A 111,594-nucleotide genomic window follows, 5' to 3' on the forward strand; every position below is an offset into this window, starting at 1 on the left:
AAATAGACACAGGTATTACATATGCGCACATATACGGCACAGATGAAGTAGGTTTGTGGTTGTGATACAAATAAATCATACGATAATTAATTCTTAACAGTACAAGAATAAACTCTGTTTTGCATACTCACAACTGTAAACCTACTTTCCCATCCCTGGTGTGTGTGTGTGCATGTGTGTGAGAGAGAGAGATGGACTTTAAGAAACTGGACTAAGCCTCTGGGACTGCTGGCAAGTCTGAGAGCTGTCGGACCGGCCGGCAGGCGGAAGTTCTGATAAAAATTGACGTTGCCGACTTGAGTCAGAGCCCCACAGGGCAGCAGACCGGAAAGGCAGCAGGCTTTTTACTTTGTGCTCTTGGGGATAATAGCTTCTTCCTGAGGGTGTCAGGGGCGGGAGGGCTGTCTTTGCTCTTAAGGCTTCTTCAACTGATTGGATGAGGCCCACCCACAGGATGGGGCATACGCTGCCTGACTCAAAGTGTATCGATAGGAATGTTAATCATATCTAACACACACCTTCACAGCTACATCTACACTAGTGTTTGACCCGACACCTGGGCACCGGAGCCTAGCCAAGCTAACACAGAATTCACTTCACGGCGTCCATTAAAGGGAAGAAAAATAGTACGTATGTCATAAAATTGTGATTCAGCGAAGCTGGCAAAGCAGGGCCCGTGGCTCCTAGCAGTCACCTTGGTGGTCGTTGTTCTTACCCATACCCTTCAGATGCAGTAAGGGCTGGTCATCCGTGCATGTCAGGGCTCCCTAGTTTGGGGAGCAGAAGGTTTGCTGGATTTATGGCAGGCAGGTTGTTTTACTCCTTATAAAACCAGAGCAGGGCATTTGGGGTTAGTTTTAAATTGATGTTTGCTTTCAAAAGAAAAAGAATTTAAAAAGAGCTCTGATCCTTTAAGACTGAACTATTGCTTTAGGGACCTATCACCTAGCAACAGGCAGATAATACCCTCCCTCCTCCGACAGGTAAACCTCTGGCTTATCTAATTGAAATTTCAGGCCTCCTGCCACACTCCAGAAAAACTATTACTTCAAAGGGATCAAACCGTACCAGCCAGATTTGAATGTGCTACTTTTCCAATGGCAGGCTAATGAGGTTTTCATTGGGTGCAGAGATTGGAGGCTTTACGGCTCACAATTTAAGTAGCTTCGTTCCATTTGCATTCACTGAATATTACAAAGGAAAAAAGCATTCGCAGTACAATTCCCTTTTTTGATTCTCCTCTGGGGATCAAAGATAAGTGTTGAAAGCAGAAACAAAGTGTACATGGTAAGACAATAAAGAATTATCTAGACTCCTCACTAGGCTGAGTCATCTTTTATTCTTCTTCCCCATGCCCTGACCCTCCCTTTCCACAGTGCTAACAAGAGCAAATCACTCTACTCCTAAATGAGGGCTCACCTCCTGCGTCCTCCTTCCACTCACAGGCCCTTCTCAGAGGTTCCTCACTGACCTCCCTGGCCACATGTCCCCATTCTAATCTCCTCTTCACGCAGTTGGCCAGTGTATTCCTTTTAAGACACAGGCTTTCCTCCTACTTCTTGGCTCTAAAGTTTCAATAGCTACCATTGCTTTTTTCAACAAAGTTTAAACTCCTTTGCCTACCATGTAAGACCTTCTGTGATCTGACCTCAAATTTTCTTAGTCAACTTATTTTTTTATTCTTTCTGTCTACCAATTCTTCCCAAACCCAAATTTCTTACTTTCTCTTTACAGGCCCTGAGTTCTTTTAACTTCATATCTGCTTATATTAGAACCTCTTGGAAATATCCTCCCCTTGAATTCTAGTGATTCAGTTAGGCCCAGGTGGAATGCCCCTTCCTCCAAGAAGCCCTTCTTGATTTCCCTCCTCCTAAGTAAAAGTAGGCTCTCGCCTTTCACTCACACCTCTGTCAGAATATTTATCACATTTAGAGAGGCCAACAGGATGCAAGGGTCAAGAGCACAACTTGGGAGACAGAGAACTGGTTTCAGCCCCAGCTCTGCTGCTTCCTAGCAAATCGCTTATCTTCTCTGAGTCACAGCTAATGTTTATTTGTCTTTTTGAAAAATGAGGCAGCCAGTGGTTGGACACGTTAAATCATGGAAAGTGCTTACTTAGCACAGAGCCTGGCACGTCGCTGATGGTAAATATTAACTCCTATTTTAAAAAGTAAATCCCATTTCACCTTTATTATAGTGCCTGTAGCGTCTGCCTTCCTCTTCCACTATAAGATCCTCAGGGGGTAGATTCTGTAGGAATCCCACCCAGTCCCACTTCCCGCAGCCCCTGAAAAAAGTGTTATAATCCACACCCACCTCCATCACACAGTGCCCTGGGCACGTGGTCTAAACCCCAGGTCCACGGAATCTCTTCACGGTGCCTTTTTTCCCACGTGACACTGATCATTCTCTCAAGCTGCAGTACCTGCCTATTGTGTTTGCAACCTGGAACATTCTATCGCATCTGTATCACCTTATAAAAGGTAATAAGTAATAAGGGCCTGAAGTGGAGTAGACACGACAAGTGTGCTACAGGGACACAGAGCCCCCAAGGGCGGGGACTGCGGACCGAGTGAAGGGCTCCGGAGGAGGTGAGGCAAGGGGATGTGGTGGCAGCAGCCAGGTCCACAGGGGCCGAGCGGAGAACGTGAGCAGGGTGGCGACCTTCACGCCACGTGCCCAGTCGAGATGGGCAGCACTGGACTCTGCCATGCAGGAGGGTGGGACCTGCATCCCTGCACCGTCTGGTGTTCAACAAAAGTCACAACTCCAGATTTATGGAAGGAAGAGCCAGGTTTTTAACATTGACAACTAATGTAAATCTGCTGTGGGTTTCTGGAAGAACTGGACCGGCCTCTGCCGCTCTGGCCTTCCTCAAGCAGGTGGGCAGCTTGAAAAAAGCTCTTTTTCCTGTCTCGGGAGTCTTTGCATTTCAAACGATGCTAGTTTAGCCGTATGCAGAACACATCGGATCCCGGTTGAATTGATATTAGATAGAATGCATTGACTTTGCATAAGTCCTTGATGTAGAAGAGGAAATTTCAGTTATTCCGCCCCAGTCCCCCTGCACATAATTTCGCTGTGTCAACGGGAATCGTCCTGAGCCACTACCACGCTGCCGAGAGCCGCTGCTGGGGGGGACCAGCCGTGATTAATTAAACTCTATTTTCTGAGAGCAAATGGCAGAGCCCCAGATCGGCTTCACGCCTCTCCAGCTGCCTCAGGAGGAAGCTGGTGCCCACGATTAGAAAACCGCTACAGCAATCCTTCCCATTTACTGCTCGGTTATTTTTTTTACTGCGTGAAAATATACATGATATTCACCATTTGAACCATTCTATGGCGTCAAGTACATTCGCAGTGTTCTGCACTGCACCCTCACTATGCATTTCTGAATCTTTTTCATCACCCCCAACAGAAACCACGTACCTGTTAAGAAGTAACTCCCTCTCCTCCTAGTCCCCGGTGACCCCGATTCTACTTCCTGTCTCTTGGCATTTGCCTCTTCTAGGCACCTCATATAAGAGGAATCACCAATATTTGTCTTCCCGTGCCTGCCTGTGTCACTAGGCATTAACGCTCTCAAGGTCCATCTGTGTTGTAGCGAATGTCCCCTTGTTTTGTTTTTGCTTTTTTTAACATTTTATTTAAGGGGAAAGGAGGGAGAATGAGAGGGAGGGAAACATCAATGTTTGGTTGCCTACTGGGGACCTGGCCCACAACCCAGGCACGTGCCCTGACTGGGAATTAAACTGGCGACCCTTTGATTCACAGGCCCACGCTCAATCCACTGAGCCACACCAGCCAGGGCACAAATATCCTCTTTTTATTTTATTTCTTTCCCCATGTCTCCTTCACCTCTTTTACCCTATTTAGTGGTTAATATACATAAAAAGGGTAGTGGTTTGGGCATAAATTCAACTTATGTATATATATCATTCAGAGCTTTAATCCCCTTAAAGGGGAAAGATCCTGACTGAGCCAAATCTTTGGGTTTTCAGAGGACTGAACTTGAACCCTGGCACTATCATTAAGTTCTTGTATGGCTCTAGGAATGTTGTTGAACCTACCCGGGCCTAGAAACCCTTATCTGACAAACCAGGGTAATAATGATAACACACATGTACATTAATACCCAATGTTATACATGACATGTATAACATGAACACAGTAGCACCCGCTTATTCAGAAAACTTTAGTAATTTCATTTTTTTTGAAACATAAGCACTAAAAGTTCATGTATTGTGTATAAATCATTATATATATATTTAAATAATATAAATGACTCATAAAAAGAAGTCCTTGTTAGTAAGCACATCCTACTCAATAACCAGGGACTGACGAGGGACCCGGGACTATGGCTGTGCAGCCCACCCACAACTGCAGGGTGGTCCCATCCGGTTTTCACACTGAAGCTTGGGAGCATAGGACGCCCGACACGACAGGATCGTAGTGACAACTTTCAGCAGGAAAGTTGACAAATAGTTAGGAGAAAAAGAGGAAAGAACAGAGAGAGGACGTGAAGTACAAGGAGGACTCCAATCCGTGGAATGGGGCCGTCAGTGCAGAAACGCTGAGATGCCTTTCCTAGTCAACCTGCGTGAGGCACCCGGGGAGATCACTCTCTGCAGAGCCCTGGGACGGGGGTCGAGGGCGGGATCCCTCTCGGTAGAGATCACGGCTCAGCGGGGGAGAGGACTATGTATTTTCATTAGTCCTCCAAGAGTGCAAAGTACAAGAGAAGCAGGAAAGGCACCAGATCCCACAGAGGAGGGGCTGATGAGCGCCTAGGGTCGGCAAAGCGAGCTGGCATATAGACACCTACACTGGAAAACTAGGTAGAGTCTCCCAGCCGGACCAGACTGGGAGGCAGGGTGGGACCATACATGAGCAGCTGCATTCGGGGAACACGTACAACCCTTTAACCTTGCTGGAGCTTAAAATGAGCTGCGGAGACAGGTGGGGGCAGGAATGAGGAACGTGAGCCTGCTGCTAAGGGGCCTGGCCTCTGGTCCCACTGATGAGCAGGATGCAGGGGGGTGGGGCGGGAGAAAGGGTTTGATCAGGGGAGGGGCAGGCTCAGGAGTCGGCAGTTTCTGAAAGGGCACACTGGTGTTAGTGCAGAGGAAGTGAGGTGGGCAGGAGGGACAGAGCGGAGGGCAGAGAGAAGGTGTACCCCGGAGTCCAGCGGAATCTCCTGTTGAGCATCTAAACCAGGGCAGTGGCCAATAGAGTGAAAGGAAAAACAAATAAACAAATGCCGTTTTTCTTTAATTATCCCTTACAGTCTTTACAGTCCTTCACTAAGCAGGTACTTAATGAGCATTCGCTGTTCACTGAAGCACTTCATTAATACACATTGTAAAGCTTTTCTAGAGGATTTTCACAAGCTTCATGTCTTGCCGGATCCCCAGAGTGATTATGCGACACCGGAAGAGTAAGTTCTATCACCCCCATTCTACAGATGAAGAAATGAGGCTTGGAGAGCGGAACTCATCTTCCCCAAGTTTCACAGATAACAAGCTGCAAAGCCTGAGCTGAGACCCCAGTCTCACTCTGGTCCCGCTAAACCGTGCACCCCCCCCCGCCCCCACCCATAACATCACGCTCAAAACAATTTCCCTGCCTGTGCATCCCCAGGAAATGAAATCAGCTTGGCAATGGGCTATCAGTCACGGAAATGGAAAATTTCAAGAAAGCCGAAAAGTTTAGCCAACTGTAGAATTCTCAGTCATTGACCAATGGCCCAGCAAACAGGAGGAAATGCAGGACGGCTTCTGGTTTGCTTTCTAAGCAAACAGCAAATCCATTTATCCACACACTCAGCTCAGGCACAGTTAATAATGAGGATTTATGGGGCAGCAGATGGGATGCTTCCTTCCAGCTGCCAGGTAGAAGCTGTAAAACCTCTGCTTTAGGTGGGAAGGCAAAGCGGATGAGGCTCTGTCCTGATGACTAAGAAAACCAAAAAGGCTTTGGTGACCCCTTCAGTGGCTTCTAGGTCCCCCTGCCACCTGTGAAAGCAGGGAGCTGAGTCGGGCTCTGCCCATTTGTTCTAATCATTTTGTCTGGTGTCTCCATCCGCCTGGGTCCCAAACCCGAGGGCCTTCAAATCAGCCAAGTTCCATCCTCCACCTCTTGCTCAATTGTCATTTATTTGAAGCTCCCTGACCTCCAACGTTTTCCTTGTTCCTTCAGAGTTAAATCTGGCTGATTCGGCCCCTGTCATTACAGGACCGGGTCTGCATTTAATTTCTGCACAAAGAGATTAGTCCTGCTGTAATAATAATTCCCATTCAGAGAGCACTTTGGGCCGAAAGCCACACTGTTGAGAGGCCGCATTTCTAAAATCAGCCACTTTACCCCTCGAACTGAGAGAATGACAAGTGGCCTCCAGGTACAACCCTTGCAAGAACCCGGTAGGAAAACAGACGTGAAGGTTACAGTGGCAATTTGTTTCCTGGCCCCCGTGGGAGAAGCTGCCAAATCCCCAAGTTTAGACCCAGATGAGAATCAGCCGTGTTGGCACAAAGAGATCGGCTGCAGAAAGTCCAGAACTGGGTAGCACCTTAGAACTCACCGGGAAGACCGATTTTCAGGTGTTTTTCTTTCAGGAGAACTCCTTCCAGCAGAAAAACCCCCCACGTGGACTAACTGGCGGGCCTCCCCCCAATCTCCCCTCCTCCTTGAACCCTGGAGGCCCCTGAGCTCCCAGAGGACACTCTTCGAAAACCTCTCTTGCAGACCAACTTTCTTATTTTTTGGATAAGAAAATGGAGGTCTGGAGAAGTGAAGTGACTGACCTGCTCGAAGGCCAACAGCACGTGACAAGGACAGTGTGGCGTCGTAACAGGCCTCCTCAGCGGAAGAGGGGCTTAAAAAGAGAAATTCTGGTTCCTCCTTGATCGTTTCGATGTTAATGTTTTTCTCCTGAGTGGGAACCTTCAGCGGGTCACGGATTTGGTTCCTCTCTGCTTTGCTTCCCTCCTGTTAGTGGGCATTAGCATCTTTGCTGTTTCCCCCCCTGAATACAGGTTGAAACAACCCTTCAAGGACATGCAGGATCATCTACCCCAAAGCCTTCTCCTTCATGAATCACAAAATAAATTGACCTCTAGGGGACAGAGCGCAGGCCTTTGCAGATGATTGGGGGGCACCCTTCACCTCTGGGGCCCCCCTGGTCTGCACGGGGTTCCTTTCTACCCACTCTGTCCTTGCTCAGGGACTTGTCTTGTGTATGTCAAAAAAAAAAAAAAAGGCAAGGAGTGTGAACCTGAAATATCAGGATCCAAGAAAACTGGAAGACCAGCCTGCTTCAGAAGCCATTCTGGAAGGCAAGAGTCCTTTTGACGAATGCTTTTAGACTGACTGCTTGCTCTCCATCCATCACCAGTCCTTGTTTGCCCAGCGGGTCATTTACATGTGCCTAGCATCCCTGGGTAATGGGCATGCTGTAAAAATAAATGGAATAAATAAATTAGTGCTTGAACTTCTCAAATAAATCCAGTTGAATTAAACATACCTGAAACCGCTCGGTCTTAAAGAGCAAAGTGGAGATGGTAATGAAACAAGAAATAGGCTCTTTGCCTCAGAAAAAAATGAAAAGAGGGATGAAAAGTCATGCAAGAGCCGTGAGAAAATTCTAGAAATAAAGGGAATCATATCTGCACAGCGAGTCCTTGTTATGTTGGAGGCATCGTCTTCCAACTGCTTTTTCCCACGGCTCCAATTCATAAGATTTGAATTCGGGTCTTTTCGAAAGTGGAGTCAGAGAAGGTAAGGCCGCACCCCGAACGGTGGCCCCTCAGCAAGAGGAAGTAGCCCAGATTTTCACATCCTGTCTTTCCCTCTCGAGGGTCTTTGAATAACAAGGGTCTTTTTCAGTTGGACACATGAGTTAGAAACACACATACGCATCCGTGCACACACGTAGACAGGTAGCCACCCTTGGTTGAGACGCCATAACATACCAGGCATTGTTCAAAATCCTTTATTTGCATTGACTGCTTTTACCCTCACAGATACCCTATAAATCATGTGTGGTTATTATCATCCCCAGTGTAATATGAAGAAACTGCTAATTTTAGATTCTTATAAAGGTCACCTGATAAAACTTTTTTTTAAGAGGCAAAGACAGAATAATTACCAAATATTGAAAATGCATTGCACAATTAAAGGTAAAGTGCATTTAAAGCAGACATTTCACATCTACCCCCGTATAAGTGTATACATTCAAACTGGCCTAAGTCGCGTGTTTCTTTCCTAGATCTTACAACCGGGAAGATGAAGTATGACCTTGTATTTGGGTAATTTTCTACCTGGGCACAGCCAGTAATTACTGAGCACCTATTATGTGTAGAAGACACTCTTAGCAACTGTTGGGAAAACCTGTGATGTAAATCTGGATGTTACCTTTAAACCAGTCATAGTCGAGACTCACTTGCACTCACACATATTTGCTAATACACACACATTCACACACTCATGCTTACACTCACCCGCCCTTCCTCCTCCCAGAGCTGGGACTGGACTGAGGGGAGTAAGGACTTTCAGACAGTGCGTGCCTCCCAGGTGCCTCACTGGCCTCACCCCAGCCCAAGCCCTGTCCGCTCCCTCCTAAACACACACCACATATCACAATTAATGCAACAAAATAGAGTGTGGCAAACGAACGGACTCTGGGAAGAGCACAATATTGACAAATGGTCAAACCAAGAGGGCCGGTATGAGTTCATCAATGAATCCTGATTAACGAGTGAAATGGTCAAGCCCATGAGCCCGGAGCATGAACCTTTTGAGGAAGAGGAAATGACTTCGTCGTAAGAAGACAGCTGAACAGGAAGAGCTCATTAAACTGGGTTTGATGGGCAGGAAGGAGAAAGCCAACGACTCCCCAGAGCAATGGCAAGAATCTGAGGGCAGAAAGTGATGAGATTGGCAAAGAAGACAGCCCCAGCCACCCGCAGATTCCAGAACTGTCAGAGCCCCCGAAGCCTGATGCTACTGACTTATCTCAGCAGGCCAGACGGCTCAGGCACTCACTCGTTCAGCAGATCTCTACGGAGCCGTCAGTCACTCCACTGGGGGCTGGGGCATGGCGGTGAGTGGGAAGCACGGATAGGTCCCAGCCTCGCAGGGCGAGATCTCAGGCAGGGTCTGCAGGGTCTCGTCCCTCAGTGGTGTCTCTTTCACAGTCTCTTGTAGGAAGTCTCCCCCCATGTATCCGCGCATTTCACTACTCGTTCTGCTTCTCTTCCACACTGACACGTGGTCTCCCCTTGTCTTCAGAGCAAAACCCATTTGCCAGAATTATATAAACTAAAGTCCTTCTGAAGTTAACAGAAGTTTCCATAGAAATACAAACCACCAAATATCTTCCTTGGAAAAGCCTCCGAGAGCTGGTGGGAACTTCAGGAGGCACAAACGTTGTATTCTGGAACGAGTGTTACCCTTCTCGATGTTGCAAGGTTGGGGCGTTTCACCTGGGATCAAGTTGAGACCACTTCTCCGCTGTCCCCCATGAAGCCGGGAAGGAGATGTGCTTCATCCTCAATAGTGACGATTGGGAAATGGAAGTCACTAGGGAACTTAACCGTGAGGTGGGGACTTGTGTTTAAAACACATGACAACAGGTGGAAATTCATAGAAGCACAGACTGTTTGTATATTGCCTATAGATTGAGTATATTTGAAAGTAAATATTACAACTATTGGCTGTATTCCTGAAATGTACATGTCTACTGATGCTCTATAGAATGGAAATATAATTTATTTCCCAGTGTTTTGCACATGTTCATAGATTTCTCCGTTTGCCCAATCCTCCAGCAGTGGTCCCCCCAGTACCTCACTGGGGGGCCCACAGGTCTTCCCCGTGGATTCCACCCCTGCCCATCCAAAACTTCTTTTGAAATGCCTGAGTGAGTTTAACTCATTAATAGTCGCCTATATATGTTCTGCTAAATTTGGTAATTTTAGACTAACATGAATGCATTTTAGGGTTTAGAGAATTCCGGCATGGCTCCAATTCAGTATTTTACTAACATCACAAGACTCCGACTGCACAGGTGCGTACACAGATAGTCGAACACCCATAATTTGGAGGAGGGCTACAGATTCATGACCAGTACTGCCTTGCATGATGACGGTTTTCATGTTTTCACGCTGTCTGAGTCTATATGACGGCTTGTCTCATGCAGAGAGCACCGGCCTGGGCTAGACGCTGTTGCTAGAGCAAGTTCAAATTGTGTCAGACGGTTTTGATCATCTGCCACAGAATGTTGCTTGCAATGATGTTTTTTAATTGCTGCTCTTCTTGCTTCTTAATAGCAAATTATTGTTAGTTTTTCTCGTCATTATCAATTTAGTTTGTTGTGGGTTGTTTTTAACCCCACACTATGTACTAATGAATATTTATGATTTTTTAGGCTATAATTTTCCAAAACTACTCCAGCACGTATGCACTACGCTCAAGAATGAATCATCTACATCCTTATTACTAAAGCAGATGTACACGTATATTCCCCTATAATTTGCTAATGTGAGAACATTTTTCTAGTAATGTGTGCAGTGCTTGGAATTTTAGCATGCAAATTACTTAAAATCTACCAATAAGGCAAGTCTCACACAAGTATTAAATTTACATTTACATCGCATTGTTTTAAAATACAGAAGCAAACATATGAGCTAATGGTTTCATCTTATTACATACATTATATACACTAATGTATTTTTTTTTGCCAGATTTTGATTATCTGGGATAAGTAAAAATTGTGAATCATGACTCAAGGTCAGTATTCCCCAATGTGTGGTCTACCAGACGTTAATAGGTGTTCTGCAGATAATGGCTTCTTAGATAAGTTGGGAAAAAGGGATTTGTACTGTGTTCCCCTTTCAGAGATTTGCAAAGACCTTTAAGCATATTATGGTCATTAGTTTGATGTGTCAACTGGGATAGGCCAAAATACCCAGATACTTGGTCCAACACTGGTCTAGATGTTGCTGTGAAGGTATGTTTGAGAGAGATTAACATTGAACCCAGTAGACTTTGAGTTATATAGATTGTTCTCCATAATGTACGAGGGCCTAGTCCATCAGCCAAAGGTCCTGGGAGGGAAGACTGACCTGCGGGAGGAGGACGAATCTGCCTGCAGACTGCCTTTCGACTCAAGCTGAAACATCAACTCTCCTCTGGGCCTGCAGCCCCACAGCTGACTTTGAAGATTTTGTGTCTAGTAGCCTCTATGATTACATGAGCTAATTCCTTAAAAGAAATCTCTCCATTGATGACATATAGACATACAGATAGAGACATAAAACACAGACACCTAAGTACATAGCTACACATACATGCTCTGTATGTAAATGTGATAAAAATGTGTAGCTATACACTGTGTATCTCATGTATACATATATAGGGAGAGAATACACACACACACACACACCCATCCTATTGGTTCTGCTTCTCTAAAACTAAGACATATGTTAAAGCTCTGAAAAGTTCTGCAATTTAAAACACTACCTGCACTGAGTTTATGTAACCACAAAACATTTTTCATATAATCCCTACTAGTATCTCAAAATATAGCTTGGAAAATGCTTTTCTCCAGGCTTTACCTTGGGCAGAGGTGGAGCCGTGCCCTACGTCAGCAATGTCGGACTCTAAATCCATGCAATTCAAAAACTAATAGCATAAGTACTAGAACAGAAGATTCCACGTGTCCTTGTCTCTGCACATGGTGTAGGCAGAGGAAAATAGCCCTGAGTTATGCAAGCACAATGAGCTGAGATGCCCATTATGGACCGGTTCTCACATGTAACGATGTCTGATGAAAATATGTTCCGGCGAAATAGCCCCCCATGCTGTGCCTTTGTAAAACGCCCCTTTGTAGATATTCTTGGGGACTGGAGAGTCATACTGAAATGTCATCCACTGCTGGGTAACACAGCACAAGGCAATGCAGGAATGGCAGGGAGCTGAACAAGAAAGGGCGGCCCTCTCTCCTAAAATGCTTCCTTTGTCTCTTATTGTTCCTTCTCACATGGTCCTCACTGGTCCCAATTTATCCTTCAGATCTAATCCTGGAAGCCACTTCCGCCAGAAAGCCTTTCTTTTCTGACCATCTCTGCACCCTGGACCCAGCAGGTCAGCCCATCTCTTCCCTGTAAACGCATTCAAACACCAGGTGCCTCCCTCGGCACTGGGCATAAACACCGTTTAGTTAGTAAGGGCCTGTCTGTCTCTCCTACAAGACGGTGAGGCCCACGGGAACAGGGGATGTTTCCAGCTTGTCTCTGCAGCTGGGCAATCAGTGCAAACTCTGAGTGAAGGATGAAGTAATTACAGGGGAAGTGCCCCCTCCCCAGTTTTCCTCATGATTCTATGTAAATTATTCTCTTCGTAGCCAAACCTGAGTACTTTTCTCTACTTTGATCTCTCTCTAAAGATCTTCACTCTTTAACCTTAAAAAATACCCATGCCAAGTGCCCATGAAATATTCATACATGTGTGTATATACATAATGTCTCATAAAAATCCAACCATTATCAACATAACCAGAACAGTTTCTGTGTCATTGATGTAACCTGGCAGCCAAGGAGAGTGGACTGGAATGAGCATGCATGAACAGTGACAACTACACTGTACTAGTCAGTAGGGGCGGTAGACACTGTTGAGCATGTGCACTGTGTGGGCATCACATTCAAAATGACAGAGCAAGTGGAGCAACAGTTCTGCATCAAATTTTGCATGCAGCTCGAACATTCTTATGGAAACTATTGGGACGATTCAGAAGGCCATCAGCTCTGGGCAACTGATGATTGACAGCTTCAGCACAACAATGCACCCGCTCATGCTTCGTATCTCTGCAGAGTTTTTTGGTGAAACATCGAATCACCCAGGTGACTCGGGGCCCCTACAGCCCAGACTTGGTGCCCTGTGGCTTCTGGCTTTTCACAAAACTAAAACCACCTTTGAAAGGGAAGAGATTTCAGACTGTTGATGAGATACAGGAAAATAAGATGGGGCAGCTGATGGGGACTGGGAGAACCATGTGAGGTCCCAAGGTGCCTGCTTTGAAGGGCACTGAGGCATCATCGTCCGGTGTTCAATGTTTCTTGTGTCAATGTTTTTTCAATAAACGTCTCTATTTTTCATATTACATGGCTGGATGCATGGTCTGGACAAACCTCGATCATACATGTACATGCATGCACACATGTATGCACATGTACATCTATACACTTGTTCACTCGCAAATGATAATAAAGACAATCATTTGTCAAGCACAACTGTGTGAAGAAAGATGGGGAAGGGGCGCAGTAGGCACGTGAAAGGGAGAGACAGATTTCAATCACCGCTGTATCATTTGGGGGGGGGCCAGTAAAATGGTGCAGGGGGTTTCAAACCTCTAAAAAGAAAAGCGGAGGCTCAGTCTAATTCTAGTAGCACCTCCCCCCGGCCCCTGCCCACTGCAGGTGCCACTTACCCAGCCCGGGGAGCTCCATGTGCGTGCACGCTGACCATGGGTCTCTCTTCCACGAATTATCACTGGAAACAAAAGCACTAAGAAAAATAATGCATTGGCAGACAGACAGGCTTTCACTTCAGGAAATCTGGCTATTTGGAGGGGCGGGTATGTATGTGAAAAGTGACGGTCAGGGTGGCACCCAGGGGTCACCGGGCCTGGCTCCACTCCCTCTCCCTGCACCCTCCTGTACCCCCCACCCTGACTCTCAGCTACTCACACTCAGCCCCCCTTTGCAGGAGGGGCCCTAAAGGCAAAGGTCTTGGAGCTGGCACATGCTCACCTCTCCTTCCTGCCTGACCCCGAGGCAGAAAACCGTCACCCCCCCAAACGGTGTCATCTGAAGGAGTTGCCCAAGTGGTTTACCCAGGACAAGACACATAGGCAGGGTTCTCTCACGACCCCCCTTCTCCTTGGCTCTGGTCCCCACTAAGGCTACAGAAAAGGTACCTCCAACCCAGCCCTAGCGTGGGAGACCTAAGGGGTAGAGAAGTAAGGCATCTCTAGCTGATAGAAAAATTTGGCAAGAGCAAGCAGCTAACAATGAGTCTCCCTCCCCTCACCCCCTCCCACCCTGCCACGCTACTTGGGACCAGGGAAATCTATACCAGAAGTTCTAAAACATGCTAAATGCATTTTCACACTTTCAAAATCTGGGCTATTACACAGCTTCAGTTTTTGGTACAAGAAATGGGTATTGAATTACAGTAACCTCTAGATAAAATTTTTTCCCAGAGAGCCAGACCGTGCTTACCCCAGCATCCATGCATATTAGATCATCAATAACCCCTTAATTAGGATGAGGCCACTTGCTAAACTGAATTGAAATTCCTTGACACGATCCAGTTATTGAAAGACAGGATGCTTTGATCAAAAACAGCTCTCCGAAACACGCTCCACCCCATTAATGAGAGCATTTATTGAAGGATACCTCTCCAGACTCAGCTGAGGTGGGTCACAGCGCCTCTCACTACAAATGCCTGAAGCTGTCCTCCACTCGGCACTTACCAGATGGTCCGCCTGGGGCTGGACACACACAGCATCATTTCTGAACAGTGGAAGATAAAGGCAGGGCGACCAGAAGCCACAAAAACCCAACTTCTAAACACACGCCAGGGCTTACTCATTACACATGCATTCTTCAGCTCCTCTGAGGAGCTAGTTGAAGGTCACCTCCACTTAAAATCCTTGGCTTGGGAGCCCCTTGTTGCATACAGCTTAGTCTATTAAAACCCTAAAAGTAGCTAGTGATGAAAATTCCAGCCATTTTTTAAAAAATCTCTGTGGAGTGGGGGGGGGGGAAGGAAAAACCAATGCATGAGTCTATTTGAAATCGTTTTATGAATTTTAATCATAGCAAATGTGTTTTAACAGTAGTCATAAAATCAACATTACCACATATACAAAGGACAAGACACCAGTTTGGCATACAAAAATACCATATATTAAAATCGAGTTCATCGGAAAAACTCAGGACTTACTAAGACACCATCTACAACAGAGAGAGCAAGCAAGAATGCTTTTAAGACATTCAGATTAATACACAGCAGCTTGATAAACTCCCCCCCTACCCCACCCCCACTTATGAAGTCAGTATTTGGCAACATTTAGACAGTGTTTTCTACACAGCCCGGCAGCTCATTTATCTGTAGGGCGATTCAACCCTTTCAAAGAAAAGCTCCTAAAATAAATAATCCACATAATTATAAATGAAACCTGTCCCGGACTTGAGTGAGCAGCCTCTGAGCAGCATTAATCTAGCCACCTGACTGGAGTATTGGTTATGAAGAGGGCCTGGCAACCGCTGGTGCAGCCGCGAGCGCAGGGACCCTGTGCGGCAGCTGCGCGGCTGAAGTTGGAGTTCAAAACCACCCGAGCTGAAACCGGCCTCCCCACCTGCCACTGTCAAGTGAGGCAAACAGGAACGAGCGATGGGAGGAAAACAGAATAAATGACAACAACCAGGACAGAAACCTAAATGTTCTTGAACGCATCTTCCCCCTGGTATTAACCTAGTCACATTAGGACACGTGCCCAGGTACAGGCATCGTGTTCCTTGGCTAAGAAGATGTTGTGAGCAGAGTTTGTCCATGACTCAGCACCAACGATGGAGCAGGCTCTGAAATTGCCCAGTGTGGCCGACCACTCGGGGGGACCCTTGGACCCTCTCATCCACTTGGCACAACCCTGTAATGCCTTCAACAGAAACACTGTGGACTGAATCTGGTAGGCCATGCTGACCTCCAGCTCCTACCCAGTTTGCTTTGGACCTATAATCCCCTTACAGATTTCCTTCCCTTTTATGCTTATCTTTCCTCACTCTCAGAGCAGATCCATCCATCTTGTGCAATAGGTCCAAGGCCACGCCTCCACCAGTTCCACACAGGATCCACTCAACAGCTGGGTTGTACTTCAGCCAGGAAACCCCATACAGGAATTGTCTGAAGCAAGTGTAAGATAGCAGCTCATCCATCCTGCCACTGTTTGAACAGAGATGACATAAATATCACCTTGGTCCCTTAAAGGGGCAGTTGCCTCATCTATTTCCTTCCTCTTACAGCCCAGTTCCTTCACCACTATCAATCATACCCAACCTTCTACTCCTGGATTCTCAAAAAGCCAATGTCAAGTTAAAGACTGAGCGTCCCTTTGGAAAACTCTTGTTAGAATAGCCCAGTAACTCACACTCCGGGGAGGACCACAGAAGACTTGCACGTTGGCCACTAGCCCTACAGCCAAGATGATGAATTTAGGGCAGTGTCTAGAACAGGCAGAGCTATAGAAAACACCCCCCAAAAAACAAGGAAAATCCATGCTGTTACAGACTTCAAGAGCCCTCAGTACTTTGCCACAAATAATTACTGATTGTCCCTAAAAGGATTCATACAATATGAATAGTATCAAAAACCTCAGATTAGAATAGGAAAGTCTAGCTAACGAGATGAGTGTTTTCAAGCACCACTACACCATAAGTGAGATACAGATAGTGGGATACCCCAGGCAGTAAATCCTGAAAAAACAAACAAACAAAAAACCCCAACAAGATCATTGGCTCAACTGTGCAAGGGAACTTGTACAGAAAAACCAGAGCCACATTCTAAGAATTCAGGAAGAACGGTGCTCTACCCAGGACCACTTGAGCAGGGCCAAACAGGAGGCTGTTTGGAAGATAGAAATTAAACACCTCACCTATTTAAGTTCTTCAACCATCAACGATGTTCCAAGAAAGTGGATGCGGAACCCACCTCTTCATATATTTGAAGAGTCTCAAGAGTTGAGTTCTATACACACTCACAAAGGTGGACAGCTTGACATAATGGGTGCAGCCAATAGAATTTGTTTAGATATGAACATCTAAATTCAGCATTATGCAAGCCACAAATTGAAAACCATGACCAATTGCATTCTTTACTTGATTTAACTCATTGCTGCAAAATCGTATATCTACATATATATATCTACACCTATATGTGAATCAATTGTCAGAAAAAAAATCAATGGCTTGAATATCCCCTTATTTTTCGTCAGAACAACAGATCGATGACTTGTCTTGTGTGCAAATGAAATGCTGATGGGTTAGCAGCATCATTTTTCTGAGAGAAGAGACAAAATTAAAATCTTTTGCAGATCACTCCTCTCAGACCAGTAACTTTGGATCTCAAACTTCCTTGTAGTCTAAAGAAAAACTGTCATTACGCCCCACCCAAATATTTTTTTAGTAATTTTTAAAAACAAGCTTAAAAAGAAGAGTCAACACCCACTGACGGGTTCTGGGGTTGGGGGAATCAACTCAATCCTGCAAAATGGGAGCAAATGCATTTGGTTTGTGTTATATTCAGAAACAATGAAAAGCAGACTAACCGGTTTTGACACAGACTGGGTTTTCAAATCAAGCTACGGGAACTCATTAACATCCAAATCTAGACGGGAACAAATGCTATACTATCAGGAAGAGCCTGATCTTTCTATGAATATATAGCTCACACTGAATTTTCTGCTTCCATTTACCCACTTAAAAAGCCATTTTAGTAACTTCCATGGGCAATGTTTTTTTAATGTTTAAAAAAAAAAGTATCTGGGCCCGGCTGCAAATCTTCAATTCTTTCAGTGATAACGAAAAGTCAAAAAAACCCAGCAAAACTAAAGACAAAATAGTACCTATGGTAGAGTCTGGCAAACGGAGAATGACACCCACACACGCCACACCAGACAGGGACATGCCGGCAGGCGCCCAGGGCGAACAGAAACACTCTCCACGAGCAGCGTAGAACATGCTTGCTCTCCACCACCCCACACCTCACTAATGCAGCAGTGAGGTCCGGGTAAGGTGTGGGAAGTGAAGAGAGATTTCATCGGGCCCTTTTTTTTTTTTCTGTAACATTTATTTTTTGGCCACAAAACCCTAAACACATTTTCACAGTTACAGGTCATGCACAACTTGCAAGTCAAATGGTTTACAGCTACTGTTTAACTACTATTTTGGGGGCAACAGACTCACATGCAGCTAGTCACCAGGAAAGGGGCTTCAATAGCACTCTTTAAGCTTCACTGAGTGCTCTGATCGTGCCTTGACCCAGAGTATCTGAGGAATAACCCCAAAGGGCAATCGATGAATTTTTACCGTGGTACTTGAGATCACACACTTTTTAAGCCTAGAAAGGTTTTGGGTTTTCTTTTTTCCTTTTCTTTTTTTTTTTAGCCAACTGCATGTTACTATTAAACCACAATCTGTCTTCTTAGCCTTACTCTGTTACTCCCAATACTTCGATGCTAGACACCATTGCACAACCATCCAGAACTGTGCTGGCCAATGTGTTGGCCACTAACCATGAGTGACTACATTTAAATAACTTAAAATACATTAAAATAATAAAATACAAAATCCTGTTACTCAGGCAAACTAACCTCGTTTCGACTGCCTGATACGGGACCACACAGGTTACATCGTACTTCCATGATCACAGAAAGTTTGACTGAGCCGCACCAACCTGGACAGCCCCGAGGGCTGCACCCCCATGGTCTGACTTCCAGGGGATCCACTCTTCAGTCGTGCAGAAGAGTAAAACTTAACTATATATTTAAAGAGTATACTTGAGAGCTTTCTGATCACACAGTATGATGAGAACTGATAACGGATTTGCTTTTCATCCCAACTTATGCCTTGGGTAGCTGTACAGAAATTTTCCAAAGACAATGCATTTTGATAGCCTACCTGGCTCTACTGAACACAGTAAGCCTTCTCTGGCTAATGTCAAGATCATTAATAAAAACAAAAATTCATGCTTCTTATAGTGTACTATTTACATAACACTCATTGTCCTTTACAAAGAAGGCGGAGGGGTTGGGGGGCCAATGGTTTGCAAGTAAAAAATTCAAATCACATGGTTTTCTTTAAAAGTCTATACTCACCCCTAAATCAACCCTCCTTTGATTTCCCAGAGAGGTAGATGCTAACTAAAAAATGAATATATAAATCTACAAAAGAAAAACTTTAAAGCAAGAGTTGAGTCCATGAAGGGTATTCATCCACCCTGGAAAAGTTCATCCAGTGCCCAGGGGGGTCGACAGGCTTGGGAAGAAGAGGAAGCCGCAGCGCAAAGTTCTCCTCTCCCTTTGCTACTGAATTCCAAGCTGCCACGTGACTCCGCAACTCTGTGGGCCTCGGTGGGTTTGTCCTCAAAACGAAGGCCCCGGAGGTTGCTTCCAGCTCTCACTTTCTGTGCTTTCTGTTGTGTTTTTTTTCACTGATGTGCAACTGTAAATTCCGGCCGATTGTGTCACTGGACTTTGGTCACATGGGGTAGATGAGTTATCAGTGTCATGGGTGACTGCCAGGAGAGGCCGGAGCAATGGTAAACATCGAGTCTACAAAAACTCTATCAGGCGGACTGAGACATCACACACACACACACACACAAACACACACAAGTGCACACCCTAACAAACAGGTGCACAAGTAACTGTGGGCAGAATTCACTCAAACACTATTTCTTATGTCAGTAACACTCGCACAGAAAATTCTGATTTGGTCATTATTGTTACTCTAGGTTGTAAAGTCAAAAATCTACCGTAGAGCTGATTAATTTTCCGCTGCTTAACTGCAGTTCTGGCATCAGATTGCTTTGAAGGAGAAGTTACGTGAATGTTTTTACTCAGTATTTTTACACTAAGAAACAAAGGGCACTGGACTGTCATACATGTTAGTGTCTGTGTGTAACCTACTTAACACAGAGAAGTCTTATCAAATACTACGCTACACAGCCGGTCATTTCCTACTGTACATAAACATATGCAGATAGCATTTACACAACGAACTGGAACGTGGCATGGCTGAAAATTGCAGGGGTAAAGTCCATTAGAAAAGCAGGGTTCTTAATGCAACAATCCTGTGTTTTGTTGGTTTTTTTCCCCAAGAGGAAGAGAAATGAGGTCAGACGTGCATTACAGCAGCCTGGTTGAGTCTGAGAAATTGACACTAACCCAACAGTATATTATGTTACGTAATAGAGGACAGCATTCAGCTAATATGATACCTAAATTATTAATAGCAAATAAATCCTAGATTTGTTGTATAATGTCCAATAGCTTACATAGTAAAATGGCATTTTAACCTAATTTCTAGCTTGAGCTTTCAAATACGTTTCCTAAAGGTCTGCAGAAAAAAAAAAATTTGAAAGATTTGAAAGACCCGAGCTCACATTTGTATATTGAATTCCCACACCAATGAACAGCGTTAGCTTTGGATTCCAGTTATTCTACTGTCATTTTATCTAACACAATTTCCATCAGTTTAATGTGCATATTTTGTGCTGCTTGAAGGTAATAGTTAGCATGTAAGTAAATTAAATTGTCTCTATCACACAGGGTTATTTCTAAGCCTTGCTTTTTGGAACTAGTTACTGCTGATCTTGCCCTCCCCCAGCTGCATGGATTAAATGAAACATAAACATCCGTATTTGTGAGGAGTCTTTGTCATATAGCACTTGCTCCAGGAATTCCATGAAAGAAATTAGAAAAGAGCCATAAAGCTCACAGCTATTTCTGCATGCACACACTTCCGGGCATAGCAATTTATCACTTAATACTAGCAGATCCTTCTTCGTGAGCATCCAAAGACCATTGCATACTGAAGCATATTTGAGAATTTAGGAGGAACTGGTCCGTTTAAATTGAGAATGTGAGCTGTTGGTTTACCTTGCCACTTCTCCCAACAAAAACATGTCAAAATACAAGAAATAGTCTTACTTCTACAACAAGAGGAAACTGGGATTCTGAATGGTTCAGAATGATTCTCTCATGGGACAATAATACCTTTCAAAAAAATAACCACGGGCTGCCGACTGGAATGCCAGTCCAGCTATGTCCCCGGGTAACGACATTCACGGCCATTTCAATACCCCAAACTGGGAGAAAAGGTAAGGCCCTGTTCCTCTCCATTTGTGCCTTACACAACACGGGGCTGGACTGCAACACAGAAGAGGAGCAAGTGTTGGAAGTGACAAGTGCGTCGTAACACCTCACCGGTGGGTCCCAGTGCCCAGGAGGTGACCATTTCAGACCCTGGACTCGCTGACACCCACCAAACCTTCCTACTGGGATTCTCCTGACGAGATCCAAAACCTGAGGCAAATCAAATTACACATACACACCACACACATACCGATGCACAATATTTACATTTAAAATTCTGGTTTTGTGAGATGGCTTGAGAAAAATTGGCAAAGAGTTCTCCTATAGGATGAGGCATGTCTCCTCATTACTCAGTCCACTGCTCCCCGGGTGGGCTTCCTCCATTTAAGAAACACGGGCCCGGCTCTCATTCCACGGGAAGAAAAATGAAGGCGCGTTGACAAAAGACGACACTTCGGAAACACTTATTCAAATATTTCCTTCAAAAAAAATGATGGTCCGCTGAACTTATCATGATTGGGGTGCCATTCAAAAGGTATAAAGGGCCTTGGCAATTGAAGGAAGACTGGGTTTCACTGTAAAAAAAGGAAAGGAACCAGCGCCGGTGTCATTGCTGAACTTGTCCATGGGTTCCTAGGGTTAATTCTACTCTCTAGCATCTGTACATAGCATCTGCGGTTTAATCTACCACACTCAGAGAAGACCACATTGTGTGCACTTGCGCAGAGTCATGTCCAAGTTAGAATATGTTTATCTTGCCACGTGGCTTTGGAAAATCATAAATTGCAGTCCATTTAATAAGTGACTATGAGGATGCATGCAATCGTCTTCAAAGCTGCTGCCATCAATGCTCAGAGTGGTCTGCCTGGCCTCTCGTGGAGACCTCGCATTCTGTCCTCTGCTTTGGGTTCATCAAGCGGCAGCCCGGAGGCCGGCCCTCGGCACCAAACGATCAGCGTCGCCCCCACCATCTCCCCTCGGTCCAGTCACCAACACCTGCTCAAGCCCTGGTCGGCACCCGCGAGAGACCTCCCTGCTGCCCTCTTCAGCCACAGGATATCACAGTGAAACGCTTAGAAATGCAAGACATGTTGTGGAGCACAATGCCCAGAAGGAAGACCAGGACGCAGGCCACCAAGATCACAGTGCACACCCCAGACCAGGTGGAGCTCTTTGCCACGCCACGCCTGCCCGGCTCCTCCTCCACCACCGGTGGTGCCACCTCGGCAGCCTCCTCCTGGGGGGGCCCTCCCTGCAGAGGCTGCTGCTCTGCCGGGATGGTCACCACGGTAACAGACTTCTGCTGGTTCCCAGGCAGCAGGCGGCAGCCTGAGTCTCCGGGCAGCGGCGCTCGCTCCTTGGAGATGGGCAGGGGCAGCATGTAGCACCCATTGCTGGGAAGTTTGATGAAGACCGGGGTGTGCTCAGAGGCGTGTGGGATGGCAATGATGGCGAGGACCTCCGGGTCGTCGGGGAGCTGCGACACGGAGAAGCCTGCAGGCAGCTTGGTGATGCCCCGGCACCACGGGCACCTCACATCCTTCTGGCTTGTCCTCATCTGCTGAAGGCACACGGAGCAGCAGGTGTGTTTGCAATCCAGCAACTTGGGCCTGCGCCGGGGGCTGTAATAATTGAAACAGATCTGACATTCCAGCAAAGAATCTTGGGAGATCGTCTCCATCGTGAACTGGGAGCAGGGAAGGCAAGGCCAAGAGGAAGAAGCTTGTTCTCAGAGGCCACCGCTCTGGCACCTTCCTTTGTCGAGCCTTTCCAGAGTCACGAGGCGATCGATGAGCTCAGAGGCATCCAGGATGCTCAGGTGTGCTCATTTCTGAAGGAGACAAAAATGCACACAGAGTTAATTATCTCAAGCAAGCAGAGATGTTGGCATATCGGATGGATTTGTGCCGTTGCTCAAAAGTCTTGACAGTCGGTCAAAAACTTAAAAGTCCCCCCCCCCCCCCCCGACTGTAGGATTCCGGGTCTGTCTGGCTCATCATGGTGACTACTTCGCCCATTTCTAAAGAACCAAATACCTCCGGGATATGTGGGTACACAATGTCCCACGTTTCATAAAAGGGCCACTCTGTTACTTGTTTTGTACATTCCAGTGGACCTGGATTATCCTTCTAACACACTGGAGAAATTCTCCGGCTTCCAATAACTTTGTAGCATTCTCTAAAAGCAAATGTCCGTCCCTCAATCTTCTCACTTTCTTTTCCTGACCCCACTTGCCCTCCTGTAGGTATTCATTGCCAAATGCAAACAACTTTACAATGTAGGTGCTTCGTGTAAGTACGTTGCCACTGGACAAGAGTTGGGACTGTTCCTCTCTCTGACAGGTCATCAGAATGACGCCAAGACAGCACACACCGGCCTCTTGTCCCCTTGCCTATCAAGCCACTTGAACCAAGGTCATTCTTGTCTACTGATTTTAAGAGAGACAACAGTAAAACAAGACACAAAAAATAAGACAACACCACCACACAAACCACAAGTGGCAATGAACCTTGAGGCAGCAGGGGTCACCAAGGCACAGGGGATTCAGGTTGCTTATTAATTTCATTCCTCCTTAGGACTGCACCAAGTAACAAGCCCACCGGCAAAGACCATGAACTGATCCTAACCAGGTGTTCCAGTGAAAGGTGCTCCAGTGAAAGACTGGCAGGCATGCAGACTTCACCCCCCCCCCCCCCCCCAGAAAAACCACAGTGTCAGCCTCCTGGCCTGGCTCAGCTGCAGGGTAACCCCGTATGACTCAGCCTGGGGGGCTGGAGGCACAGCTTAGTGCAAAGCAGTGTTAATAAAGGCCGCCCGCCTGTTTCCTACTGAAAGCATCCAAATTATGTGTCTCTGCATGGAGCTGTGATGACTCTGGAAAGAACCATTCAACCACTATTGTGGAAATAATTGCTAGTCCTAGAACCCCACCCACACCCAGAGGCAGGAGCTAAAGAGATGGAAAAGCTCTTTCACATTTTTCTTTAAAAGCCAAGCCTCTTTTCCTAACTTCCTTTGTGAAATTAAGAATGCACAAACGCCTTAAAGTCAAAATTAAGAACACAGAAAAAGTATGACATAAAAAATAGTCACTGATAGAAATTAACAAAATGACAACCAAGAGAGCAACATATTTTAAAAATATTTTAGCTGTATTAAATTATTAAAAGTAATACAGTAACACAGCATTCAGAAAGTGCATATCATATTTATCTATCCGCTACTTCAACAAATATTTATTGATTAAAATTTGCTGAGAGTAGAACTTAAATAGTCTCACCAAAAAGAAAAAAAAGGAGTGTAAGTATGTGAGACGACAGATGTGTAACCAGCTAGACAGGGAGGGGAGGGGCCTTCGCAATGTACGCGTTTACCAAATCACCACAATGTACACTTGAAATATCTTACTCGTCAATTATGTCTCAATAAAGCTGGAAAAAAATAGAAAAATAAAATACCTATCCGGTATCTATCATGCACCCATCCAGCTACTGCAGGATATGAAGAAGAATCAGACCCAAATCCTGCCCTGAAGCAATTCAAAGTTAGGTCAGAATGAATGTACATTTTTTTCTCTTCCATTCATTTATGATTCCAATTTTCATTGCACAGCTACCATGTGTCAATCATCACAGTATTTACTTTTGTTCCTGTAGCTAAGACCTTGTCAGTGCCCGTAAGAAACTCCCAGCCTAGAAGGACTTGAACAGCTACCCATACGAAGTGGTGCACGCCACACAGGAGCTGGAGGAATCAGAGGCGGCTCCCCGACAAACATGGATTACGGGGAGGACGTCCACAGGTAAAATCAGAGAACAGGTTATTTCCCGGTCAGAAATCAGTCCGAGCAGAGGAAAGGAAGTGAGCAATCACAGAATTATTTCTAGACACTGACTACAGGAGTTTTTCTAACAAGAGTCACCTAGAGAGCCCATCCCCAAGTGTGTCCGAGCTCCAGTTCCTACAGGTGGATATTTGATATGCGTACCCACCGGCCCAGCCAGGGACAGCGGGTCCTGCAGGGAGGGGAGGGATGAGCAAAGCCAGCCACAGGTCGAGGGCCACAGACCATCGGCCATGGACAGCCTCCAGTGCCGGGCCAAGGCCGGGGAGCTTTCTACTGAGCACCGAGGGAACACCGGCAAGGTCAGGAGTATAAGAATGACTCATCAGGCAGCTACATTCAGGAGAGATTCGAAAGACCTGCCGGGACACTATTCTCACATTAGACAAGAGTCATAAGTAGCTGCAGCAAACAGGGCCATTAGCATGAAGAGGCGCAGACTGCTGAGAGGTCTTACGGGAGCCGGGTGGGACCTGGCCATGGCTTCCGATGAGCCTGGGGGAGGGAAGAAGTCCAGGGAAGTCTTGAGAGGAGGGCACTCTCACTGAGAAACACAGGGATCGCCAAGAGAAAGACAATGACGTCTGTGGCTGTATTCCATCTGAGGTGCTCGAAGAGACAAGACATGTGTTCTTCAGAGAGCTATTACAGAGTCAAAAAGAAGCTGAAAATGTGAGGCTGATATTGCAGAGAAAAGTCAGGACCAGACCCAAGAGACCTAGGCAGCATCCACAGAGAAGAGACCTCAGCCAGAGACAGGCAAAACAGAACAGATTAGACCCTCAGGGAAAACCTGTATTTAAGCCCAGTCTACAGGAAAAATAGGGGCAGAGTAGGAGGAAACTCATCACTGTGTCCCAGGCAAAGAGTTCTGAGAGTGAGCCTGAGAGGGACCTCACGGTTCAGAGACCAGGAGGTGGCTGGTACCGTTGAGCGGTGTCCGCATGAGATGGATGGAGCCCGGGGAGGCTGCTGGAGGGCTAAGAATGAGAGCCCCCAGGGAGACAGTGAGTGTGAGGTCCAGGGGTCGCTCAGAGCGGGGACAATCAAGGAATGCTTCTTTTACTCTTCGGAAAACAGAAATCTGAGCCAAGAGGGGCAGAGAAGGCAGGCTCAGGTGCTCCAAGACAGATGGGTGGTCAGGTGTGTGCTGTCCGGTGTGGGGACCCTCCACCCCATGAGCAAGCGAAGGCAGCGAGTGGAGCTGAGGAAGGGGAAAGTGTATGGACGGTGGGGAGTGGGGACTGGAGCGGGGACGCCCAGCATGTTAGTGACCAGGGCGGAATTCTTCGAACTTCACGTCCGCAGTACTGAATGTATTCTTTCTCAATGAAAACACAGGGTTTGCTGGTCAGTACTGGCAAATTCTCTCCCTTATCTATCCTTACCATGTAAGCCCATCGACGGAGGTCAGGCCATGACGTTATTACCCACAGGGAGACAGCAATGTGTCTGGCATGGGAGGACAGATCTCTGAGCCACCGTGGCAGAGATGACAGCGCTGGGCAGGGATAGCTGAGAAAAGCACAGATTGCTCCAACTTTATGAATCTGGACACAGCCCTCCCTGACAATGGCCTCTGAGGGCGACCACCCTCAACGCAGCCGGAGTGGAGAACAAACAATGTTTCCGGATACCAATTTATTTCTTAACTTTCCTCTTGTCCCCTGTTACTTACTTCCCTTTCTTATAAAAATGTGGGAGAATGGGGGGGGGCGGCTCTGGCCTCAAAGAATCTTGGGTCAAATCCTCACTCTGTCACACAGGAGCAAGTCATTTAACTTCTCGGGACCTGCTTCCCCCCTCGGCCAAATGGGGAGGATGGAGTTGTGAGTTCAGAGTCCCGTACTGCCAGGCGGTGAAGGACTCGGTGCCAGTTCCCTCCTTCCTCCCAACTGTCCCTACAGTTGGGCAGGTTCTGTGTGTGACCTGCCCAGAGGCGCTTCCTAGCTCTCACGGAACTGCCCTCGTGAACAGCTCGGGAGAAATGCAAGTGTTCTCCTTGGCCCTGACCCAAGACCTACCGCACCATTTTTTTTTTAACAGCAGCGACATGCAATTTTCTCCATGAATTAAGGTTCCAAGTAATAATGTTCACTTAATTGCTGTTGAGCTCTCTTCAAATTAGATTACACTACTCAAATCGCCAACTCCATCCAAGTCAGCTCCAAGGTCTCACCAGACAGGCCAAATGGAATGGTGAGACAGTCCCACATGTAGTCACTCAAGTCATTTTGACAGCAGTCTCTCTGATTTACATGCCGGTGTGTTCTCTCCCACGCCAGCCTGCACTGCATTCCACTTTACTTTCTGGAGCATAACTAGTGATGATGATGACGATGATTAGTGAGGTAAAGAGAAGAAAATTTATGAGGCTGGGGACCGACGCTAATGATGAATCATCCTTTCTCCCTTTCAACATACACTCAGCAAAATACGTGAGCAAACCACAGAAGGAAGAGAAACAGAAACAAGGGCCATGCTGGTTCAAAAAAAACCCCAGAGATCACAGCCAAAGGCACAAGTGTGCACCAGTGACTGCTGGGCAGGATCAGATGCTCCGGGGCTCATTAAATTTAAAAGAACAGGTCCCTTGCTGGGGTGCCCAAGAACAAGCATACACCAAAATAGACTGGAACGATTTAAAAATGTCACCACAGTTTATTCTGTAAGAACCTAAAGTCAAGATCAAAGAGGAAAACAGGCCACAAAAAGGGAGGGCATTCTCAAAATAATTATGGCTTACAGGGTAGAACTTACGTTCAAACACATCTTCATAAAACGATACTTAGTTTCACGGATCGTATCAGTGGTACCACACGCAGATAAAAGACCTTGAGTAATCGCTGGACTACACACTAATGCATGCCTCGGTTTTAAAATACTTGAAAAAATGAACTGAGATGTATATATATGGGGGAGGCGTGGTTTGGGGGAAAAACTGCCGAAGACCAAAGGGTCTGCTACCGCTGTCCTTCAGGCAGTAATATCTGGCACTTGATAACATATTTTCACAACATAAAATTTCTTCTTAAAAAAAAAAACCTCTGTAATGTTAAGCATCTTTATAAAAGGCGTGGGTATAACACCTCGCAATGGTCTCCAACACTGAATTTTTATAATCTCAGTTATTTTTAGAAGTCCAGGCCTGAGGACCAAAAAGCCAATGAAATAAGTAATCCAGATAGTTTCACTCTAATCATCTTTCACTCTTTTACCCTTAAGACTCTTCATACATCCTGATTTAGATTTGCGACAGCGGCATTAATTCCGGACCCTCAGAACTGTTGCAAGAACTGATATTGATTACACCTGGCTGACCTTGACTCGTCTCATTGGATGGTCTGCATGAGGACCTTAAAGTCAATGGCTGGGTTGAGAAAAATCCCAGCTAGAGATGGAACTAGACACTCTACTACTTTTCTTATTTTAACTGAAATAGTGTGTCTTTTTGATGCAGGCCACTTCCTCAAGTCTTCGAGAAAAGGTAAATATTTGAAATGGGATTAAACCAAATAATTACCCTTCCATTTAATGTGGTATTTCAGCTGGCAAGACCACTTAGTTATACTGGACCTCAGCAAACACTTCAATTAGTGGCAAGAAAGGCAATGGCCTGGCAGTGACAGATGTCACTGGCTTTTGGTCCTCTGGTAGCAGAGAGTAATTCGCTCAGGGCGCAGTTACCAAATCCACGTAGAGCCCAATTGGTGAGACTACTGTCTTTGTTTTGATGGAGAAGACGGTGGATACTGACAAGTTTCCAGTGAGAGTTCCACGGGCCAGTCTCTACCATTTGCACAGTTCCTTCCTGTGAGCATCCTGTTTTGCTGCATCTGACAGTGCAAATAATTCAGAAAATGAAAACTGTCACTTCAAAGTCTTGGCCAGCCATGGGGGATAGGGCAGGGGATGGTGACAGTGCTGGAGGCAGGCTGGCCCTGGCAGCCGAGGCAGGCAGGCGTGGGACGGAGAGATCGATAGTGAAACAGACAGAGAGCAGCAGACTGGCCAGAATGTCAAGGTCAGTCCAGGGACCTGCTGCACAACCAAAGGACTGACTCTGCCCACTGGGCCCAGTGGAGCCGACCACAGCATAGGTGCCATCCTGGTCTGCATGTGCCGATTCTGTAGCTGCCAAAACATAGCTCACCAGACTGCTTAACCCAGGCTCTCCAGAAATGTATTTGCTCAGGAGCATTTCATTAAGACAAGTCTGGTAAAAAGATGAATGAACTTGAGCCACCCACAATATAGTGATACGTGGTTAAAATCAAAGAATACTGAAATGAAGACATCTTAAGGAATTAAAGATAAATGTAACCACTGGTGTTTATTGGCTTCTTTGTTTTACTATCAGATAATGATTACTATTAAGGATCAGGAAGTGAGGATGTTAGCTCTAATTCTGCCCTTAAGTACATGGGTTGCCTTAAGCAAATCACCTGTCTGTGCACCAGTGTCCTCAGCTGCAAGGGCCTGGACTAGGTGATCCCTAGGGCACCTTCCAGTAAAAATAATCCTCACTGACCTCACTGATCGCCAAACACACTCCTGGGTTTCTGAAGCTAGGACAAGCATTGTTGGGCTGTGTGTCCTATGCTCGTCACACCTGATAGACAGCATATAAGCCTTAGCTGGTCATGATCTTGAACTGCACATGTGCACGAGACATTGGGCACCTGATAAATCGGAGGCAACTTACATTGGAGCTTCTTCCTTATATGGTTTTAATGAATGAGTCTAAATAGCACTAACACCCTCACAAAAAACAGCCACAACTGATTGTAGCAATGATCAAAAGAATAACTAATATCTAAAGAATAACCTTCCCAGACCAAGTAAAATACCCCTATTACCTTAACTTGCTACTAGGTGAAGGTGATCCCAACACTCCCTTGAAAAGAAGCCTGCCTGGCTGTCCGGCTGCCCTGAAGGCCAAGGTTAACATCAGCATTAATCAGACACACTGATCTGCTCTGACTCACCTTCATTTGCTCTGATCACCCAGTGGCAGCAAAGACAAAGTTGCAGACAGTCATAAAAGCAGGGAAGAGCTATAAAAGATTGTCAGGGGATCCCAGGCTCCCCAGAGAGAAGGGTTAATAAAAGATGTCACCAGACAGACAGACAGGCAGGCGGGTAGAGCAAAGAGAAAGTGATCACCCCAACTCAGAACTCTAAGTACAGCTGAATGAACTGATGAGCCAGACACATAGTAAAGCCACAGAAATGGAAAACAAATGGAAATCCTAAAGTCTTCTCAATGGCTGGACACCTACTAAGGCAAAATATGTAGTGGAGGAAAACGAATCTTCACTGGGAACCCACCGTGTGCTCAGGGCACTGCAGACACCATGGCAGACAAAATCTGACCTTGGGGAGCCTGGACGCGCTCCCTGAAAAAACCACGGGAAACGGGGAGGGTGGACAGAGCACTGGAGGGGACTCTTCTTCAAGTGATCAGATTTTCAGTTGATGACACGCAGGGCTTAGGTCCACCATGCAGAGAAAAGTAATTTCCTGTTAGAGTCAGAAAGGGCGTTGGAAACCAAGGAGCTCACAAGCTGGCCCACTGTGGTTCCACTCCAGAGACACTGGAGAGCAAGAAAGGACACCAAAATATCCTTTATTTGGTTAAGCATCACATCTGACCCACATTGGCACCATCCCAGGTAGCAATGCGGGCCAGGAGCCTCCAGGGACACAGACATTTAAGATGGTCTCTCAAGGCAACCTAATGACAGCCCAGTGCCAGGATGCACACCGTTCGGGGGAAGGGCTGGGGAGCTTGGAGCTGTGCATTAAGGGCTGTGGACTCCCGCTCCCCCCCCGCAGGCAAACTGCACAGGGAGCAGGCCTCTCTGTGCGGCCATCTCCGTCCCAATGCCCTGCACTCCATGTGCGGGGTAGAGAGGACCTCTGAAGGCCCCCAACTTCCCATGTAAATGTTTGCATTTTCATCATACAAACCACACACACGTGCCATCCCTACACCTATATTTCACCCCATCACAAACTCCAGCACAAACTGAAACCTTAAGGCAATTTGTTTTTAAATGTTTTCCCGTCACATTTACCTACATAGGGGACCCACGTTTCTTTTCTGCAAAGCAGCAGGGAATGAGTATTTGGGGCTCTGCATATACTCTTTGTCACCAAAATGTGAAGGCAGTCACAGACAACAGACCACGTGTCCAATACCAGGCAAGGCCATATCCCAGTGGAACTGCATTTCCCAAGACAGGCCGTTGTTTGCGGGCCCCAGCTCTACCTGACTTCTCGCCAGCCCTGCCCTCAGTCCCCTACATTCAGTATGTTGCTCTGGAGACACCAATCTTCACATTAGCATGCTGCTCTAACATTAGTTACCTCACCTGAATTTCCCATCAAACTATAGAATGCAAAACATTTTCATAGTTATTTGGGGAAGACAATAGGAAATATCGGCTTTACAGATGCAGTGTCTTAATAAAGGACCATTTCCAAGAAACCAAAGGAAAGAGAGCTGAGTGAGGAACCTTAACCAGGACCTGCCCAGCTCACAGCAAGTGCTACGACCATCAGTGAGAATCCAGACGGAGTTCCGAACTTTCTTCACACTCAGGAGTCTGAAGCTGTGACTTTCACAGAGCGAGCCCTGACTCTCGAACCTGTTCTGACAGCCTCAGATTGAAGACAACCCCCCATGTGCCAGAACATCACAGGTGTGAGCACCTGAACTCTGGGTACCACTCCTGTGTCCATCTGCAGAGCTGTGGCAGGCTGCAAGGCCACCGAACAACTTTAGATTTGTCCAGGTTCATCTCCATTCTACACAGCAGCCAAGGGGGCCCACCTTCACCCCAGCAGGGCCACTGGGCAAATCCCCCAGCACAGGGAACATGCTTCAAAGTGCCTCTGAACACGTATTTTTCTCTTCCCCTCGAGATTTCTTCAAATTACCCAGAGAACATTCTATATCAAACCCTTGAAAAGAACAGTACATTAGAAACCTGGTGGGTTTTACAGATGCTTCTTTAACTAAGTCTATTCAAAAGCCATTCTTAGGATTATTCTCTTTGAGCAGGGTGTTTATTGCTGCAATACCTCCCCCCGCCCACCCGTGATTCATTGTGGGAGCTGAGCCTCCAGCTGAAGTCTCCCAGGTTCCCCGAAGGTACCAGAACTAAAATAAAGTGCTGTGCGGAGTCAGCTGTCAGTCCGCTCATTGCTCCTGCTTGTTCCTCCCTTCCAGCTGCAAGAACTCAATGAGCGCCGATGCTCCATTCAGGCAAGGTAAGAAGGAGAGAAAAAAAGAGTGAAAGCCCTGAACTTGATATTGAACAGTGGCATGAGCAAATGCCGTTAGTCACTAATTAATCCATCTTTCCGAACCAAACAATAAATCCCAAAGATTTCTCCTCTGACTTTCTTCTGCTTAGGTCAACTTTGAGATAAAATTTCGTAACAATGAAATGCACGTATTTTAAAAATGTAGTTCAATGAGTTTTGAGAGAATGCACACAGCTGTGCAACTGTGATGCCAATCAAGCTATTTCCATCACCCTGGAAAAGGTCCCTTTGTGCCTCCCCCCCCCCGTCAGTTCTGCCTGCCCCGCCCCTCCCCCTTCTGCTTTCCACCTTCCAATTTGTGTATTTAAAATTCCATCTGAGGGATTTGGTTTAGGGGAAAGAGGTATTATTCTGAGTGTGCTCTCATATGACCTAGGACCATATTTGGGGAAATAAGGTGTTATTCAACTTCACCTTCGTATTTCCCAGAAAAATCCTGGAGTGACAAATCCTGCCACAGAGGCATTCATTCAAATATGCATTGAGCACAAGGCACTGTTCTAGGTTTGGGAGAATCTAGAGGCAAAGACCCACCTCTCTGCAAAGGCGGCCGTGCTAATAACTACAAGCACAGGGCAATCTGGGCTTAAGACAGGGGGCAGGTGGGGAAGGAAGAAGGAGCACCAGGGAAGTGTTCCTCTGGACACACCAGGCAGGGTTCTTCTGGGAAGGTGAGGTCATGGATGAGCCAAATTTTAAGTCTGAGACGATCCTCAAGTGTTCAAGTTGCGAGAGGAAAAGAATTGAGCTGTTGAGGACACGGTGCTCACACCTTATTCCCATCGATTCCCCTGAAGCAAAAAAACACTGTGTAAATATAATTTTTATGTCAGACAGAGGGCAATGGTTCACTTTATTAAAGAACTCTGCATGTAAATGACTTCTATAAAAAATAAGTTTTCTTGTTACATGTTGAAGCTCAAAGGTCTCACCATCAAATAAAAACAATTAATTTCCAAATTAAATGTTATTTAATTATGTAACCTTTTACAACATAAATGTATACTCTAAATATAGTACTGTAAAGATATATGTGTCATGACCTATATTTATTTATAAATGTAGGCCACATAAAATCTAATTCATATTTTTAAATTAAAAAAAGAAAGAAACGCAGACAAATCCTAAGTTTTAACCTGCTTTTGTTACAGAGTTATTGCAATTTTTCTTCATAGTGAATATACCCAATTTTGTGGGTAGTAAAATATGTCATATTTTTAAACAATTAGTCATTTAAACATCAGAATTAATCAGTAATGCCTAACACTTAATGGTGATTTTTACCAATGCAAAAGAACCTTTTGCATTGTTAAAAGTCATTCTAATGTATTTTGAATCTGAACAGGAACGACAGTCTATATTGTTATTTATAATACATGGATATTTAATTTTTGTGTAGCTATTTAATTTTGTGTTAAGTATACAAACATATACAAACTTTACAACATAAAGATATCTCTGTTTAAGCACAGATTGTTTATTTGTCCTAAGCTAGTGGTTTTAGTTAAAATAATGGGTTAAGTCTTATTTGGTGCAGACTACTACGCCAACTCAGCAAGGCAAAGATACTTCCCAAACTGCCACAAACTAGCCCCTGTTAGAGCAAGCCTGTGTAATCTACCAATGACTTCCAGAGTTTCAGCTTTCATTTCATTGGCCAAAAAATTAAAAAAATTTTTTCTCACTTATCTTTCTTAGAATAGTCACAAAATGTCTAAAAAGACTCAGTTACCCAAATGTGGCCTTTGAATTTAAAGCAGTCTGATTTAATAAGCATGCACTCTGTAAGTAGAGAGTAAATTACAACAGTGTCTTTCAAGCCAGCAAATAAAATGGATAAGATTTTAGAAACCACCTCCCAATAGTGAGCCCATATGTACCAGGTCCTGCTTGAATAAAGAATGTGTTTGCAATCAGCAAACAGGAACTTGCTATATCTGACACTGCTGAGCTTTTGTGGGTCTGTTCTCATTCTGTGAGTACCTACAAAGACACAGGGAGTCTACACTCATCTGCTAATTCAAAATGTCAAAGCAGGAGAAAGGGTGCAGCATCTCAGGCCACTGTGCCAGCTCAGTGAGAGCAGTGAGTGTCCACCCGCCCCGACTCCATGCTCCTCCTGCAATTCACTGATGTTTCCCAACACAGAAAATAGCCATTCCCTTGCATTGTGTCTGTTCTAGCACCTTCCATGGACAGAACAATAATAGGAGTAAAACAACAAATACAGATTTAAATGGAAATAGATTTCTCACAAAGCATTAACTGATGTAGGTCACGGGAATCAGATCATTGGTTTATTGAGGCAGCCAGTCGATTTTGGAAAATAATTCTCTAATGCTCTCTTATTGAGTAACTTAAAACAAGGGCAAATTTAACCTACTTGAAAGGGAGAGAAGAGGTAGCAAAGCCTCAAAGAAAGGCAAATCTACGGTGATTTCCAGTACCCACAGCCAAGCCTGTCTTTCAAGTGATTGCTTTGGTTGCCACAAGCCTGTGCTCCTGCCTCCTGGAATACTGAGACCACAGAACCCCAGATGCACTGCAAACACCATTTCCTGAGGAAGTGACCCTACAGCTAATGCCACTGAGCACAGTGCCTGTTATCTTGTCTGTTTTTCTTTAGCCGAAGGGAAACGCTCCTAGGGCCCCGAGGGCCAAAGGGGCTATGCATTTTTAAAAATGCCATCCATCCCAGAAACTGGATTATAATAAGCAGATAAAGACAGGAACATCAGGACAACAATTTGAAGAGATTGATTTTTCTTCCTGCCCAACAATCCAGAATGGGACAATACATCATCCAGGTGACCCTTTTCAATTACGGCTCTTTCCATAATCTGATTGCCATTTGCATTTAAAAAATTCAATTTTATTACAAGATAAAACATCAAGCTACACTGGGAACATAACTGCTTTTAGTGTGATTAGCAAACCGCTCCTGCAAAACTGCTCTATTCCACAAGCCAGCATGTCCCCATTCAGGCAATCCACCACCCAACACCACCTGACGACTTGAGCAACTACTATGCACCAGGCATTGGAACAAATAATGTGGCCTCTGGTTACTTGTCCAGTCGTTCTGCCATGCCCTGGCTGGAGTCCCACACCCCAGCCACCTGAGCCATTTGAACGTCTCTAAAGCAGCACATCGCACCTCTCACCTATAGGCCTTTGCACGCCCATCATTCTCTCCACTTGAAATGCTGTCCCTCCCATTTTGGCCCAGAAAAATTCAGTCCTGATGAATTTTTCCATCACTAACTCCAAGAAGGTCCATCACCAACTCCAAGAAGGCTTCCCCTACCACTCCAGCTGGGTGAGACTCTGAGATTCCTTTCTACAGCGATCATAGTCTGCATAGCCGTGTCTCCCCCACTGGAAAGTGAGTTCTTAAGGGCAGGAACCTACACACAAACACTGCCTCTGCCCCAAGTTGGACCACCTGAAGGGCCCAGGGTACCCCTGTTCACCTGCCTCTCCCCCAACTAGAATGAAGACCCAAAGGCCAGGGACTTGAGCTGTCTTGTATTTTGCCCTCAGTACCCAGACAGTGACTGGCATTCAGGAAGTGCTCAATATATGCTCATATATAGGTTGACAACTGATTGCTATTCCGCCATTTTTGAAAAACTAAGGATAGACATATGCACACCAGTCTTTGGAGACAATTCAGCCATCATGAGCATGCTAGGGTTCATGCATTAACAGTATAGTTTTACTGATGTTTACCTCCACCTAGAATGGTAAGTTTCTTCAAGGAGTTACTGTGTAGGTAACTGAACTTAAATGTTAAACGAATACTTCTACAAAGTAACTTGAATCCATGCATCGCAATGTCTACTGAAGATCAGACAGATCAGTACCTGGGCGCTCTCCCAGCAAACCTAACTGCAAGGAGCTCCCCGAGTGACTGTGATGGCAGCCAAGGGCATTTGCAAACCAGAATCTGGGTCACAGGTGACTGAGGGCATTTGGAAACGAAGATCTGGGTCTAGGTGGGTACATGGCCTATGTGAGGTATCACTGCCCCAAATATACAAGACCTGAGGTCACTGGAAACATGCCAAATCTTGCTCTCGTGAAGCAGGTAAACCTCAATGTCAGTAAACTCTCCCAGGGGCTCACAATCTGGACTGGTTTGTCTTTTCTTCATAACCCACAACCCCAAAAAGCTGTCCTCAAAGCAGGGTCCCATCCAGCTTCTCACAGCTCTTCCTCCTCCTCTTCCAAAGCCTCACATACCGGTCTGGGGACTCCTAGTTCCCGGTGACATGTCACCCTTGGTCTCTCTCCTTGCCAGTTCCCTGTGTGTTTGCTTAGTCGCTTGGCTCCGTAGGCAGACTTTCAAAGTCCACGTCTAGGACAGCCCACGACAGTCCATCCTGCTCTTCACACAGCTCCTCCCCAGTGCCCAGAACCCACCCCCCGGAATGTGTTTGTCCCAAAGGAGACCCCCTCTCACCACCACACACACACACACTGAAAAGGCACCAGAAAGGATGTACATTCTCAGTAACGGAGTCCACCTCACCCTACATTAACTTCTAACGGATACAAGGTCTTAGGCTCTGGAGCAAAGTGACAGGCTCCTTTTTGGGTTTGTGGGTAACACTTCAGTGCCAAGGTCAGTGCTCCTCAGCTAGTCCTGCTTTTCTGAGCTGCTTTCCTCTCTCCCTCTGACCCCACAGTTTGCTAAGCGCACCCTTGTCAGTCCCCCCTCTACTGATCTGCCCACCTCCCATCCCCAGAAGTGCATGTCCATCTGGGCAACCCAGAGATGGCACATCAACCTCCCAGTTCCCACACCGACAGCGGGAGCCTGCGGTGGGCATGGGAGTCCCTCGGGGCACAGGAAAGGTAGTCAGACGTCAGTCAGCCTGGACCACGTGAGATTCCCTCTTCTGCTTCTCAGAAGTTCCTCCCGGTTCCATACGTGGTGGATGTTTGGAAACACTGTCAGGCTAACGAGTGGTGATTTCTTCTGGTGGGAGCCTGTGAAAAGTCATTGCACAGGCTCGTAATTTTGGGCCTCAGAGCTTTCACTGTCCTTGGTGGGGCAGGCATGCGGTAAATATCTCCAGAACCACGTGATGTGATGCTGTTAAGGTTCGAGGCACCAATATAGATGAAACAGTCCCTTGTCCATTAATAACAGTTACAAAGTGGCCTCGCCCCCCAGCCACACTGTGCTGCAAATCTGATATTTGTTATTTAAGAATAAATAAATGTGTCCAAGCTGGGTCTAGCTTTTTTTTTTTTGTAGAGTAGTGAGATCTTTCTAACCATCTCTTTCTAGCCTAATGCTTCTCGAGTTTGGGGGTGCTGCAGAGCAGTCAGAAGGGGGCAGGGCACAGACCCCTCAGTCTGTGGGAGGGTGCAGGTCCAGGAAAACACCTCGAATTGTGCCTGCGACTTCACGTCCCTTCACCGCTGAAGCCCGTGGAGAAGAACCTCTACCCAAGCCCGCTGCTCTCAAACTGCGATGTGCCGGTGAGCCACCAACGCTGCTTTGTGTGACTGAGTTCTAGAACACACATGTGCATGTACACGCATGCACATGCACAGTAACATCCGGCAGCAGTAAGGCCTGCCTGAGTGTGCTTGGTAGGGCAATAATATGCGTGGGACCATTTATAGTTTTAATTTGAACATTTCACCTAAAATGTCATATGATGTGCTTGAGTATAATGTTGTTGTGTTACAGAATTACATGCTTATGATTTTGTAATAAAAGATTTTGTAATAAAGATGGGGGCATTATTTGTGCCAGACCCTGTGTGTTTCTGTGTATATTTTGGGCAGGACAGATGGTGAATGTTTTAGGCTTCACGTTCCATCTAATATCTGTTACAACTTACTGAAGTCTGCCATCATGGCAGAAAGCAGCCATATCCTAAGCACAAACAAATGGACATGCCTGGGTTCCAATAAAACTTTATTTACAAAAACAAAACATGGGCTGGACCCTGGCTGGTGTAGCTCAGTGGACTGAGCACCAGCCTGTGAAATGAAAAGGTCACTGGTTCGATTCCCAGTCAGGGCACATGCCTGGGTTGCAGGCCAGGTCCCCAGTTGGGGGCATGCAAGAGACAACCAACCAATGTATCTCTCCCTCTTTCTCCCTGTCTTCCCATCTCTCTAAACATAAATAAAAATCTTTTAAAAAAGCAAAAACACGGGCTGGACTTGGCCCCATGACTGCACTAGTAGGTATTACTTTAAAGCAAGAACGAGGAATGTAATAGGAAATCACAAAACTACACTCGGTTCTATTTTTTTAAGGGTTCACATGTATTTTTACCCCAAGTGTATCACATTCACTTGGGTACATACCCAACCAGAAATTCCCATCACTACACTTTTCCTCCTGAACAATCTGTTATGAATGGGCCATTGTTCCGTTTTCCAGTCGACACAATGAGGGTCAGCGCGATTCCACGGCACATACCTTTCCTGAAAGACCCCCTGTGGCTGGGTCTCACGGCTCCCAGCACAGTCCCACCCACTGACAGCCAGCCCCACACCAGACATGAAAGCCGAACCCATCCTCTCGTGTGCCAGGCAGCCCGTGTCGCTGCTGGAGGCCGTGATCGCTTCTTTAACGACTCATGTCAACAGCCACAGGCCTTTGTCATCCTGCAGGCTTGTTTTCTCCAAAAATCAGGGCCCACACTGGGCGCTTCGCTGACCTATCCTTCCCTCAGGGCAAGAGGTCAAGGGCTTGGCTACTGAGCACCTTCCTGGGTGAACTTCACCGAGTCGCTTCCTGTTTCCTGACCGGGTCTAGCAACTCACTTCAGCCGCCTGACTCGCCAGCGGGCAAGTGGTTTCCTCCCCAGTGTCCTGCTTCTTCACATTCGGACCCGGCCAGGTGCCTGCTGCCCTGCTGTGTGGGGCAGTTTCAGAATGGCCCGCACGGGGGACTACCCCGAACTGTCTCCGAGTGACTAAGGACACTATTTGGGTTTTGACTCAGGCACACCCTGACGGAAAAGCCAGCTCCCGCTGGAAGTGACTGGGTTCAATGGTGTGTTTCCAGCCATTTTCAATCGTTTCTCAAGTCGAGCCTCACCAAATTAGATATTAACTTTTTTGGGGATTGTTGGCTGTTCTTTGATTAAAAACCTATAGTGCTATTTAGGTGTCTTAAAGTACAAGTGTAAAACTCAAGAAAGCACACATGCTGCTTATCATTTTGTATGAAAGCAAAGTCAAATTCATGAGCAAATTCCTTTTTATAAAATGTCATACAACTAGCCCTGGCTGATGTAGCTCAGTGGGTTGAGCGCCAGCCTATGAACCAAGGAGTTGCGGTTTCAATTCCCAGTCAGGGCACATGCCTGGGTTGCGGGCCAGGTCCCCGGAATAGTGCGTGCAAGAGGCAACCACACATTAAAGTTTCTCTCCCTTTCTTCCTCCCTCGCTTCTCCTTTCTCTAAAAATAAATAAAATCTTAAAAAATAATAATAATTAAAAATCCCATACAACTAAACTGAAAAGGGCAGTGAGTAAATAGGATGCTGGCAGTGACAAAAACACCCTTCACCACAGCCAAGGACAGCTGTCGCTCCCTCCGCTGTCTGACGGGGTGAGAAACACCGGCTCGTGTGCTTTTTGTGGATCTGTCACTGCTGCTTGTGTGTGAGCCACGTCTGGGACTGTGCGACATGCACAGCAGCCCCGTTTGCCAAAAAGGTGAAATTCTTTCTCTAAATCACAGGCCCAAACAGTCCAACAAATCCCTCACCTTTCATCTGTCCAATACCCATGCAGGTCGTGAGAAGATAAAAGTAATAACACGCGCCTGTAGGTCATGTCAGACTTTGCTGTGTACAATGTGTCCTTTTTTGCCCAGATTTTTCAGGGGAAAAGTAAGGATGCACATTACACATGGGTATAATGATCACACACCATGGGTATAAAAATCCCATGTATAATGCCCACAGAAATGTGAGTGCACCTTATACACGGCAAAATACGGTAAGTGCTTAAACCCTGCACCCCCAACGAGGGCAACGAGATGCAGTGAAACTTGATTTCTCGAGGGAATGTGCAGAATGCACTTCACCCTAGTTTTTAAAGGCTCTGATGACCTTTAGATAGCCATGGTGACCTTGCGAAAGGACATTTATTCACCTCCTCACCCTAGTGATGTACAATGTAATGTAGGGCAAGTAACCAAGAGCCTATTTCATTTGTTTTCTTCGCTCTGTTCCTGCCGGGGCCGTAAGTGGACCCGAGGGCAGAACAGCGTTGGCGACACTGTACGGGCAGGAAGGCTGGGTTAGGATGATCTTCTTACTCTTCTGTGGAGGTGACAGGTTGGCTGTGCTGTTTAAGCAGAAAAATGCCAGGGACGTCAGATCAAACCTGGTTCAACGGCGAAGACGCCAGAGCCGAGTGCCAGACCTCCCTGCAAGGCCACACGCCAGCTCATGCCAGCTGGGCCCAGAGCACACACCACTCGTTCAGCCACAGCGTGAGCCAGCTGAGCCACCGGGGAGCTGCTGCACCCAAAAGCACCCACCTTTCCTCTCCTTAGGTGCTGCAGTTGGAAGTGCGCACGCAGGCAGAAAGTTCTCTTCCGTGACAACAGGTTTTGAAAACTTTTCTACTCCTTCTTCTCAAATGGGTCCACTCATATTTTAAGACAGTGTCCAGTTTGTGTGACTGCCCCCAACTGCACGTGCACCCCCCACTCCTGGAGAAACCAGCTCCCATAGCAGCGTATGGAGAAGGTGCTGTGATGGATCGAACGTGTCCAAAGCGGCTTGTGAAGTTTCTTGGTGCTACTGACATTTTGGCCAAATAATTCCTTGCTGTGGGGCTGTCTTAGGCATTGAAAGATGTTTAGCAGCATCCTGGCCTCTACCCACTAGAAGCCAATAGCAGGAGATAGCTGACATACTCAAAATATCCAAATCGATAGTTATTGGTGAAAATGAAAAATGCATCTTTTGTTTTACAAGAAAACTAAACAAACTTTCGTCCCACGCAATAGCTGCTGAAAGAACCCTGGTGTTCTTTCTCCCTGCGCGCAGTCTAACCTCAGTTTGGGAGCCACAGTAGCATAGCCAAGAAGAAAACAGAACTTTTAGAAAGAAAAAAAAAAGATGTGTGAGAAAGCACAAGAAAAACATACCAGAATAACATTTATTTTTATTTTATTTATTTTTAGAGAGAGAGGAAGGGAGGGAGAAAGAGAGCGAGAGAGACATCATTGTGTGGTTGCCTTTCGTGCACCCACGCCAGGGGGCCTGGCCCGCCACCTAGGCCTGTGCCCTGACCTGGAATTGAACAGGCGACCTTTCAGTTCGCAGGTCAGCACTCAATCCACTGAGCCACACTGACTAGGGCCAGAATAACATTTGAAATAAAAATTTGTCTAAAAGGGCAGCCATGCTTTAACGCACAGCAAAGTGGGGCTTTGCTAATAAGCCTGCTGTCTCCACACGCGTGAGGCCTGCTTTCATGGCTGACGTGAAACCCTTGTTGTGTAATGCCTTCACCGGCAGCTCTGCTCTAGAAAAGGTCTCGTGTGGTCACGGTCAGAGCTGGTAGAACGGAGCCGAAGGTCTCTTGGCTCCGAGGACATTCCTGCGAGACTCCTGAATCTGTTAACTTTTGCATCAATGGAAAATACAGGCATTGCATACTCCGCCTTGAGGCTTGCTCTCAAAATCACTACAGCCGTGATATAAACATTCCCTTTTTTCCCAGTTTATTTATTTTTTTAAATTATATTTTATTGATTGTTGTCCCAATTCTCCCTTTGCCCCCCTTTCCCCAGCACCACCCACTCCTTCAGGCAGTCCCCACACCCCTGTTCCTGTCCACGGGTCATGCGTGGAAGTCCATTTCCCATTTGTACTTCTCAATCCCCTCACCTCACCGGTTCCTCCACAGCCCCTCCCACCTGGCAACCACCCAATGCTCCCTGCATCCCTGAAGGACTCATGGACATGGACAATGGTGTGGTGACTGCCAGGGGGGAGTGGGGAAGAAGGGGACTATATGGTAATGGAACAAAAATATAATACAGCTTAAATTTTAAAAATTTAAAAAGTAACGTATAATTGTCAAAAAGCAAACAAAGCTATCATTCCCACATTGACAAGTCACACATTAGAGATGCTACTGGGGCACGCGCATCAGAGTGAACACGTCCAGAATGGAACGCCCGGCCTCCCTCCAGCCTGCCCCAAGCCCACTCCCCCTGCAGTGGCCCCAGCTGGGTTACTGGCGACTCCCAGAAGCTGAGGCCACGACCCTCGGCATCACCCGTGACTCCTGTCCCTGTTACACCTCACGGCCCACCTACCCCACCAGCCTTACCTTTTCATAAAATGTCTGGAACCTGACCACCTTTTAGCCCACCACTGCCCCCCATCCTGGTCCAGGCCACCACCCCGATCCCCAGTTTTGACAGTACATATCCTAGTTTGGCTCCAAGTCCCTCCGCTGTGCCCCCTACAGCATGCTCTGGGTACTGCATTCAGGTGATGGCGGGAAACAGAATCCAGAGCAAGCTACCACTTCCCCAAACCTACACTAGCCACTCATTTCTCAAGAAGTAAAACCACAGTTCTCACCAGGGCCCACAGGGCCCTGCACGCCGTCCCCTCCCCCTGCTCACTGCCTTGCTCCCTCCGCTGCAGGCTCACTCCCCTCTTCTCATCCCCTCTCTCTGATGTTGAAGAGTCTTTCCTCTTCACCTCCCCAAACGTCACCTTCCTTGACCGCCTTTTTCACAACTGCAAAGACTCCCAGCAACCCCTCCTCCCTTCCTTTGGTTATTTTTCTCCAGACACATAGCACCTTCCAATGCCTATGTCAGTCACCTACCTACTGTGCTTTGCTGGGAGTCACCCCCAAGTCCCCAGACCATGAGCCCCACATGTGTCGGACTCGATGCTGTGCCCCCAGCATCTACAGCTGTGCCTGGCACAGAGCAGCCACTTAGCTCCAGCACCGTCACAGGGCAGCCTGTGAGGCGGCAGCAGAACGGGCTCTCACTGCCCCTGCTCCCCACTCGGCCCCCCTCACACCAGGGTCCTCCCAATACTGAGGCAGCACATGGCGCTTCCACAGTTTTCCTGACCATTAATAATTGTGCCACGTTTGAACCACTCCGTATCCTAAAGCTTAGATGTCAGATATAAGCAAAGATGCAGTCCTTTAGCATCCCTCCCCCAAACAGAACTGAACAGCAAGCAACACCCACACGCTCAGCATTTGCACACACTACCACCCAGTCTGTGCGTGGCCTAGGCAGACGTGGCTACATTTTCCTAAGGAGAATCTGAAGACAGGCTAAGGAAGGGAGTATACGCAGGTCTGTGCAGCCTGAAGGGGTCTGTCCAGCCCCTTGAGATTGGCAACAGGAGGGCCCTACCAAGCCCAGGGCTGAAGAACAAGAGAAAGGAGCTGGCACCAGAGTCAGCGGAAGCTCATGGCCATGGACCACAGAAGCCAGCCTGCCCAACGGGAGCCGACAGAGGGAGGGGAAGTGGGGCTCCTCCAGGGAAGGGACAGGGATGGGGGGGTCTGACCTCTGTCTTCTCATGTGTTTCATCTCCTGCCAGCGACCAAACACAACCTGAAGTCCAAGGGCAAGGAAGTCAAAGTGATGCAGCCCAAAAAGGTCTGGGAAGATGGGGGAACCACCTGGAAAGAGGCGTGGAGAGTGTTGGCACACTCCCGTGAGCCAACAGAGATCCTGGGCTCTTGACCAGTCCAGGGAGGGGCACGAAAAGGAAGCTCAGACAGGGGCCAGTGAACTCCCCTTACTCCCTCACTATTACCTGCCTGGGATGGAGAAGCCGAGTCTGTGGAAGGAAGTTGGTAGTGCTGTTAACAGCTCACACCCCGAGTTACTAACTCTCAAAGAGTCTCCAGTAGCCAGCACACGAGAACTGAGATGCAATTGCTATGCGGTACGACCAGAGCGTTTCCTTTTCAGAAAATCCCCCTTTCTGCTATCTTGACTTTAACCTGAGGAATCTCCCCTGAGCACAGGTTTGAGAATGCTTGCTCTCTCCTCTACAGGTTAAAATTCATGATAAGTGACCAGTGGCGGGGCCATTTGAAGCAAACAGCTCCCAGCTCAGGTGTCAGTAGGGTGTTCTCCTCCCAGCAGCCACACACAGGAAGTTTTCGTTGCAAAGTGGAAGTAACCAGCCCCAAAGCGACCACTGCCAAAGCCCGGGCAGGCTTCTAAAATGTACTGGAAAAGGAAGTTCCAAAATTTAAGCCAAATTCCTAAACCTCTGGTCACAGATTCCCTGAAACAAAGTGGATCTCTCCTTCGTGGATTCCTTTAAACTGATGTAGACCAAGCCTTCGTGGAATGAGTTTGCAGGGCGCCCGGCCTCTGGGTAAATTTTGCTTCGTGACCCGAGGCAGTCCTCAACTTCGCAGTACCTCTGGGTCCCTACCTGCAAGACACTCATCCAAACCTACCCGGGACATATCCGGGCGAGTTAGCTAACAGATCCTTCCAGGGTCTTTTAGAGGCTCAGCTCTCTCCACCTCCTAAGTGTGCACTGTGCCCAAGGTACAGGAAGTAGCGTGGAAAGCTCATCTGAGTCAGACCCATCTGGAATCAAATGGCAGACCTTCCACCAACAAGCAAGCCCTTGAAACTTGGACAACGTATCCAACCTTGCTGTGCCTTCGTGCCGCTCATCTGTGCAGTGTGGGAACTAAGAAAGCGTGCCCATCTTACTTGTGCTGGGTGATAAAACGAAGATGAGGTTATGTGTGCAAAGCCCTCAGGACACTGTCCAGCGGAGAATCGCCACTGAAAGGCAGAAGGCGGTCACTGTCATCATTAAGGACCGCATCGGCATTTTTCCTACACGGCACTAACTGGGACTGAAGAAAGCACAAAATTTCCTTGAGCATTCTCTAAAATTATTCCAGGTCCTTAAAATAATTACCCTTTTTAGTCTTGAAAATCGGAGCTGAACATAACAGAAATGGCGATGATAATCACCACCAAACTTGATTAATAGCTCTCTAATCACTAATGAAACCCAAGTTAGTGAAACGCATGGCCAAGCTACACGGAATTGATTGGAACACAAGAAATTCATACCAAGGGAAATCTTGGAAAAGGGGGATTTTATTCCGAACGGCTTTCTATGAAAAAGGCATAAATTCATGAAAGCAAAGTAAACCTGTTTGTGAATGGTACTCAAAAAATAGGTTAAAAAATAAATAACTTCATGAACCATGAAATACCCAAAGTGCTTCTTTGAGCTCAAGGACCGAATACAAGCTTCCTGAAGCTCCCAGCCGGCATTCACACCTGAGAGGCCCCCATCCTTCCACTGTGCAGTGCAGAGTGCTGGGAAACTCCCACTGGGCAGGGAGGCCACACGTCCCAGATAGCTGACAAGGCGCCGGGCACGTGGGCATGCCCAGTTGCCATGGTCTCTCTGACAGATGACAGACCGCACGGCCAATCGGAGCAGAGAACCAAGTATTCTGGTTGGTGCAGACACACTATCTGAGGTTTTCCATTTTGGGTCCATCAGAAAGACAGGCTTTACTCATCCAAACCCTCCTCATCACCACTTTGTATCAACATGCGTATTTTTGATCCTCATCCCAGAATATGCTTACTGATTTTAGAAAGGGGGGAGGGAGGAAGAGAGAAAGGGAGAGAAGCATCGATCAGTTGCCTCTTGTACGTGCCCCAACTGGGGACTAAACCATGTGCCCTGACAGGGAATTGAACCCTCAGCCTCTGGGTTCACAGAATGACACTCCGACCAACTGAGCCACACCAGCCAGGGTTGTATCAGTATTTTAAATCATGCTTTTAAATCATAACAGTTCTTGACAAGAGTGTCTATTTTGCATAAAAAGCATAGCCACAGTATAATTTCTAGGACTAGTAGGTGTTTGATGAATATTTATTAAAGGGAGGGAAAGAGGAAGAAAGGAAAAGAGGAGAAAACATTTCTCCAGGTTCCTCAGCTGCCATTCAGGGGTTAGGAAGTAGATCGGCAGGCCTTAGCTCATCCTTACAATAGTCCTATGAAGAGGCATTTCATTTGCCCATTTTACAGATGCGGAAACTGAGGCACAGGAGGGTAAATACTTTCCTAAGTTTCCCCCAGACCGTAAGTTTCATAGCCAAGACTTAAACTGAGACAACATAACCCGGAGCTACACCCACTACTGCCTCACTGTCGGGACACCCAAACCTCTCCTAGGGCGAGCCAAACCTTTAATGTTTCTATTAACAGACAAGAAAATGAAATCCAACAGACTGAATGACCAGGAAAAAAGCACATGCCACACAGAGGGACCACAGCCAGTGCCTCTACTTGGTCGCTAAGAACCCTAGAAAATAAGGACCCCCCCAACTATTTTTACACATAAATAGAATGAGCTTTTGCTACAGGCCTTCCATCATCTAGCTTCAGCCCAGGATTCCCACCGAAAACACAATGGAAATGTCTTCAGTCTTCACTTTGTGATTTATAAAAAGAATTTTATCTGTAATACTTTTCTTGTGACATCCATGAGGCAGATAACGTCACCCGCCCGCAAAGGCCAGGGCGCTGTCAGTGACGGGAACAGAATCACAGAAATGGAGGGCACAGAAAAGGTTATCAGAGGGAAGGGGGGTGGGATGGGGGAAAGGTTCAGAGAATAAGAAGCATAAGTGGTAGGTACAAAACAGACAGGGGACTTAAGGATAGTATAGGAAACAGAGAAGTCAAAGAACTCATATTACAACCCACGGACTTGAACTAAGGTTCATGAACTAAGGGGTGGGGGAGAAATGCTGGAGGGAGGGGGGATGAGGGTGGGAGAGGGGTGCCAGGCAGAGGGAAATAAAAGGAGCAAAAATGGGACAACAGTAATAGCATAATCAATAAAAAAAATCTTACTCAGCAAACAACACAACGCAGTCACCTGCGGAGCTTCAAACAACACCAACGCTCAGGTTCCGCCTGCAAAGCTGCTGACACCATCATTTTTGGTGGACACTGGCCTTGTCAAAGCTCTCCTGGTGACTCTAATGAGCATCCGAGGTTGGGACCCACAGGTACAGAAGGCAAGGCACACACCTGCCTGCTCACCTAACAGGTGACTCATGGGCGCTAATGACTTTCAGCAACTGCACAGTGAAGAACTATTTGATAACATGGGTTTAAATTTCCAATCTGTTTCCTGCACAACTGAAAAGTCCTGCTTCGTCCTTGTCTTCCTGACGTATCTTGACCACTTTAACCTGGAAACCCAGGTGAACATAAAAATTCATTATAAAAACTTATTATAAAAGTACTGACATCTGTGTAGCACTTTGATCTTTATAGAAGTATAAATATAGGTAAATAAAGTCACATTTCACCATTATGAAAACCGTGAGGTAGGTAAATGTATTTGTTTCCTATTGCTGCCGTAATAAATTACCCCAAGTTCAATGGCTTAATACAACATGAATATTCTTATAGTTCTGAAAGCCAGACGTTCAAAATCAGGCTCCTCGGGCTAAATAAAGTCCAAGCGTTGACCCGGCTGGTTCCTCCTGGAGGATCTGAGGGGAGGAACCTCTTTCCTTGCCTTTTTCAGCTTCTAGAAGTGCTGCATTCCCGACGTGGCCCCTTCCCCATCTTCTTCTGCTGCCGCTCCCCCTTGTAGGAAGGACCCTGGGGGTGTCATTGGACCCGCCCAGTAACCCAGGATTATCTGTCCATTTCCACACCCTTAATCACTCTACAAAAGTCCATTTTGTCAGGTAAGGCAGCATTCCTGGTTTATGAGATTGGGATGAGGACAAACCTTTGGGGGCCATGACTCAGCCTACCACAGAGTAAAACAGGCCTCACCACTGCTACCATATCGCCCATTCCCTTTGCTCAACAGCCTCATTTTTTAATTGAAATGGAGGCTCAGGGTTGCAGGTCCCTGGGCTGAATCCAGGCCTGGTCTTCGAACTCAAAGTCCTCTCCCTCCAGTACTCTGTCACCCTCCCACCCCCATGATAAGGCGATATTTACAAATCATTTCCTTTTCTCAGCCCTCACCACACTGCTAACAAAAAATGTTATCACTTTGCCCCCGTCATTATCTCTGCTCCAATACACGCCAAGTGGGAGACCCAGTTCCACACACCACAGGTAAACCTGTCTCCAAAGAGCCCCCCCACCGGCCAGAAGCAGCAGCGAGGCACAGACCGCGATGCCCCAAGTCTCTGAGACAGTGCACGGCGGGGAAAGCAGCAGGCTCTCGATTTTAAGAGAGCAACAGCAACTGAACTTGCTGAGACACACACACACCCAGTAACCGTCCCCAGGAAAACGCGTGGCGGGTGTTGTGTCCCTGACCTCCAGGTTCAACACAACCTGTTCGGGAAACCGTCCCCATGCAGCCTTTCCACGCTTCCTTGCTGTCTTCCTGTCAATGGAGAGGACTCAAGGGGGCGAGGGGTGGTCATCAGTGTCTCAGTGACCCTGGGGAAGGAGTGGGGGAGGCTTTCTGCAGGAAGGACATTCTAATGGGACGGTCACCATCCCACTGACAATTGAAAGTTCACATCCCCCCTCTCACTGGCCCGTTGGGGGTGGGGAAAGAACCTGCAGCGGAATCACAGTGACGCTAACAACGGCCCCACATGTCTTATCCGATTTCAGTCTGATGTGAAAATGGCAGGGAAGAGAAAGGAGATCAATGCCGAATCAGAACGCAACTGGTCAACTCCGCCCCCAAAACTGTAAGCTAATCAAGTAGGGCTTTTCGAAATCCCACGGAAGCATTCGGATGGGACTGTTGTACTTTAAATAAGCCAAGGAGAAGGGGCAGTGCTGGGATATATCCTGTGGCTTGTGTGCATGACGGATCCAGGCTCTGAAGCTGTCATTTTATACAATTATAACCAATATTTGGAATGATCTTAAGGGGCACAGCAAGATTCCGTGCAACAAAGTCAGCTTTGGTGACTAGTTCAGAAAAGCAAACCAATGCATTTGGTAGAGCTTTTCTACAAGGGTAGCATCACAAGGGACCACTGGATTACCAGCCATCAGCCATAAGCACGGAGCAAAACTGGGATGCTCTAGTCCCTGTGACTCATTCTGTTGGCAGTACCACCGCCTGGGAATAACCTGGTTGAACTAAAGGAGAGCACCCCTGCTAAGGAATCCCTACTCCATACTTCCATGTGACCCCCTGATGTCTCCTGGCACCTAGGTTGTTAAGGAGCCCCGAGTTCTTGTGCTGGCGCTGTTGTTGACTCACTGCGTAACCTGGACCAGTCACTCAGCTTCCCTGGTTCTCAGAGTTCTCATCGGACTCGACAAGATGAGCCCCTGGGGCTCCTCCAGTTCTGACTCTAGATGCTTCCCAAAGATCCATTAACAAAATTTACCAGCTGACTTCTTCCTCCCGAAATTAGATGCCAGTGGAGTGGGTGAGTCAAGTGAGGACAATGAAGCTGATGCCGGAGGAACTAAGCGCTGGGGAACACACGTGAGCTGGAGAATGACATGGTGAAACACATAACAGGTCTTTTTCCTGGGGAAGCCACAAAGCCTCGGGGTCCCAAGAGCTTGTTTCAAAGACCCCTGAGAGGACTCACTCTTATCTGCAGGAGAGCCCTGCCCTTTTACGCCACCTCCAGCACTCAGAGCCTCCTGCGTACAGGCAGCAAATGGGTCACGTGGGGTTCACCCTGGGGGTGGGGGCAGACCCCCCAGGGCATCCTCCCGAGGGCCTGCTGGCCACTGAGTTCAAGTTCCCTGTGGCCCAGGGACAGTGACTCCCTGGAGCTGGAACCTGAGAGTCTAGGGCATGTGCCATACACCAACCCCCTGTCCATGCCAGGGGTGGGGAAGGGGGGCCACGCAGCCGCCTCTGTCCTCGTGAGGGTCCACAAAAGTAACCACGTGAAATGAAGACTGGATTCCCCGACTGCTGCGCTCCCTGGGGATTCAGATCCCGGAACAGCCAGTTCGGGGAAACAAATATGCTTGCTCCGGTGGGAGCCCGGAAAAACGGTGACAGGGAAATTGAGGACTGGCTATAAAACTCATCTTCAAAAAGCCATAATTATCACCACAGTGTCACCTAAGCATTATTTACAAACGCCCTTCTGCACCATCCCTGCTCTTTGAACAGCCTAGATTACAGTGCTATTACTCAGGGTAACGTTTGAAATTAATTAAGTAGTAAAACAAGGAAAACCCAGCATTTTTCAATCAACACTCGGGAGTGAATATAATTAAAATAGATGCAGGGGAACAGGCATAAAAGAGAGAGACTCTGACTTTCCTAGCTCTGTGCCAATAACCCCTCCTCATCGAGGTAACAATAAATACTTCGGTCTTTGAACACTGTTGTGTCTATTACTCATTAGATGACCCCAAACACTGTACCAGGGAGAAGGCGTAGCCAGTCTTCTCTCCTGCAGACGGGAAAACTGAGATGTCTAGGAAACGGAATGATTCGTCCAACATCAGGTCACAACAAAAACCCAAATCACCAAATTCCCCGTTTCAGTGCCGCGGACACTGTGTCCGTGGCGGTGTTTTCATACCAAAGGCCGCCGTCTATTTAGGCTGGACCTTGCTTGTGAACCTTTAGAGCCTCAAAAGACTCTGGTTCGAATCCAGGAAGCAGGAAGCCAATTTACGGGAGCCACAGAAGCGGAGGTTGCTCTACAAGCCGAGACAGGCGGGGAGCTGTCGTTCCTGCAGTTCCCTCCTCGACCACGGCCACACCTTTCACATCCACGGCCACGCCCTGGGGTTCACGGTCACCTTCTGATCCGACAGGGGCACAACGGTGGCAGATAACCCCGCACTCCACTGCCCCGTCTTCCAGGCGCCGGCCAGCAATCAAAGGTAAGACTGTGGGCCTTTGCTCAGTCCACATCCTATCCCATAACAGTCTCAGCCCCAGCCCTGTTAATCAATAGTCACTTAAAGTCAATCTGTCATGGATGTGTGTAAACACCTACGTTCAACAGTGTTTTCCGAAATGATGCATTTGCCCCGGGATTATAAATAATCAGGTCACCCAAACACTGGCAGCAGCAAAAATAACTCTAGTCTTTGTGGGGGTGGTAGGTGTTTTTTATTTGGGGATTTTCTGTGTCACTAACTCAACTGAAGTAAACGAAGCAGGACGATGGCGCCGTCCCAGGTGTGGTCTGTCCCAAACTGGACTCCGGCCACCCCGGCCCTCTTTTACCCAAGTGGAACCCCTTCCCCCTGCTCTGTCTCTAGGACCAGCTTGAACCTTAACGGGGGCATCCAGGCAGGCTTGGTGGGACACTCCGGGACCTGCGAGAGCCCCGCTGACTGCCAGCTCAGCAGCGACTTTTGACCCAGGTTCGTCCCTGTTCCGAGTCCTGTCTGGGCTCCTCCGCCCTCCTGGTGTGGAGCTCCCTGGACTCCCGGCTGCCCCTCTGTCCCCGAGCCAGCTGGGCCTGCCAGGCCTACGGCCCCGCACCCTAGGACTGAGAGGCAGTCTTGGGACACCACCTCCTGCAGAAACACTCACCAGTTCTGTCTCCAACATCCCACTGCGACCCGCCACCCCGAGGGGACGTGCAGGCCGCCACCCTCCCGCAGTCCCTCCACTTTTTCTGCAGGGGACGTCCACCTGGGGCTGCCACCCAGCCCTCCCTCCTTCCAGGCCTGTCCAGGCTCTAAGGACAAGACCAGCAGCTCCTTAACCGACCTGCTGCATGTCAGACGCCACTCTCACTTCGCCTCCATCCAGGCCCCCCCGTCCTCGCCAAAGTGCTTAAGTTTACATCGTGAGAGGCCCTCCCCCCCCACATCTAGGCACAGGTACAACGCCCCCCCCCCGTAGGATGGAAGAGTACTGGGGCCCCAGGCAGCCCAGCCACCAGCCTGCACCATGCAGAAGCCTCTGCGAACTCACCCCCCTTCACAGAATGAGACAGTAGGCACTGGCTCAAATCCCCAGCTCAGCACTTCTGATAAAACCAATTGTTTCCAATAAAACTGGAAGGACTTTCGTAGTTCCCAGAGGCACCATCGACATCTCTTGGTTTCAGGCTTAGTTGACTGAAGTGAAGTCAGCAGCAGAGTGTGAGGGCTGTTTGGTGCTAATTCCAACTGGGAGCCGCTTCCGGACGCTGCGGAGCTCTCAGGGACTGTGTTCCCAGGACTCCTGCCATCAGAGGCCTGATGTCACAGCTGCCAGTTCTGGGAAGAGGCAGGGGACAGCACCCCCCTCCAGGGAAACATGCAGCCCTCTGAAGATGGCCTTGAAGCCACAGTGTGAACGAATTCCAAACCACCTGGGGTCGGAGTCGGGGGATTGTCATAGGCTAAATGGTGTCTCCCTAGAAGGTATGTTAAGTCCTAATTCCCATATGTCAGAATGTGGCCTTGTGGGAAACTCAGGTTGCTGCACAAGCTGATTAGTTAAGATGAGGTCACACTCGACTGGGGTGGGGGGGGCACATGCACGGAGGGCCTTAATCCAGCACGTGTGTCCTCAGGAAGAACAAGGGACACAGAAGCAGAGAAGGCCACGTGACAACAGAGGTGGAGAGCAGAGCAATTCATCTACATGATCAGGGGCATCGAGGAACCACAGGTGACACCAGAAGCTGGAAGAGCAGAAGGGACTGTCCTCTACAGGTTTCAGCAAGAGGGTGGCCCTACTGACACCGTGGCCTTGAACTTCTAGCCTCCAGAACTGTCATAAAATGCATTTCTGCTGTTTGCACCCCACAGTTTGTGGTGCTTTGTTGCGGCAGCCCTGGGAAATTAATATAAGAGGGAAAGAACTGGGGAACCCGAAGAGCCTCTTGATTTAGAAACAGCCCCGAATAGGAAGGAGAAAACACTCATCTGTGCCCAGGAGTGGCTCTCCCGGCACGGCCACCCGCGTGGTTGGACTGGAGGAAGAAAGATGAGGTCCTGAGTCCTTCAAAGAAAACTCCCTTCCCCAAAAAGCTAGTCTATCTAATTCGGGTCCCAAGTCGGGGAAGGATCGGGGACATGGGGGGAGACCGATTTTTCTCCCTGGCCACATACAAAGTCCAGCCCCTCCTGCAGTCTGAGCCTCTTCGCACCCCTGACACACAGGCCTGCAGAAAGGCCCCGACAGGTGTTTCCACACACAGGACCCCACTCGGTCCTCACGACCAGGTGTGTGTGGCGTGGGAGGGGCAGGCGTCACCGTCTCCACTCTGCGCCTGAGGAAACTGAGGCTCAGAGGAGATCAGAGGTGCCAAGAGATGAGGTGACCCCTCCAGAAAAGAACTTCAGTTGACAAAGCAGAAGGTTTTTCCAAAAGGTGCAGTAGGGGGTGAAGGGGAGGTGAAGCCCTAAATATTGTCCAAAAAAAAAAAAAAAAAAAAAAGACAAGTTGAACAAAAGTCCTAGAAGCCTTCCGTGTCCAAAACAAGCCAAATCTCTTGGCCTTGAGAAGCAGGCCGTCAGCTGTCCAGTTGTCCGGATTACACTGCTCAGACACAGCCGCTGTTTCTCTGACCAGCTTTCTCTGTTAATTGTCTTCACAGAGAAGAATGGTCTTCCAGGCCCGAAAGGTACGGGCTCTCTCTCTCTGGCCTCTGCATCCCATCTGCTTCTGGGCTCCCAAGTCTCCCAGTGCTGATGCATAACCACCAGGCGCTCCCATGCCCATCATCCTGCCCACGGAGGCATGCAGAGTGTTTGGGAGGCCGCAGCCCCCGCAGACATGTGTCCAACAACCTCCCATGACCCGAAGAGTCTGTCCCACAGCAGCGTTTGGCAAGCGGAAGGCAGGGACAGAGAGGGGTGGCAGGGGCCCCAGCGAAGAAACCCACCGAGAGGCTGAAGCCGAAAAGCCCTGAAGGTAAACTCCAGTGGAGAGCCGGCTCCCATCGGCTGCCTTTTCCAAATACCTTCTGGAAAGCACCCAGTCCCCGCTCACCAAGAAACCTCTCATTCATTTTAAATACCCCCCAACCCGCAGCCAAGACGCTGGACACATAGACGCCCAGGCCCTACCACTAACCACGCCCACAAAAGCCGTTCCACATTGTGTGAGCTTGAAAACACTGAACACTACTGGAAAAAATTTAAGGTTTTTTTTTTTCCCTCAGATTTAAATGTCTACTTACTTCAAAATGAATTAGTAGTACTCCAGGATTCATAATGTTCAATTCATTAATGACAACTGCAGCTTGAAAATTTGAAAGGAAATTGCTTCCAGGACAAAATTAAATGCAAAACTCGAAGCAGTGATTTACGGCCGTCCCCGTCCACACGGCCCAGCCACGTGACAAACCCGGTTGTCAGCCCAGAAGAGCAATGCGATTTCCCCCCACTGCCATTGTACACTTTGCTGAGTTGTTTCTCAGACTGACTAAACCCAAGGCCTCGATAATGCCCCACTGCCAGGAACTGAGTACTTAGAGTACTTGCAGAATTTAGTACTCAAGAGCCTGTCTCAACTCACAAAGCTTCGTAACAGACTAACACTTTTGTGCCTCAGAAAAGGCTTTTCTCAACATTAGTGTTTAGACATGCCGTCCAATAGCTTTCCAAGGAAACTCATTTTAAACTGAAGGCAAATATCCCCATGACAACTGTCCACATCTCTTCCCAAAACCTGCATGAGGCCTGGACAGTGCAGCTCAGCCGGTTGGGGCATCATTCCATAACTGAAAGGTTACAGGTTCAATCCCCAGTCCAGGTGCATACAGGAGGCAACCAATTGATGCTTCTCTCTCTCTCTCTTCCTCTCTTCTTTCCTCTCTCTCTTAAAGCAATGAAATAAATGTCCCTGGGTGGGGATAAAAAGAGAAAAGAAACCTGCACAAAAGGCTAAAATTGGCTTTTTTCCTTTCCTTTGCAAGGAAGACTAGCCAGCCGAGGCGCAATTCCCTCCTTCCCTGTTCGAATGAGTGGACACTGGAGTAACCCTGTCATCCAAAAGACAAGATAATAAAATGCTTCTGAGCTTTCGCCAAGCTCTTGTTATTCTGCCTCCTAAAATTTCTCTAGGGTCTGTCCCTACAAGCACCGGGCTAGTGCAGAAGCAGGCAGGGCTGTCCCTGGAGCTCAGAGGACCAGTGTCCCAAAGGGGACACCTGGCTGGGAACTGCTGCACAGACCACCACACACCAGGTCCCTCACCTCCAAGCCACCCCTCCTGTGAACTGTGCCTAAGTGACAAGCCAGAGCCCCAGCGCCCTCAGGAAGTCTGTCCCCGCCAGGGCTTTGTGTAAAAAGATGACTCCTTTATCCTCGGGACAACTCAGGGAAGGCGCCCCCATCACCCCCATATTGCAGATCAAAAAATGGCAGCAAAGACAGTGAAACACTTACTCCTGGTGCAGAGTAACTGACAGAACCAGGACTCTCACCCGCACTTCCGGACCCATCTCCCATGCCTTGACCCACCCAGGGATGCCACGCCATGGTTTCCCACGTTCTACTCCCTCCTTATTCCTGACTGGGTGGGGCCCACACGCCCACCAGGGTCTCAGAGTCTTTGAGTGACTATTTTACATTTCCAGCCTCAGCTGACCCATATCCTCTTCTCCATTCACCCCCCCCCCCCCCCGCCATCTGGCTTTTCCAAGCTCTGTGCACATGCTTTTCCTTCTGGAGGGCTTTGCATCGCCAACCCTCCCCCGCACCCCCCTATCCCCACTAGGTGCACCTGCAGGGCAGTTCCTCACTTTCTACTGATACTGGAGGTGCACGGGTATGTCCCCTCGAGCCTGCAACCTTCTCCAAGGCAGCAGCAGCTCCAGCTCTTCCACCACCTGCCCCTGTGCTCCTGCAGCTCCTACATGATCAGATGGCCTATAACCTTCGGAACTAGTGAATGTGCTCTGGGAAATGAGCAGTGACACAAAACCAACAGACTGAGGGGCTCGTCCCAGACGGACCCAGTTGGGTCTCTTAGGACCAGGGACGAGGACACTGGAAGGGTTCGTGCACACTTTTTAAAAGCTCTGCCTGTCAGGGAATTTTTTCTTTCCCACCAAGCATTCAAGTGTTGCAAGCCCGGATTAAGAGAACACCTAGGTATCTGCTTGCTAGCTAATGGGTTTAGGAAGGAAGCCTGTTTTGGATCTAAAAGGAGACTTGTGCAAACTCAAGGGTTATCCACGCATCACAAAAGCAAAGAGAGACAAACTGAACCCACAACTCAGTGTTTTCACTGGTGTTTCCTGGCGGCAGGAGGGGGAGCAAAGAGATATTTCAAAGAAGTTCTTTTTTTCCTTTAACCACCCAGGCATCCATTCCTGACCTCGAATAAATCCTGACACCAACTGCAACGCAGCACAAAAAGCAAAGCCAACAACCAACCGTAACTCACGAGGAATCATTTAAAATGTAAAACAATGCTCCTGTGGAAGAGTTACAAATGCATTCGCATTCCTGGGTATTCTGGAAATGCACAAAATGCACCAAAAAGAACAAAACAAAACTCAACTGTTATTAACCCTAAGCTAATATGCTAGCTAAAACAAACAATATATTAAATCCATTTTCCTCACCTTCTTAGGACTTAGTAGTGAGCCCCCAGGGGCAGTCTGCAAGCTCAGCGCTGGTCTCACACAATGTCCAAGGAGACTCACGGTGGGGAATGGAGGCGTCCCCCTTCTCCCCAGTCCCTGTCCCTGCAGCCAGCCCAGGCATCCGCAACAAGCTGCTGACTACACAGGGTGGCCTTCAAGAGCTGGGGAAGGCTCGTACCACAGGTCTGGGTTACGTTTCAGGGTGTTCCTCCCAGAAAAAAAATCATTCAAATATATTTTCCAATATGTTTTTCCTCCATTTACTCAATGTCTCAAGAGCAGCCACACCCGTTTGGGTCCGTTCAGAGACCCCAAAATGAAGGAAGTCCAGCTGGTCACCCTTAGCTGACCCGCAGGGCACTGAGCACCCAAAAAGGCCACTTCATAGTCATGAGGATCAGCACCGGCTTTTGAAGCAATTTCAAGTGAATGAGAAGTATAAATCGGAATGTTGCCTTGTAGTTAGTTACGTGGAGGGAAAATGCAGACCAGAAAAGTATGTAGGAAGTCAGGAGCATGCACTATTACCAAGGCAGCCTCATGAAGTCAACAACACACCCGTGACTTGAAAGTGGATTGATAAGGATTCTTCACCCGTGACTTAAAAGTGAATTGATAAGGAGTTGCTTAGTCTTGAGGTTCTTGGGGTTTCCACATTAGTGATCGAATAGACAAGCTGAAACACATCTATCATTGGTAAGAACACAGGTCTTTCATAAACATGTGACGCTCTTAGGAAAGGTTTTCTGAACATTGTAACATCTTGCAGGTCATATCATCTGTCCAATGCCTGCCCTCAGTTCTCCATTTCCCTGTTGGTGGGACTGGCTAAGGTAATCCCCCTTCTTAATCATTTCAAAACTCTAATTAGTGAAACCCACGGACACGAAAAATGTTTATCTACTGCTAACTACACAGGCAACAATCATGTAAAGACAAAAAAAAAGAGTTTATACAAGCGGAGGTGGACAGGAGGCCATGAGCACAACAGTGAAATTAAGCTGACAAATAAGAAGCAGAGGAGGGGCGCAGCCCTCAGTCTACCAAGTACTCATGCCGCCTGCCATTTTCACAGCACGAGGGATGGATCTCCAGTGGTAAAACCACGGACTCCGCAGGCCCGCAGGGTGAGACCACACTGCTGTCCCGTGCGCAGCTGATGACATGCTCGCTCTCAGAAGGAAGGACTGGGGTGGGCAGAAAGGGGCTCCTGGGGCATGACTGGGGTGCACGGGCGGCATGTCCTGGCCACCTGTGCACTGCAGAGTCCTGCCCCATTTAGTCTCAGGGTTTCCCAGACCATAAAATGGAACAATCCACTCGGGACGGGGTGAGCTCCTGACACCAGGAGCTCACATGTTCACAGTAAAAGCTGAAGCCTCTGGAGGACACTCCAGAGAGGGGACCTGCAGTGCAGAGGGCAGCCAACCTGGTGGTGACGGTCACTTCCAACGCCGGAAACGGAGACTTCCTAGGACAGGCCACAGATTAGCAATGTTTATTGGAAAAAACTTTTACTACCAGAGCCAAAAGTACTGCTAATGACCTTGCTACCGTCTGGTTAAAAACTCTGAAGGAACTCTGGGCAGTCTAATTTCTATTCCCTAAAACAGTCCTGAGAATTTATCCGTTTTCATTACGTATTACAAATCCATTATGAGGACTCCTTCCTTTCTGGCTTGTCCTACACTTGAAAAGCATTCACTATTCTACTAAAGCGACTTCCCTCAAAATCACCTCATTATTCTACACTTGCCCGGTTTTGTCACGGTTATAATCACTACCATCATGCCTTCAGCAGCTATTTGCTGCACTATAATTTTCGGATGAATTTTTGGTGTGGAAACAACACAGCCACAATAAGATAATTAATTACAACTCTATTACAGCCAGAGCACAGAGAGGCTGAAATTAAAATGCCAACATTTTTAGTATTTCATTGTTAATATCATGTTCATCTTTATATCCAGAAGTTAATTACTATGAAGACATTTATGGCTAGTAGATTTTGTTTCTGAGTGCTGCTGCAGCTTCTTCTCGTGCTACAATAACTGCTTGTGCAATGTTGGAAAACGCAAGGTCCTGGAAGGGACCAGCACACCAATGCCCCAACTGATCGGATGTAGGGCTTCTACGGGGGGTTGCCTCTTGGCAGCATAATTCTGAGCAAGCTCCTCTACTTCTCTGTGCCTCAGAGTTTTTGCTCATCCAAGAACTGGCGACAAAAAAAAGCAGAACCTATTTCTAAATTACCCTGAGAATTAAACTGGGTAAATTATATACAGCTTCACAAAATGTTCTGGATGTAGTTCCTGCCAAGTCCACATTAGCAGTCCCCTCTTTAACTTACAATGTATACACTCGATTCAAAGATATTCCGTGTTTAAAATTCTACTAAAAACTCCGCGGTCTCACACTTTAAATGGGTAGGCCTCATGTCTTTCAGTGGCGGGGCTGCCGCACCCTGCACTTCTCTTCCTGCCAACGTACTCAACTCCTGATTATTCAAGAGTCGGGCCCTGGCTGGTGTAGCTCAGTGGATTGAGCGCGGGCCTGCGAACCACACGATCGCGGTTCAATTCCCAGTCAGGGCACATGCCTGGGTTGCAGGCCAGTTCCCTGCAGGCCAGTTCCCAGCAGGGGATGCACAAAAGGCAACCACACATTGATGTTTCTCTCCCTCTCTCCTTCCCCCCTTCCCCTCTAAAGATAAATAAATAAAATCTTTAAAAAAAAAAAAAAAAAGAGTCGGCGATGAGCACCAGAGCACCTGACACATTCTCTGAAGCCATGAGAGTTTTCTCCCCAAACCCAGGAAAGGGGCCTTGTTCTCTGAGAGGACGGAAGAGGCCGGGTTGCAGGACAGCAGGTTCTAACTAATCGGTGTAATTGCGGGGGAGAGGCTTTGGGAGGCCGACCGCAGGGAGACAGCATTAGCAAACGAACTGGCATTAGCAAAGGAACCGCGTGGGAGGACCAGGAAAGCCAATGGCCTCCCAGGGTCTTTTCCAAATCTGTCTTAATGAGCATGGTCTCATTCTGTTTACTCACAAGCATTCCTCATGCCGTACTCAGTGAGTTTTGTATGATTAATTTCAGAAACATTAAAACTAACATTGAGCTTCTACTGCTATTTTACCCACTAGGCCTTGGAGTGTATTTGGTTCTTGAAAACCTACCCAACATCTTACATGAAACCAAAGGCAAAACTCAGGGCAATTTGCCCTAATCTGACCTCCTCGCCGGGACAATCTCACAGCGTTAACTGGCCGGAGAGAAGGCTCAGCCAAGACAGCCAATGTCTTTTGAACAGTAGACAAATATAAACCAAGCCAACAGTGGTACCCAACATATTATTCTTCTGACGGCAGGAGTATACTTCCACAAAGCCGTCCTAAAACCTCTAGCAGGAAGTGACCTTTCCCCCTCTGAACTCCAGCAGCACTCCACCCAGCGCTGCCTGGCATGAGTTCCCGGGGCGCCTGTGTTCCTGCTCCTACCGGGTGACCTCCTAAAGGAGCGCCTCCACATGGGTGGGTTAGCACCTCCCTACGAGGGAGCATCAGGCCAAGAGTTAGGGAACACAGAACAGCATCAGTGGACAGCTACATGGGAAATGATGCTAAACCCATGCACCAACAGCAATAACTCTTTTTAATCCTCAACCAAGGACACGTTTCCATCAATTTTTAGGGAGACAGGATGGGCGACAGAGAAACATCGATTGGTTGTTTCCTATACACCCGCCGACCAGGGGTCAAACCCGCAACCTATGCAGGTGTGCACCCTGACCAGGAATTAACCCGGCAAGCTTTAGAAGCACTGGACAATGCTCCAACCAACTGAGCCCCAAGCCTAGAGCCACCCATCAATAACTTTTTACTCATCATATGTCGATATTAACTCAAGTTATGAATACACAAGACATCTCAGAGAAAAGGAGTCTCCTTAACAGAAGGAAAAATCTGAGGTAGCGCACCTCCTTCAGTGGCTTCTAGCACACACCCTGGAGTCATTCGGGGCCGGGTTCCGATCCCGGTCCTGACATTTACTCACTTTGTGACCTTGGGCAACTCAGTCAGTCTCTCCATGCCTCTCAATTGCTGGTAAATAAATTAAACTAGCGATATTAACAGTACCTCCCCCATTGGACGTGTGAGAATTACACACGTACTGTATGAAAACCAATCAAAGCCTGGCACATAATTTGAGCCACATGTGTTAGTTAGTCTTATTATCATTGCAAAAATGGTTTCCATGGGGGAAAAAACACAAGAATCAGATATCTGGCAGTTCAAATGCCTGGCGGGATTTTTACCAGAAAGAGAGACGCTGCCACCTTCAAATCATCAAGCCAGATTTTCTCTATTTCCCGACAGGGATCCTTTGACTGACAGGTGGGGTGAAATTCACCCGGGGGCGGTTCTCTGTACAATGAAGTACAATGAGCTGAATGCGGTGAACACGGAGCAGGCTCCAAGACCACTGACTCCTACACAAAGCTTTCAGCAGTGGAGGGCTGGCCCACAAACAGCCATTGTTTCCACAAACAACCCTGCCCTTGTCAGCCGGAAGGGTGCCAAATGAAGCCGGTTGACTTACGCATTTCGGTCGGCGGCTCTGCGTAGACACCACCACGGATACAATTAATTGCTGCAAGAGAATCTAGAACTGTGCACTGAATTGAGTCTGATAAGCTAGGTTTTCGGTTCAGCTTTTTAAAGGACACTAATCCACAGCACCTTGGCTGCACTATGCATGCATGAGTCCATTTCGAAGCCCATCACTTCATGCGGTGATTTATTTATTAATGGTGTGGGGAACAGCTGTGACTGTCGGGGGACAACATCTGTCATTTTCCCTCAAAATTGTTACAACTCATTAAACATAAATTCCCACAAATATCTCAACTTGAACCTGTGTTGCAGGTCCATATCCATACATAGTAAAATGGAAGCTGTGGACACCTGGTGCTTTATTACTTTTCACTAAAATTATTTATAGCTCAAAACTATTCATTACTCACATGTCAGGATGATTAGAGTGGTAGAATAACAAATTCACACTTATCGGCATCTTTTTTTTAAATCCTCCCCTGAGGACATACCCACTGATTTTGGAGAGAGGGGAAGGGAGGGAGGGAGGAACACTGATTGGCCATCCCTCACACGGGCCCCAACTGGGGACTGAACTTGCAACCCGGGCCTGTGCCCCAACCTGGAATCAAACCCACAACCTTTAGGTCCACCAGAAAATGCTCCAACCAACTGAGCCAACTGGCTAGAGCTATCATCGTCTTATTTTCTGATTAAAAAATACAAATTATAAATATTATGGCAATAAGACTGATACTACACAAGAACAAACCCCAAAAACAAAAATCTGATTTCGAGGTCAGAATCTCTGTTTTTGTTCACGGTGGAATATTACTTACACGACTGCTTCAGGGAGGTCTCTTCACCCCAAGTGGGAGAGAAGATTAGGCAAGGTAGACTGACTACCAAAATAAACACCCCAAAACCTCACTGGCCTAACACAGTAATCGCTTAATCTCTTCTTCACAGCGCATTCCAGTAGAGCTTGGTGGAGAGGCTCTGCTCCACATGGTCATTCAACACCCAGATTCCTTCCATCCCGTGGCTCCATCACGCCCTTGGACTTCAGACCTCTCCACTGCACCCCTGCAGCTGGCCAGCAGACCAGACACGAGCAAGTGCAGAAAAGGCACCCCACTCTTACCTGGCTCTCATCTCTACACATGTCCTGTTGGTGAGAACCAGTCCTGGGGCCCCATCTAGATGCAGAACATAGTCGAGTACAGTGGTCAACTAAAGGTCATTTTGAGTCCTGGGGACATTTGGCAATGTCTGGAGACACCTTTGATTGTGACCACTGGGCAACTGGTATCAAGTGGGTAGAGTGAGTTCAGGGACGCTGCTAACCATCCCACCAAAACCACCCTGCAATCTCCCCAAAACAAAAAAGTTACCAGGCCAAAATGTCGGTGATGTTGACATTCCTAAGTATGGAGCCAGACGCCACTCAACATCTCATTGCTGAGGTCTACCACCACTTGCCACTAGCACACACTCTAATGAATCCCAACAAGTCCACACCCTCAACAGTTTGTTCATTCATCCAAACTCCTAAAGGAGACAAGGTCCCTACAGACCAAGCAGTCACGATGGGGCAGGGGAGCAATCACAGACCGAGTTGCCACACGCAGGGGTAAGGGGGGTTAAAAAGAGCAAATGGAAGGAAAACTAATTCTGCCCGAGAGAGTTGGGGGAGGACCCACAGGGCAGGAGAAAGGGAAGGAAATCTGGAAGGAAGACTATACTTCCAGCTTCCATCGAGGTGTTGTGGGGGTTGTACTTTGTTTTTGTTTTTGTTTGGTGTGGGGCAGAAGGGGGGTTTGTGGGGGACTGTTCCAGGGAAAGGGAACTGCATGAGCAAAGCAGAGGCAAAATGAAAGAACACGGTTTATTCCACTTTCCAGTACGGAGGACAGCAGTCACTGGGGCAGGAAGGGCGGTTTTGTTGAAACATATTTTTAAATGCTGCATTCGCGAAAGCCTTCAGCTCCCAGCACCAGATCCAATTTCTCACACAGCTCCGTGCACGGGCCTTCTGTCGAGGGGTCCCTCCAGAAACATCTCACACTACCAGGCGTCACAGAAACTTGTTAGCGTGAGGCAAAGCTCGGGTAAGGACCGGAAATCTCACTGCAACGTCCCCAGCAAAACCCACCCCCAACTCTTTCAAACTACACAGCCTCAAAGTCAACACCAGACTGATTCAGCGGTTGACCAAAATCGTCCACCTTTGTTCCTGAAGACAGGACAGTTTAGAAGTCAGAACTCTTAAATGACATTACACTGATCCCATTTGCTTTTATTTTTTAAGTTTTCAGTTCTTTCCATTCTTAATCCCAGCAGTGAATGTGGGGCCCAGGGCACAGTGAAGATCAGGAAGAACGAAGACTGCCAGGGTCTAGCACACTGGCTCTGGCGGAAACCCACCACCTGACCTTGGACAAGCACCTGACTTTCCAGGCCCAGCAGCCTCATGTCCAAAGCACGTAGCACTGAACCTGAAGCATACAACAAATACTATTATCTCCGTGCTCTGGGAAGCACCCCTACTCGACCCCCAAAATTGTTGGAATCCAACACAGGTTGGGAAAGAAAATATCTGATAAAATTCTGTGTAGAAAACATGAAGAACAGCTGCAACTTGCTTTGGGCAAAGATGTCTTTAATTATGGAGCTGAAATCATCACCATGTAAAAAAAGTTATTTTTTATTTGGAAGCCAGCGCTGAATTTTTAAAATACCGTATTCCTGCACAATCACTTCCCCCCCTTATTTCCTTTACTCATTCTTCTTCCCTCGAACAGTGGCCTCTCTCTACTTTTCTCATTTTAACTGTGATCAGCTTTGGGAAAGCAAAGCGTATTTAACTATTAAGTACTATAGATTATATTGACCACCACCAGTCACCTAGCACTGAAAAGCCTCATAAAAGAAATGCGTTTCTTCACAAGTCAGAATCTCAAAGGAGAAGTTAAAATGAGGGGGGTGGGCTGCAGGGACCACAGGGGAGTGAGGGTGTTCAGAATCGCTTCCTCCGACGGTGGGGCGAGCTTTCCGAATCGCAGGGCAATTGGTCACTCACTTCTAGGGTTTTGCCAAACCGAAACCCCTTTCGCGGTCACTGACAGTCTGACAGAACCCAATGGCACTGCCCTTTGCAGTAAGTCAGAGGTAAGGAACGAACTGAGAGCCAAGGAAACTGGAAGAACTAGGCTAAATCCTGTTTAGACTGTGAAAGCCATTATTACCGCCCTTCTCACCTACGAGGAGTTCAGAGTTGTCTGGACAGCCGCTCTCATCCCAGTTCCACTGCAGACTGGACTTGACCACAAGAGAAAGTTATTCTAAGGAGTAGGTTAAAGACAGGGTTTGGCACATCTACGGGCAGGTTCCACAGATAAGGTGAAATAAATCTGGGGTAAAATTCAACATGTTCTTTTTACCTGTTCATGAAGACATTTTTCTGTAAATCAATAAACATATTGGAAAGTATCACCACCAAAGGATGCAATTCTCAAAAACCCTGTTGTTATTTTGTCATAAACCCAAGGTGAGTGAACGATTAAATTTTGATAGACCTGACTCCAGTGTTGGAAAAAATAAGTAAATGACTCACTCCGCAAAGACACGAATTCTTTGGGCTGATGTTTTGCATTCTGTGTACAGATATAAAGGTAATTTGTTAAGTAGATTCTGTTTGCCTAGAAGATTCCCCTTCCATAGAGAGAAGTTTACCTTTTTCTTGGGTGCAGTCACAGACCATGAGGAAATCTGGCTTATCGGGGCCATGAATGAATGTCCCTTGGCATACATATGGTTACAGGGAAACCCACTTTTCCACAGAAGGGGTGACATAAATGTCTGGCAATGGCCTTCAGGTGCTCTGTGCTTCGGATTCACAGAAGTGGAAGCAGCAAGCTCATTACCGTCCCTGGCAATTCGCTGCAGGTCGGCTTGCACCAACCTAACACCCCCAGATAAACAGTCACACTCCAGAGAAGAAACGGAACACAAAGGGTTATTATTATTTTTTAAAAGATTTTATTTATTTCTTTTTAGAGAGAGGGGAAGAGAAGGAGAAAGAGGAGGAAAGAACTATCAATGTGTGGTTGCTCCTCATGCTCCCCATACTGGGGCCTGGCCTGCAACCCAGGCATGTGCCCTGACTGGGAATTGAACTGGCGACCCTCTGGTTCCAAGCCCACGCTCAATCCACTGAGCTACACCAGCCAGGGCACAAAGGGTTATTATTTGAGGCATCGGCTTAATACCAGAAAAATAGGTGGCTTATCTAATGGTCTTATCAGTTGTCATTAAGGGGGTGGAACAAACTTGTCTCCACCCTCGAGGTTCCTTCGGCTGGTCTAAATAATCAGACATGAGACAGACTGCCTAGAGAAAATAACCAAATTTAATTCACACACGTAGGTGAAAGTCAGAGATGCCCCCTCCCCCTCACGCAGTGGAAGGTCAGAGACAGAAGGGGGACTGGAGTGTATAAGACACCCTGAGCTAGTGGTGAGGTGACAAATCTTGGGGGCTTCAAAGGGTCATCGCGGGACAGTAGGAGCAGATGTTTATTAAATGAAAGTTTGCCCTATCTCATAAGTGGGTCAAAAAATAATCTCTTACTATGGTCAAGGCCCCTCATTCAAGTTCCTCTAGGTAAAGGGAGGGGCAGAAGTTTCTCAAGCCTGAAGCTAAAACTGCCCTTAGCTCAAAATGACCTACATACCATAGAAGCCCATTTTGAGGTGACCAGCTCTGAACCCCCACAGCATCAATCCCAGGAGTTAGAGACTCAGAGAGAAGGAATACCAGTGAGTTGGAGTCAGGACTTTGGATCTCTCCACTCAGTCACAGGGAACAGGACTGGGTCCTCTCCCAGCCCCTTCTCGGCATTAATGGCCTTGGCTCACGTGCATTACCAGAAGCATCCTGGCTGCAAAAGGATAACGCGACTCATCTGCTGGCCATCCGTGGATCCACCAAGAAGAAAACAAACAGTCAAGGAGAGCATAAAAATACACTCCGGACATCAGGGTGACAGAAAACCCAGAGCAGGCCCAGGCTCCCGCGTTTTCCAATGAGCTCTCCAAGGGCCCAGCCTGAAATCCTGCAACAAGCAGCCTGGACGAGAACCCAGCTCTCAAAGTTATTTCTGAAAAATAAACTGATGCTGCCATTCCTTCAACAAGTATTTATTGAGTGCCTGCTGTGTACCAAGCCCTGAACCACAATCCTACCAAGCAAGTAGCAGTAAGTGTAATTCCTTAAAGATCTGATGAACTGTACATTTAGATTATCTAGTCAACCTTCTTGCCTTTATTAAACAGCTCTCTTCTTTAAAACAATAACCCGTTCCAAAGAGCAGATTCATAAATAAAAGGGACAAAGCCATACTGCCTCATCCTGTCTTGTCCAGCCAGTCTCTCCTGCCTCTTCTTTTAGGGTGGCCTGTGTCTCGCCATGTAAAATGTCCACCAAGACTGATTGAGGGTTCCGAACACCAAGGACAGGGCCCCTAAGGAGAGTGGCCTACTTCCCCAGGTTCTCCAGGGACCATTCTGGTTTTAAAATGGCAAGTCCCTCCCTGCAGGTATCCTCTCAGTCCTGGACAAACTGAGGCCAGGTCCTACGAAAGACAGGTCCCTCACAGGGCGCCTTTCACTGGCCAGGGAGGAGTGAAGCCACAGGTGAAGAGAGGCTGGGGCCCTTTGGCCGTGGGTTGTCTCCAAACCAGCTTTCTCTGGCTTCCTCCCAAAAAGGCCTATCAGTTTTATACTCTGGGCCATTTCACCAAAGCTTTACAAAGGCTCTCCAGTGGCAATGACACAAAAGAAATCGTAATAAACATCAAAGGCTGTAGTTATTTGGATGTGGTTACCTCCATGGCTGGTTTAAGAGCTTCTTCCCTTTAGACCGGGACTATTCATCCTGAGGTTTCCAGCATCCGGCACAAGGACTGGTGGATGGCAGGCACTGAATGAAACGGACATTAATCCTAGCTGCCACACATATGGTGTTTCTGATGTGTAAGGCAACACTTCATGGGAATGATCTCACACCTGCAATAACTCGGCAAGGTTGACTGTCCCCATCTTACGGATGAAGAAACAAAGGCTCAGTCAGACCTTATTTAACTCAAGGTCATTAAGGCAGAGCTCACATTGGAACCCAACCCATCTTGCTTTACGTTATTAACCACTTAACTGAATTCAGATCAAGTAAGGTGGGCCTGCATGGTGAGGGATCAAGAATTGATGGAGAAGAGTATCAGATTCATTTCTTTTATTCTCTGCCCTTTGGGTTTTCCTGCTGCCTAAAAAAGCAGAAAAGCAACTAAATTATCATTTAAATTCACATATTACACTACTGCAAGGCACAGATTGCCATTAGAATTGTGCCAGGCACTCAATATTTACATAAATGTAATAAATACAATTGTACATCTAAGTCACTGATGTTCCCTTTTTCAAATGCTATGTTACCCACCACCACACGTGACCCACCACCATACGTGAACAGACGGACCCTGAAGTGTTAGTGTGGAGCAGGAACGGACAGACAGGTTCCCTGGTTAAAAATGGCCCTCTACCTACATAGCCAAATTAGCAGTTACTCACTTAAAATGACAGTAATCCTTATGTCTCAGGCAACGAAGGGACGGATTCTCTAAAGGACATGCAGAGATCTATCCAGTGCTGCAACCACTTTTAATCTCATAATAACCTGCAAGGAGGCCATTTGCAAACCTGCCCCAGAGCAATCAAACTGCAAAAGAATACCACACTAAATACTTTGTTTGAGGGACATTCATCTTCGCTCCATTCACTATTTGTCAAGCTGAGAACATTTTAATGTTAATACATTCCTAGCCATTTTCTCCAAGCAGCTGAACACATTTCCTCTTTCATAAAAACACTATCCATAATGATCAAGCATCCTGAGTGTTAAAAAACGTCTAGCATGTGGATGAGTATTTAAAAAAAAAAAAAAAAGAAAGAAAAGAAGTGAGGTAGACCAGATGTCTATCACAAAGGCACTGCCAGCCGCAAGTTAATTAGGAAGGGAGATATGATGGCCAGTTGTGGGCAGCTGTTATCCCACTGGTGTCAAACCCTAACAGCTCAGTCTGCTGCTCCTTGAGATCATGTGCTGGCCTGGTGGGTGTAAAGTTCCTTGGGCTGCTTGCTCTGTGCCACCGAGGAGAGCGCGTTGTTGTTTTGTTGTTGTTTTGGAAGAAGCAGGCAAATTGAAGTTGAAAAAGCAGACTGTCAATAACAATTCGTGTTGTTAGAAGGGTGGTCCCCAGTGAGACCACTCACCTCTCAAGCATCAGTGGGTACACTGTAGCCTGGCAGCTCTAATTTTATTCCATCTTTAATCATTATTCATGCAAGTAGGCAAAGCTCTGAAAAATAAGTCTCTCAGCTTCCTGTAAATAGAGTAAAAGCATCTATAATTCCTTTATCATTGTAGGTCAAATCATTTCTCTGGTGTGAATGATTATTTACTGAGACTTGACTTTGTGTAAACATCGGTGGGGGGCTAGAAGGGGAGGAGGAGAATACAAATTGGGTCTAACCTGATCCAGTCTTTAAGGATTGTGCAAGGAACCAAGACCCTGCTGGTCCCGAGCTCTACATCCCCCAGCTGAAAGGCCCCCTGGGGAAACTGTACCCCTCCCCACCTCCTCCACGCTAAGCAATGACCAGAAGAGTCCTGTCCACCGGAACTCTGTGGTATGTGGCCTAATGACAAAAGATGTCCTGAGACATCTTTTCAATACACCTCCCTTCAGCTTGAGTGGGTTTCTGTTCTTTGCAATTAAACAGACACAAAAAGGATGTCAATCTTAGGTGGTAATACTACACAATCTATAATCAGTGCCCTTTGTACAATGAATGAGTGAATGTTGAATGAAATGAAAGATGGAGACAATTTTGCCGAACAACTCTGGAGGAATGAAGGACTGGTGAGGTCTAAAGTGAGTTACCTTTTTTTTTCTCTCTCTCTAATTTTTAGACAGAGGGGAAAGGAGGGAAAAAAGAGGGAGAAAAACATCCATGTGTGGCTGCCTCTTGTGCACCCTCCTCTACTGGGGACCTGGCCCTCAACCCAGGCATGTGTCCTGGCTGGGAATCAAACTGGCAACCCTTTGATTTGCAGGCCAGCACTCAATCTACTGAGCCACACCAGCCAGGGCAAATTAACTTTTTAAAAAGTGCTAAGAGCAGACTCCACCTTTAAAGATAGGGTATAGGGAAAGGACACCATAGACCACAGAATATTCCAAAATTAAGAAAGAGGCCATGCAAAGCATTTTTGGGGAACAGTGGGTTAACCATCCCAGCTAATGAGGCATTTCGAAGTCAGGCAGAATGAAAGTCAAGGTTGAAAAGGAAGTCTAGAGGTCAAGCTGCAGGTAACTTTAAAGGAAAGAATATCGACTTTTTCCCTTCTTCCACCCTCTCGAACCAGAAGCCACTGAAGGATACAAAGCAAGGGAATGAACGATGAAAACAACCTACCATCCCGAGGGTGAGGGCATTTTGTCATGTGAATTGGTGGTGAGAAAACCAGGGGGGTGAGAGAACCTACAGTCCAGAGAGAAACAAGGTGCTCAGCTAGCATGAACATGAAGAGAAAGGTGGGGCCTGTCCCTTGGGAGGGGGCGTTAGCCTGCTCATAAACAGAATACCAATATTAATAAAAATGCTCCCCGTTTCCATAGTACCTGTAGACGCTTTTTACCAGAACCTCATCAATTCTTACAGAGGCTCAGGGAGGAGTACATGGAGTGTGATTATCTGGATTGATGAATGGGAACTCAGCCAGAAAAGTTACATTTGCTTGGTAGGTAGGAGGAGGACGGGGGTGGAGAGGAGCAGCAAGAGCAAAGAGAAACACAGGACACGGCACCTGCAATTCCACTTCCAAGACTGTACGCCACCTGGGCACACCTGCATTTCCGTCCCAGTAGTGCATGGAGGTCTGATACCCCAGGAAGCCCTGCATGTGAGAATAAGTTTTATCACGCTCGAATGTTGGCAAGGAGTTTAATCCATGCAGGAATTAACAAATCAAGTGGCGAATGAGGCCTCTTTTCCCAGGCATCCGCTCCACCCCTAGGGGGGCACAAGCAGCACCCACAGCTCGGCCAGGGAGGTCCTCCCAGCCTCAGCAGCCAGACAGGGTCTAGGCCAGGAAACGGCAGGCAGAGACCCACCCAAAGGAAATGCGAGCCTCGTGTCCACCACTTGAGGCCTTCCTCTTTAACTCTTACGATGACAGCAAGTCAACCAGAAGTAGAGAACCCTTGAAGAGCAAACAAATGCTTATTTTCTCCAAACTGTGATTTCGATCGTGGCAGCTGACTCCCAGAGCACACAGCGCGGCTCCCAGAGCCAGGAGGGAAGGAGCAGGAAAACCAACGCCTCCTCCCTTCCTCTGCCTTTGGCTTCAGCCTCAGTGACCTGTGACCTTGCGTCTGCCGTTCCAAGAACCACAGTCCCTCCACCAGTGCACCTACCTGAACAGCCTGCTTTCGTTATGCAGTTAAAGGGGTGGGGAGTCAAGTGGTCAACCAAAACAGAGAAATGAATTTTGGAGCTTCCCACATATATTTCAAGGCAAGTCCCCAGGGGCTTAATTTTCCTTCTCAGCCCGTGCCTGGCTGGCAGCCCAACCTGGCACTGGCTCTCAGGGTCAAGGCTATCTGGGTCCCCTGCTGGTTTCCGGGCTGCTCAGCTCCCCCTTCAGAACCTTTGTGGGTACAGACTTTTGTCATTCACTGAGGGGACGCTGGACCAGAGGGCAGCTGCTGCGTTCTCGGGCCGACACTCATGTCCTCCAGTCACTGTGTCTCAGCCACTAACAGTCAGCTCACCATGTCACCTGTCTACAGAGAACTGTCATTATAAAGACGACTTCGGTGAGGTGGGTACTGAGTCAGAAGCGATGCTATTCTGTTAAATTCCATGTTCATGCTAGAAGTACTCATCAAAATCCTAAAAATTCTTACCTACGCGTGTATTTATCACAACACGAGCCAAGATGTTTGAGTGACCAGCACTTCCCACAGCAAAATCTCTCTACAAGCCATTACCTGCTTGAGCCACAGCTCTTCGCGATGCCATTTCACAGCACGGAACAGTTTGCAGGGAGAGCGTGGGAAGGGAGGCCTTCGAACTGACCTTGTAGTCACCATGGCTGCCGAGGGAAGTACGCACACCCCCAAACTCTCTGGATGTCCTCCTAGCCCTGTGACCCAAATGACTCTTTGTAAACATCGAAGTAACCAGAGGGAGACCCAAGGCTACCTGACAAGCATCCCTGCCTGTTCTAGGTCCTACCTGTTGCCCTGCAGTCTTTGCTGGGCAAGGCCATATCCTGGGTGATGCTCGGCCCTCTGCCACTTTTCTACCCTGAGCTGTGCCAAACACACTCAGGAAGTCTTCGATGAGAGGTAGGTGTGGGGGGAGAGAGAGTCAGGAGGTAACACCTCTCTGTTACACAATGCAAAGCACAGAACCCCCTGAGAGCAGCCTCGGAGATGTCTCCTGGCCCTAGCACTTCCAAATAAACAACTACTTGAGAATATTATAATCTTTTATTTTGTTGCCAGCGTACAGTCAGTTTAGGGTGGGATGGAACCAGATTCTTTAACATGTGTCATTCCTTCACTCAGTTGATAGTTGTGTGGTGCCCAATACCCGCAGGGCACTGAGCAAGGGACCCACTTTAAAACCCTGTCAGGGCCCCTTCACCTGGGGAAGTCTGTGCCCACCTCCACCCTGTTCTCCCTTTTCAGTACAAGAAATACTGGCCTGCGGCTACATGGGGTCACAGGACTAGTCCTTGCTGAATGTAAGTCACTTCTAGGTCAGATCGTGTCAAGGCTAAAACAAGACCCCCCCCCAAGTTCCTTTCCAGAGCTGCAGTGACCTGCAAGCACTCTCCGGATCTCACGTCCATCAGTCTGGGTCTTTGAGTGACCTTGATGAGCGGGGCTCACCTGCCGACCTCGCTGGACACATGACATGGACAAGCAACTGCACTCAGCCACTGAGATTTGGAGGTGCTTTGTCACTGCAAAATGACCTATTTTGCTGATACATCACTGTTTAAAAAAGAGAGAGACACCTGCAAAGTCCCCCTCCCTCATTTGTTTTCTAAATCGCATTATACAGAAAAGCAGAATTTGTTTCAAAATTCAAGGGCAGTAGGGACTGAATAAAACCTTGAAAGGTATGTCCTGACCAGTGTGGCTCAGTGGGTTGGGTGTTGTCTTGAAAAGTGAAAAGGTCACCAGTTGGATTCCTGGTCAGGGCACACGCCTGGGTTGCAGGCTGGTCCCCGGTTGGGGCACGTACAAGGGCAACTGACTGATGTTTCTCACGTAGATGTCTCCCTCTTTTCCCTCTCTCCCCTTTTCTCTAAATATAAATAAATAAAATCTTTACCAAAACCCCTCCCTCAAAAACCTTGAAATGCAGAGGATGCCAACAGGTTAGACAACTCTGAAGGATAAGGACTGAAAACAGACTGACCTCTCAACAACAGTGAAATCTAACCGTTCGTGAAATTCGGCTGAAGAGTTTAAAGGCCAGGAAGAAAAGGTTGCCTTCTAACAACAGGTCCAGTCATTTACAAAGTAGTGCGGTCCCCAGTGAAAGAAGCATTCGAGCAAAGGCTGAATGACCACATGCTTCCTCCTCACACGTCCAACACCACTGTTACTCTCTCTAGCTTCCAGTGACCTTAATTAGAATCAGGTCATCATTTCTCCATTGCCCCGTAAGTTCCCGAAGGTGGTTCATTTTTAAGTCTCCACACCTCACCTCCACCCCTTAGCCCTGATCACAAAGCCCATTATCTATCAAGTGCTTGATAAACATCTGGAATGGATTAAATGAACGCTGTAGAAAGAGCTCTGGAGGGAAAAGGTTGTTCTAACAACCTCTAGGGGCAACCTCTAGGGCTGCCCTAACCTAGAGCTAAATACACCTCTGCAGACACCTGGGGGTGGGGGAGCCTTCACCTTAAATAGCAACAACAAGACAACCCTGAACACCAATACAACACTGGATTGTGATTTATTACAGTACACAATTCAAAACCACAGTGCACCCAAACACTGCACCATGGCTATCTTTGTTCTGGACACGCATTTACATGTACAGGCAGCTGTTTTCCCAAGTGGAATTGTGTGTATGAGGTATTTATTTTTTTTCTATCTTAAAAAAAAAAAACCCACCACACCCTTTGTTTCTATTGCATTGTTACACTCCCTCTCACCCCATCACGTGGTTCTTCTCCTTGCAGGAATACAGTACACACCCTGCATTATTGCTGACATAAAAATTACTTGTCAAAATACCTCCATCCTAACACCATCACAAATCTGAGCTTCCTAAAGCCTCAGCCTTTGTTTTCAGCTGGGACCAGATAACTCACCTCCTTCTCCCCAGGCTCCCTGCAGGCTTGGAGGAGAGGGATAAATGCCCATGTCATTTATATTTCTTAAAGTCACCTTTCAAAACGGAACTACCCTGGAGGCGAATGACAAACCTTTCCAGTTATTTTGTTTTCTCTTTCTAAGGGGCTTGCTGGCGGAGAAAGAATCTGCCACTGAGTGTTTAGGGCCTCCAGCTGCAGAGCAAGCCTTTGGCCCCCCTCCTTCCTCCCACAACAAACCCCGGCCCGTCCCCGTAACTGTCTTCATCCTCTGCCGCTCGTGCAGGGCACCAGGACTCTGCCCTCTAAGACACAATGCCAATGCCAAGGTGTCCTCCTGTATCTGAAGGTTATGCTTTCATTGAGCTCTACCAAGAGAACCCCAGATCTGGTTAGGTGGACATCAAAACAGAACTATCCTTGGAAAGAAAAGAACAGGCCAGAGTTTTTGGAAAAGAACCAACAACCTAAAGATAAAATGCAGACTGAGAGCCTAATGGTTCACAGCTTTTATAAATGGAAACTTAACTAAAGCTCTTTTTCTGTTCTTTCTGTGCGCCCACCCCCAGCAGCCCTCCCTTCCACCTCCCACTGACTTGCAGCTGACACACTGATACTGCAAACACCATCACAAGGAAGGGGTGGAGGAGACATTATTTCATAGGAAAGTCACTATATTTGACCTGTGCCCCAGTCGAGCACTGGTCAAATTTTCAAGCAGCCATGCTGATACCTTTTCAACAAACACTATCCCGCTGAAGCCCAATACATCACTACACATAAGAAAGCAGGTATATATCCAAATCCCACGTTCAGACACAACTGCCTATTCTCATCAAAGGGAAGCAGGTGGAATTTACACAACCCCAACGCACCCTGCCCGCCCTCAATGCCTTCCTCAAAAGGAAGGTTTCAAGTCCTTGGCAATTTCTTTCCAGCAGCCCCCTCCTCCCCACAGTCAGCAACGGAATGGTGTGATGCAGAACCCGCCCCAACGCCCGGCCAGACACCCCAGATGACCCACGGACACCCAGGCGGCTACCCAGATTATCGGGGGTTACCTGAATCTCTCATCGAGTCCCTTTCACCCGCTTCTGCGCGATGACATCAAGTGGAAACACTAAGCGTTTGGGAGGCTGGAGGCTGCCGAGCAGGAAGCACAGTTGAGTCCGCGCTGGGTTCAGCCTGCAGTGAAACACAGGCAGCAAGGGTTAGATACGCGCAGCAGGGAGAGGCATCCGAGCATCCTCCCGCCCGCGGGGGGAGCGGGTGCCCTGGGCGGGTGGGGGGAGGCGGCGGAGGTGAGGAGGGCTGGCGGCCGCGGAGGGGGCGGACCGCTTCCTAATTGTCTCAACCCGAGACAGAACCACCTCCCGCCACTCCTCTGCAGTCTCCCCCGCCCCCAAGTTCTCCCCTGGTGGTAGCGCTTTTGCTAGCAACTGTAACCCCTCAAAAGAGAAATTCGAAAGAAATACGAGAAAGCGGAGAATAACATCTTAGGGCAAATACACGCTGGCAAAATATACCAGGTGCGCCTGGTTAGGTGGGAATGCGGGGCGCCCCGTCACCGGGCCAGACAGACCAGCGCTGCAGTCGTGAGCATCCTTCTTTCCTTCACGCCATCTGTCACCTCATCAAGTCACTGTCACTCTGTTCTGCCGATCTCTACTCTTCCCAAAACCATGCCACGCTCCCCCCTCCCCCCCCACCACCCTAGGTGTCCCACCAGTCCAGCCTGCTTTGTCCTGCCGCTGCCCTTCCAGGAGGAAGAGCCCCAGGCGCGTGGGTTCGCACAAAAGACACCAACATCTGGCCCACCACTGCGTCCTATCCTCCCGGGAGGGGCCGCGGGGCCACAGAGGGGCGCGCGAGGGCAACTTGTGCGGGTGGGGAAGGCGCTCAACAAGGGGCTTTCGAAAGGACCTCCAGTGTGTGCGGAGTGGGGGCGCAGCTGGGGCGCGCGCGTGCATACACGTGCACCCCTAGGGGCACGCGCGGCGCGGGCGAGACAGCTCCTCCGGACCGGAGCTCCAGGGGGCATCTGAGGACTCAACAGAGCCTCCAACAGCGCCGTTCCCCACCATAAACCAAGCCCAACTCCACCAGCTCCAGGGACAAACGCAACTCTAGGGACCACCTCCCCACGCCCCGGGGCTTCCCTCCGTCCCACGCCCTGCGCTCCCCTCCCCAAATCCCTTCGGCCCTACCACCCCCATCCACCCGCCAAAAGGTATCCTCAACGCACCAGGAGGCGGCTCCCCCCTTCCTGCCTTCCTGCCTTCCTGCCTCCCTGCTCCGGTGCGGCCGCCGAGCGGGCGCTCACATCCCAGCGTGCCCCTCTTGCCTCCCCCGAGTCCGGAGGGACAGAGCAGAGAAACAAACCGAAACTCACCGACCTCTCTCGGCCGCGGACTCCGGAGTGCTCCACAGAGGCGACAGCGGAGGCGGAGGCGGAGGCGGCGGCGGCGTCGCCGGGTGGTCCCGCCGCGCCGCCACCCGCTCGACCAGACGTGCGGCGTTGAGTGCGCCCAGCGCCGGGAGCGCGGAGTCCGCAGCCCCAGCTCTCTGCCCCGCCCTTGGGGAGGCGGCGCCCCACCTGCCCCTACGCCCTCGCCCTCGCGCTCCCCGCTGGACACTGCTGCTCAGCAGCCAGCGGGAGCTTTTTTTATCACCGCCCAGACTAAGGCACCAAGCGAGTGGGGGTGAGAGGCCGGGCTCCGGTCCCAGCAGCACCGCCCCTGCCGGTCGACTCCACCTCCCCCAGCTCCCCCACCACCACCACCACCACCGCCACCGCCCCGCATACACCGCGCACTTGTTCCGGGACGTCAGTAAGTGGGTCCGGAATCGCAGCCCACCCTCCCTCATGCCCTTTCTGGGCCTTGCCCCCAAGGGCCCAACCTTAGCGGGGGTCCTCGACGTCATCTTCTCCACCTACAGGTGGGACCTGAGCTGGAATCAGGTGTGAAAGGAGGCCTCGCTCAGCCGGCCGGAGGGCAGGGCGGAGGAGGGGCTGAGGCCGTCTGCAGTTCTGCACCAGGGGACCGAGCAAGGGAGGAGTTGAGATCGTCTGGTTTCCAGAAACTGCGTGGACCCGCGTCACCGCAGACACGTGTTGGCTGACCCTTAAAGTTCACGGAGTCTCGCCAGGGCGAGTCCTGTTTTCGTGGACGGGAGGTCCAACGCCCTGCCCCTCTCTGTGGCCCCCCTGAGTGGGGTAAGGGGAGCAGGGAGGTGGAGTCCTGAGGGTTCTGTGACAGCGTGGACTACCGAACCCCTGGACCACCTTAAAACCAAACTCCTGCTCAGGGTGTCTAGTTACCCCAAGAACATGGTCTCTTGCTTCTGGCATTAACTATACAATAGGAGAATGGAAGAGGGAGGTCACTGGTCAAGGTTTCCATGTCCTGGCGTCTTTTTGAAGGATTTCTAGGCAGAATGAAAGCCCAGAACTTTGTGACTGTGCAAGCGAAGCCTGCCAACTTTCCTGGACTGCTGCACCAGTTCGAAAAAGGGGTCCCTTAGTCATCACCCCCTCACCAGCCCTTCCCAGCTGCCTCAACTGAGCTGTCTTCAAGTCCCCCCAGGCGGGTCCCAAAGGAAAGAGCGGCGGTTCTGATCTCTCCCAATAGCTCACTGCAGTGCTTCTGCCAGGAGGGTGAGGAGGACACGCTGCGAACCAAGGGGAGCCGTGACCTACAGAAATTCCTAAGGCACTCAAGTCAACCGACTGTCCTGTCTTGTCCCACAAGTAAAGCCTGTTAGTAATGTTTCCGAGCACATACAGAAGTCAGTCGCCAAGACACGGGTGAAGCTTGGTGACTGGCCATCCCCTCCAGGACCCCATTGATTCGGCCTTCGCCTGGCTCATCCGTGCGCTTTCTTCCCTGAAGTCTCGGCCTCTCCTGGCCACTCAGCTGGCGTGAAAGCTAATACGTGTGTCCTAAAAGCCTGAGGGGTCTTGGAGTAGGAAACGTCAAGAGTATTTTCAACCTCAACTTAAGGGCAGAAAAAAAACTTTTTTTTTCAATGAGAAGCTAATGAGAGTATTGAAAACTCTGATGTTGGCTGGGGGCTTGGAATCGGACAGGGAGTTAGAACTACCCAAGATTTTAGTAGGAAAATTTAGCCCAGAAATATTACGGGTTATACAAGGACAACTTTAAAGATTACTTTTAAGAAGCTAATTTCAGGGATGATCAGGGATAATCAGTAATGATTTCAAAATGTTTAAACTTTTTTCAGCCACTTTCAAAGCAATTCAGGATTCAAGCATCCAGCAGGGTGTGAGGTAAATGTCCCATCCTTGGCCATTCATTCCCAATGGCTGGTGTTTTAATTCACATAGCGTCATGGGTGTTCTGCCTTCTGTCCAGTCTAGTAACGCTGTCACACAGAGAAGGTTAATTAACTGGGGCAGACCGGGATAAGCCAGTTCTTAAGACTACCTGGGGGGGGGGGGGCGCGCCAGTGCGGGGCAGGCAGCAACCGTTTGAGGCAGGGGAAGAACAGGCAACAACATGTCCTGCAAACAGGTTCTTACGTGAGACAGTTCCAGGAGCAAGGCCACTGGGACCAGGCCGTGCTCAGAGCTACAAGCTCAAAGCTTCAGAAACCCGTTCCAGACTGAGGCTCTGCCCATGCCTGAGGGTGAGTGAGATAGGATCGAGACGGCGTCCCAGGTCTTGATAAAGCAGGGTGGAAGGGCGGGGCCCCAGCACTGGGGAATAAGATAAGGAGCAGACAGACGCTCAGGAATTCATTCCACAAATATTCCTGGAGTTCGGACTGTGTACTGAGAACCAGGGTCGAGGGTTAGGACAGAGAAGGAAATAGACCCAAATTCCTGCCCTCACAGAACTGACAGTCCAATGGTGGAAGCGGGGAATACAAAGCATCATAAATTAGTACAATACACTGAGTCGCAGGCTGAAAAGGGGGAGGAGCTTAAAGAGTCTTCCTTGGGAAGGGGCAGACAGTTTAGCTCCATGGGCAAGGAGGTGCCTTCGGAGCGGGGAGCCGAGGAAGGTATGGAAAGAGCCACGCCAGTCCACAGGGAAGCCTTCCTGCCATTACCAGGGGACACGCGAGGACCTGAACAGGCGGACCCGGGAGACACTGCGGGCTCCGTTCCACACCGCCACAAAGGAGCGAGTTGCCGTCTTCTTTTGGTGGAGGGTCTTGCCTTCAGTTCGTAACGAGCGCAATATCTATGAAGCACAATCAAAACCAAGTACAATAAAACGGGGACTGCCTGTATTTCCCCAGGGGCAAAGGTCAAGATACGGGTACTGGGTCTGTCAGATGGTGGTCAGTTGGACCAACAGTACTGATTCGTGCTTAGTCACCTGAGGTTCAATTAAAGCCGCGTAAATGGAGACAGGGCTGAGTCCTTATCTCCTATACCCTCAGCAGTGAGCACAGGTACCCGATCGATGTTTATGGAGCTGAGCCCTTAAATCTCCCAGGACGTGGATGGGGCCGAGATAAAGATGACCCCATAATGCCCAGGGCAGCACCACCATTGGGGATGACACTTCCACAGAAAGAAATCTCTACATCTCTTCCATGGTATTCCTGTCTGTCTTTTTGATCCCGCCAGGAATTCCCTTTCTAGAGGTGGGAGGGAGAGAACGGAGCAAAGGAGAGAAGGAGGGGGAGGATCAGGAGAGGGAAACACACCCTGCTCCCTGCTTCCTCCCCTAAAGATCTAAATCCTGCCCCATAGTGATGGCAAGTTTTCTGTTCAACACGTCTTGAGGTTCATGCGTTAAAATTGCATCTTGAAACGGAATTATAGCAACAGTTGCACATGTAAAACAAGTGGGTTTTATGGGACATAAATTATACCTAAAAACTTTGTTTAAAACATCGAAGCAGACACTCATGTTTATTTAGACCACTTTTTTTTTGTTAATTTTTAGACCACTTTCATGTGCCCTCAATGAAAAGACAAAGGGGGGTATCTAACCAACTACATTATCATCCTGCCTAATAGATGATTAACCCCACTGATTTGCCTGAAATAAAAAGTATGTTTTGGTCTCTGCCCCTGGTTCCTGGCACTGAGCTCCTCAGTCCCTTGGAATTTCCTTGGTGACAGGAGTGTCTTTTTGTTGCTGTGAGGAGGTGACTCTGGGTGGGCTTCTGGATGGAGGCTGGTCACCAGAAAGACCAACCTCTGATTAGCAGCTTGGGATTTTCAACCCCACCCCCCATGGTCCAGAGAGGGGAGAACGGCTGGATTGGAGTTAATGATCCATCATGCCTATGTGAGGAAGCCTCCCTAAAAATCCCCAAATTGTGGGGTTCAGAGACCTTCTGGGTTGGTGCACACGTGAAGGTCGGGAGAGAGGGGTGTGTTCTGAGAGCCCGTGGAGGCTCCGTGCCCTTCCCACTCACCTGGCCCTGCACAGCTCTTCTACCAGGATGCTCATCTGTATCCTTTCTCATATCCTCTCGTAACAACCTGGTGAGCAGTAAGTAAACGGAGTTCTTGAGTTCTGTGAGCCGCTCTAGCAAACTAATCAAACCCAAGGAGGGCGCCGTGGGAACCTCCTATTTATAGCCCATCCCTCAGAAGCTCAGGACCTGGACTCGGGATTGGTGTCTTGCGGTGGGGAGCAGCCTTCTAAGACTGAGCCCTGAACCTGTGGGACCAGCCACTGTGTCCAGGTAAATGAGTTCAATTGTAGGACACCCAGTGGGTGTTGCAGAGAATCACTTGGGGGATGAAGGAGAATCTACGTATTTATTGACCAGAAGTCTGAGAAGTAAAGAAGAAAAACATGGGAGGAGAAGTGAATTTTTCTTCCTCAATTTGAAAACAACTTTTCCCTTATAGGATATTTGCCCCCTTAAAGTATATTTAGTCTTTTAAAAAAAACTAAAAGAAAGTCTTCAAGCACATATAGTATAAGATAATTTAGTAATAATGACTGCTAAATATAGTACACATTTCAAAACTGGCTTTTATTTTGAGGCCCTACCTAAGCCAACCCCATCGGACCAGTTTTTCTGATGAGGCCTTGCAAGAGAGCAATGCAGTGTACCCGGTGGCACAGTGTCTAGGGCCAGGCGCTACCCGAGGACAGCACAGCCTCCCGGACAGAACCCCAAAGTGCCCTGGATACCCCAAAGGAGTTTCTCACAGGAGCTACATTCAGGTTGCATTTCTCCAAGTGGTGAAGGGTTTGATGAAGACACCTCCCTTCTCCTTTAACCTTGACTTTGATAATGTACAGCAGGCGTTCCAAAACAGCTGGTCACAACCATGTGGCCACAACCATATAGGCATTGATCAGTTTGGATGATGACCGTGAACAAAATGGCCATTTTGGTATGTCCTGGCTGAATGTCAACTTAGACCATGATGTCACCACCCTCTGGACACCCTCTTTAACAGCAGGTAGCTGGTGTTTTCTCATCACACTTGTACCTTTTGGGTTGAGTAATAAAGTCCTTACACCTGCCAGTAAGTTGCTAGTGACTTTGCTGTAAGTATAATAGAGGGAAGTCATTATAAACTGAACTCTGCCCACTCCTGCATGGTCAACATGAGACCCGGCTCTCACTGCCGAATGGTTTGGAGTGACTCTGTCTGATCTGCCAGGGAGGGACCAGAAGGTGTAGCTGCTCTTGCCCCTGCATCATCTGTCCTATTCGACTTCTCTCCAAGGCGTTCCTCCTGTTCTCCCGAGATTCCCTTCCCTTCAGCTGTCAGACACTTCAGACACTTGGCATCTCCTTAGCTCCTGTCCTCATCTGGCCACGAAACTAATGCCAGACAGTGAAATGGTGCAGCTTTGAGACAGGAGAAAAGGAACAAAAGCACAGGGAAGTTCCACCACCATTTTTCGAGACCCACGTCTAAATCCGATGTCTTGCCACATGGATCCCCAGAAGCCGGCACTGGTTCCTGAAGGATCCATTGTTCGGAGCTCCATCCCTAGCCTGCAACTCACCCAAGTTGACCTGGCGCCTCTGTACCCACTGCAGGTCCAGACCTCACTTCACCTAGTCCCTTCTCGCCACTGCCGCTGCCCTCAGCCAAGACTGGCCAGTCATTCTAACAAAAGGGAGCAAATGTGTGTTGCTGGTCCTTCTGGGCCCAGAGGGTCAAGTTAGGGTATCTTCTGGTGGTCAGGAGTTGGGACAGCAACCGCTGGCATCACCCAGAGGTGAGACCCTGGAAGAGGTCAGCACAGGGCAAAGCCTAGTAGACGGTCCTTCACACATCTCCTTCCCCTTCTTGCTTTAGTGCCTTTCCTCGGCTGTCACTGTCCTTCCTTCCCGGTGGGTGGAATGTGCTGGGAGGAGGGATGGGGTTAAGCACCCCCGTTAGAGTCTCAATCTTTCTCCTTCAGTCTCTTCATATCTCCCCCTTCAGGGTGCCCATAGCAGTTTGGCACATAGATTCACATAGATCAGGTGATTTATTTTTTATCTTCACCCAAGGATATATTTTTCCCATTGATCTCAGAGAGAGAGGAAAGGAGAAAACTTCAGTGTGAGAGAGAAACATCCGTCCGCTGCCTCCTGTTGTACCCCAACCAGGGATTGAACCGGCAACCCACGTATATGCCCTGACCCAGGATCAATCAACCCCACAACTTTTGGGTGTGCAGGATGACACTCCAAACAACTGAGACACCCGGCCAGGTGCAGATTATTTTAAAGAACAAAAATCATTCTGCAACAGAGGGACTTCAGGACAGCAATCAAGTCCAAACTTAGTAAAAAACAGTTTTTGTTAGTGAACAGGTTGTGGAGCCCATGTACCTGATAGTGTTACCGGACCACGACCCAAAGTGTTTCCACTTTCCCTGGCACAAATCTCAGAACGATCGTCCCCATTCCAAAGACAAGGAAACTGATGCCTGGAGAATGTAGGCGCCTTGCCCAACGTGATATAACCAGTAAAGAGACCAGGAACTGGACCTGGGTCTGCTGAATCCAAGAGCACTGCCCCTGAACCACTGCACTGAGAGTCTTCCAGTGACCACCGGATCTACTTGATTTGGCTGAAAATCATCTGAGTCTCTCCCAAGTCTCTTCCATGGGAGTTCAAGGTCAACAAGTGGCTTCCAAGCCTGACACTGTGGCTCAAAAGTCATTAAGAACTTTAGAACGGTGACAACAGCATAAAAGCAAGCAGTGGGCCCTTCAGAGTGTGGCGCCCTGTGTGACTGCACAGGTCATAGGTCCGTGAAGCCAGCCCAGCCCACTCTTATCATCCTGGGAATCATGGGAAATAGACACCAGTGGCTCTACCATTCGGCAATGACGTCACATCCCCTCACCCCCTAAAGCTCGGGAACCATGTAAGGCCCAGCTTATGCTGTGCACATCTCTGCACTGGAAAATGTAGAGGCAGAGAGATGGAAAAATTCAAGCAGTCTTTGGAGATTATATTTAACGAGAACTCATTTCTATGAGCTTCTAGATGCTCAGCTTCTTGCTGGGCCTGGTGTCTCGGTCCTTTGCCTTTCCCCAGAGCACTGGGCCGACGCTGGGATACGACAGCACTCAGAGCCTTTGCTGGCTGGCTGGCTGCACTTGGGAAGCAGAAAGTAAGTTAGAAAAGGAGGGCTCTTTAAAAGTATGTATTTATCTGAGAGACAAAAAACATTGGTTTTGTTGTTGCACCTTCCGATGCATTCACCGGTGTGCCTTGTCTGTGCCCTGACCAGACATCCAACCCACGACCTTGGCACATCCGGGCGACACTCCATCCACCTTAGCTGCCCAGCGAGGGCAGAAAAGTAGTTTGAGTTTCTATCTGAGGATGTCTAGAATGGTGAACTTCATTTAGGAATTAAAAACAGGATAGTTTTTTATTGTTGTTGTTTTTTTTAACGGGATAGTTTTTGAGCAAAAGTGTGATTTCGAACAGCTGGCCTGGCCCTGGGGTGGAGGGTGAGTTGAAGGGCAGAGGTGGCGGAAATGAGACACGCAGCTGGACAGGCATTACCCTGGTGCCCAGAAGGTGACCAGGACTGGAAGGGACTGGCCGCAGAGAGAGTGTGATATTCCTAACAACAGCACCTAATTCTTTATTGTTATATCTCACCTCTTCACACCACCGTTTCATTTGCTCCTTCAATAACCTTGCTCAGGAGGGGTTATCACAGTCTACAGAACTGGACATTGAGTCCCACCACACGTACATGATTTCCCAGGGGAGAGTATAGTATGTCAAGGCCAGGCCAGCAGCAGACCCCAAGGCGATGCTTTTTCTCATCACCTGTAGACACCATGGACCACATGTTGGAATCACAATATATGTCTAGGCTCCAACCCAGAGATTTGGGTTTAATTGGTCTTGAGTGAGGCCCAGGCAAGGGAATTTTAAAGAGCTCTGCAGAGATTCCAATTGGCAGCCAGGCTGAAGAACCTCTGGGCAGCAGGCACCAGCCAGACCACTTGCAGGGGGAGGAGGCAGTGAGGGGTGAGTTTGGCTGAAAACTGGAGACAATGGGGAGACAGAATTGATGAGACTTGACAACTAATTGCAGAAAAATACCAATGTGATGACAAAGTTTATAGCCCGAAGAATTCACTTCAACAACCTCACCCTGCCGGTCTCCAGTGGATGCTTTCCCCTGCAGCAGCTGCATTCTGGGTTAAAAGGAAAATTGCTCCCTGTGATCTGCAACAGCATCCGCTGATGCCAGCAAGTGAGGGTGTGACAAATTGGGGCGGTGAGGGGGGATGGCTAATTATAAAGCACAGACATGGCCGAGGCGGCCTCTGGATCGTCCCCTTGGAAACAGGCCCTGTAAGTTTCCCCTTGGGTACCCGCATCTGTCCCCAGATGAGTGTGGTCCGTGAGAAAACAACCGGATGGCGAGGGTTCTCATACCAACTTTCTGTGACCAAATATGGAGACCCGTCTGCAATTTGGTCTCTGACCCTGCTTGAGCAACTAGGCCATTGCACTGTTTAAACTTGGACAGTTTTACCTGATGAACTGCACTCTCTGCAGTGTCCATTTTTACCACAAAACTGTTTTACTCGTTTATTTTGCAGACTCCAAGGACACTGAGGCATCAGCCCCTGCCTGTGACCACCCCCATTCCCCTGCTGATACCATCAACTGACTCTAGCTGTTGGCCACACCCCTGCAGATCGCAAGTCAACCAAACCACCTACCCACAGTTCTTACCCCAGAACCCCACTGGCTGACCCCTGAGTCAGCTGACCCTTGCAAACTCCCATGGCCGCCATCAACCAGAAGATGAAAGATGGACACTCATGATCTGGTTTCCCTGGCAAACCCTCTGTTTGACTCACTTTTAAAGCCCTTATCCCCTCCCACCTCCGAGTGTGTCTTCATTTCAGACCGAAGGCTGCCTTCTCTGATTTGCAAATCACATCAGAATGAAACTGTCTTTAATTCCTCCACAGAGTCCTGTGGAACTTTTCGTTTAAGTGGGGACGATGTAGCAGTGCCACCCCTGAGATTTGAGGTGGCCTGTTAAGGAGGGTGACTAGAGGGGAAGAAGAATACAGGAGCCAGAAGTATTTGAGATGCTGGTAGCATAGGCAGGTGGAAAGGCCAGCGAGCAATTGGAGATGTGAGATGGAATCACTGACGTTAGGTCTGGGTTAGAGTTTAAAGCAGCCCAGGTAGAAATTGGTTAAAATCCTAGATGTGAACGAGATCACCGAGGAATACCACCAAGGCAGAGAAGAGGGCCAAGGACCAAACTGTGCTCAAAAAACTGGAGAGGAAATAAGCAAAATAGGCCATGGCTGAAAAATTCAAGGAATTAAAAAAATAGAAATAACACGAACTAGAAATGGTAAAGTATGCTGCCCTAGCTGGTGTGGCTCAGTGGATTGAGAGCTGGCCTTCAAACCAAAGGGTGGCTGGTTTGATTCCCAGTCAGGGCACATGCTTGGGTTGTGGGCCAGGTCCCTGGTAGGGGGTGCACAAGAGGCAACCACACATTAATGTTTCTCTCCTTCTCTCTTTCCTTTCCACTCTCTCTAAAAATAAATAAATACAATCTTAAAAAAAGAGAAATGGTAAAATATGCAACAGCTAATATGGAGGGAAACTTAAAGACAGTAGGATATACTTGGACGTGGAATTATCATACCATGTTCAACACTATGTTAATAAATTTCAAATACTGGTAATTTTATAAAAAATGTAAATTTCCAAAAATTGAAGCCAGAAATATGAAATGGATTGTATCAAAAGCAGTAAAATAAGCTGAAAAAACAATCAAGAAACACTTCTCCCCAAAAGGCTCCTGAATCCAATCATTTTACTAATAGTCTTTCAAATTCCTCAGGAATAAAAATACGCATCCTCCGTAATTTGTTTCGGAGCATGTAGAAAACAAAAATTACTCAATTAATTTTGTACTCCTTCCCTTGCACTTTCTTTTGCCCCTGTCTTTCACCATTTATTTATTTTATTGGTTCTTTACACTCAGTTAACCTCATATTCTATCAAACTCGCTACCTCACGAAAATGGTTTAAAAAGTGTTTTTGCTTCTGAGTTCGAATAGGCTGTGAAACATATTTATAGATAAGACGTAACAGAAAAATGTTTCTCTCCTCCTTTTTCAAAGGCCAAAGGAGCCACACAGCATGGTCTGACGTCAAAATTCCTGCCTAAATGTCAGCCATGGTGGGTAGTCAGGTGCTACATCGGTAGGGTCTTTGGCCAAGGTCAGTCTTTAACTTTAGATTTCACATGACCCTTTCACATCTCCTGCTTTGAGTCTATGGTACAAAATAAGCTGTACAAGTGCCATTCTCTGGAGCATTTTTTCCCAGTTCTTGGGGGTTTTGCTTCTCGACCACTGTCATCAGTTTGGCTCAAATAAATTCTTATGAGACTTTTTCTCAGTCTGGACATTTTTTCCTCAACACATTAAAGTTCAAACACACACACACACGTTTTTTCATGCACTCTAATGTTAGAAGGAAGGTACAACTCAACTTTTTGTTCCTCGGAGCCAACCACTGTCACTAGCACATTGTTTACCCTTAATAAATGTTACTTCAGACTAAATTGTATCACATCGGACAGAATCCAGCTAAAACAGAGGTGTAAAAGAAAACCCACGGAGGCAACAGACGAGAGCAATTTCCAATTCTGCCTGAGGGAATTAGAAAAAGCCGAAACAGAAAGAACACAAAATGGGTCTTGAGGAGTTATACACACCATTTTGACAATGAAATTTAATTGCACGGAGCAAACATTTATTTAATTTTAATAATACATGCTTACACATTTTAACACGGTATTTTAATTTTTGAAAAGTGCTTCCAGGCATGAAATAATTGAGTTTTCTAGATTAAAGTCTTTAAAAATCATCACATTGATTTAAAGCTCCCAACAGAGTAGTTAAATAAAAATATAAACAGCCCTGGCTGGGTAGCTCTGTTGGTTAGAACATCATCCAGACACACCAGGGTTGCAGGTTCAATCCCCAGTCAGGAAACATACAAGAATTGGCCAGTAAATGCATAAATAAGTAGTACAACAAATCAATGTTTCTCCCTCTCTCTCTCCTTCCCTCCCTCTCTCTAAAAATCAATAAATAACAAAAGAAAAGAAAATATAAACAAGTTAAAGTAGAGATAGCATAAAGCTCAGAACACCTCTCCATATTCCGACCACGCCCACTACCCAAGACAGAGCAAATGGGTACAAAGGGGCCACCAATGGCCTTGATTCTGTCTCTGACCAATGGGAACCCTGGCATCAACGTGAACACCGGCATCAACTTCCACACACACCAGGGAGACAACCTGGGAGGACAATCAGATCCTCCAGGCCCTAGAAAGTAAAATAGCATCCAAAGGTCAACACTGGCTATTATTTTACCATTATTTCATTTTCTATAGCCACTTCTTTCCTAAGAAATGAATTTCTAAGAATTGTGTTGATCTCTGATGAACTCCGATCACGAGAAGTGAAATCGCCACGCAGAAATCCACTTGTGCTGTGCATGATACAAGTGTTTGTAAAACGATGTTTCAGTGGGATGTTTCTGGTTGTCATATGTCGTGAGGACAGCCCCGATGCTGAGAATCATAGGAGAAAAACTGCTGTGGTCCACCTCCAGCTCGTTTAGGAATGATTAGGAACAGGAAAGGGTCATTGGAGACAGTGATCGAGTGTCAGAATGACCGCTTCCTTCCACTCCTGGCTAGAAGGGGGAAGCCACCAAGACCAGCTCGTGGGTGGGGGTGGGGAGAAGACAAAGGGAGGGCCAGGGAAGCAGCAAGGAGAGTGAAGAACCGGTCCTTTTCAGCCCTGTCCCCTGCCTCGGGCAAAGCGGAGGTGGGGAAGATGGATTGAATGGGAGACACAACTTTTGATCCAGACTCGAGGAGACATTTTAACTCTTGAGAGTGAGTCACAGCTGCCTAAGGGAGAGAGTCCTCATAACTGAAAGCCACTCAGAAGCAAGGAGGTGCTGTCACGGGTCAGGGAACAGAGATCCGACAGAGCTTCGCAGGGGGAAAAACAAACACCACCGTGTCCTGTTTGTATCCACCAGGATCATTCCATTCACTCAGCTGGTTGCGCAGTCTCAAAACATTATCTCATTTGTCCGAACACGGCCAAAATAAATATGCTGTTACATAGTCGATTCTGGTCTCTGTTGCAATGACCTAGTTGGCTTAACTACAGGGTATTCAAATAATTGTGCGAAAGTCAAATACAATCAACAGCTACAGAGAAGGTTAACTAACTGACCACGTATAGCTAGCCACAGCATTAGACTTGTCTCTCTTCGATCTCATGCTAGGACCCCTAATAAAACTGAATAATGAAATTTAGACCAAGCTATCACTAACATGACATTAGGACTCGTCTGCATCATCAGAACCTGGCAGACATTCAGCGTAATTGTTATTTTAAAGGAATGCTTTTGGTTTTCCACTTGGGTTCGGGACAAGGGACTAACCTCAGTGATTAAGAAGGACAAAGTTTAGCTGGAGAAATGAACTTCATTGAAGGTAATAGGACAAAAGCCATTTTCTCAGGCCCTCTTTCCCAGAGCTGGCTAGACCCCCAAACATGACTGACCCGAATTATTTTATGAGCTTCACTCTCAGGACTAGAAAATTGCTAGAAGGTGTAGAGGCTCAGGAACCCACGAAGCAGGCCATACCAGACCACAGTGACCACCAGACCCCGCTCCCAAAGATGACATGGAAACAAGTTGCAGCCCAGCTGAAACATCCTGCTCCACAGCCACCCATCACCCAGTAAGAATGCACAGCCCTGACCCCTCAGGGCTGGGGCTGGTGCAGGTCTCCAGCTCAGGCCTGTCCCTCCCCTGGGAAAGTGAAAATGAACCCTTTACCCTCGGCACTTCCTGCTCTGTGAATTCTCTCACAGCCGAGTCACTGACCACCCTCCCAAAAGGCCCCAAATGTCCCAAGCTTAAACGACCTTTTGTGAGGACAAGGTGCTTTAGGAACGTATTCCAATGCTCCCACCTAAAGCCGTGGAAATGGCCTCCTGATTTTGAATCACTGACATGCCGGGGTCTCCTCCATCACCTGGAGGCACCTGGGAGCTGCTTCTATTGCTGAATTCCTTTCATTTTCACCTGTTGGAAAGGTCAGTAATCCTGACCAAAAAAATAAAATAAAATAATAAAATATAAAATATCAGGAGGTGGCTAAAGAGAGTAACTAATAAAATTTGGAATGCTTTATAACTGTGTGGTAATGACAGAATCTACAACAAGAAAAAGGCCCACAATTTAACTGTACAATCCCTACTTACTCCATAAAGCTTGTATTCTAGAGGCCAGGTTACTTGCAAGACCTTCACCAAGCTCATGTAAGAGGATTCAATTATGGGCACACTGGAGATAAAATGAGAACTCTAATATGACTATAGGTCAATGGTTTTTCAATTGTTAATGCATAAGACTCTGAAGGCATATGCTGAATATATAGTCTGTGAAAGATAAGATTAAATAAACAAAAAAGGCAATTTACAACCCGGAGAACAGTTTTGAGTTCTCATGGAGCATTACAACACCTGTCCCCTGGCCTCTGACCTCACAGGGCTGCGCTCACAGCACAGGAAAGGGGGCAAGGAAGTTAGTTTTGCTTCACGGGCTCAGAATTGGAAGAAGGTGGTTTGTGGGAAAGCTTTGCAAGATTGAAAATATGAACCACAGGCATAGACACAGGGCTCCTGAGGGTGCCCCTTAGAATGAGATTCACCCTAGTGATGTTACAAGATCATGAAGATAAGACAGTTATTTGTGCTGATTGTATCCTGCCCACTTCTGTAAATGAGAAACTCCTGGGGAGCCAGGGGGTGAGGCAGAGCGGGGGTGCATTTTCAGTCTGACCAGGCAGCCTGTTGAACAAGCTGCAAGGCTGACCATAGCACCCAAGAGAGGTCATGTGCACAGCTCCCCCTCTGGCAGGGCAAGGACGACCTTGGCCATGGTAACTAACTGTTAGAATGTACTGGGACACGGAGGACCTACGCCACTGCCTGTGCTGGAACAAAGACGGTCTGCATCAGCGGCTAAGTACCTGGCCCTGAGATTCTCCATTATCAGAAGCAACTGAGGCATAGCCGCAGGCATCTGGCTGGAAACCAGTTGAATCCTCACTGCCCCTTCCCTCTCAGTGGAGCTTTCCCCAGAAACGGGGACCATAAATCTCCCAACTTTCTGTCCCGAATCAGCCATCCCTGATCAGTGGACATTGCCTTGCAAACACCTACACCCAGGACACCTGGGACAGATCAGCAGGGTGACCCACCCTCCCCAGGGGTCTGCTCCACACCCTTAAGACCCTTCTACCCTTTTCCCTTGCTTGGACTCAGCCCGCCTGATCACAGTGTCCTGCCTTGAATAACAGCCCTTAAGTGGAACTTTTTGGCTCCCAGGCCTGTCTTAGCCACCACGGCTACCTAACACTGACTTCCCTACTTTCTTGACTATGGCCAGTCTGGCTGCTCACCCTGAGATGCCTATTTGATAACAGCACGGAGAGGAGACAGGCAGTGAGTTCTCCCTGTGGGCGTCACTGAACACGCGCAGTAGGATTGCTGGAAAAGACGCACACCTCGTAGAGAGACTTTGCTCCGGCCTCCCTTCTAGTTAATGGTCTAGAAACAAGAGAGGCGGGTGCGTCGGGTGACAAAACTCACTGGAAATGGTTGTTATAAGCTCTCAGTTTCTTTGATTCTCTGGCACCAACTGGGTGTCCAACAATTCAATTCTCACATTAAATCCCAGGAGTTGGCCCGTGGAGTAAGGGCTCAATCCCACAAGACTGTCCTCACTTCAGACATGAGTCACAAACGGGACACCCTTCCCTGCAACTTGTCTACAAATTTCAGGGTTCCCACACCCCACCCCCTTTCAAGTTCAGTAGTTTGCTAGAAGAATTCACAGAACTTGGGAACACGTTTACTTTCTAAGAGAGTTTATTGTAAAGGATACCAGTGAGCAGCCAGTTGAAGAGGATACAGGACAAGCCTGGAAGGGTCCCCAAGGCAGAGGCCTGTGTCCTTGTGAAGTTCGCAGACAGACACAGAGGTGTGCTCACCTACTTGGAACATCCCTCGACTCCCTTGTTTGGGATTTTTGAAGGTTTTGTGACTGTCGGTGTTTGCCTAGATTTTGAGAAGGGGAGCAAAAGGGACTTAGACATTGAGCTTAATGCCCTGGGGTGAATAAGCCTGTTTGTTCCACCAGGAAGCTACAGTTCGTCACTCTTTTCACTCTCCAATGGACCAAGGCATCGCTCCGCCAGGGGGGTTAACACGCCTCCCTCTCCTCCTCTGTTCTGGATTACTGGGGGGAAGGGGTGTGCAGGGGGAGGTGCTGGATCATAGCGGTCTGTCAGTCTAACTAGGGGTGGGCCTATCCAAGCCTGTGGAAACTTGGGGAGCTGATTGGGCATTTTGAGAAAGCACCTGGATTGTCCCAAACCCAAGCTCTTGGTCAGAACCCCAGGGGAACAAAGAAGCACGCTCACTCGCTCGCTCTTGCTGTCTCTCTCCTCTGACCCACACTGACATGGTACACACAGCTGTTCTCTCTGGTGTGCAGCCATGGACTACTGCTGGAAACACACGCTAAGCTAGCCAGATGCTGGACTGGACTGTCCTTTAATATGGAGTAAAGACTCTGGGCAGTGGCCTTCATCCCAGCCATACCGGAGACAAGACTGGACTTTGTCCATGGCAAGACAGATGGAGATGGGACACTGGGAAATCAGGAGGGAAACCCCTTCCCTGTACACCATTAATAAATTATAGCACAGACCCACATCCTCCTGTGAGGTCCTCAGGGAATTCTTTTCCTTTAGACATCGCAAGAACCCCACTTTCACCTACAACAGTTTCATTAAGAAGGCGTGGCTGATGAAACCATTGGCCATCCGTGATTAAACGCAAACTCCATCTGCTCTGTCCTCAGAGTTCAGGGAGTTCCAAACTTCTGATTATGGTTTGCTTGGTCTTTCTGGCCACCAGCCCCCATCCTGAAGCTACTCCCACCTGCCTAGAGTCCCCTCGTTAGCAAACACTCAGCAGTTGAAAGGAGCTCATTATGAATAACAAAAGATGGTCCTATCACTTCACAGCTCAGGAAGCTCCAAGAGACTAAAGAGCTCTGTGCCAAGTACCTGGGACAAAGTCCAAATCTATATCCCTGATTATACCACACAGGCTCATCCACGGGTAAACCTGCAGGGGCTCTCTGAGCTCCTCTAGTCCAAACCGACTGTCCCGCAGTCAGATCAGATGAGCCCCCCAGCACATTTAATGGTGATTTCAATTTTGTTCCATAAACCGCCCCTCTAAGACAATTACAGATGTAAGACACTGCCGGGCACAGGAGAGGCAGGCCAGGAGTGAGTTCACACCCGTGGCTGGCATCAGTTCCACGCACCAAAGAGCCCTGACGCTGCTCTATCCTGTGCAGTCCCACTAACTATACCGTGAAGTGGGACCCATGTTCCAGGTGTGGAGCAGCAGGTTTGGAGGAGGTAAGGCAGTGCGTTGGTAAGTAGTGGGGATGTTGTTTGAATTCAGATCTGTCTCACTCCAGGGTTCTTTCCCCTGCACCAGGCTGCCTCCCAGCCATCATAAGAGAGCAGACTGCTGTGGAACAAGCCACTGGTTCAGGGTTAACATATTATGCAACAAACACAAATAATGAAGCGATGTCCCCTTATGCCAAGGTTGCAGGTTCAATCCCCAGTCAGGGCACATACAAGAAAAAAGATGCCTCCGAGAATATGGCCCTCAGGGTGGTATCTCTGGCTCCCACGAGTGGGCACTTCTCATTATTGGAGACATTATAGACACAACCACAAAAATGTTATTTAACTGAAACAAATTTTTTTAAAAAGTCAAATTTCATTAAAAATAAAACCATGTTAATTCAGGTGCCACGAGTTCATAACCAGCAGTCTATGAATAGGACCAGGCTGCACCTTCCCTTTGCCAGCCATTTCCCAACAAAATCAAGAAATTAATTGTATTGTGGTGGGAGATTTATATTCATTATCGCGTTCCAGAACACTTCATTATTGTCCATTAAAATTTTACTATTTTGACTGTTATCATTATTAGTATTCTGAAGCCATACTCGCAGAACCTAATAGAAAGGCAAAATCTAGCTCCTGCTATATGTAATATAGTGTACAGATATTAGGAATATTTATGCAGCCAATATTTGCTTATTTTCCAACATTTACATAATCAATTTAGCAAGGGTGTTATTCAAGGCATACAATTTCTGCATACACAGAAAAATCCATACTTTTGTGGTGAAGTCAATATAATTCTTACAAAGAATGTGGTTTGAGTGGTTATTTCCGAAGCAATCACATCGTTCATAGCAAAAACCACAATTCTGGGATTCCAGTAGCACTGGGAGTTAAAAGTTATTTAACAATAAAGCTCTAGTGAGACCCTAAGGGTTCTTCCAGGCTATGAAATATGTTCAATTGCTTCATACGTACGAAACAAATAGTCTCCTTCATGGAGTATTTGCTAGAAGAAAAGATTGCCCCCCCCACCCTTATTTTAGGCTCATATGAGATATGAGTCCCCAGGCCCATTTTAGGCCCATGAACCACCTGGACCTCAGAGGCCCCCCTGGGACTGCTGGGCCTGTAAAGGCCTGAGGTGGATACAAACACATCTGAAGCCCCGTGTGTGGGTTTTCCTGTTAAAAAAAAAATCTGATTCTGTCTCAATGTTGATCCAAAGTTGCCCACAGTAGTGATTGAAATAAAGTTAGATTCTATAGCAATCCACTAAAATGGAGGTGGGTTTTGTAAAAATACAAATAAATGTTAGTCTTGGTGGTTTAAGACTGAAAGAAGAAAACAGCAAACAAATCTCAGTGGGAAAGGGGCCCCATGACCCCTCGAAGGCCATGATCAGGAAGCTGCCCTGGCCGACCCCACAGGAGCTCTGTGTGCGGGCTGATGCGCTCCTTTCTTGACTCATTTCAGGTCCCCATTACAGGCGAGAAAAATGACTTCTGGTTGATGAATTTGGAATTGAAGAGGTTTCATGAAACCCTAAAATGTTAATGCTGAGGGAGGGAGGTGAGTGGGTACCTTACCCAACCTCCTCACTTCGCAGATGGTCAGTGGCTTGCCTGAGTTACACAGCAGGCCCCTGAGAGAAGCTCCTCCTCCCTGCCAGCATCTCAAACTACGCTCACTGTCTCTGCTGGGGGGTGAATTCCATCTGCACGAAATTATGCTTGAGCCCTAAGCCCTGGGACCTTATTTGGAAACAGGTTCTTTGCAGATGTGATGCAGTTAGGATGCATCAGACTGGGTCAGGGTGGGCCCCGATCCAGTGACTGGTGTCCTCACAAAAGGGGAATTTGGACACAGAGACACAGGGGGAAGAAGACCACGTGATGACGGGAGCAGAGACTTGCAATGAGGCAGCCACAAGCCAGGAACGCCATGGATGTCAGGCAACCAGCAGAGGCTGCAAGAGGCAGGCAGGACCCTCCACTGGAGCCTGCAGAGGGGATGCAGCCGCGCCAACAGCTTGGACTTCCAGCCTCCAGAACTGTCAGGTGATACATTTCTGTCGTTCGAGCCACGTACTTTGCAGTCTTTGTCATGGCTGCTCTGGAAGATTAGAACGGTTGCATTCACATGGAACAGCCTCAGAATTCACCCTGTGTGCACAGTTCCCGGGGGCAGGAGTCCCCAGTGAAGATTTGCAACGAACTGCGGGCCCACAAGGCACATTTGTTAAGCATTTGCCAGTTTCCTCAGTGCCCTCCCTGACCTCACCGAGCCCACGTAACTGTGCAATGATCTCCCCATCTGAAAGATGAGGAGATAGAGGTTTGGACAACTTGAAGGACCTTCTGCAGAGTCAACAAACCAGGAAATGCCGGGCTGGCCGGGGGTCTCAGTTGGCTGAGTATTGCAGCATCAATCCCTGGTCAGGGCACATACCTAGATTAGAGGTTCGATTCCCGGTCAGGGTGTGTACAGGAGGCAACCAACTGAAGTTCTCTTGCACATCATTTCTCTCCCTCTCTCTCTCTCCCTTCCTTCCTACCTTCCTTTCTCTCTGAAATCAATAACCATGTCCTTGGCTGAGGGTTTAAAAAAAAAAGCCTAGTAAATGCTGAAGCTGGGAATGAAACCTGGGAATGTGTACCTCGAGACCCATGCCTTTTGCATGGGTCATGACCCTGGGCCAGTGGCGTGTGATGGGTCACCCTGAGCAGCGAGTGCACACGAGCTGTGTGACTTGGCAGCCCCACACTGGAAACGATGAGGCGTAAACAAGTTGTCTAAGAAAAATTGTCAGCCATGCCAGTGTTGTTTCCTACGCCGCTAAAAAGAGAGCAACCAACAGCAATAGTTCGCCATCCTTACCAAGCTTTCCTCCACACCCACGCATCACGAGCATCCCATTTTCCTCACAATAAGCACACACCGCATGGTTTCATCTTCTAGCTGCTGCCTTGAGACTGTCAACGCCACTGAGGGAGCCAAATGCCAGCTCTGCCCAGACAGAGCTTCCCAGGAAGTTGTGTTTGAGGTTAAAAAGACTTTAGTCCTTGCCTGAAAAAGTCAGAAAACTTCCCTGTGGTTTACAGACTCCAGCCCTTTCGCCAGTTTAGGATTTTCCTCTGAGTGTTAAAAACGCAGCTCAGAAGATTCAGGGCAGCAGCCCACAAAGAGGACCCTTTGAATGTCTTCCCGTTCCCCCCGCAGGCAAAGGAACGAAAGCTCCAAACCATAAACCTGAAACAGAAGAGTGAGTTTACCAGGAATGCTCCGAGGACGAGAAAAGGGATTCAGCTTCATGTTCTTCACAGCTAGCTTTTGGGGCAACCACATGGTTTCAACAGGCACACCAGGCATGGAATCAGCGAGAGCAGAGACAGGAGGGGTGAAAGGTCATGCAGTATGTAGAGAGCAGGAAGGTTAATGCGGCCAAAGCTGTGCATGTGTGTGTGTGTTCGTGGTGCCCAGTACATGTGCACAGATGTGCACACATGCAGTGGTAGGGGCAGCATTGGCCAGCGGTGCCCCAGGGGTAGATGGGTGCAGCTGAGCTCAAGTGTTTACCACGAAGGCCCCCAGAGCGTGTAGTTTGGAAAGGAACAGCTGAGAAGGGAGGCCTGGGAGGAAGCGGCATCCACGAACCAGTCCTGTGTTTGAAGCAGACCCGGCCCTGGGGATAACAGTGCCCGCTCTCTGACTGCAGTTTCAGTAAAGAGGCTAGAGGCTTTCCCACTCAAGCGAGTTAATACCTAATGAACATTAAAGCCTTCACCGAGAACCTGAGCGCTCCCCCTTCACTGATGGTCATTGCCAACAGCCTGACCCAAATGCAGAGCAGCTTCACCTGTCTCGCAGCCAATAAAAGAATTTTAATTTTAAAAATTCTTCTACGAAAAATTTAAGAACCCTTTCACTGTGAGAAAAATTTTAGTAGGAAAAGGATTCACCCCCTACACATACCCCGTTAGAACGTCCACAGAACTAATTTTGTCCCGCCCACAGATTACCCTTGGACTAGAGGGCGGCAGACGTTTCCTACAAAGGGACAAAGAGTAAGCATTTTAAGCTTTGCAGGCCTCACAGCCGCTGTCATACCTACCGACTCTGCAGTTGTCGCCTGGCAGGATGTAAATAACACACGTAGAGAGCGCCTTCCGTTTATGAGATTCATTGAAAAAAGTGTGAGTGGACATCAGAAATGGTGGCCCCTGGAGGGGACAAGTCCAGAGAGAGAGAGAGATAGAGAGCAAGCAGAGGGGCTCGCCAGTCTTGAGTTTGAATCTGAAGATTTTATGGAAAGCATGACTGGGAATCTTCTCTGCCCTCCGAGCTCGAGGCCTGCAATCTCAGTAATCCGGTCTCTGAAATGTGCGTCCTCAGGTCAGTAAAGGAGTGCTGCCGTCCAGCTCGTAGAAGCAGAATCCCTGACTCAGAGTCTCAGCATCCCCCGCACCTTGGTCAGGGGGAAGCCCTGCTACATGTGTCTCTTTAAGTAAAAGAAGCTGGAAAAAATTACATGCAACAGTGCATTGACTTCCAATGAGGAAAGAAATCTTAACAGATAGAAACTAAATGCTGGGAAATACTGCAGCCATTTCATCTCAGATCACCTTTTGGGTTTCCACTACGATACTTGTAGATAGTTTCCACTAAGATACTAAGATACTTTCTTTGTGTCATATTTTTAAAAATCTTGGACTGGTAAATAATGGAGACAAAATATTTAAAATTCATCTAAAATGAAAGAATGCACAAAAGTGATATAAGGCTCTTATCACTGCTGCTACATGGGAAGAGTGGCGTTTTAAATTATTACATTGCTCTTAGTGTAAGAGTTTTATCACCGGAACTTGTTTTTTTGCCATTGTCTCTTGTCCCTTCAAGCTATTCTGCGTGTTGGTGGCAAATTTGCACGCCAGTTCACCTGGAACCACAGTGCTCTGTCAGACACCACCTCTAAAAGGCAGCCCACCACACTGGGATGCACAGGAACACTTCACACAGACTCGCACTCACAGCACCAGCACACGTGTGGTGCCCGCAAACCCTGGCATTCTGATCAAGTCTGTTTCAAGAAATTCCCAGAGAAAAATTTAGCAGCAGTGGAAAGAGTCAGCAGTCCTAACGATGACCCAGAAATCTGTACATGTATAGAAATGTACGGCTGGTGAGCACTGTACCAGGGGCCTCTGCGAGGGGAGGACCGGGAAGTCGTGGCCTCGCAAGTTTTGCTGCAAACCCACCCCTGACCTTCAAAGTCACTTGGGTTAGGCCTCATATCGGTTATACTCCCTGGTGGTTAAACAGCCTCTGCATGAACAGTACTGAGTTCATTATCTCCCAAGGCAATGGGTTCCATTCATAGGCACGGTGCTGGTCAGGGACCCCCAGAGAAACTGAACTAAGAGAGGATTATGTATCCAATCGGCTCACGCAGCTACGGGGGGCAAAAAAGTCCCATGACCTGCTGTCCTGTCTGATGTCTACCAGCTGATCACCAGGAGCGCCCATGTCTGAGGGCGGAGAGAGCCTCCCAGCTCAAGCACAGGGAGTGACTTCTCCTTCCTCCACCTTTTTCTTACACTCAGACCCTCTGTAGATTGGATGGTGCCCACTCCCACTGGCGAGGGTGCTCTCCTTCACTAGGCCCACAGTCTCTTCTGGGCACGCCCTCACAGACCCACCCAGACATAGCATTCCACCGGGCACCCCTGAGCCCCGTCAAGCGAACACACAGAACGAACTATCATGGGCACCTCGAGTTATGACAGAATTCTTCCTTGTGCTAAACTGAAACCCACATCCTAATGCCTGTGATGTCATGGTCCTCAGTCTCCCCTTTGAATAATAAACCTACTTACTCTTCCACATGATGTTGGTCATCCAAACATCTGAAAACAGTGGTCACGCCACCCACTGCCCTAATTTGGGTTCCCTAAGAAGCAGGTGGTCGCAAGGATTGGTTCAAATACAAGCACTAGTTCCTTTGGGAGGTGGTTCCAGGGAACACCAGTCAGGAGGGGGGTCTGAGAGGGAAGGGAAGGCGCACACTGCGGGGGTGTCACCCAGCCAGTCACCACTGTGGACAACCTGAGCTCAATCCTTGGGCAACTCTGGAGGCCAGTGTGGAACACAGGCCTTTGAGTAATTCCCACACAAGGCTCAGGGAGCTGGGAATTTATACAAGAGCCCCCGTTGGCTTTTAGTTGAGGGCTACTCATGAGAGAAGGGGCCCTGGCTTCCAGAGAAAGCCCCCAGGCAGAAGTGCACCTGCAGAACTCAGCCAGCCTGCCCCACCAGGGTAAGACCCACGGGGATATATATACATGGCTCATTCTCCAGGACTACAGCCCTGGGGTCTCCACGCAGTGCTGCTCGGGGTCTCTCCCACCCTATTTCACCACACGGTCTTGCCTTAACTGAACGTGATACTCCATGTGTGGCCCTTCCCTCTCATTTCCCAAATTTCTGGTCCCAGAAAGAACATGCACAACAGAGAATAAGCATCATCATTGAGCAAAGGTAGAAGAAAACATAATCAGGTGCAGCCACAAAAGCAGCTCAGAGCATTTAAGCAAATTTGACAGCGGAAGTAGCTTGGGGCAGACATGACACAGCATGTCTACTGGGGACCCCGAATGGCTTTGGCTAGAACCATCTCCAGCTAAGTCAACTGGGAAATTATATTTTCTTTAAAAATTCCAGACCTGTTCATTATTTCACCAATTGCCAAAAAAGGATGTGCTTCTTCAGTGCTCTGTTACGTAAGCTGGATCAGCTGGTCAGATTATGCAGAATGCATGAAAAATTGTCTCTGTTCATAAAAACGTGTTTGCCTTAGCTAATCAGAGTGAGCTTTGTGCCACAGAGCGACAGAATTCTTTCCTGTGATTCATTACAGTGTCAGTCTTAAAATATGTTCATCATCCATGGCTACTCTGGCCTTCAGAAGGTGGGTCCTAATTCCCCTCCCCCTCCCCGCCCTGAACATGGGCTGTAGGCTGGTTCTAGCAAAAAGTATTCACCGGAGGCAACTGTGCAAGGACTCTGAGAGTGGGACATGAAAGGTATTGTGGCTTCCGCCTGCCCCTCTCAGGTCACTCTGTTTCAGGAAGCAGCTTTATGGAGAAGTCCACGTGGCGAGGCACTGAGCCCCCCCCCCCCCGCCTTCTGCCAAGAAGAGCAACAGGAATGAGTTGTCCTGGAGGCAGGTCACCCAGCCCCCTCCAACCTTCCAATGACTGAACTTCTGCTTGACTTCTTGATGGCAATCTCGTGGGAGACCCCAAGCCAGAGCCACCAGCAGCGCCTCTGCTGGATTCCTGACCCTCAGAACCTGAATGAGATCACCTACAGCCGCGTTTGCTGTGTTTGGGAGTAATTGTCTCACAGGACAGTGACAGATAACTAACACACGGAGACTGCAGGTGTGGCCAGCTGGCCTTGTCGGATAAAACTGTGAGCTTTTCGCCTGAAAGTGGCAGAATTCTTTCTTGTGATTGGCACGCTATCTCCTTTTCCCCTAGTTCTTAATGAAATTCTAAATCATGTATCACTAAACTTTCCATCACCATTTCTTTGAATTGCATGTTTTTACCTGTCTCACTCCTCCTGCCACCCCCAACCAGTCCTGGCAACATAAACCCTACAATCGCCAATGGCTGCACTACCAGGACCTGACTGCCACCAATGGATGGCTCGGCCACCCCGCCCTGAGAGCCACAGGCTACTTTTCTTCCCCAGAATGGGGCAGAGGCAGGGCTACCAGGGTGAGGCTTTATTTTGATGTGTTTCATTAATTATCTTCTTTATATTTCTCTTTCTAGCCCCTTTCCCAAATGATCTTATAATGGCGATATTTGGTGCTGGCCCATTAAAACAGCAAACAAAAAACAAACAAACAAAAAATCCTCCCTGTCTTTGATGCCTTGTGAGCAAAATAGTAAGAAACAACCCAGCCAACTCCACTGATTCTGGCTGATTCATGGGTCAGCTGAGAAGTATCTCTGCGTGAGGCCTGGGTTCCCTCTGCCTCCCAGGCTGCCGTGGGAAGTAATAAAACAGAGAGTTAAGGCAGGGAGGGGAGGGCTGGCCTTTGGTCCCTGACAGAGCATCTCTGACGACAGCCCCCAGGCTTCTCCTTGCAGTGGATCGAATCTACCTTGTTCTCTCCCCTACCAAACAGCCGCAGCTGCACGTTACTGCTGCCAGAACTTATTTTTCTTATACCCGTTCAAACATCTATGAGAGAGGAAAGGCTGGTAGAAGGGAAAGGATACTTTGCTGTTGTCAAGTGATAAATGACTAAAGGATCGAATGCATTCTGACACCGGGATCGAATCAAGGATATTTTTTCCTACAGTTATGTCAGAATTAGAGAGTGAAAGAGAACACTGTTGTGCGTAGAAATATATATGCTCGTGTTCTTAAAAAAATACTGTTTGCATCCCTTGGAACTTCCAAGTCCATTAGAGTGTGGCTCCTCACAGTTTCCATAGTGTAATCGTCCTTCAGGAAAAACAAAATAAAACATGTGTCACCTGGTAGTAAAAACTCTCAGGGCGAGTGGGAGAGTTCATGAGCATCTCAGGTGCTGATTTTGGACCTCTGATCCTGGACACCCAGCTGCCCAAAAGTCCAGACGCCACTGGACTTTTATTGGTGCTCAGATTGAGCCACTTCCATTTGGGTGCTCATCTGTGGGTCTTTCTCGCCTTCCTAATTTACACTTGGGATGGAGATGCCAAGTGATACTGCATTTCAAGGGTTTATTCCAACCACTTCCATCGTTCTGTTCATTGTGAGTTAGGTCCAAGATGATTCAGAATCTGTGCCCATACTGAAGTTATTCCAAAATGCTTTTTTTGGGATAGATGGAAAGTCTGGCTCACAGTAGGCACTCAGTATATGTTGATGGAGCCCTGGTGTATCTGCTCGGTATGCCTTCACTGAGATCATTTCTATTTTCAGTAGACAGTAGAAGCAAGAGGTGCCTGCTCTGTGACCGCTGACTCAAGGTCTCCTCGATAATAGGAGCACTAAGTGGCATTACTGGAAAGGGTGAGTTCCCCAGCTTCTTTGTTATCACAGCATAACCCACTCTTAACTGACCTCCTCAAAGGTCCACGGATGTCAGAATAAACATGCTGGAGCCCTATAGTTCCACAAAGATATAAAGTTCAGGAGTCTGTCTGAGCTGAGAGGGCCTTTGTAACACGCCCCCTTCTATGGACTCCGGCACTAGCATGACAAATCGGCCCTAGGAAGTTGCCTTTTAATACAATGAAGGGAAAAGAGGGGGAGGGAGGGAAAAAGAAGAGAGGGAAAGAAGAGACGTCAACTCCAAACTCAGCGTATTCATGGGAATACAGGAGAGAGACCTGTAGGGTGGAAACTGAGCTTTTAAAGTTTCATCCTAGGAATGGTCTTTTTTCCCCCGCCGTGAAATGAAACTTTTCCATCTCCTTATTCTGGTGAAAGAACTGGGAAAGGCTGACGAAAGGGTCTTTCTTTTGGAAGTCCTCTCTTCCATTCAGAGCAAAGAAAAGGGAAAATGCCAAACACACTCGCCCATCACGATGTACCTCATCTCCTTTTCGGCTTTCTTCTCCCACCTTTGTTACGAATTTCTCACCAACCTCGCTTGCACCCCATGACTGTTGGTGAGCATATTTATAATGCTTACACTTGCCCTAGTGCTTTGAGGTGGAGAGAATACTGGTCATCACTGGTAAGTGTCTCCCAGAAAATCTGGCTTGACCATGACTTGAACAAGAAGCTGCTCTCACCTTGGCCTGTTGCTTTCATGGGGAACCATCATGTTGATGGTCCTCACAGTGGGCAGGTACGGACAATAATGACCACACTGCCCTACTTTACAGCTAGGTGGTTTACAGGACTATTGTATCAGAAGCTTTACCTGGGAGATGACTTAGGCTAAGTCTTTTCACAAGTGAGAAGACAGAGGCCTTTCACTGTGATGACTATATAGCATCCACAGGACTGGCTTTCCTTTTCGTGTGAGGGTTAGGAATCTAAAGATACTGGTGCTTTAGCACTGAAAATATGCCATATACACAGAATTTCAAAGACCTTTATGAATATTAACGAGGTGTTTCAAGCTAAATATTTCAGGAAGTAGAATAGGTAAGGAAATCAAACTTCAAAATAACCAAAAGGACAACTGTTGTCTCCAGTAAAAATGTAGAGATTTCATCTGGACAATAAGGTTCCCATCACATTTAACCATTTGCTGTATGACCGTGGGCAGGGGTATCAGTCGGTAGACGGTTATGTGGTGGTAACACGCAACCCCGGAACCACGGTGTAACCACAGAAGCAGCTTGACGTGGTCTACCATGTTTGATGAGGTGCAGAGGTGCCTTATGGCAACAAGAGACCAAAACTGCAAGTCATGCAGGCAGGGAATGAACAGAGGAAAGACCTTCAGCCTCCAGCTATACCTGGAACCAAAGTCTCATCCTCCCCTGCCCTGCATGTCCCCAGAGGGTTAAAGGACCAGGACATAACCAGAACTGGAACACTGGAACCCCTTCAGAAACCAAGGGTTCTCTGTGCTGGAAGATCCGGTGCTGATGCCCAAGACCATCAATGGCCAAGCTCAAGGCCCTGCAGTAAAAACTTGTCCACCAGCACTTCCAGGCACCTGTTCCCCCGGCCCCTTCAAAGCCCTCGGCCTGGTCCAGCGAGAAGGTGGATCTGAGGCATCACTAGGTCTCTCATCTTCTCATTTGGTACTTTCTCCATCAATGAACCTTCCTCACTCCCAACCCTGGAGTTCTGAGTGTTGACATTTGAAGCACTGGGAACATGGCCTTTGCTTGGGTAAGAGCCGTGGTTTGTAAAAACTAGGGTCTATTTCACACTCACACCATGTTTCTATCACTGGGTGGCCATGGCTTTGTGCCTGGTCATCCCCACTCTCAGGTTCCGGCTGATGAAGTAATTTCTATCTTGGACCAGATCAGTCTTATTACAGAGGGAAAGATCAGACAGAATATACCTTGCTGGCCTAAGGGAGTAGCCCTGCCCTTTCCACTCAGTGTGTTGGCCAGAGCAAGTTCAAGGGATCTGTCAGTGCGACTGGGAGGCATAACCCTCACACGAAAAGGAAAGCCAGTCCTGTGGATGCTATATAGTCATCACAGTGAAAGGCCTCTGTCTTCTCACTTGTGAAAAGACTTAGCCTAAGTCATCTCCCAGGTAAAGCTTCTGATACAATAGTCCTGTAAACCATCTAGCTGTAAAGTAGGACAGTGTGGTCATTATTGTCCATACCTGCCCACTGTGAGGACCATCAACATGATGGTTCCCCATGAAAGCAACAGGCCAAGGTGAGAGCAGCTTCTTGTTCAAGTCATGGTCAAGCCAGATTTTCTGGGAGATGCTTACCAGCGATGACCAGTATTCTTTCCACCTCAAAATGTTAAGATACTCTAGGGGTACAGAAGAGGTCCACAGAGCCTGGGAATTTTGTGTAAAACACTCTTAGCCAGGATTTTCCTTAAAATGTTTCTGCTTCATAATTATACTCGAAATTTCAAATGCTCACCGAAGTCTGCTAACCCTCTCCCCAGAAATCTTTGCTCCTGCGGTTGCTTTACCTCCAAGGTCGTAGAACCCCGCCCAGTCTTGGCTTGCGGAAAGAAAACCTGTGGGTGTTCAGTTCCCATCCCGTTCATCCTGAGTCACACAATTTAGCTGGTTGTGCTAAAATGGGAGGCTCGGCATTGCTGTCAGAACCATTTTTCAAAAATCAAAAAAGCAGGTGTTGGGAGAAGAAAAAGGACTACAGGTGATTAACAAGTGATTTAGTATATCACAGGTTCAGAATGCCTTACTGGAAATCCTTGGAGCCAGATAGATTTTAGGATTCATAACTTTCAGGTTTCAGAAAGGCAATTCACTCTATAGGCTATCCATTATTTAACACCTCTACCAAGCTGTGAGGCTAGACCCATAATCAGATATATTAAATATCCCAGCATCAAAAATGTATCAAGTATAAATGCACATAAGTATCAAAATAAAGATAATAAATAACTTTATGTGTGTTCAGATCTGATTTTTTTTCCCAAATGAGTTTGCTGCAAGCTTATAATAAAATTCTGGGTTTTCAGAACTCTGAGAATTTGGGAATTGTGGATAAGAATCTGTGGGCTTATATTTTTTTTAGTATTTAAAACAGTCCTATTTACTGATCTGCAGTATACATATTAAGTGAAAAAAAGCAAGCTGGATAAAAGCATGTATATTATAGTATATGCTATATGCTACCTTTACCTGGGAGGGGGCTGAATATTTGCTTATATTTTTAAAATTTGCATATACTAAAAAAATAGAAAGAAGAAAAGATCAACTCATAACTAAGATGATGAAAGCAAGGGGAACAGGATAGAGAAGCCTGCAATAAAAGCTAGCCTTCTCTGAGAATACCTTGACTATAAAGCAAATGAAAATTTAAAAAATCCTTAAGAAACTAAATCAAAATGAAGCCAATGAATGGGCTACTGGAAAATTGAACAATAGCCTAACCACACAGAGAGGGATTATTTCAATGACTCTAAAGTACAGAATTTAAATGAACCTCCTTTAGAGAAGTATAACCTAGGGACAAAAAGAACTATTGAACAATTAACTGTCTTCAGTGATCATATCTGAAAGTGTCAGGCCAGTTTCCAGCCTGCCAGACTAAGACCAGTCAGGCCAGTTTTCCACCCGCTGGACGGCCCATGACTCGGTTGTCCCGACTTGCTCTGCAGCCCCGGGCTCCATCGAAACTCTCTCCCACCTCCCACAACAGACACCTGGCGCCAGCCACCGTGGCCTCATGGTCAGACTGACCCTCCTGTACCTGGGAACAGCCCGGCCCTTTACCTAAGGCACTGTCCCAGGTCACATCCTGGAACCCTGAGGCACCCACCTAGGAAGTACAAGAGACTAACTCCTCCCCTAGCCTCTCACAAATCTCTCACTTTATTTTTTTTTTAAAAAAAAACCACTCTTGCCTTCCCTGGGTGCTACAGTGGACCTGACTCAGCCCGCCTTTCAGCGCAGCCTCACGTAGAGGCACTTGGATTGGATCACCCGGTTCCTCCCACCTCTATTTCCTGCACATTTCTAACAGCATTGTTGGTGGTAGGGTTGCAATTGTTATTATTTTTATTTCTCACCCAAGGAAGGATATGTTTATTGATTTTAGAGAGAGAGGAAGGGAGAGAGAAGGGTTGACATGAGAGAGAAACATTGACCCCTTGCCTCTCCATGTGCACCCCATCAGGGATCAGACCTGCAGCCCTGACCTGGGGTGGAACCCGCAACTTTTTTGGTGCACAGGACGATGCTCCCGCCAACTGAGCCACCCAGCCAGGACGCGACTGTTATTTTGAGACTGTTGTCTCTGTATTCTGAGATAAAGCAGATGAGTAAATATGCTGGTCTGAGGGGGGATCCAGGATTTGCAGCAACTAATAAGGTGGTACAGATGAATTATTTAAAAACTTAGGGAAGAAACAAAAACCCAAGTACCCAAATTTGAGTTGAAGGTATCAATATGAACTCAACAACCAAATGGGAAAGAAAGTATCCCTAAGTAAAGAAGAAAAAACAAGGAGGGAAACCAGGAGACTTTTTAATACATCAACCAATTATTTATGCCAGAATTTCCTTGTTCTAGCCATCGCTAAGACCTTGAACCATCGACCATCTCAGAAGGAACAAGCCCTGAAAAATGATGAGATTCTGGTCACTAAAAGGAACAGGGCTTCTTGGACATATGACTGATTCCAGATCTGTGGCAGGAAATACGTAATACAAGCCTGGAACCCTTGTCCTTCCAAATAATAGGTAGACCGTTGGTTTTCGATCCCAGTAAGTCAGGGGCCAATATGATGACACTCCCAGTGGCCAAAGTGGGACAGTTTCAGGCTCAGTAAGAATTAACTACAATGCGTCAAAACTGATCAAATGTGTTTAAATCTATGAACCGGACTCACTGGTCACTTTCAGAGCATGCTATCACCAACACAATATTTTTGAAAACTGGTAAGTAAAGAAAAAGAAGCAAACATTTGCTCTATCCTTTCTGTACCCTCTGTCTGTGGGTTACCAAATAATTGGTGAGGAGATAGTTCTCGTACAGAAAAAACTATCAAGCTAATAAAGAAGGAATAGTAGAATTAGAATCCCTAATTAAATGTGTCTGGCCACTGATCATCCATGGCTGCTAGCATAATAAAAGAAGAGATTATTGGATATTATGTTCTTTGTGATAGAAGTCACCAAAAAAATAGAACTTGAATGCAATCAAGTCTCCAAATGTCATTACCGATCTATAGCAAATACAGAAGGCAAACAAAGATACTAAATGACATTGCAGGATGCAACAGGCCTACTGACCATGGGAAACTGCCCCTCTCAGGGCTAACCACTTTCTGGAAAGAGTAAAGGATTCACCTTTGGGCATGCCATTCATAAGCAAGCTAGCCAACCCAGAGTCAACATCCATGCACCTTCTCCTTGGGGTTCTTACCCTCCAAACCAATGAGCCCCTGCCTTAACCACCTGAGGGCCAGCTACAAGACAACTAGAGACAGTCCTTATGCCCCAGAGGCTCCTGAATTGTTCAGACTAGCCAGTCCCAAATGTGTTGACCCTGCCTTGTCTTGCCCACAGAAACCAAAATACAGGGTCTTGTCCAAATTTTCCACCAGCTCATTCTGCCTCCTGACTTACCTTGGTGCTTCCCTCATGCACCCCGCCGCCCCCAACCCCAGGGCAGCCCCCTCCTCCTCTCAGGAGCTGTGAGTGACACAGTATCTCTCCGCTGGAGACTGTCTTCTGATCTGTGGGCCTCATCACACCTGAGCAATAAAATATTCCGCACATTTTAAAAACACCTTGACTGCCAGAAACCTCTCCGAGGTGACAAAGGAAACCTTCAAAGAAACCTCTCCAAATGACAAGGAAATTGCAAGGGAATTCACCTCAAATTAAAAAAAAAAAAATAGCAAGGGGATAAAATGAGAAGGAGGGAGAACCTTTCGTTAAAGGAGCCGTAAGAAATGCATCAACCAAGTGCAACGCATGAAACATGTTAGCCAGGAATTTGAATCAATTCTTAAAAATACTACGAGACTAATGGAGAAAGGTGAACACTGACTGGGTAGCAGATGTTCGATATTATGGAGTCACTGATCATATTATTTCAGGTGTGATTATGGAATCATGGCATAGTTTTTAATAAATGCTTTATTCTTTTAAGATTCGTAGTGAAACGTCTGTGGTTTGAATGACAGGATGCCTGTAATTTAATTTGCAATAATCTGGAATTGGGAGTGGGGTATAAAAGTAGAACCGTAAGATTGACTTAAAGTGATAAGTCCTGAAGCAGAGTTGTGAACACAAATGGAGTTTATTATGTATACTGTTTTGCTCTATTGTGAAATCTTTGAAAAATTTCACTAAAAAAATTAAAATCAAACTTTTTTGAAAAGTGTGTTAAGTGCCCCCTTTTTTAGAAAAAGGAAAGATAAGTAAATTAAGAATGACTAAGTAGCCCTGACTGGTGTGGCTCAGTGGCTTGAGTGAAGAACTGCAAACCAAAGGGCTGCTGGCTCGATTCCCGGTCAGAGCACATGCCTGTGCTGTGGGCCAGGTCCCCAGTAGAAGCCGTGCGAGAGGCAACCACACATTGACGTTTCTCTCCCTTTCTTTCTCCTCTTCTTCCCCCTCTCTCTAAAAACAAATACATACAATCTTTTTAAAAAATGTGTCCAACTGCTAAAACATGACGGAGCCAGAATCCGCACCCAGGAGTGCCTGACCACCTGCCCTCCTTGCCCTCCAGAGGCTGCCTCTCAAGGTGCCCCTCCCGACCCAGCCCATAAAGAAGAAGATCAGTTTTTCCTTTGTCCCCAGGGCACAGGCCAGGAGCAAGTGGGACCCTTGGGCCTGTGGCAACACCAAGGCCACACGCTGGGATCCCCCCACTTGGTGCCTCTGGGTCATATCCCACCCCCCACGCTCCCCAGCAACACAGTCCCCGGGACTTTTTTTCCCTGGTTCCCCTTACACACCCCATGGAGCCCTGCAGAAAGCACACCAGAACACATAGAAACGAAGCCTGTCGCCTTGAGCGTGCAGGGACTCACTCCCAGGGTATTTTTTGAAACTTTCTCTTTGCCAGTGGCTCCCAGTGAAACAGAACCTTTCACTCCCAGCTTGTGAACCATGTGACACGATCTCACCATTTTTCCTGCAGGTTGGACTCCACACACCAGCTCCTGGCCTGACGCCCTTCCTTAGACATCAGCCTGAGTGCTTGCAAAACCATACCTGATATTAACGACTGTCGAAACCAAAGGCCACAGCATCTCCCACTAGTGTTCAGGGATCAAAACTGTGCCACGTGCTTTAAAATGTCATCCCCATGAATCCTAACATGTGTCATCAGTGGATGAAAATTTTGGCAGCACCGGGGATGTTCAAAGACAGACGATGGTGGTCCCAACTAACCTTAGCCTTGACAAAGGACTCAGGAGACTGGACACTAATACGAGTCTTTAAGTATCACTTGGTCCTGTCATGTGTGACTTTTGACCTCATGCCCAGAGAAGAAACAGTCATATGAGTACCAGTAATCTGCTCTTGCCAATGTCTTCCCAACACCCACCATTGGCCAGCACCAATAATTCGTTTCATTTTCTGAATCCAGCATGAGGGGGTGTAGAACTTGTCTGCACATCACACAATATGCAAAACTATTTGGGAGAGCCCCTATAGTCAGAGCTCAGAAACCCTTCCCGAACTTTCCCTACATGGAACAGAACATGCAACTAGGAAAACTACTGTTCTCCCCTCTTACTCTTCTTGCTCCTTCCCCTTCCAGGCCCACCTCCTGGTGTTTGCCACTATTTCTCTTCACTCGAACATCAAACACTCACCTGCACACACCCACTGTGAACGTCTCAAACCACCACGGGGCTGAGCGAGTGCTGCTCTCTCCTGTAGGAATTTCACCATGTCCAGACTAAATTTAGAAAGTTATCAACAGCCCGGAAGGGTTAGGGAGTTCTCAGATTCAATTTCCTCGTTCTAGGCTTTAAACTCTTTCCTAGTGCTGGCACATTAAGTCCTGGGCCTGGAGAAAAATATTTGCTGTGGATACAAGTTACAGAAAGAAATGCAGGTTTGGGCTGAGAATCAATGTTTAGGAGTCAGTGTCCCCTCCCCGCCACCAACCTCTTGGCCATCAGCCAGAAACTATGACCTTAAATGATTTCTCAAAAATATTTTATTTTTAGAGAGAGGGGAAGAGAGGAAGAAGGAGAAACATCAATGTGTGGTTGCTTCTCATGACCCCCAACTGGGGGCCTGGACTGCAACCCAGGCATGTGCCCTGACTGGGCATTGAACCAGTGACCCTTTGGTTCTCAGTTCAGTACTCAGTCTACTGAGCCACCCCAGCCAGGGCTTAAATCCTTAAAATCCTTTTAAGGATTTTAATCCTTCCATCTCAGCTGATTTTATTCCTCACCAGACATCAAATATGGCAGCACCAGGTGGCATTATTCATAAGACCCTCATCACCTATCATGTTCCCACTTCAAAATTAAAGGCATGTGTGAATCTTTGACAAGTGACATGTTTTTCTTTATTTGATGTACAAGTGCTATTCCAAGTAATTCACTTAATGTATCTATTATTCCTGTATGAGTTGGGTCCCTAGACCTTTAGAGGTTTACTTTGCTTACCTATAAGTGCCACTGCTCCTGCTCTTATTCTTTAAAACTCATCTGCTCTGACTTTCCTGATTAACCCCACTCCTGGCCCATTCTTTGGTTCATAGGCCTTAAGCACAAATGTACCTTTAAGCCACTAATACTTAGTAGCAAGTTGCTTTTGCTTGTGTTTATTGTTTGCATCACCTTTAGTCTTGTTAACTAGACTGGAAACTCTCCAAGGGCAGGAATGATTCTATCACTTGATCCTCTAGGCAGAGCTTAGCTCTCAACAAATGCATAGTCACTAGGCAACTCACAGCAATTAATTATTTGGGCAATTGTCAAATGGTTTGAGATGATGGTATAATAATAATCACCTGCTGTGAGGACCACACTCACAATCCATCTAGGTCCTGGGTTATCTTCATCCAGACAATACTTATGAATTTTGCACAAGAGTGCTGTCATCTTGACATTACTGTTTCATGAGATTTATATAATCTTGCAAACCATTTGTCTCCAAAACAATGTGGAAGATAAAAGTAATTTCAAGTAATAGATTGAAAATGTTCTGCCATTGATATGTTAGTACAACCATCCTCTAAAATAAGGAGAGACATGTTTGGGAAATATTTTAAGCTGACAGCAAGATAGAAGAAGTGCCAGCAGGCCTGAGCAAGAATGGACTAATTTACAACGAGGCGATTTTCTCAGGATCCAGCTGCAGATTACCTAGGGCCCGTGGCGGACAGGCCTGCCCACCTTTCTCACCCTCAGATTCTCTGGGAGAGGGGCTTAGAGCTAGTCCCCAACCAAGAATAACCCCTCCTCAACCAGACTTGGTAATAATGGCTCTATGTAATAATCCATTACAGCACGTGAGATACATTCATTTTCAGGACAAGAAAAAGACCAACAACCAAGATAATGGGGTGGGGGGGGCACAGCTACAAAAACCTCATCACAGCAGAAAGATGACTCATTCATTCATTCATTCATTCATTCATTCATTCATTCAACAAGCACATATAACCTACCACATGCCAGGCACACGTCATGTCCTTCAATATAGCTCACCGTCTAGGGGCAGAGAGGGGCATAAACTCATCACAGGGCCGTGGAC

The 111,594-nt window shown here is 47.6% G+C and overlaps 1 protein-coding gene and 1 non-coding gene across 3 annotated transcripts; both read right to left on the reverse strand.

The window, feature by feature from the left end:
- Positions 1–10,159: 10,159 nt before the first annotated feature.
- LOC119057589 (small nucleolar RNA SNORA28) lies at positions 10,160–10,282 on the reverse strand. Its single transcript, XR_005084118.2, has one exon. It is a non-coding gene; the product is annotated as a small nucleolar RNA SNORA28 (small nucleolar RNA).
- Positions 10,283–18,190: 7,908 nt separating this feature from the next.
- Positions 18,191–76,347, reverse strand: RNF152 (ring finger protein 152). Of its 2 annotated transcripts, none has more exons than XM_037156403.2 (3): positions 76,094–76,347; positions 74,759–74,882; positions 18,191–22,763 (listed from the first exon to the last, which is right to left on the reverse strand). In XM_037156403.2, the coding sequence occupies exon 3, from the start codon at positions 22,611–22,613 to the stop codon at positions 21,978–21,980; it is 636 nt and encodes a 211-aa protein (XP_037012298.1). In that variant the 5' UTR covers positions 22,614–22,763; positions 74,759–74,882; positions 76,094–76,347; the 3' UTR covers positions 18,191–21,977. The 2 variants fall into 2 exon arrangements, with proteins under 2 accessions (XP_037012298.1, XP_037012299.1); XM_037156404.2 differs by having other exon boundaries at positions 76,090–76,347.
- Between the last annotated feature and the right edge of the window lie 35,247 nt (positions 76,348–111,594).

Source organism: Artibeus jamaicensis, unplaced genomic scaffold (assembly GCF_021234435.1).
Source record: "Artibeus jamaicensis isolate MK-2021 breed Jamaican fruit bat unplaced genomic scaffold, CSHL_Jam_final contig_354, whole genome shotgun sequence".
Taxonomy (NCBI): Eukaryota; Metazoa; Chordata; class Mammalia; order Chiroptera; family Phyllostomidae; genus Artibeus; species Artibeus jamaicensis.

Bases quoted from the DNA above. Each gene is read 5' to 3' on its own strand.
- RNF152 (XM_037156403.2), bottom strand. From the start codon at position 22,613: ATGGAGACGATCTCCCAAGATTCTTTGCTGGAATGTCAGATCTGTTTC.